We start from the raw sequence: 121,029 nt of genomic DNA, 5'->3' as shown, positions 1-121,029 counted from the left end.
CAGGGGACGGGGTGACGGCAGGGCAAATTGGGTAGACGTCACTCAGGGTTTTAGTGTTTTTTTTTTAAGACACCGTTGGAGGGATGGAGAAAGAAACAGCTGCGGTCGGTGGTATCCATCACGCGTGGCCACGACGTCACCCCCCACCGCTAAGAGCCACTTTCTCTGGGGCCAACCGCAGCCAAAGGAGACCATCTCCTAATACACTGACACTCCGACTACCTTACGACAGGGGTTAGGTTTGGAAAGAGGGGGTCGGCGATAGTAGTGGGGTTATTTTGCTAGGGTGGCCGGGACTCGGGGTGCCCAAACTCGTCCCCACGGAGGAACCTGGAGAGCCCGAGGGGCCCAAGCCGCAGCCAGCCCACTCACCAGCATGACCTGGGTGCTGAGTAGCGGGTGCGATACTTGAGGGCCTCCTAAGCAGAGGAGCCCAGCAAGTGCAGAATGAAATGTCGTTTTTCTTTGGCAACTCAAGTTCTTAAGTGCAAAAGGTATCTCACAGCTGAACCCGGTTTAAGGTAGAGCTTTATTAATATCTTGCTTCCCCAGCTGTGAGCTAGCCCAGCACAGGAGGGTGACTGACACCCGCCAGGTTTTCCTGGGAGGGTTCCTGGAAAGTGGGGCTTTGGCTGCTACTGGGGAAGGCTAGCCGGGACCTGGGCTCCACTAATAGGATAAACAGGGCGTATCTACTCCTGAAGCATCAATTCAGAGATCCTGGGAGTTAGACCAAGAGGTTATTATTCCAAAGGCACAATCTCCAGTGCTGTGGGTGGGAATTAAACAGCACTGCTCTGACCTCCCAGACTCTCAGCTCCACTCTCTCCAGGGAGGAGTGCAGGCTCTCCTCTGCAGATGTAACCCCACCCCCACATGCACCCTCCAGGGAATCTAGCAAATGACTCAGTCCCTGTAATTTGCTTGAGCCCACCTACTACTTTGGCTAGTGTAAATGATCAGGTTCCACAGTGGACGTGCTATATCCCAGCTGCCCTTGACCTTTCAGCTTGTGTTCACCTCACTGGATGCACTAACTAAAACAGCTCTGTCATTTCCAACCCTGGTTTTGTCGCAGCAGAGTCTGCTGGGAAGTTCTGTCAAATTAGTAGCAGCTCACTCAGCTTCAAAGCAGGTGAGTAGGTTGTCAACCACACAGAGGAACACTAGTAGGACAGGAAGGCACAAGGCACCAAACAACTTGAGATGCCAGGCTGATGCCCAGCTCCGTCTGCTGCCTCCAAAACCCATCCTCTCTTTACATGTGACACCCAAGACAGTGAGTGTCGTCATAGTGTCAGTTTGCAGCTTACTGAATGAGAGAGTTCTGTGGGGCGTGAGAGGGTGGACTTCTCGGCAGGAACATGGCAGCCCAACACAGGTGACCTCCCGGGGGCGGGGTGTGTCGGGGGTGAGGCAGCAGGTGAATACTTAACTTTTCATCGACTAGCCTTTAAATCAAAATCTAAGTGGCCTCGCTGAGTGGTCATTACAAGTGTTGCATTGTGACAGTTGGCCGCAACCTCCAAATGCAGTATATTTAATACAAGAGACAGAATACCAAACTATATTTACTGTGTACAGTAGTAAAGGACAACAAAGAATGTACAAATTGTGAACAAACAGCAGAGCCAGCAGACACCACATCCACACCCCAACAGCAAAACACAAAGGAAAGGCAAGATTCCAGGCAAGCAAGAGATGGTCGAGGTCGCACTGTCCAGGTGCCAGAACGAGGCACAGCAGGGCCACCGGGCAGCAGGGGCTCCACATGGAAGGGCAGGAGGAGAACGGAACGTTTCATAGGTACGGGTTCCAAAATGTCTTACCGAAATGAAATCACAGCTAATGTTGGAAAGCGGCAGAACACAGTCTGTGAGGCCGAAAAGTTGTCTTTGCCTGGGGCCCGCCTGTAACTGCACTCTGAAGTAGCTCTTTTACACAAAAATGTCACTGCAAAGTCAGCAATACTTAATCGTACTTTTTGTATAGAGACACCATAATTACTCATCAGAAGCAAATACTGGAAGAACTTGGAGGCCACAGTACTACTACCAAATGAGAAACGTGGGAACTACTTTCCTCTGTATTAACAAAAGGGGACACCTGAAACTGATACAAAATCATATTGAATGTAAACGGTAAGTGAAAAATTTTTTTAAAAAAAGGGAAAAGCCTATTTCCGCTGCACCCCGCTTTGCCCGTGTACCACTGGGGGCCCCTGGCCCACCTCTGCCCAAGCAGACACCAGAGGAACAGAGCATCCAGGGCCATGCCATGAAGGGACTTCGTTATTTTTCTTTTCACCTTTTAAAAAACATTCCAGTATTCTCCCTTCAACTTTACTATATTCCCACAAAATTTAAACTTGCAATAGTATTTTAAAAACCTACAAGAAACAGTAAGTGGAAGTCTGTCGCCCATCCCCACAATGCCCCCAAAATGTGTCCCACAGAAGCACCCCCACCTTGGTGACTCCAGCTCTCTACATGATAAAATAAGCAGGAGGCCTTACTCGATACCTAGGATACGATCCCTATCTAGACTAAGAGGACATTCACACCACAAGCTTCAGGGAAGTGTCATAGGAGGAGGGGAAAGACAAAAATGAAAGCAAAAACAAACCCCAGAAACTTTGCAACTCATCTTCCTAAACAAACATGACACTGTGGCTGGCCCGGGTTCAGGCGAGGATTTGTCCCTGCAGACAGTTTTGAGTTGCACCCGCAGTATGTCAGAGAGGAAAGGAATTTTGGTGGATGTCCTTGGTTCCTGCAGACTCCTTTGTGATTGGCATGGTCACGTGTTCACTATTTGACAGCAAATGCAAGGACAGTGACAAAGTGGGGCCGGTCCCTCTAGAGACCACATCCCGAGAGGCAGCCAGTCACCCGCGAGCCTCCCGTCTGCTGCTGGAACACGTCGATGGTGTCTTCGTCCTCCATCTCCAGCTGGCAGGATCGACGTGGCGGCAGTGAGAGAGGGGAGAGCTGTTAGTTTTCTCACCATCACGAGAACGGAAACTGTTCAACTGACCACAGACATGCACCACCCTGTCTCCCTTGCACTGGTGTGCACCACCCTGTCACACCTTCGCTCTGTGGCCCTCCCTCCTGGGTCGTATGCGGGGAGAAGAGGCTTTGTTTAGGATTTCCAATAAACTGCGTATTCACCAACATTCCCCTAACAAAACGAAGTTAAAACTAACTTTAAATCCAGGCTGGCGTAGCTCAGTGGATTGAGCGCGGGCTGCGAACCAAAGTGTCGCAGGTTCGATTCCCAGTCAGGGCACATGCCTGGGTTGCAGGCCACAGCCCTCAGCAACTGCACATTGATGTTTCTCTCTCTCTCTCTCCCTCCCTTCCCTCTCTAAAAATAAATAAATAAAATCTTTAAAAAAAGTAAGATAATCCAATTGTTTTGAAAAAAAATGAACAAATATCTACAATTATTACTTAAACGTTCCAGTTAGCAACATCCAGTGAGCAGCACCAAGGCCTGGATGGTGCCTGTGGATTCCAAAGCAAACCCAGTCAACAGAGAAGGTCCTCTCAGCGAGGGGCCTGCGGCTGGCAGCACCGTGGCTGCCTGCCCTCACCTTCAAGACCAGGGCAAGGATGGGCAAATGCTCCCTGCCTGCTCCCCTTACTGACACTGTGGGCATGGACACCTGCCCTGACCTTTGTCCATTCTCAGAGCAAAAGAAAGTTTCTGCAAATCATAGGCTAAATAGGGTTGGAGGGCTCTGTCCTGCTGCAGACACTACCTGGGCAGGAGCCAAGTGACAGCTGGGTGGAGGGCTTTCCAGCCCCCAGCCCAGGGCAGGCCTCCCAGAAATCTTCACAGAGCCAACCACCATCTCTGTGGCAGAAGAGTTCCTCAACTGGGCAGACACGTGCAGCCCTTCTACATGAGTCTCACTCTGCTTCTCCCTCCCTAAAGGACAAGGCTAATGAGATTCCAACAGAGTAGGTGTTGGGAACCGCCCTGTCTGGTTTCAGAAGCTGTAACCACCCCCAGGGCTAAGGCTAAATGAGAGACTTTGGGACCATAAGCCACTAAGGAGACAAAGCTTATCCCCTGGCAGGGGCACTGCCTCTGCCCCCTCCCCCTTTTACTTCACCCTGCTTGGCCCCGTTAGCCAGTGACAGGTAAGATTCCTCAAGAGAGGGATGACCTAAGACAGGCACGGTCACGGAGGGGCCCTCAGGGAAGGACTTGGGGGGCTATAGAAAAAGGGAGTGATGGACCCTCACCCCTCGGCTTTGACATAGCCTGAGTCCTCATTCTGTCTACAAGAAGTCTCCTAATTTCTTGGCTGCCTTACTTCCCCTGCCTACCTTAAGCCTGAAACAATGACAGAGGGCAGTGCAGCCATGTGCTGGAAAGGGCAGGTTCCCCAGGGCAATCAGGCGTAAGAAAAAATACATAAAATCCTATGAAACCTGCTTTGCTAAGAATGTCCTCAGTTTTCTGATTAGGGTCCAAGCATGAAATGAGCTTGTTTCCCAAAGTTTTACAGCCCCTTAGCTAACTGACCCTGACTCAGAATAAGCCCTTGTAGTTCTTTGTATGTCATCTATTGTTTGAGCCTTACTGCCTGACAATGACTGATGAGCTTTACCTGTATTCCTGTGCAAACTGAACCTGGCAAAAGCCCATTGAGGAACAGGCTCCTGGCCCTTCTCCTTTGCGAGATCGGCCACCTTTCCTCCCCAAGCAGATCATGTCGTAGTAGACTTAGTCTCACCTGTGGCAGGTGGGGGGACGGCAGGCGCCTCTGCGGGCAGAGCCCCCCAACAAGTAAGGGCCTGGATCACAAGGTCATCCAGGTGATGAATGACAAGACCCACAGATCGACCCTCAGCCTCCTCCATCCAAAGCTCTTCCACTGTGGGGCCACGCGCGGCAACACGCTGAGCCAGCGCTGAGAGCGTTGTGGGGTGGGGGGGGGGAGGTGCTTAACAAAAACTAACTCCTGACTGATAAAAACTCCCTCCTTTCCATTCATACCCTTTATGCACAAATGTTTACGGGGCATAAGAAGCAAACCACTAAGTTAGCTACAAACTGACTAGTGTCCAGACCACCGGTGGGTGTGAGTACTCAGCCCTTCTCCCCTGGACCTCCTCTGCTGAGCCCCCGGCCCACCTGCTGCCCCTCCCGGCCTGGAGGAGGACGGCCGACAAAGCAGCATCATTCCCATCTGAAACACTGAGCTGCCCAATTAGAAAAGTAGGTAACCTAATGAGTAAGAACAGTAAGAAAACATGTGCATCCCATATAAGCACCCGTCAGTAACCCCCCACAAGCACGTCTGGAACAGCAGTTAGTCTAAGTGCAGGTGGGAAGCAGCCCGGGGCACCCAAATGCTTTCTTACCTGGGCCGGGGTGTCTGCTTCATTAATTGGCTGACCGTCAAACCTGAATCTGATCTGTCTCATCGATAAGCCCTGAAAAGAAAAGGCAAACGTCATTAAATATTTCCAGGTAATGAATTAACTAAAACACATAGAATGTTTTGCATCAAACTACCAGGATTCTGAACACGCAGACTGATGATCCAGTGGGCTGCAAACCCACCAGGGGGCGTGCAGTCCATTTCCCGTGCACCAGCACCTTCAGAGAGCGCTGCTCCAGCGACCTGGAGCCCCAGGAACTTGCCCTCACTCATCCCCCCCACTTCCTTTAGAGGCCAAACGGGATTTCTACTGCCGACACCACCACCTCCCCCCTTTAAAACGCTCTCGGAGAAAAACTGGGTCTGGACTTCCGGCCAAGATGGAGGCGTAGGCAGACACACTGTGCCTCCTCGCACCACCAAAAGTAGGACAACAACAAATTTAAAAACACAAAACAATTCGAACTGACAGAAAATCGAACTGTATGGAAGTCGGACAACCAGGAGTTAAAGAAGAACCATTCATCCAGACCGGTAGGAGGGGCGGAGTAGGGTGGACAGGTGGAAAGTGCTCGTGGCAAAGCAGCAGCTGGGGATGTGACGGTCCCATGTTCGCGCGCAGATAAACCAGGAGGAACAACTGGGGAGCGAGACAGACTCCCCAACCCAGGGCCCCAGCGGGAAATAAAGCCTGAAGCCTCTGACTGAATAAACCTGTGGGGGTTGAGGTGGCAACGGGAGAGACTCCCAGCCTCACAGGAGAGTTCGTTGGAAAGACCCACAGGGTCCTAGAACGTACACAAACCCACCCACCTGGGAATCAGCACCAGAAGGGGCCCAGTTTGCTTCTGGATAGCGGGAAGTGACAAATCTGTCAGAGAGCGGAGCAAGCACCATTGTTCCCTCTCGACTCCTTCCCCACAGACAGCGTCACAACACAGTGACATGGGATGCCCCGCCCTGGTGAACACCTAAGGCTCCACCCCTCACTACATAACTGGTGTGCTGAGACAAAGAAATATGGCCCAGTTGAAAACACAGATCAAAGTTCCAGAAAAAATACAACTAAGTGACAAGAGATAGCCAACCTATCAGATGCACAGTTCAAAACACTGGTAATCAGGATGCTCAAAGAATTGGTTGAATATGGTCACAAATTAGAGGAAAAATGAAGGCTATGCTAAGTGAAATACAGGAAAATGTACAGGGAACCAACAGTAATGGGAAGGAAATTGGGACTCAAATCAATGGTTTGGACCAGAAGGAAGAAATAAATAGTCAACCAGAACAGAATGAAGAAACAAGAATTCAAAAACATGCAGAGACGCTTAGGAACCTCCAGGACATCTTTAAACATTCCAACATCTGAATCATCGGGGTACCAGAAGGAGAAAAGGAAGACCAAGAAATTGAAAACTTATTTGAACAAATAATGAAGGAGAACTCCCCCAAATCTGGCAAAGGAAACAGACTTCCAGGAAGTCCAAGAAGCTCAGAGAGTCCCAAAGAAGTTGGACCCAAGGAAGTACACACCAAGGCACATCATAATTACATTACCCCAGACTAAAGAGAAGGAGAGAATCTTAGAAGCAGCAAGAGAAAAGGAGACAGTTACCTACAAAGGAGTGCCCATAAGACTGTCAGCTGATTTCTCAAAAGAAACCCTGTAGGCAAGACGGGGCTGGAAAGAAGTATTCCAAGTCATGAAAGGCAAGGACCTACATCCAAGATGACTCTATGCAGCAAAGCTTTCATTTAGAATGGAAGGGCAGATAAAGTGCTTCTCAGATAAGGTCAAGTTAAAGAAGTTCATCATCACCAAGCTCTTATTATATGAAATGTTAAAAGAGATTTATCTAAGAAAAAGAAGATAAAATACATGAACAGTAAAATGACAGCAAACTCACAGTTATTAACAACCACACCTAAAACAAAAAACAAAAGCGAACTAAGCAAACAACTAGAACAGGAACAGAATCACAGAAATGGAGATCACATGGAGGGTTATCAGTGGGGTGAGTAGGGAGGGAGCAGGGAGGGGAAAAAGGTACAGAGAATGAGTAGCATAAATGGTAGGCAGAAAATAGGAGGAGGGTAAGAATAGTATGGGAAATGTAGAAGCCAAAGAACTTACATGTACGACCCGTGGACATGAACTAAAGGGGGAATGTGGGTGAGAGGGGGTGTGCAGGGTGGAGGGCAATATGGGGGGGATGGGACAACTGTAACAGCATAGTCAATAAAATATATTTAAAAAAACATTCTTGGAAACAGGTCAGGTGACAGGAGCACACGACAGGAAGACTGCATAGAACTGGGACGCAGTCCTGATGGCTGTGGCCCTGAGGAAGACAGAAGGGAGGACATTTTCCCCCTGAAAAGGAGCACCTGCTGCCTTTCTGCCTCCTGAGGGAGTGGTGACATGGTCAGGGTGCAAGGACAGCGCCTTTTTATTTTCTCAATTTCATTTATGTTTAGAGAAAGGGGAGGGAAAGGGCGTGAGAAAAACATCAACGTGAGAAACAGCAACCAGTTGCCTCTCACGCGCACCCCAACCAGCGGCCATACCGGCAGCCCAGGCGTGTGCCCTAAAGGGGAACTGGGCGAGGGACCGTTCGCTTTGCGGGACGATGCCCAACAGAGTCACACCAGTCAGGGCAAAGACACTGCCTTTTTAAAAAGTTTTTATTTATTTATTTTTAGAGAAAGGGAAGGAGAAAGAGAGAGAAACATCAATGTGTGGTTGCCTCTCACACACCCGCAACAGGGGACCTGACTGCAACCCAGGCACATGCCCTGACTGGGAACTGGCAACATGCCTGGTTTGCAGGCTGGCCCTCCATCCACTGAGCCACACCAGCCGGGGTGACGCTGCCTTTTTAAAAGCAGCTCTGATTTTGCTTAAACAGGAGAAACAGGATTAAAACGCACCTCTCTGCTGCTCCTGAAACTCTACTGAAAAAACATAAAGAAATTTTTAAAAAGGCATAAACAGCAGGACAAAGAGCAGGAGGGCCATGAGCCCGCAGAAAAGGGGTGTCACCAATGGTCTGAGAGCTCCAAAGCCCTGGGTGCTGGACCCCAAGGTCCAGATGGGGTGGGGGCAACAAGACACAGTCTTGAGAGGCTAGGTGCAGGCACAGACCGTGCGGGAGGCAGAGATGCCGAAGGCAGCTGGTTTTGGATAATGCCTGAAAGTTCCTATCAGCCCCCCAAGTTAGGGCCACCAAGCCCAAGAGGCCAGGCGCTATGCTTTCCACAGGCAGAGGGAGCCCTGGGCTTGAGCGAAGCGGTAAGGAGAGCAGGCACACCCCAGGCCACCTCTGAGCCCCCTCCATGATTCCACTGCACTCCCAGAGCACAGACAGGGGCGGGGTGGGGCTCGACTTGTGGGAAACTTAGTGACTCATCTGGAAGCCCCTCACAAAACCACCACCCCAGCAGGTCGCCGTCCCCACCACGTGTGAGCTCTGTCCACACACCTGTGTGTGCAGTTTCCCATCAGCTTTCTAGTGCTTCAGTCTTAAATACGAGTAGTTAACCAAGGTTAGAGGGTCTTTAAGGAAAGACTCCAATATGTGAGAGACCAAACCTCAGATGGAGAAACATGGGGGATGAGGGAGGGGGTGGGATCCAAGGACACGTCACACACAGGCATGCACAAATGCATATGCATGTACATGCACGTATGAACACTCGCATGCATGCATGCACATACATGAATACAGGCATGAGCATATACGGAATTCTTAGGGAGTTAGTAAACAATAGTAAGTTGCCACTAGGGAAGAAGGAGCCTCAAACAACAAGAACTTTGGGAAACTGGAAATCATGACAAAGTTGTCCACATAAAGTTGAGAAAAGCTCCCAGAAAGGAAACCAACAGCGATGACAAAACCCCCTGATGCAAAACAGTGGAAGTGGTCATAATCAGCATTCCCGGACAGCACCGGCACTACGGACAGGAGTTCCAAAGAGAGAGCAGAGACGGAGAGGGCACACACCGTAAAGGACTAATAGAAGGTATACTTCCTGAACTAAAAATAAGTTTCTAGACTGAAAGAGCCCGAGAAATGAGTGGTAAAATCGCACACCTCAAAGCACGTGATGATGTAACTCCAAAACGTGGGAATGAGGTCCCTGAAAGGCTCAGAAAAACCAAGATATGTACAAAGGAAAGACAATCAGAATGTCACTGAACTTTTCACACCAACGTTAGAAGCCAGAAGAAAATCATGCAGTAACTCCAAAAAAAAAGGAAAATGAATTTCAACCTGGAAATCTGCATGCAGTCAAATATTCAAGCGCACGGGTTTGTAAAGAGCAAGTCATTTTCAGACTGCGGTGCCTCTGATGCTGCATCTTACGTGCCCTTTCTGAACAAGAGACTGGAAGACATGCTCCATCAGAAAGGGCAGAAGATTAACCCAGAAAATTCAAAGGAGAGAGTGAAAGAAGTTTCCAGAATGACTCTCAGATGACAGACAGACACGAAGCTGGCCTCACAAAAAAAACCTTTCCGGGGGGGCAGGACAGGAGGGGCCCAGGAGGCACAGTAGGAAAAGCAAGGACACAAAGTGGTGGCTGGCGGTGACCACCAGTGCCTGCCTACGTGGGGACTGGGCAGCACAGGGGAGAATGTGGGGACTGCATTAACAATGGGCACACGGCTACCACCAGACCAGGCAAAAGGACTTGGGCGAGACAGGTGTGTAAGCAGGGTCCACGGTGTAGCTATCCCAGGGTCCCAGAGTCCAGCAGACGCCAGAGCAAACGACTGCAGGGGAGAGGGAAGGGCGCGAGGTGGAGGTGTCACAGCCGCATCCCCACCTTCCGCAGGTGAAGATAATCTCCAAAATCAAAGCACAAGCACATTTACAGAACGAGTGCAAGAAAAGCGGAAGGAGTGATGACAGTGCCTCTGCGGAGAAGGGTCTGAGAAGCAGGAGGGCAAAGAGGGAGGCGTGGCTTCCTATGGTGTCTTTTACAGCAACAGAAGCCACGGCAAGAAGGACCAAAGCCAGGAACCGAAATGGGCTAAACACTTGTATTTCCAAAGAAGCCAGAGGAAGGACCCCTCCCGTTAAAAGGGACGGGATCCCCGGGGAAGAGGCCAGGGTACCCACTGCACCCATGGCAGTACGCACGCACAGCCACTGAGTGAGAGCACTTGAGTGGGCGGGGTAAGCCCCAGGACCAAAGGTCAGTCCAGCAGAGCAGGATGAGAGCGAAACCGACGCAGAGACGAAGCACAGATGCGTTTCAGCTGTAAGCTCATGACACCAACAAAAATAACCATAACTAAAAATGCTCAGTTTGGCTCTGGTTGGGTAGCTCGGTTGGTTAGAGCGTCATCCCGATACGCCAAGGTTGCGGGTTAGATCCCAAGTCAGGGCACATATAAGAATCAACCAATGGCCCTGGCTGGCGTAGCTCAGTGGATTGAGCGCAGGCTGCAAACCAAGCCATCGCAGGTTCGATTCCCAGTCAGGGTAATGTCTGGGTTGCAGGCCACCGGCCCAGCAACCGAACATTAATGTCTGTCTGTCTGTCTGTCTGTCTCTCTCTCCCTCCCCCCCTCCCTTCCCTCTCTAAAAATAAATCAATAAAATCTTAAACAAAAAAAAAGAATCAACCAATGAATGCGTAAATAAATGGAACAGGAGATCAATGTTTCCCTCTTTCCTTTTCTTTCTCTCTCCCCCCACCGCTTCCCCACCTACCCCACCCCTCAACCAATCAATAGAAAAAAAAATGTTTAAGTGCTCAACTTAACTGGTCACTGTGGTAAGACGAAACTGAGTCGGGTTTTTATTTTGAAAACTGGTAAATAAAGGGAATCAAACATTTTGTGGAATCTAAACTGATGAGGAGGGGAGTGAAAGGGAAAAAATGGGACATCTGTAGTAGCATAAACAATAAAAACTAAATAAAATAAAAATAAACTGTGATGAGGGCTGTTTCTCCAAAGCACGTTCCAGCTACCGTGAGAAGGAGAACGGCACCACTCCTGCCACACCATTCCGCAGCCTCCCAGGAAGGCGGCTACACCCGCACTGATCCCAAAAGCAGAGGCGCCATCACCCTCAACCCCCGGGGGGGGTGGGGGGGTGGGGGGGGAAGAAGTGGCCTTCGGTGCTGCCTGCTGAGACAAGAGCTGATGGGCACGACCTGGAGGTTAAGAGGGCTGAAGAGAGATGTCAACCACAAAACGTGCATGCTTTGCACACAGACACGCATGCAAACACATCACACAGGCACACATCAATGCATACATGCATGTGGGCACACACACTTCCAGGACAGTGGAGCCCTGAACAGCCCGCACACGCGGTGACAGCTGCCCCACCCAGCCCGCTGGCGCACCTGCCGCTCACAGTAGGCCTTCATTAGCTTGCTCAGCGGGGTGTGTCTCTTGATCTTGAACTGGACCACAGAGCCATCCTGCCCGGCCACTTTCAGGTTGATGTGGTCATTCTCTGTCTTCACTCCCTCCTGCAAAAGATACAACACTGGGCCTCAACACCGTGTCCCAAAATAACCACTGTTTTAAATAATCACCTTTTAGGTGATTGCTGCAGTATTTTTTAAGTCATTAAAAGCAACCCATTTCTTCAAGTTCTCCAGCAATCCAGAGTCACTCATGTGAGGGTTTTATTTTTACACAGAATTTATTTTTACCTTCTACTTGTGAAGCATCCGTGTGTAAGGAAATTCAATGCAAATATGCAGAGCTCACAGATTGGCCCTTCAAAGAAAAAAATCTGTGCAATCTAGAAAAAACTGAGACAAAGCCCATGTCTGCCGCAGGTCACTGTGTGAAGCCGAGGGGGATGAGCCCTCGTGTGCTCGTCTTTCTGGGGCCGCCGTGTGTGCGGCAGCCTCCACCTGCTAGCGGCTGACACCCTCGTGGGGAGCCAGCCCTCCCTCCACTTGATCTTGGACTTGCCCACAGCCCCCGAGCAATCGCACATACAGTGGATGCCCAGGTCTGTGTCCTGGAACCGCAGCTCAGTCTGAGAGGCATTTCCTGAGGACCAGAGCACCGCACCTGCAGGACGTGCACAGTGAGGGTCCCGCAGGCCCAGGGCCACCTCGTTTATCTGGCACTGTTTGGGAATAGAGGTGTTATCTCTGAACAAAAGGATGAAACTGCCCCGAGTCAATCTGTAGAGAAAAAGATTTGATGGAACTCCAAGTGACTGTGCTTTCTCCGGCTGACACACATGCTCCTTTCCCCTTGTGTCCCTTGTTGGCACATCCCCAGAAGAGCTGACCTCCACAGTGGGGCTGTGGGCCAGGGCTACTGGCCAGCTTTGTGGAGTCACATCCGCTCTCAATCCCTCCCTGCTGGGAGGGCTGGGGCCCCACTGCCCTCTCTCCTAATAGAGGGGGTGCTGGGGGGCAAGCGGCAGCATCCCGCACTCTGGCTTGAGGCTGAGTGGTGGTGCAGCTCCGTCTGGGGAGCTTGGAGTGCCCCTAGGAGGCAAGTCCCCAGCAAGGAGCCTGGAGGAGGTCACCCTGGGGCGGTGCCTACCCCACTGCATCCTTGGGTGGCAGCTGGGCCAGGCACCACACCACCCCCTCCACAGCGTGGACTCCAGTGTGGGCAAACCCAGCAACACAAGCGGGGAGTGCTCGGGGACCCAAGGCCAGGATGGGCTGGGGGTCCCCTCTAGGAGCACCCCTCATCCCCCAGAGATTAAACATGCATTTGCTTTTTTTTTTTTTTTTCAAATAAAGCTTTTGTTTTGGAACAATTTTACATTTACAGAAAAGTTGCAAAACAGAGACAGAGAGCTCCTGTACATCTCTCCCCCGTCTCCCAAATATCAGCATCTGGCACCCACGGCTGCACCTGCTGCACCTGAGAAACCAGCGCTGGCTGGCGCATCACTAGCAACGACACTCCAAGTTTCGCTGCTGTTTCACCAGTTCTTTCGTCAGTGTCCTTTTTCTGTTCCAGGACCCAATCCAGGGTACCACACTGCACTTAGAAGTATTTCCCCAAATTTTTATTGTTAAAAAACACATGGCGTGAAACTTACCATTTGAACCATTTTCAGTGGTATTAAACACATTCATAACGTTGTGGGAGTATCACTACCGTCTATCTCCAGAACACTTTTCATCTCATAGAACTGAAACTCCGTCGCCATTAAACACTTACTCCCCTCCCCCAGCCCCTGGCACCCACCATCTACTTTCTTCCTCTGACTCTGACGACTCCAGGTCCCTCGTATAAGTGGAATCACACAGTCATCGCCTATTTGTGACTGGCTTATTTAACTTGACATATGTCTTCAAGGCTCATCCATACCAAGGTCTGTGTCAGAATCTCTCTCCCTTTTAAGGCTGAATAATATTCCCTTGTATGGATGGACCACATTTTGTATGTCTACTCATCCACTGATACACACTTGCGTTGCTTCCACATTTTAGCTACCATGAAATGATGCCGCAGTGAGTGTGAGTGCGCCTCCTGAGAACCTGCTTTCAACTATTTTGCGTACATACCCAGAAGTGGCATTGCTGGGTCATATGGGGTAGTTCTATATTAATTTTCTGAGGAAGCTCCATACTGTTTTCCCAGCTGCTGCCCCATTTTACATTCCAGCCAACAGTGCACGAGGGTTCCAGCTGCTCCATGTCCTCACCGGCACTTGTTTTCTGTTTTCTTTATAGTAACCGTCCCATTGCGTGTGAGGTCTTGATTTGCATTTCCCCGATGATCGACGATTTTAAGCATCTTTTCATGTCCTTACTGAACATTTGTGGGTTTTTAAAAAATTTTTTATGTGCTGATTTTAGAGAAAGGGAGCCAGAGAGAAAGAGGCAGAAACATCGCTTTGTTGTTCCCCTTATTTATGTATTCATTGGTTGATTCTTGTATGTGCCCTGAGCAGGAACTGAACCCGCTACCTTGGCATATCAGGATGATGATTTAACCACCTGGGCAACAAGGCCAGGGCTCTTAAGACTGTTTGCATATCTTCTTTTGAGAAATGTCTACTCAAGTCCTTCGCCCATTTTTGAATGGGATTATTTTCCAGCTGTTGAGTCTTATAAATTCTCTATATATTCCAAATATTAATCCTTTATTACTATATAGAGATGATTTGCACGTATCCTCTCCCCTCCTGTAGGCTGCCTTTTTACTGTTGACCGTATCCTTTGATGCACAAATTTTTTTAATTTTCATGAAGCCCAGTTTGTTTGTTTTTACTCTTGTTGCCTGTGCCTACGGCCTCATATCCAAGAAGTCATTGCCACGTTCAGTGCTGAGAAGTGTTTGTCCTGTTTTCTCCTAAGAGTTTTATTGTTTTAGGTCTTCCATTTAGGTCCTTAATCCATTGAGTTAATTTTTGTATGTGGTGTTAAGAGTCCAACTTAATTCTTTTGCATGTGGACAGAGGAAACATTTGTTTCTATAATGAAAAATTATGGATGTGTTCAAACAAACAGAAAAGCAGGGCAGCAGCTGCAGACTCGGCAAAGAGAGGCAGCAGGACTGGGCAGAGGGCCTCACCGGGGACAGTGAGGGCACCCGTTCCCTTGGGGGGCTAGTGCACCCAGGGAAGGCCCCAGGCACCTCTCTCCTCCAAAGGAGGGACACCAAGAATAATGGCCTGTCCCAGACCCCTGGTGAGCTCCTAACAAACGAGGAGTAAAAGAAAGAAAAACAGCCCTGGCTGGCATGGCTCAGTGGATTGAGTGCCGGCCTGTGAACCAGGGTTCTCTGGTTCAATTCCTGGTCAGGGCACGTGCCTGGGTTGCGGGCCAGGTTTCCCCACTTTCCACCATTAGGGGTGTGAGAGAGGCAACCAATCGATGTTTCTCTCCCTCTCGGTCCCTTCCACTCTCTCTAAAATAAATAAATACAACCTTTAAAGAAAAGAAAAAACCAACAAACCCTACAAACAACGAACACAATGCAAAATTCACTGCAGTGAGTTCCCTGCCTCAGCTATGCAGGGGAGTGAGAAGCTGCTTTCCCCGCTGACCCATAAGGTTTTCTTTCCGCCAGCCCGATGGCCTGGGAGTGCGCCTCCTCGCCTCCGGGCCCTACCCAGAGCAGAGAGGGCTCCTCAGCCGGCACCAAAAGCGCTGCAAACCACTTAGTCATTTTGTACACAATCCAAACACGTTTATTCAACGGAAAGGGCCATGGAAGCTGACCGCGTGGGAGAGTTAAGTTAAAACCCACTGAAGAAATGAGTATTGTGTGTATTTCATTGTAAACTTCAATAAGGGGAAGCCACCCGAAAAACAAAGGAAGGCATTTATATTTGGCCAAAGGACCGGGCTGGGAGGGGTGGTATAAAAGGCGAAGGCAGCTCCAACCGAACACGGAGAGAGGAAGTTTGCCTGGAATGAATGCGATCTTCACTCAAAGCAGGGCAGAGAGGGGGGCTGGCTTCCACGCCCACGGCGTTGAGGGCTGCAGCCTCCAGCCCCAGGCCGGTATCAGAGGAAGCCCGTGTGCAGAGCATTCAACTCCACAGCAGCGCTTCCTCCTGGTCAGAAAAACAAACTCTGACAGTGCAGACCAAAAACTCTGGAAACCTGTCTTTAGTAGGAGTCGTTACACAACTACTGTGGACCTTTCCAAAGATTGACAGCCAAATACCCTGGAAAAGTGACTTTCAACCGCTGTGCCGCAAGAATTTTTGAAATACGCAATACTCAACTATTTAGTCGGGGGCACTGCTCTCTTGTCCCTTAGACTGTCCAATAAAGAAATGACACAGCCAACACAATAGCCGTCAGGTGTAAATGAATCAACGTTATACCTATTTTTGTCAGACCAGCAAAAAATATATTTTGGGGTGTGCCACAGAATTTTAGTAGTTAGTTCACGTGTGCCATCAGATGAAAAAGGCTGAAAATGGCTGCCTCAGGCCCTGGCGGGGTAGCTCAGTTAGTTAGAACATCCTCCCCACAGCCAAGGTTGCGGGTTCCATCCCCAGTCAGGGCACATACAAGACTCAACCAATAAAGGTATAAGTAAGTGGAAAAACAAATCGACGTGTTTTTTTTTCTCTCTCTCCCCCCTCCTCTCTGTCTCCCTCTAAAATCAATAAATTTAAAAGAAAAGGGAAAGGGAAAGGAAAGGCAAGAAAAAAGGAAAGGAAAATCACTGCCCTGGAGGAGCACACAGCAGAGGGCGCCATGGGGACCAGTGGGGACAGCCTGGGGAGGAGGGGCGCACACGCGGGACTGCGGTAGGGAGGGTGGGTGCACACCCGCAGGGCCTGGCGGTGCAACGGTGAGCGCACGCCGGAGGGTGCGGCGGGAGGAGCTGTAAGGTAAAGGTCGGCAGCGCGCCCAGGCAGGTTAGTAGGTAGCACACAGCGCCAGACCGCTGAGAGAGGGGGCTAGTGGGTGAAGGGCCACCGTGACACAGAAGGTCCTGGAGAGGGACAGTCCAGGAGAAGGGTTGTGGCGGGGAGAGCGTTTCTCCGTGAAAGGGGGTGGCAGGGCCCCAGATTCCCGCAACTGGGGATCAAGATGGAAGGGGAGCTGGTTTTGCAGAGCGGGAGGGAGCGAAGTCCGTAGAAGGGACCCAGGAGGGAGAGGCAGGAGACTCCCCGAAAGGGGGAGTCTGGATGCGGCAGGGGGTCCAGGACATGGTATAGCCCGACAGGTAAGGGGCGGCAGTAACTGAGTACTGGAGCCAAGAGGGTTGTGACGAGGGGTCTCCCCGCGGTACCTCCGAGCTCCGTGTGGGCCCCGCCCTAGAGGAGGACCTGAATCTAGTGAAAGTGGGAGCAAGACCCTAAGGGCCCCGCCATGCGGCGAGGCGCGAGCAGTTGGGGCGGAGCCTGGGCAGGGGGTGTGAGGACCTGCCTGGGACGTAGGGGCGGAGCCTGAGCGGAGGGCAGCCTGGGCTGTGGGGGTGGAGGGCGGGGCGGAGCCTGGGCCGAAGGCGGGGCGGAGCCTGGGTGGAGGGCGGGGCAGGCGGGCTGGGGGAGGGGAGCAGAGCAGCGCGACTGCGGGGGGGAGGGGCGGGAAGCCCCGGCTCTAGCAGGCCCAGACTACGCTGCTGTACCCTGGCCGGGGAGGCTGTGCTGAGCCCGGGAGGGCGCCCAATGTGCAGCAGGAGCGGGCAGAACGGCGCAGGAGGGGGTCGAGCGAAGGATGGCCCGCGCCCACCAGCACTTACCTTGGGCTTCTCCTCAGACATGATTGCGAGCGGTGGCGGGGTGGCGGAGCGGTGGCGAGGAATTAAGCAGCGCGGGAGCGGGCAAGTCACGCTCTCGGCCCGCCGCTCTCCCGCCGCAACTGCTCGCGGGGCCGCGCTTTGCCCCCCAAATCCCCGCGCACCGGTTGGCCGGGGCGAGGTCACGTGGGGGCGCGCGTGCACGACGCGCGCGCCCGGGATCGTCGAGCGCGCTCCCGGTTGGGCTGAGGTTCTCGACGATTAGGAATGCGTCACGGGGCGGAGCCCCGCGCCATCTCAGCACCCCAACACCCGGGGGCGCTCGGGGCACCGAGGGGTGGGGGTGGGGTGCGCTGGGACTTCAGGGCCGCTCAGGGCACCCAAGGCGGAATCGCTCTGGACTCCGAGCGGGGGAGGGGGGGCCAGGGGCGGGGCATAGGAATGGGAGTGGCACACAAAGAGCTACGCCGAGAGGCTGGGTCGGGTGCGGCCTCAGGGACCACAACTGATGCAATACCTTGGGGTCTGTCTGCCTCAGTGCCCTGATCCACAGACCTAGCCCTTGCCTGCATGAACTCAGCCAGCGAAGCTCAAGGGGCCGCCACTCACTTCCCGCATGAAGAGTGCATTTCTCCAAGGAAAAGAAAATAAGGCCGGTCTGGTGAACCACCTCCAGTGGCCACAGAGGACCTGGGAATGCCAGAGCGCCTACTGGAAAAGGAGCCTTCACCCAGGGGCCAAATGTCAGGTCATGAAGAACTCCGGAACTAGAAGGCAGGCCAAAGCTGACCCTCGCATCAGCTCCATCCACCAAGGACACATGGCATTTACTCATTTTGAAGCCCACAAAATCTCAGGTCAGGCCTCCACCCAGAGCTGCAGGTGGATGCGCATGAACAAGGATCAGGGATATAGCATGTCTTTTTCCTGTCCACGTCTCACTCTGAGCTTAGCCGGGCTTTCCTCTGAGGCTTCCTACTCTTTTGTCTGGCCCCACTTGAGGCTTCTGAACCTGGCAAGTGGAAGCCTAGCACCTGGGGGAGATGGGAGTGGGAGACCTTGTTGTGACTGGTCTGCTGACATTTCTGGAGTGCACACGCTGCGCCAGATGCTAGTACTCTGAACCTAATTCTCACAGCAACCCATTTTGCAGGTGAGGAAATTGAGATGCTCAGAAATTAAATTCCATACCCCGAGGTCCCAGAGTTTGTACGTGGTATGACTGGGATTTGAAAGCAGGCAGTTGGTCAATGAGATCAACTGATGGGCCCTATTGCCTCTCAGGGCAAACCCAGGGTAGGACCCTAGCAAGGTGGGCTACAGGAATGCTCCTGTGGACACCAAAAATGTGCCAGAGAATGGGGGCCACAGTCGGTATGTCCTTTCACTACTTTCAGGTGCACATTCTTAGGAAGCCCTGGCTCTTCCTGTTCTCCCCGTCTGTAATCCTAATGCCCTCAGATGAAATGGACCAGTGACGGCCAACATTTATCTATCACTCAAAAGTGTGCCAAGCATAGTACCACTCAAGCATCACGAAACAGAAGCAGGGACCCTCATGATCCCTGTTTTGCCAATTAGGAAACTGAGGTTTAGGGGGAGGGTGGACTGCATAGGGTCACACAGCTACAGAATAGCAGGGTCTGGATTTGAACCTAAGTGACAGATGAACCATGTCCATCCTAAACCCCAGTCAACTGGGCTCCACTCATCTCCTGTTCACATCACAAGCCACGGACCCAAGTTTTTACAGACTCTAATTTCACAAACCATCCCTGACTCTTGAAAATTCACTTTCTTGACCAGAGGTACATTTAGGAGAGGGGAAGGGGGCTCCCCAAAATAGGGCTGTAATTTCACATGTTGATGAAGTCTCTTCATGCAGGGACTAATGGGAGCCAACCTGCTGCACCAGCCAGGTCCAGGGGTTTGGTCCTTTTCATCCTGGAATCTGGACAGTGACCCTCCTCTGCCAGAGGATCCCAAGGTAGAATGGCCAGCTCAAGCTGTGCTTCCAAAAGAGGGGAGCCTTCGAGAACCAGCCCCTTCCAAGACAGAGATGGACAATGGGAATCAAACCCCAGACTGTTGGCTGGGGGTAGCAGTGTTCAGATCCATCGACATCTCTAAGACAGTCTCAATTATAAAAGATAATGTATGTGCCATGTACACATTAAACTGTGATGGGTTATGGATGGAAGGTACATCCTGGCTTCAGACTTAAAGTGTGAAAAATATGTAACTTAGAATTGATGAAACACAGTATCTAAATGTGTTTCTTACAATAAGAAATTAAACTATGGTCTACTCATATAATGAAAGGTTATGTCACTATTAAATGTCTAAAAAAAAAATGGCCCTGGTCCGATGGCTCAGTTGGTTGGAGCATTGTCTCGGACACCAAAAGGTTGTGGTTTGATAACCGGTCAGGGCTCATACCTAGGCTGCAGGTTAAATCCCCAGTCGGGAACAAATGGGAAATCACCGGGTATCTCTCACATCGATGTTTCTCTCTCTCCCTCTCTCTCTCTCTCTCTCTCTCTCTCTTTCCCTTCTTTCTAAATCCATAAACACATCCTTGAGTGAGGATTTAAAAAAAAAGAATAGTTGATAAGAAAAGACACTCATATGATGTTAGTAAGTTTCTTAAAGCAAATTACAAAACCATTGTGGTTTTGAACAACCAGATGATCTGTATGAAATATTTTGAAGATCTGAAGGCATTAGATAGCTACCAAAACACAGAAAACTTCTCTGAGGAGCAAAGATCCCAGAAAGGAGGGAAGTCATTTTTCCCTTAGATACATTTGGTGAATAGTATGATGTGTTAGTCAGCTGAGGCTGCCATGAGAAAATACCACAGACTGGGAGGCTTAAACAACACTTCTTCTCACAATGCTGGAGGGTGGAAGTCTGAGATCAGGGTACCAGCAGGGTTGGTTTCAAGTGAGGCCCCTCTCCCTGGCTTGGAGATGGCCACCACATCCCTGTGTCCTTCCCTCTGTGTGCATGGGCAGAGGGAGAGAGAGGAAGAGGAAGAGAGGGGGAGAGACACATGTAATACGATCCATAAATATATGCCATGGACAAGAAGTTAAGACACTAAACATTGCTTGAGTCTCCCAGAATGGGCACGGCCAACAATAGGATAAACTTGTGGGGTGGAGGCTCTGATCAATAACCTGGACCTTGACCTAAAGCACTGAGGCCCAGAGCAAAGGAGTCAGGCTGAGGTGTCAAGGGATCAGTCCTCACGAAGACTGAAACCCAGCATCCACACAGCTTGCTCCCAAGTTGGGCTAAGCTGATTGGCTCTCCCTCCTATTACCAGCCTGAAGCAAAAGGGCGCTTTTGCTTTTGGAAGAAAAGAGCATCATCCAGGGTCTCAAATTAACAAAAATATTGTCATAACCCATATCTGGAATTGAATAAAAGTTTACAAAGAAAACTGAAGACAAACGATCCAAAACCAAGGGAAATATGAACATGATGATGAACAAACAGATGAAGGCCAAGATAGAATTAAGTTATATATATATATATTTTTTTTTTAAAGATTTTATTTATTTATTTTTAGAGAGGGAAGGGAGGGAGAAAGAGAGAGAATCAATATGCAGTTGCTGGGGGCAGTGGCCTGCTACCCAGATATGTGCCCTGACTGGGAATCGAACCTGCGATGCTTTGGTTCGCAGCCCCAGCTCAATCCACTGAGCTACGCCAGCCAGGGCACATTATATATTATAATGTAATCATCACGATACCTGTTCCCACTCACCGGACTGTTAGCCAAACAAACAAGCGACCCTCCCAACCGGGACGCCTACCCCCATGTTTTCCCCGTGTGGGTTGTTTTTACTGGAATAACACAAATGAAGGAAGGGGACTAGAATAACAACAAACTGACCAAAGCCGCCTGAACCGAGACAGTGCTGAGTCTGAACTCCAGGAGACCCTGAAGCTCATTATTCCCTGCCTGCTAACGGACACACCCACTGGCGCCCAGACAGATCCGACTTGGAACATGAGAGAAGAAAAGGGATGGCGCCCTGGTTCTGGGAAGGGACCCACCCGTTCCCGGAAAACGAATGCATATGCCTCCCCCTCATTACATTACCCCACTGATCTCCCCCAGACTTCTCTAGAACGAGAAATTGATCTGTGAGTTTAACACCTGCTTCTCCATTCTCTGGCCATTGAATTAAAGCTTGTGCTGCTAAAATTTAAAAAAAAGAAAAAGAAAACAAAAAGAAAAGAAAGAACAGAAGCCCTGGCTGGTGTAGCTCAGTGGATTGAGTGCGGGCTGCGAACCAAAGCATCGCAGGTTCGATTCCCAGTCAGGGCATATGCCTGGGTTGCAGGCCATGGTCCCCAGCAACTGCACATTGATGTTTCTCTCTCTCTTTCTCCTCCCTTCCCTCTCTAAAAATAAATAAATAAAAAAAACAGGAGGGAATGAAGGGAGAAGGAAGCATGGAAATACAACAAAGAGCACACATTTATAGAGAAGTCTAAATAAATACCGACTTTGTACAATAACATCTTCTGAATCGAATCCATCCACTCATCCATCCACCCACCTGTTTACCCATACATCCATCTCCCCATTCACCCATCCCTCTGCTCAAGCCATCCATCCATCCAACTACTCATCCCACTACCCACCCACCCATTCACCCATCCACCCATTCATCCAACCACTTATCCACCCATCCATCTACCCGCCTATCCACCCACCATACATCCATTTAGCCAACCTTTCATTATCCACCCATCCATCCACCCATCTATTCATCCATTTCACAAGTGCTTGCTGAGCTCACAGCAGGGGCTGGTGCTGTCCTGGGACTCAGCTCTTTCTTGAGCAGCCATGCTGCTCATGACCCTCCCTTCCTGTCTGCCCACCCTGTGGACCTGAAGCCCCAGCATCAGATGGGGAGAGAGCCTTACAGGGACTGCATGGGACTCACAACCCCATGACTGTGGAACCCAATTCCCTGGAATTGATCCATAGAAGATGGACGGACAGGTGCATGAATGGAAAGAGGGATGGACAGATGGGTGGGAGGTAGTTGGTGGATGGATAGATGAATGGATGGTTGGACTGACAGCCTACTGGTTCTGCTTCTGTGGTTAAACCCTGCTACATCTGCTGGCCAGAACAGAACATCTGAGTTAGGGAACAGATCATAGCAAAGGGGGGCCCTTCAGGTAGGTGGTGAGGGTAAGTTCAGACACCTGCAATAGAGGGAGCAGAGTCAGGAGCTGCCTGGAAGCCTGGGAAGGTGCTCCAGGCGAGGGCCGGCTGGTTCCAGGCACGAAGGAGCTGGTGTGCTGACGGAGGAGAGGGAGATGCAGATGGAGCAGAGCAAGGGGCGTTCTGGGCCATCATAGCGCTCGGGCCGTTTTCTAAGTGCAGTGGGCACTGTGGCAGAGGAGGGGCGTTGAGTGGGTCATATTTGCAGTTTAAAGGGGTCCCTCGGGTCAGGGAGAAGGGGCTCCAGGGAGAACAGTGGGGCCAGCCATGTTCCAGAGGAGCAGAGGGATGGCACGGTGGACCTGGGTAGAGCAGCGTGGAGACGCTGCCGTGCTCTGCAGGCTGTAGAGCTCGGGCAACAGGGTCTGGCTTGGGCTGGTCGTGGTGAGAGTCCTGTGAGACACTCTGGGGTCAGGGAGGGGTCTGGGGAGGAGGAGCGTGGAGTCAGGGAGCAGAGGAGGGTCAGGGCAGGGCTGCCTGCAGCCCCCCACTGCCCTGGGCCTGCCGGCTCTGATCCCCGAACACACCACTATATGCCCTCAAAGCACAGCACCGAGCTCTCTGTGCCCTCCGAGAAACAGCCTCTCCTGATTTTGGTGTCCGGATCCCCGGGATTCAGTTGCCTGTCTCGGCCCTGTGGTAGGCTTCTCGAGGGCTGGCCCTACCTCTCCCTGCCCTTCCCTCCTCCCTGGGTCAGTGTCCACTTGGGGAGGGGCAGGCCATGGCAACATACTTGGGAAACAGGTCTAGGGCTCCCGAGCGAGCCATCCAACTTCATGCTCCCATCCTGCAGTTTCAGTTCCGAAGAACTCAGCACAGTAAGGCTTTCGAGCAAGCTCAGGACAGGGTTGCCTCCGGCTCGGGGCTGGGCCCACCACTCTGGTCCTGGGTGTGAATCACCCAACCTCCTCCTGAGTGCCAGCTGGTGCCTCTGTGGCTAGCAGGTTAACTATGCTTCATGCCTGGTTCACTTAATTTTTTTTTTTTTTACGCTCACCCAAGGACACTTTGTTTTTGTTTTTGTTTTTGTTTTGTTTTCATTGCTTTTAGAGAAAGGAAGGGAGAGAGAGAAACATCAGTGCAAGAGAGAAGCACTGACTGGTCGCCTCTCACAGGTACCCAGACTGGGCTCATACACACCCAGACCGGGGGTCACCCGTGCCCCTGCCTGGATCAGGGATCGAACCCGAAACCCAGGCACGTGCCCCGACTGGAAATCAGACCTGTGACTTGCAGTTATCGGGTGACATTCCAACCAACTGAGCCACACTGGCCAGGGCCCTGGTTAGCTACTTTTATGGCTGGTTAAATTCTCTTTATACCAAGTTAATCATTTATTATGCCTACTTAACAATTCTTAATACTGGGTTAACTACTGTTTACATTGACCAGATTAACTCCTTTTTAGGTTCCCATCAGAGAGACCAGTCTGGTTTCTCTGTGTCAGCCCCCCTGCACCCGAGCTGACACGGGTGGCCCCCTCCCTACTGTCACCCTCTGAACATGGGTCCCTGAGACTGTGTGAGTAACTGGAGGTGGCCACCCGTGATTTTGTAAAACTGTTGAATAAACAAAAAGGGCAATGCTGTCCATTAGGGCAAAGTTGAAAATCATGAGGCACGAAGAAAATGCCCCACTTCACCCTCAGTGTGAGATACTCATCGACTTCACTGGGCCAAACGTGATCGTACGTGCAGTAGTCAAGAGGAACACACAGAACACGCAACACTTGAGAATAAGTCCCAAGAGGGGCAGTGCCGGAGGCATCAGTGACGACTGAGCATTAGTGTCAGGAAAGGGCAGCCGGCTGGAGGGGAGCCGCAGAGAGGGACGGGACTCACCCCGCCCCAGCTGGCCAGCAGGGAGCAGAGGGCAGGGGCAGGGCCCACCACCGACCCTTATCAAGAGCCAGCAGGTGGACAGCGTCCTCTTGAAAATGTCAGTAAAAGTGCTGGCCAGGCCAGCACCCCAGCCTCCCTCCGAGTCACTGCAAAAGCCCCCCGGCCACTCCCACTGTCAAAGAAACTTCATCGTGTGGACTCAGTACCGCTACCCCTAGCCTTAGAGAATGGGAACTTGGGGAATCACGCAAGGATGTCATGTTGAGTGTATTTTGTGACTCACCTGTAGATAGGCGCTGTTCTTAGCACGCAGGCTTTAGAACAATGGGACTTCTTCTCCACTACTACAGATGAATGTTTTTTTAGCTCTGGAGAGAAAGCCCATTAAACCAAGTCAAGTTCCCGTTGAACTGGCGAGGCCAGTCTCTCCGCGCAGGGAGGGGCCCACGCTGGGCCTCTGTAGCCAGTTTTCCCGAGGAAGTGGAGGTGCTGGTAGAAGGGAATCATCTCACGTGGACGCGGTTCCCCGACAGCCTGCGTGGGCTCCCAGTGCGGCCCCGGTGAGGCAGGCAGCTGCCCGGCCAGGAGTGCGCTCCTGCCAAGGGAACTGCGTGGAGGTGACAGTGTCACGTCCCCACTGGGGCTGCCCTGCTGTCCTCCTCACCTCAGCTGGAGGCACAGGACTTGGAGAACCCAGGGGACACCCAGCCACGAGACCACGGTGGGGAAAGCTGCCTCCCACCGGGAAACCTCTCTGGGCTGAGTCACCAGAATGCCGCGGTCTGTCCGATTCAGCAGCCGAGGGTAACAAGTCCAGGTGGCGGAACTGCCTGCTAACCCCTCCCAGCAACTTACCTGGTGCCTCCTGCCCTAGCAGGCTTGGCCGGACACCTGGACCAGGGGACAGAGTAAGGTCTCCATTCCCTGAAGAGGTGACTGCTGCAGGTCCCCTCGGCTCCTTGAAGTGGACCAGTAGCAGGGAAAGCCCGGGAGTGGCAACCCTGACCTCGAGGAGGTACACAGGTTTATGCTAAGTACCAGGCCACAGCAAGTCTGTCGGGAGCTCTGGGGACCCACGGGCCATCTGTCGTGCCTCCTGGTAGAGCAGAGGACGGCAACTGAACCAGCCGCCGCCTGACCAGCGCGTTGTCCCCAGGGCCTGGGACCTGTATATGCAACAGCACTGCAGGGAGCGGCCGGGCCAGCAGAGGCGCTGTGGAGAGGGGTCTAGAATGAGGGACGGGAAAGAGATTGGGGACCCGCAGTGGCGGGTCCAGGGCTTGTCCTGCCTCCCTCCTGGTCTCATTCCTTAGAAACTGTGACAGTCACCAACTTGCCCCAGCGCTGACAAGACGGGGTAGAGTTACCCACAGTCTGGTCCCCCTGGACGGCTGCAACTGCTCCTCCCGCCTGTCACTCGTGGCCAGGCCTGCTCCTCCCGGCCACTGTGGCCCTAGTGCTCTTGACAGTGATGCCCTAGGCCAGCATCCACATGGACCAAACACACACACACACACACACACACACACACACACACACGTGTGCAGGGCCCGCGCTTCCGTCTGCTCAGGGAACTGACTTCCAGGTGGGGTTCTGGTTTGGGCCGCTGACCACCATCCATCCTGCAAAGTGTCACAGACCCCTTCAAGTGAGGGGTAGTGTGGCACATTCTACCATTTTATATAAGCACCGTGGACACCTCGATCCAGAATTCTACTTCTATGATCTGATCCCGCTCACAGTTCACGCACATTTCATGCCAAAGCAGCACGAACGGCCTTGGACTGGGAACTAGGGCGCCCCCCAAAGGGGATGGAGCAGAAGCAGGAGCTGCGAGGCCCTTTGGGCGGTGGCAGCCACGTGCGCAGATGCATGGCAGGACAGAGCCCTGGGGTGCAGACCAGCTCTGGAAGGACTCCGAGAACCAGTTGGTGGTGACTTGGCCACTACCTCCCCATCTGACTTTTCCTGTTTTTTACCCAGCAGTGACTTTTCCTGAAGAGCAGACACTGGAACGAAGCACTTCACTCACTGTCCCTACCTTTCCAAGCAGAGGCCTCACCATCCGACTTCTTCAACGGAGTCCAAGGCTAATGTTAGCTTCCCACGTGGACTGAGACTCCAAGGACTCGCCGGGCCCAAGGCCACCCTGGGACCACACCTGGGGGCAGAGACTCAACTTCCAGCCTCCCACATTCTAGACGTAGGCCTGTGAGCTCCCGCCACTCCGGGGTGGAGAAGCCGGAGTTGACTTGTCCGTGCACTTTCACCTGGAAGTGGGTGGAGTGCAGCCGGGCCCAGTGGGACTGACTCACACTTCCCATGGGGACTGAGAGGTATCTCCAGCCACTAACTCAGCATGCAGAAGTCCCAGAGTCCTGACGATGACATGATGGTAAAAACAGCTCAGCAGAGACTCAGAAGTGGGATGGGCTGCTCCCCACAAACCAGGCCCGCAGAAGAGGGATGGAGGGTGGGTGCCTGTGGACGCAAAGCGCAAAGGCAGGCAGGACTGCTTTCTCCTGGGGCCCCCTGGGCGTGCCTGCAGTTCCACGGAAGGGAGGCCTGGCTGGGCAGCACTGCGCAGACTGGGCTGAGGGCAAGGACACGAGGACAGCTCCTGGACACGAGACGGCCGCTCCCTGCCAGCCCTGAGTGTGAAAGCTGAGGGTGCTGCACACCGCACGAGGGGTCCAGAAGTCTGTCTTCATCCAGAAAGGCTAACTGCCCCACGTCTCCGAGTACAGGCAGCCCCCAACTTATGATGGCTCTCTGACTTTTAATTTTCCACTTTACAATGATGCAAAAGCAATACAAATTCGGCAGAAACTATAGTTTAAATCGGGAATTCTGGCCTTTCCTGGGCTAGTACCTGCGGTGTGACCCTCTCAGGGTGCTGGGCAGCAGGTGAGCTGCCGCTTCCCATCAGCTGTGTGACCACGGGGTGGGCAGGCAACACCATACACACAGCGCCTGTCTTCACTGTCAGACCGTTTAGCCCAACCGCAAGCTCGTCGGAGTGTGCTGAGCACGGTGACGGTGGCCTGGCTGAGTCTAATGCTCTGTAGGATAGGTGTATGACATGCATTTTCGACTTATACTTTCAACCGAGACTGAGTTTACCGGGATGTATCCCCACTGTTGGTTGAGGGGCACCCACAAGCATACTGACGTAACACCGCTGAGAAATGAAGCACAAGGAACACAGAGTATATTCAGTAAAAGCATGTATTCAATCATTTACCAGAAAGTGGTTACAAATTAAGGCACTCCAAACTTTATGGTTTCTTGAGGTTATCATTTCTAGCTGCTTTCAGTACTATTTCAGAGAAAAGCATGTGTACTGGGATGGCCTTTCAGACACCCTGGTGAGGGCTCCATGTCTCGTGAAAGATTAGTCACTGTATTTAACGATCCCTACCTCTGCTTTCAGCACAGCAACCTACACTGAGTGGTTTTACGTACATACTAGCTACTGCATGAAGTACAAAGTTCGTTAACGTGGGTTACAAAGTTTCTTCTATGAATCTTAAGTCAAAGTTTTAAGGCCGCTTTAAAACGCTAAGGAATGTTTAGTAATACTTGAAGTTGCAGTGAAATGCCCAAGAAGTCAGAGAGAGAAAGACTACAGACTCTGCCCAAAGTTAGTCTCTCGGTTTGTGGAAACGCTATTCCTGGCACGGCTCTCGCTGTAGAGACCCGGCGTGCCGCTCTGGTCGTCCTGATCTGCGCGTGGACGTTGTCTGCCGGCACGAGAGCAGCAGGAGTGTGAACAGCGAGCGCATGGCTTCCTTTCTGTGCCTGCTGGCCTACTTTCCCGGAGCCGAATGCTTTTCCAGTTCAAAGAGACGCGGCAGCGGGAGTGTGTTCGGGTTTAAGAAAGGGTGCTCCCCTCCCGTCACTTCATCGTCTGCTGCTGTCCCTGCCACGCGCTCAGTCTATTACTGAGGCTGCGTCTCTTGATCTGGAAGAAATGGAACCAGCATACAGGGTGCCAGAGGGCACCTAGAGGCCGCCAATGACTTTATGAGGAGCCACTTATAAAGGCAAGTCTCATGACACATCCGAGCCAAAGGAGAGTGGCTCAGAGCCGGAGCCATCCTATAAGCAGGACAGCCACCAGTGTGTCTGTGTAGTGTGTGGAGATTCCCTCGGCTGGCCCTGGACACCCCACTTCCCAGTGCAGAGCCCCACAGAGGGGTGGCCCAGGGCGTGTGCCTTCCTCCTGCGGGCTGGCACACAGTCCGACAGCAGGAAGAGTCTCAGAGACCCTGTGAGGGCTCCTCACAGGACACGCGACTCACCCGGGACCTGCAACTGCCGTCAGGGGCTAAGGAGAACGAGCAGGGCAGCTCATGCACTGGCACGCAACTCCCGAGCGGCATGCTGGTGCGCGGCAGCGCCCGCCCACCGCCTTAGGAAGGTTGTGTCAAAACTCCCCTTACAATTCAGGCTTTCATTGGACAGGAATTTTCACGTGCTAGTGAAGGTACGAATTTAAAAATCATACAAGAAGCGGTCTGAACATGGACCGTGAAATCTCTTGGATGGGGAAATAAAATCCAGAAATGATTTTTGAAAAGATTTCAGGTGAGTTTCATCCTCGATGCTTTTCATCGCAACTGCAGCAGGAGGCAGGGTCACTGCTGCAGCGCAGGGCCCGATGCAGAAAGCACCGGCTCTGACGTGCAGGAGCTGGCGCACCCACCCCTGTGGCTTTGGGGGAAAAGACCAGGGACTGGACAACCCCCCCAGGTCACAGGTAAGGACGACGCCCCCGGTTGCTGTGTGAGGCTTGTTAGTGGGCGGGCGGGTGGGAAGAAGGCCCGCCACGGCCGTGGCAGGAGGGCCGCGGCAGGAGGGCCGCGGCAGGAGGGGCGTTAGCGGTGCGGGCTGTCCGCCTGCAGGGGGCTTGCAGGCCCAGAAGTGGGAGGTGCACGACTCCCCCTCAGATGAACAGCAGGAACAAAAGCAACCTCCTTCCCTTCCCAGGCTTAGTATCCCGAGTGACTAAATACAGAAACAGAAGAGGGCACAGAAGCTCACAGGACAAGGACAGGACCACTCTCGGGGCGGCTGCACCGTGCTCACGTCATCGAGGTCAGGGGGCAGCCAGGTCGGTCGGCAGACTGCTGTCCCCAGGAGTGGCTCCAGGACTGCTTGACGTGGCAGGAAGCGTGCTCTAGTTGTTTTCAAATCTGGCATAGGGGTTTTCGTTTTTAAACAGACCTGGAAACAAAATGGCCTTGGTTACACCCAGCCCACAGGAAACGAAATTCAAGAAGCAATACAATTACGTCTTACATGAAGAGTTCCTAAGGCCAGGAGGAAAATGGGGGGGGGCCTACGCAGACTCAAATGCCACACCAAACCTTTCCCACATGTTACAGCACAGTGACTTTAAAACAAATAAAATGTACCCCAAACAGTAATTGTAAGAAAACCGGATCCCAAGAAATAAAGATTTATTTGCTGATTCTCTCAAAGTTAAGAAATTTAAAGCCACTATTTCTTCCAATCATGGCTTACTAATCTTATACAGGAAAAAAAATCCCCTTACTTTGTCCTTATAAATGTTGATTACCTTTTAATATTAAGGCTACAAAAAAATAAGGCCACCATTCATTTAGCTGTCAAGCATTATGACATAACTGTAGCAAAATGCATATTTAACCATAAAAATAAGTCTAGAGTGCTAAATACCCAGACTGGGAGTTTTTTCTTTGCATGTGGAACCGCCCCCCACTCCCGCCCCGCCATTAGCAGCCTGCACTACACACCAAAATCACCAGGAGCCACGGCCACATGCTTGCTCGCTGCAGGGTCTTTCAGGGAGGGGCATGGATAAGAACGGGGGCAGGGGGGGAGGGGGGGCTGGGGGCAGGTGGCAGCAGAAGAGGCAGGGGCTGCAACAAGGGTGCGGGTGTCGGAGGAGGACAGGAGCCTCGGGCCTCCCGTCGGCCGCGTGCAGATTCGGTCAAGAACTACCACGTACTAAATAAATGCCAAGTGCACGCGGTCTAGCTGAGGACGTGCTGCAGCAAGGAAACGGCTGCAGCCAGGTTCTAGTTCAGAGGGTAAACAGAGGAAAACTGCTCTGTGACCTGGAAACCAAAGGCTTTCCGAAACCAAACCCGGGTTCTGCCGGCCCTGGTGCTCTGCCTGCTGACTGAACTGAGCGCACTCACGTGCCGCCTCCCCTCACCACTGGGAGCCCCTGGGCCTCATCCCAAGTAGGAGGCTTTCCAAAGTCCGGGACATCCGAAGGACTTCGTACAAACTGGCACACGCGTTAACTTCACCAGCACAATTAAAGGCCACATGCCCCACGGAAACGGCAGAAGCGAAGCGATTCAGTGCACTGTTACAGGAAGCGGCACCTCCAGCGACAGCCCGGAGCCCTGGCCCCAGGCCCACCAGGCTCGCCACACCGAGAGCAGGGGCGCCACGGAGCTCAAGGTTTCGCACGCTCCTGCGCCTGGCCACGGAAAGTGCTTTGCTGTGTGTGCGTGTTCACGCTCACCTTGTCTTTTATTTATGTTCATGTTTATCAGATGCCTGAAAGCTCCTTTCAAGGTTTCTCGCTTTTGTGGAAAACCACTGCCCCAGCCACGGAGTGTACACCACCACTCCGTGGGCACAGGGGAGCGCCCGCGCTAAGGAACCAGGGGAACGGGCAACACACGGCGGCCACGGGACAAAGGAAGCGCGCCCACACGGGAGCCCGTCACCACCTGCGCTGGGATGGACAAGGCCCAACTTGGGGTCCATGCCGTGGGCAGGAAGAGCACGGCGGCTGGGGGGCGAAGAGACAGTGGAGACCCTGACCTCACGAGACTCTGCAGGCCTGTGGAGCAGTACCCAGGGGGCCGAGAGGTGGGAAAACACAGGAAAAGGGTCTACCAGCCGTCGGATGGCTTGTCTCCATCAGAGGAGACCCAGCAGCAAGAGGCGGGGCAGCAGCCTCGTGCCCAGAACCAACCCCTGGAGGCCACCAGGGCCAACCACAGCCCGACACCGAGCCAGGGCGCACAGCACCCACTGTGTCCTTCAGGAGAGGCCGCACAGTGAGGAGGAGGTCCGGCCGGTGGGCCGCCTGCACCAGCGTGCGCAGCCCGGAGTACCAGCAGCCCCATCAGAGAACTGACCCTTCAGGATTTTACTGCTTTCGTGCGCAGGACCCTGAAATGCCACCGAATCAGGGTTTTCTTATACACACTAAGGACTTTAATCAGAGAAGACCTTTTTTTGTTAATCACCACCCAAGAACATTTTTCATTACTTTTAGGGAGAGGAAGGGAGAACGGATGGGAGAGAGAGAAACATCGACTGGTTGCCTCCTGTATGCACCCGGACCAAAGATCATAAGCTCTTGGACCGAGGACTGAACCCACAACCTAGGGATGTGCCCTGACCGGGAATCGAACCCACAATGTTTCGGGTACAGGACAACACTCCAGCCAGCTGAGCCCACTGGTCAGGGCAGTCAGAGAAGATTTTGACACGTTCCTGATGGGATTTAGGATTCAGCACAGCTGCGCGGTCCACTCCACGGGATCCCCAGTCACGAGGTCAAGGGAGGTGCAGTGGCTGAGGGCTCGAGCCCCACGGCTGTCATCGGGGAGGGCCTTGCCTCAGGACGGGCCAGGCAAGTCCACGCCCATCATTTCCAGCAATGCTGCTCAGTCGTGAGCGGGGCATTGACGCTCTGTTGTCCACAGAGGGCAGCCGCCCGAACACGTCAGGAGCAGACCTAATGTTCTCAAACACTAAAAGGAAAAGTCCCAGACCCTGCCTGCCCCCCACATGTGTCCAAACAAAACCAAACCACAACAAAGCACCCGGGAAAGACGAAAAGGATTGCACGGCCTCAGTTTTGGAGGACGCCTTAAAGAAGGAACGCAGCTCAAACTGTGGGCATTGGGGTGAACCCGGGGTGCGGGGAATACAGGGAGGAGACCAGACTCGCCCCCTACAGATCTGCAGGCTCGCCCCACAGCGGGGCAAACAAGATACACGACAGGAAAGAGGCGACAGCGGACCTCCGAGATGGCCCACACCCCACCAGCCCACGAGCGCTGGTGGAGAAGTTTGGTTGGGAAGGAGGTATTCCGAGGCTTCACCTTTCAAGACACCGAGTGCAATTAGTTCACAACAGCACCACTTGGAATAACCTTCTCCCCGCAGAGACATCTCTTTCTTTCTTTTTTTTTTTTCATTTTTATTTCTTGATTTGAGATACAGGAAGAAAGAGGGAGAGAGGGAAACATCGATCTGTTTACTGGGGATTGAAACCACAGCCTTGGTGTACCAGGACGACACTCTGACCAGCCGAACTGGCTGGCCAGGGGAGATGTCTCTCTGTTCCCGTGAAGAACCCACGGCCCGAGTCCTACGGTTACGCCTCATGGGACAGCAACAATGACCAAGATGTCTTAGCAGCAATTTCTCACCAACTGAAATAGAGATTCAGTCGATTCTTACCGTATTTCTTCCTGATTTCATCATGCCGCGACTTCATCTCTGCTCTCCTAAAAAACAAGAAAAAAAAAACCCTTGTTCAGCACTGAAATACGCTGTAATTTTAAAAGAAGCAACTTTCATTTCCCGCAGCGGACAAGCTGTGCTTTGTTCTTGTTTCCCAGAATGAGCAGCGTGGGGGCTGAGCTGGGCCATCAGGTGACACTCCCGCTGGGACAGGCCAGGTGACGGGGGCACAGCCTTCTGCGGCTGCTCCAGTAACGTGCCATTCAGTTCTTCCTTTCAACAAATGCAGTCCCAGTGTCCGATACTGGCTTTTTAAAATTCTTTTCTTGTGTAAAGAAAATGCAGTGACCGGTTAAAACCTCATGCGAGTTTCTGAAGATGGCTCTGAACATGCCAACGCCAGTTTTTATCTGGGACACGTGACTTCCGGGTGATGACCTGGAAACCTGTCCAGCCTTAAGCCGCACCAGCTGCCATCCCGACAAGTCAGTGCTTCCCCGAGCCACAACCGTGTCCCTTATTAGGTAGAGACAGTGACCAAGGGCCGTCCTATGATGGCATCACACACCCACCAAAATGCTCCGTAACCAGGGCAGTGCCGTTCACCAGCACAAGACCCGATTCGGCCCCAGGCAGACAAGAGACCCAGCCAAACGCTTCCCTGCCTCTCTGAGCCTGGGTCTGCTCGTAAGTGAAGGCTGGACAAACTACCTTCACAGGCCCCTGCCCTGCAGCGCTGAGAACCCACCGCCAAGATGTGAGCAGGACGGTTTGGCCGCCCAGCCGCCCGGATGTCACAGACTGGCGGGAACAGACAAGGAAGTGGCAGGCCTGCGACCAGACGGGCCGTGGCCCCCGGCTTGGTCCCCACATAAATAGCTTCCCACCCTTTATCATGCAACCTGGAAAAACCCACAGACACTCACACACTCCCAGTTTAAAAAATGGAGAAGACTCGTGACTTGTCGACGTCACTCTCCGGTCTGAGTCCCCTCGGAGGAGGGAGCCCCTCCCCAGTGGGAACGCGTCTGCGGCCTCACCTTTCCTCCTGCCGTATCCTCCTCTCCTCCTGCTCCCTCATGGCCTTCTCCTCGCTTTTGTCTGGCTTCCGGCTCTTCTTCTTCCCGCAGCAGCAGTAGCAGCAGCACACGGCGACCGCCAGGAGGATGAGGCCCCCGATCACCGACATGGCGATAATCAACGCCTCGAAATTCACTGCAAGTACACAGGGGCTGCTGAGTCAGGGCAGGACACCCCGAGGGACCACACGCTCTCCCAGGCGGGCGGGGAGCTGCGTCAGGGTGAGGACGCACCCGTGGAGCAGGCCTTTCATAGCGCACGGCCGTGCTGTCCAACATTCCTCGATGAACCAGGGACCTGGACTTCAGGGTAGCTTTTCCCACCCCCGGACACTGAAAAGAGGTTTCAAGCCCGAGGACAGTTCACAAAACCAGAAAGAAAATACTCGGCTGTGTATTTGGACTCTCCTAAAACATTTTAAGTCTTAATGTTGTGAAATTCACAGGCACAAAATTTAAGCCTGATGCAGCCTATTTGATTATTTAAGTCAAGGTCAAGAGCATTTACTTACTTCTCACAGACACTACCTTCTGACCACAGCAGGCGGGGGGACAGGTGATCTCCCCCAGGGGGTGGGAAGCGGCTGCCTGAATGGCGTCAAATGAGTTTGTAACTTTCTGTCCAGACAAAACTTCTGAGACAAAGACAAACTTATGACAAGCTTTACCATCTTTTACTTTCTCTTCAGGATTTATAAGTAAAACTAGTCACTATTTTTCTATTCCATCTGAACTCTAGTATCAGTACTTCTTCCGTGAATGTGTTTTTGAACCCTCTGGTTACAACAGCCACCGAAGAGGCTTGAACGGCCGCGTGGCCCACGGCGGGTTCCACGCTGTGCGCGCCCCAGAGCGGCGCTACTGGTTTCCTGAAAACGAGGTGGAAGCGCCCACCACGCGGGGCTGATGACCTCTGACCTCACTGGTGTCCTGGCTGTGACTGGGTCAGGCTGGGAAGCGAGTGTCCGCCTCGGGGACAGAGAGGCGAGCGCTCTGTGCCCCTCGAGCACCCTGCCGCGCGCCCGTGTGGGCCTGCGACACCTTCAGACTGGCTGCCCGCCAGCACACGGCCTGCTCCGTCATTGTACAATCAGGAATAGGTGTGACATCTGACCGACTCCTTCTGAGCTCTAAGCACGCGTTTTTGCCTTTTCTGACCTGCGCTAGAGTGCTGGAGCCGCAAGAAACAGTAGTAACAGGTGTTATTAGAAAGGAGACCTTCGCAAGCAGATGGTGTCGTTTTTGACTCAGGAACCCTGTAATAACCAACCTTAAAAGCCAACGAGAGCAGTAAGACAGCTGGCTCTAAGGTATACCCACCCCCAGGAGAGCTCTCCTGACTCGCAGCTAAACCCAGTTGTAAATTAAAAACAGATCCTCCACCACTGACAGGAAGCAGAACCCTGGGCCCCTCTCCCTGTCAACCGTGTGTGGCAGATCTATGACACTCCACTGAAGGCAGAAGGGATGACCCGGGGGAGGGACCCTTGCTTCTGAACAAAGGTTCGAATCGACAAAGACCTCATTTTTCTCCAAGCAAACACAGATTTCTAAGGTCATTACAATTAAAGTCCCAAAAGACTTCTGCCTCAACCGGACGAGGGGACTCCGAACCGTGAGACCACGGAGCCCCCATGGTGTGAGGCCCAATGTTGGCGTTAAGCGCGCTCTGACAGCTGGCGAAACCAGGGGGCCTCCAGTGGCCCAGACACGAGTCCCCCTGCCGGCCCACTCCCGCAGGTTAGGCCCCTGGCCAGACAACCATCCTTACTGTGGGAACCAGGTGGAGTTCTGCTCATACCTGAGTGGCAGGTGCCATTTCCCTGTCCGCCCTCGCAATTGCTCAACATCTCATCTTCAGTCGGACCACACACCACACCCTCTTGTTACTGCAGAGCCTCCTCCCGCAGCCTCTAGCTCATTCCCAGGTCCCCTCCCTCCCCCAGGGCTGTGACTACGGGAGGTGAGTAAACGGCTGTGGATCGCATCCGTCCAGTGCCAGGTGTCGTGTCTGACCATCCCCACAGGCCCTGGGGAGGGGCTTCCATTTCCAAGAGAACTATCAGAACTGCACACCACCTGGAAAGGAGCTCAGCACCCTTCAGAGAAACGCACACGGAAACCACAGAGGCACCGCTCACACCCACCAGACGCACTACGAGGAAGATGACCGAGTGCCCAAGTGCTGGCAGGGACGTGGAACAACCGGAAGTCCCACACTGTTCAGAGGAGCATGAGCTGGTACGCCGCTCTGCAAAGATGCTTGCAGACCTACTACGGCCAAACACAGTGCATGCGGTGAGGCAGCAATTCCACGCCTACGCAAATGCCCCGTGCACAGAGCGCTGCAGACGTAGCCCACACGTCCCTCGGCAGCAGAATGGAGGAACACCTGTGAACGCTGCCCGCTCACAGACAAACGGGCACACACAGCGCACGAGGAAGGCCTCCGACACGCACACTGCCGCGTGAGGGCAGAGAAGGCAGGACAGGCTTTCCTTTACGTGAAGGGCAGGGCCAGGCGGCACTGACCTATGCCGATGGCAAGTCAGCCCCGTCGTCACCCACGGGGTCCAGACAGTACCGCTGAGAGTGCCAGAAGTGGTCCGTGTGTTCTCCTGAGGGGAGATCACCTGTGTCCTTAGGTAAAGGTTCACCGAATAGATGTACATATGTTTATGATGCCAACTGTGGTCCGCAGAGGGAGAGAGGGAGCCTTGACATGTTTGCACCCCGTCAGAAGTTAACCGTCAGCTTAAACAGCTCATGTTCAACACGCCCAGGGTCCCCTGGTCCAGGGGCGGGCTTTGTGAAACAATGGGCGAGAACAGGGTCCACGCAGGAGAGACAGCCAACAACACGGGAGCAGAGGGCAGTGAGGCCCAGTGAGGTCTTTCTGGTACGAGGGCAGCAGAGAGAACGCCAGCTGGGTGGATGTGACGGGTGTGCACAGGGCACAGGCACATATGTGTGCATGCCCACACAGCAGGAACCTTGCAACCACTCACAGGTACGTGCACACACACACACACACACACACACACACACTCCTGGATTCCCCAGGGCCTGGACACCACAAGTATTTATTTCCGACGGAGGCTGATGGATTCTAAGACGGGAATCAGTTCGAAAACAGACAGATGAACAAGGGATAAGCTGCAGACACACAAAGTGAAGCACCGAAGTGCCCTAAGGCAACCACGGTCCTTTAGGCAGGTTTCCAAGCGGCCCTGTACGACCCCAAATCTGAAGCCATGGAAGAAAGGATTAACAAACCCAACTAACTACACTAAAAATGAGTTCCATATAGCAACATACACCACAAACGAGCGTAAAAGGCAAACTAGGAAACAACTGCAATCTCACAAGGGCCGACTTCCGATGCAAGAACACCGGTACCAACCATACGCAGAACAGGGATGTGCAAGAAAAGGTAAAGGCGTGCCGTGCCGGTGCTGAGCAGGGTGTCCCTTGCTTGGGAAGTCGGAGCCCCTGCAGGAACCGCAGATGTCACGGTGGCGCACAGACACCACCTACATCAGCCACCCAAAACACAGCTCTCAATTCACCACCCCCAAGGGCGCGGAGACCCATCTGGGAGCCAAGGCTGCAGCCTGAAGGTGGGCCTCCAGATCCCCACGGACCCTCGGCTGCTCTGTGAGACACCACCAGCTCTCGCTGGCTCCCCGCCCCCCGCTGGGAGCACCCGAGAACCGCTGCGGTTTGTTTTCTGGCAGCCTATGTTATGAGCACAATCAGAATCTTCAAACCTGCGCTGATTTTGCAAGAAGCCGATGAAGTGACCACTTACCCCAGCACACGCCCCAGCGTGCAGAGCTCAGCTTACAAAGAGAAGCAGGCGGCAGGATTTTTGTCACCGGGTAGTCCAGGCACGTGTTGTCGGTGTTGCACCAAAGACACTGAGAGAGAAACACCAGATGTTAGAAATTCAACGCGAACACCAAAGAACCAGACCGCCCAGGACTCGATCCCCTAAACCATCAACCACCCCCGTCTGCTCACCCCTGGGGGATGATAATGGCCTCAGCCCCCACCCCAACACAGCGGCTCAACTGCTCACCAAGAACCATGTTACCAAAACCTCTCCCATTAGGCACTCTGAATGGCCACACGGCCTCTGTGTCAGTCCTGAAAGATGCCAGGCGGCTCTCTGCCCGGGGCCTTTGCAGGGCCTGCTCCCGCCTGGAACATCCCTCCCAAGAGACACGTCGCTCCCTCGCCTCCTCCTGAGGCCTACCCTGAGCAACCTGCTCAAAACGTCCGCCGCCTCTCCCCTCACCGCTTTCCCTGCTGTGGCATCGCCTCCTGATACACTGGGCTGCCGGTCTCTCGGCCCATGTGCAGGAGCCCATTAAGTATTTGTTAGGGATCCTCTGTGACCACGGCCACCTCTGTGCTAAGACCCCACCTCGGACCCCTACAAGTGCAGCAAGTGAGAACCACCTCCGGCCCTCTCAAGGAGGGTGCACTGAGGCTCAGAGGCCCCTGCCAGAACCTCAGAGCTGGAACCCCACAACAGCTCCCGAGCCCCCAACAGTGTCAGCGGAGAGGCCGTCTGGGGCGGGGACAGCACCTTCACCCCAGAGTGTTGGGGCGCCCGTGGCCGCCAGCAACAAGGGAAGCGTGACTTGGCTTATTTTAGATTTTAAAGGTAATAGTTTTATGGAGTTTTTTTTTCCTTTGAGTTTTTAATAGGCTAGAAAGTCATGGTACTTTTATTTTTTTTGTCTCGGGTTAGGGGGAATAGCTATTAGAAAAATATTAAAGCAAGGGCTTCCCCAGGCCTCTTTACATAACACCCACTTTAGTGGGTTGTGTTTAAAATGGTTAAGCATACTCAATACACAGCAGGAAAACCCTTTTTATTTTGGATAAAGGGTTTGAGGATATCTTGTGTTTTAGTGTTTTGTTCTGGCTTAACGATTTTTGGCAAATCTTCCATTTTCAAAGGGTTTAAGTCATAAATGTCTAATTTTCCATTTTTACATGATGGTTTTACAGAGAGCCGTAAGGAGCTGCGGTGGTCGTTTCGGTTGGATTAATGACAGAGTGCGCCGTGGCGAACAATGCAAGTGACCCCAACAGCACAGAATGCCCTCAGCCTCCCTTCCAACCAACCTGCGCAGGCCCCTGCCAGGCCTCCCAGGCACTGCACATCCTTTCAGAAGCTCCTGCGCACTCCTAGCCTCGCGGGCCGCCCCCTGCTTTCACCCACACGCCCGTGCGCACGCTGCAGCGTGGATCTGCCCGGGTTCAGAGTGGGGGTAGGACTTCGGATGAAGGGCCCATCCCACTGTGACCCGAACCCACCCCTCACCTGCACCTCCCCAGCCTCCTTCCAGAGAGGCGAGGGTTACACAGGACACCCCTACAGAGGTACTCTGGGAAATGAAAAGCCAGTAGACCCTGAGCCATTTTTATGGCTGAAATGACTTCCAGTAGAAAAACTGCAGGTGCTGAAAAAAAGGCACCACCAAGAAAATGCCACCCTGAGGACAAGAGCCGCCCCAGCCAGTTCAGTGTTGTCAATGCTAAGACCTGAAGCCGCCGTACAAGCTCCTGTCCAGTTTATCTTTTTATTTACTTTTCTATTACAGTTGACATACATGACGTTAGTTTCAGGTACACACTGCAGTGATTGGGCGTTCCAGAACTGAGTGACCATCCAATCAATCTCGAACCCATCTGACGTCATCAATAGTTATCAGAATATTGACTATCTCCCTGTACTATATTGCACACACCCGTAACTGTCCTGTAACAACCAATCTGTAGTTTTCAATCCTCACCTTTTCCACCCACCCCTCCGACACCCTCCCATCTGGCAACCATCAAAATGTTGTCGGTATGAATCTGTTTTTGTCCTGCTTGTTCAATCTTGGTTTCCAGATTCAATTTTTGATAGCAATTGTATTTATTGCCATTTTGTTGTTCATATGATTTTTTTCCCTTTTTTTAAAGAAGCCCCTTTAACATTTCATATAATACTGGTTTGGTGGTGATGAACTCCTTCAGCTTTTTCTTGTCTGGGAAGCTCTTTATCTGTCCTTTGATTCCCGATGACAGCTTTGCTGGGTAGAGGAATCTCGGATGTAGGTTCCTGCTTTTCATCACTTTGAATTATTTCTTGTCATTTCTTTCTGGCCTGCAACATTTCTGTTGAGAAAACAGCTGACAGTCTTACGGGAACTCCCCCGTAGATTTCTAACTGCTTTTCTGTTCCTGCTTTTGAGATTCTCTTCTGCCTTTAACCTGTGGCATTTGAATTGTGATGTGTCCTGGTGTGGCTTCTTCGGATGTTTGGGACTCTGTGCTTCCTGGACTTGTGTGTCTATTTCCTCCTCCAAGTTAAGGAAGTTTTCTGTCATTATTTTCTCAAATAGGTCTTCAATTTCTTGCTCTCTCTCTTCTCCTTCCGGCACCCCCAGGATACAAATGTCAGTTTGCTTGAAGTTGTCCCAGAAGCTCCTTATAATATTCTCATTTTTTGGGATTCTTTTCTTTTTGCTGTTCTAACCGGGCGCTTTCTACTTCCTTATCTTCCAAACTGCGGACTTGGTCCTCTGTTCCACCTAGAACTGTCGATTCCCTCTAATGGAGCCTTCACTTCAGTTATTGTCTCCTTCATTTCAGATTGGTTCTTCCGTATGTTTTCTACTTCATGTCTGTTTCCTGTATCTTTGTTGAATTTCTAAGTTCTACTCTTCCTCTAAGGTCACTGAGCATCCCTGTACCCAGTGTTTTGAACTCTGCATCTGATAAATGGCTTGTCTCCATTCTGTTCCGTTCTTTTTCTGAAATTTTGTTCTGTTTTTTTTTTTTTTTCATTTGGGACACATTTCTTTGTCTGGAAACCGCTTGGGTGGACCTGAAAGTGGGGTGAAGCGGGGCCTCAGGGAACCACCAAAGCAGGGCAGAGTGTGAGCCAGGCTGACGGTCTCAAATGTGGCACCAACCTGCCGGTTCCGTGGTGGGGGACGGCTTGTGAAAGGACCGCCGACGATGAACTCTGCCAGTGCTTCTGTCCGGGAGAACGTGGCACCACTCAAGTTCCTGTCCTGACATCAGACTTCCCATATGCTCTGGCGCATTTTGAGCTGCTGCCCCTGGAATGGAGCTCAGAGGGAGTAAGTCCGTGCACAGGCCCTTTAAGAGGAACTGCCTGGGAATCCAGAAGCCCTCTGTCTCACTGGGCCTCAATCCCCACCCATTTTCACAGCCAGAAATGATGGGGACTCCTCTTCTTAGCACTGGAACCCTGGGTTGGGGGGCCTGGAACCCCTCACCCCTCAGGGAGGATCTCCACAGCTGAGACGCTCTCCTGGTTTGTATCCACCACACGTGGGTGATGGGCCAGCCCAGTCCACTTCTCTATTTGTCCTTCCCGTCTCGATGTGGCTCTTTCTTCTATTCCCCAGTCGTAGGACTTCCATTCGGCTAGATTTCAAGTGGTTCTGAATGACAGCTGTTCTGCATTTTGGTTACAGTGTTGACGTGGCTGTGAGGGGAGGCGAGCACCACGCTCAGCCGCACCGCCACCCCGACTGCAGGTCGTCCTTTCCGGTTTAACTGGCCGGGGCGAGCAAGCCCTATCACCCACAGGACGGGTTTGGAACCCACAACACTGCCTCATGGGCGCGATGCTTTGTAAAAGCCTGGCCCACGTCCTGGAGCAGTAATCATGTGACACATCTTTCCTGGCCCGCCCAGTGTCTTTAAACCCCAGTGCCAGGGAAAGAGAAACACAGGCTGTGTATTTCCAACACACGTGAAGACCTGACCAGAGGGGAGAGGCAGCCTGTTTCAGAGCCCCAGGCCAAGGCCCCACAAAGGGTGTTTTCTCTCCCAGCCATCCCCACCCTGGGTCGGCTTCCCTTGAGTCCTCGGTGCTGACCACACAGTGCTGCGGTGAAATGAGGCCACACACTCGCAGCCAAGGGGCCTCTGGATCGGGAGCTGCCCGGAGAGGCAATGCTTGGGAGCAGCAACAGGACCCTAACAAAGTAGTGCTGTTCCCACAAGCCCTGAGACGAGCCAGATATGATGGGAAACTTCCCCAGCGTCACATGTCACTCTCTACTTCTCCCGGGTGACAGGCTGAGCACATCCACGTGCAGGATCCCAGGACAGAGGCCCCCCTGGAGCTGACCCCCATGAGCCTCGGGCCTCTGACCCTCTTATTCACAGTCACACAGGGACCTGAAAGAGCTAGGAACATCAAAACGTCCCGGCTGTGAGGCTTACCTTGTTACTAGTGAGCTAGGGACAGTCAGGGCCCATCTGTAAGACGGAGTCATAATCCCTGTCCCCAACGGGCCTCTGAGGGCTAATGACACCAACACAGGGCCTTAGTCAGAGGTTAACAGTCACTGATTACGGGTAGCTATGACCCCTCGGCCCAGCACTCGTCCCACCTGCTCCTCTGTCCCCACAACCCCCATTCTGAACAGCACCATTCACCAATGCCCGTCTGCCACCTCAGGGAGGCCTGAGGCTTCCCCACCAGCCCACACACGCTCCCAGCCACAGGCCTGGCGCACATCTTTTAAAACCCCCACACCTGTTTCAGGAGTTACATATGCACATTAACATGCACGTTAATAGGACAGCTTGAGGTGCCCGAGAAAGGCTAAAATGACATTTAATATCCATCACAAAAATACCCCACGTCTCCCTTAACACACACCAAGGACCCTCCCGTAGAGAAACGGACCCTGCTTCCAACCACATGCTACTTACAGAGACATTTTTCAGGCACTCCTGGCAGGTCCTGTTTGTGTTCTGGGAACAAGCTGTGGGGAAAAGAAGAACCGAATCACCGAGGATCATGCGAATCAGCCAGGAGGGCACCGGTGCACGAGTGAGTGACGCACGGGTCCTCTCCAGGTACCGGGCCTTACTGGGCCCCGGTGCAGGCACAAAAACCAGCACCCATGTCGCGCCCATGGAGATCTTCTGGGGGAAGGTGACTCAGCATACCCTCAGGAGGTGAGCCACAGCATCAGGCACCACGGACCACTAGCTGGCTGAGGCCACCAGCTCAGCAGCAGACACTCTTTAGAAGCAAAGGCCACATCAGTGCCAGGCCCACGTGACTACGGCCAGAGCTTCGGCCCTCTGGCCCGTTGCCCCAGCTCGCAGCATGCACGGGAGAAGCTGACCGCAGTCCTACAGGGTGCCCGGGACTCTCCCAGCACTGCTGCTCCAGGGAGGGCTCAAACCCCACACCAAGAATCTGTGTGCCAGTGGAACATTTCCAGTATGTAATCAGGGAGCTGCTCTTTACCCCACCCCATCCCTTAAAACAAACACATGCTTTGAAAGGAGCTCTGCACAAACTCATTAATCACCAGGAACTGCAACTTAAAATCATGATAATACACCACTTCACATCCATCAGTATGGCTAAAATTAAAAAGACTGCCAATACTAAATGTTGGTAAGGCTGCAGAGCAAATGGGGATTCTCATATGAGTTTTGGTGAGAGTGCAAAGGGGCCCCACCACTTGAAAACATTGATCTGGCACGTCCCCATAAAACAAAAACATTTGCCTACCCTATGACTCCACAATTCCACTCTCAGGTATTTCACTCAGGAAAAATGAGAACGTACGTCCACAGGACATACGTACAGGAGTGTTCATAGCAACTTTATTTACAAAAGACAAAAGCTGAAAACAGCCCAGGCGCCCAGGTGTAAAAGGATGGACAGACAAACCGGTAGTCATACAATGGAACACTACTCAGCCATTAAAAAGCAGGACACCGTATACACAAAACAGGGGTGGGTCTGTGAACAATACTCTAAATGAGGCCACTTGAAGATGGAGCCGGAGCTGCCACGCTAGGAGCACTGTTTGGCACGTATTCCTTCCCAGATCTCAGGAATGTTGAAATGGGAAGATAACCTGTGCACTGGGCCTGAGCAACCTTGTGTCTCAAAAAACTGTCTGCAAAGCAAGCAGGTATTATGACGTCTGGACTGGAAATTAAAAACATTACTGAGAATTAATGTCACTATGCTGTGTTGTCTGCACCAACATCAGTGCCTTCCTCCTATCGATGTGATTGTTCCCCATCCCTTTCTCATACGTACCCACTGCTTCCGTCTCCCAATGGGAACGCAACTCGGGCTTCTGCCTGGGTAAGTGCATCCAGGAAAGCTATTCTTACTGAGCTCAGACAGATGCTCATTGCCTCTCACTTTGAAAGGCCTTTTGTTTTTAGGTTAGATCTGTTAACTCATCCAATGGCATCCTTACCATTTCTGCACTTCACCTATGCACAATTTATCTCAAGAAAAGACAAATTTTACTCTGACGGGCATGGCTCAATTGGTTGGGTGCTGCCCCACAAAGGCAAAGGTTGCAGGTTCGATTCCTGGTCAGGACACATGCCTGAGTCACCGGTTTGGTTCCTGGTTGGGGTGTGTGCATGATGCAATCAACTGGCATTTCTCTCCCTCTCTTTCTCCTTCCCCTCTCTCTAAAAATAAATAAGTAAAATCTTAAAAAAAGAAAGACAAATGCTGAACTCTAGTTAATGGTGCACAAGGAAGCACGGGGGGAAGCATACAATGTCCGTACCTGACTTCGAAATGCTCCCACGGAAGAACACAGGGAAGAAGCCTGGACAGAGGCAACGCAGCAAAATGTGAAGGATGAGAGCACGTATGAGTGTTCACTATCCTACCCTTTCAACTGTGCTGTCCAATCTTCGTAATAATAGGGGAAAGAGCTTTAGCTTCCAGTTACAATTTCTAGTCACTGTGGTTGCTAAGTGGGACTCACTCTGAAATATTTGGTTCTTCCACACTGTGTTTCTCTAAATAAAATCCTGTTTTATTTTCAATGAAAACCCATTCTTTTGTGTGCTATTCTGCAGCAATTATTATTAAATAGTAGTCTTTTCAGCACCTCTAGTGGTGTGCTATTGAGTTTGTCTTGAAGCTTATTTTTAAACTACTTTAAGTCAAACTGGGACGATTTAAACATCCCAGTGAACGACAGCAGTGGCCTCTGACCTCTTGAATTGGCTATGGTTTCCCACCGACATAAAGTAGATAAACACAGAGCAGGTAACCAGCAGAGGTGGACGCATCTCCACTTTGTGACCATCACAGTAAACAGGGACTCCAAGACCACTGTGTCCATTGGTGGCACCTCCCCAGTTTCATCGTCACTTAACCTTGAGAAAATAGCGCATGGAACGGGATCAAAGTATCACCAGTACAATGTGTGACCATGCGATAAGAGCACAAAGTAACAGCAGGTGCCCCCGGAGGGTGAGGGAGGACAGTCAGAGCGGCTGAATCCTGCTGAAACGCATCGGGGTCGAATCAAAGGAAACCCAGATGAGCCCGAACCGAGGGTCTTTCCACAAAGCAGCTCTCCGAAAACACAGGACTGAGAAGCGAGTCCAGGGGGAGATATTAAGAAACAAATCTAAAGGTACCATGGGAGCCTGGGTGGGGCCGGAGGGCCGGACGAGGAACCTAAGACATTACTGGGCTAACTGGCAAGCTGTGTACAAGGATGCATGTGTTAAATCAAGCATTCAAGTGTCATATCACTGGTAATTGTCCAGATTTTGGTCCTTATACCTGTGGCGTAAAAGAATGTCCTTGTTTTCAGGAGACACATCCTGAAGAGTTTAGTGGTGAAAGGTCACATCACAACTTACTCTCACATGGTCTGTGAAAGGCAGAGCAAGCAGACAGGGAGAAGGGGTGGCAGAGCAGACGTGGCACATGCTGTGGGAACAGAGAGAGATTCAGAAGCTCACTGTTCTAGGTATTTCCTCGACAACTACTTCCGCAGCTTTGAACGTTTTCTAAATAACGAGTCGGGCCGGGGAGGCTCGGTGGGAACCTGTACACTGCCAAACACGGCCACTCTCCAGTCCTTTTTGAGAACTTCCAGCATAAAGGACGCAAAAGGGAGCGGGGCTGATGTGGCACGGGAGTTTTCATCTTTAAAGCCTTGGTGATAACTGGTCTCGCGTGAACGAAAAGAACTCCGCTCCAAAGCACATACCAGAAATTTCGTCCAGCCCCAGAGCCCCTGATCACCGGCCAGTATGAGTCAACCAAGAAGCACGGGAGGGGAAGGCCAAGGGAACTGCCCAGCCCTCTCCCTGAGCCCCCAGTACAGCCGGGGACAGGGCAGGTTTGCAACGCAGGCAGAAACATCATGTTAGACGAACTGGGAAAGGTCGTCATTCTGCTCGCTCTTGAAAACACCCCAATCTCAGCCCTGGCTGGCGTAGCTCAGTGGATTGAGCGCGGGCTGCGAACCAAAGTGTTGCAGGTTCGATTCCCAGCCAGGGTACATTCCTGGGTTGCAGGCCATAACCCCCAGCAACCGCACATTGATGTTTCTCTCTCTCCCTCTCCCCCACTTCTCTCTCTAAAAATAAATAAATAAAATCTTAAAAAAAAAGAAAAAGAAAACACCCCAATCTTCTCGCCTTCTGCAAGAGTCACTCACTGTACCTCGTCTCATTGCACCACAGCCATCTCTTCTCACCACAGGACACAGAAAACCGTGTGCTCAGAGCCAGAGAAAGTTAAAAAAAAAAAAAAAGCTGTTTCTTGAATCTACTGCTGAAGGTGAGTGTCCTGACTTCTGAAATCTGATGATTGAAAATCTTCAACTTAAGATTCTGTTCATCAACGATTAGAGAACTTGATGTCTCAGTCACTTTGGAAATGAAAAGACAAAAAACCCAAAAAGGTTTCTCCTGTAGGATACGCTAACCCATGACCCACTTCGAGTTCTTTCCTAAAGTTCCGGGTGAGTCAGCTGATGAAGTACAAAAGGACATACACCGGCTTGTGTAAATAGGTATGTTATTTTTTAAATGAGAAAGCAAATGAAGTATATTCTTTACAGTCCCTATGTCCCACAGCAGGACAGAGGGCTGCAGCTGCTGCGCCCCCACGCAGTGAAAGAAGCCCCTCATTCAAGCATTTCGCCCATGCTGCATGTGACAGAGCCTACAATGTCCACTTCACGTGAGAAGTGAAGGTGGAAAATTCACTGAGACAAAAAAGCCCCGGTTGCCCTGGCCAGGTAGCTCAGTCGGTTGAGTGTTGTCCCATGCACCACAAGGCTGCAGGTTCGATTCCCACTCAGGACACATTCTTAAATTGCAGGTTCGATCCCCAGTCGAGGTGCATGCAGGAGGTAACCAATCAATGTTTCTCTCTCTTTCTCTCTCTCTCTCTCCCCCTCCCTCCCTCTCTCTGTAAAATCAGTAAATATGTCCTCGAGGGAGGATTAAAAAAAAAAAAAGGGAGCCCTACCCATCTTCCTAGCCCATAAAAAGGAGTCAAGACTGCAGTAGTACCACAGACATGTGCACACGTACAGGAACCCCTCCATCCCCTGCTGAGAAGGCCCCAGTTCTTGGTGGGAAATGGGAAGGAAGTTGCAGACCCCCGCAAATCCAGCTCCCACTATCAGGAGCAGGTGGGTGGCCCCATGAAGCTCCTTTGGACCCTCCATGGAGGACACCAGCCTGAGGTCATTCCTCCCCCAGATGGACAGATGAAACTCTGGGATGCAGTCTGACCCCGTGCACAATGCAAGTGAGGTCCTAGAACACAGGAAGATTTCTTCGATTATAATGAAATTGTTCTCAAGATCTTCGATGCCTGGTGAGCTCCTCACACCTCCCTTCCAGCAACGCACAGAGAGAGAGAGTAGAAATTGTTGGTTTGGGATGGGTGTGATATCTGCTTAAAATTCACATACCTGGGAGGGTTAATTTTATCTATCACCTTGACTGGGCTGAAGGACACTCAGAGGCTGGTGACACCTCACCTCTGGGTGTCCTCGGTGAGGGTGTTTCAGAAGAGGTTAGCGTCTGAATCAGCGCACCGGGGAAGGCAGGTGCCCGCCCCACACACAGTCTGTCGACGGGCCCAGAACTAACAAGCAGACGAGCGGGAGTTTGCTCTCTTCTTGCTCAAGCTGGGACTTCTCCCTTCCCCTGCCCTGAGACATCAGTGCTCCTGGTTCCTGGGCCTTCAGGCTGGGCTGCAACTCACGCCGCCAGCCGCCCCCCCCCCCCCCCCCGGTTCTCGGGCCCCCTAATTTGGACCAGAGCCACGCTGCCAGGTTCAAAGCTTGAAGCTTGTAGATCATAGGACTTCTCAGCCTCCTTTGTCACGTGAGCCAATCCCTCATAATAATTCCCTTCTGCTTCTCCGGGGAACACTGACTAACATCCTTACAAGGAAGACACAATGTTTTAAATACTGTCTTTACATTCCTACAGTATGACAAGCGGTGAACATCTCACACTAATTAAATACTCCGTGGGAAGGGGGGGACCTCAGTGCCCTAACACTGCCCCCCCCTCCACTTAAGGCGAGTGCAGACCCCAGGGGCACCTGGGCGGTGAACACCTGAGCAACAGGACACCTTTCCTCCCGTTTCAAGATGTCGCTGGGGAGAAAAACAACAGCTTGCTCCCCAGAGACCCAAGACTTGGGGCATACCTCGGAGACAAAAAGTGGGGTTACCAGGAGCTAAGGCAAAAGAGAGCAGCCTCCCACTGGGCTGACAGTAAGTGCATGTCATGTGGCCAGAGAAGGAGTTACTTTTTATTCAAAATACTATAATGACAGTTCAAGTTTCACTCCCCAGCACTTCAGGGCATTTCCTGACACATGACCTCGGCCATTGAGACATTCTGGTACCATCAGATTCTTCTGGCAGACATCCATTCTGTTTGCTGAAAAGTCCCACTCCCCACGTCATCGGCTGAGAACGTAACTTAGACCAAAAGTTCCCTCTGCAGTGCCCTGGATGCTTCGTTAACAAATGTCACGAATACACACAGAGCATTACATGAGGAAGTCAATCAGAAGAAACTCAACCGGTCCTGCCCTGGAACAAACATGCGACACAGCCACAAAGAGAAAACGTGTTTTCTGTGCCAACTGGACTTTGACGAAGCCTGGGCTAACGTGAGTTGAGAAAAATTCCGGCCCCTCAAGCTGGGCCCAGGTCAATTCTCCTTGTAAAGAAAGGTCTTGAAACAGAGACAAAGAGGCCTGCCCCAAAACGAACAATCAGAGGAGCGTGGATTTGCTCTCTTCTGGCTCAAGCTGGGGCTTTTATGTCCCACAACTAGTGGTCACGTGCGCACCCCACACACAGCAGAGCAGCCAGCTTGAAACATTTCTGAAATAGATAAGATGCTAATCTCAGCTCAAACTCTTCCTCATTTGGTCGCAGGCCCTGGGGCTATCGCCCCCATCACCCAGCCCCCATGAAGCTACCCTCCAGCAATACAGTACTCATTTCTACAACTCTTTGGCCCTTGAGTCATGCAATTTCCTCCACTATCGCTCCCCTCACTTACCCTCCCTCCTACCCAGCACTCTAACAACTTGTTTCTTGGTCAGTTTCCCCAGAAACTCAGCTTCTTAAGGATAGAGGGAAATTCTGGGTCACCACCGCGGTCCCAACCCGGAGCTCACAGGTGGTTAACAACAAGTGGGATACACCAATGCAGAAGGCCCACGAGCGTAGTAGGCCTGTTCCGGAGTGTACAAGGGAATCAGCTTGCTTCAAAGTGGCAGACGCTATGGCACTGGGAACTCCTGCCTCAACCTAAGGCCCGGAATAACTCCGAGTAACCCTGCTCGGTGGAGTAGTGCCCGGACACCAGCCACGACCAGCTGTGGAACTCCAGCAGATTCTTGAGTTTTAACAATGCAATCCCGACTCCGAATCTAAACCCAAGAGCTGTTTCTGAGGGGATCAAGGGTCGTGGTGCAGCTCAGTGAGTTGACAGGGCTGAGACAGGACGACCCCACAGGCTTAGCGGAAACCCGCGAGCCTCGGACCTGGACCACCTAGCACAGCCGCGCTGGGCGGTGGCAGCAGCAGCAGCAGCAGCAGCAGCAGCAGCAGCTGAACCAAGACAAAGGGACGGCCTGCCACCTCCAGATGCTCCAGCAGCGGTTAGACCCGCGGGCCCGGACACTCGAGTGGCCCCAGTCTTCCACCTCCACAGACCGCGGCCCAGGGCTGGGAGTGGGGCGGCGACCCCGCACCCCCTAGGTCTCCCCGCCGGACCCCCAAAACCCGCACCCCCTCCCACCTCAGGACTGGAGCCCCCTCCACCGTCCTCACCCACTCCGGGAGAATTCTGCCCCGCGGCCGCCGGGAGGAGCAGCAGGAGCAGCGTGGCGCCGCCGAAAGGCAACCCCCAGCGCATCTTCGGTCCGCAAATCCAGCCGGACCCCAACGTGCCTGTGGCTTAGCTGATCGCTCCGTCAGCCAGGAACCTTGTGTTGGAAAAAGACTCGCGCCGGAAGTGGGTGTGGGGGGGGCGGCACCGGGCCGTGTGCGCAGCCGCGGGAGCCAGCTTGCCCCGCCCCTTACCCTCGGGCCCTCCCTTGTGAATGGAGCTCCCCGCCTCCGCGCGCTACGCGGGCGGGGCTCTGTGCGCCTGAGCAGCTGAATGGCCGCTGCGCAGGGGGCCCAGCTGTGGGCCAGTGCGCCTGCGCGGCTAAACTGTGAGGGCAGTGCCAGGGTCACTGCCTGTTAATGGACTCTAAAATGGGGAAGAAGACCTGGAAGGTGGCCCTAGGGACTAACTGTGCCTCAGCGCTCCTACGTTGGTCCTGCGGGCCACGCACAGCAGATAGTCGCCCGACCCCGCCTGGAAGACATATCCCCCCGTCTGTCCTGGGGACCCTTGTTCCCTGACGCACTCGCTGGCCATTCATCGCCAACCCCCAAGTTCTCCAGAGCCTGCTTCAGGCATCCTGATCTCTGGCTGTTTATCCACACACCACCATCCCTTCCCCAAACACCACCCCAAGAGGGAAAAAGGGACTCTACATTAAGTCAGTGACGGAAAGTAACCTTACAGGATGAACTGATCCCAAATCTCTAACTCATGATCAGGGTGGGTAGTCACTCCCCAGGCATATAACTTCTTTAGTAAAAGGTTATCTGTGCCTTAAGCAAGCCTCGTTCATTGTCCTTGTGCATCTGGGTTAACTGTTGAAACGCCAGAGTAATTCTCTTTTCAGACCCCTCAGATGCTAAGCTCCCCCAAGGGAGCCCATGGTCTTGGTAACGATCCTGTAAATCCAATCACAGAGGTTTCCCCACCTGGCTTTCTCCCACCTTCAAGTAAACTTCTTTACATTTCCCCGTTAATTCCAAATGTATAAAAAGAATTGCAAAACCCTCCTTCACCAGAGCATTTGAGATACTGCTTCCTGGTCAGTTGTCAGTTTGGCTCAAATAAAATGAAAATTCGCTTGGGCAAACGGCACTGGATCAGCCACGACTTCCAGGTTCCTTGCATGAGATGGCTAGGGAAAAACCACTCACTTTAAATTCACTTGCCTCCCATACCCCCAGTCCTCTCCCTCGTCCCCTGCCCTGGGGGAGCAGGCGTAACCTTGGAGAGGAGGTAAGGCATGCTCATTTCTGGGCTTGCTCCGCCCTGTTCAGACTCTGCATGGCACCCCTTTGGTGGGGCTGCCCCATGTCTTCTGAAAACTGCTTAAGCTGCTTATGTGTAAGGCAAGGACGGGGACCAAAGAGGCCTTGTACGCATGGCCAACAGAGGAAGGAGACAAGAAAGTCGAGCCCCGGGAGGGCCTGGGATTGAAGTTGGCATGGACCCCTTAAGTGTGTTGAGAGCAGGATGGGGGAGGGAGAACAGAGCCTGCAGAATAAGCTCCCAAAGAGAGGCTGTAGGAAGGTTTATTCATGTTTCCTATACACATGACTGGGGAACAGTATAATCAACAGATGTGATTTTATATCTTGATAAGTGCAAATATAAATACGCTTTTACCACCTTTCATCAGACTGCCACCCTCAGTTTTATACAGGAAAACATGTATCTAAGCGTGTAAGACCCCAGCGATCCCTTTCGCAAGTCTGTATTAAAAGGGAATACACATCAGAAGGGGCAACTGTGTCTCCTGAGGAGTCCACACAATCATCTTGCCCTGTCGCTTTGAGCCAGAAAATAACGGTGAGTTTCGGTTAATAGAAGGAGTTATCAGGCATTGTAAGCCATGTCCACACGGAGCAGGGTTGCAGTCGGCTTGATGCAGGAGATGTGGTTTGTGGGTGGTTCCAAGCGGTCGGCTCTGACGACCTTGTCTTCACCAAGTGCCCCTAACTCTCGGCAAACTTGGGGTTCATGACTGTGGTGGTGGCACTCTTGAAAAGTGGGTTATCCTGGTAAGAAAAGCAAATTGGACTTGTGAGTGCAGGGGAGGCAGCAGTAGGGCGATCTTCCCGCTGGTTCTAGTCCCATTGGCAGGGCTTGCACCCAGGAGCTCAGAGGTTGGTGGTGGGGGAGGGGAGGCGGTAGCCCTGTGTGTGGGTTACACAGGGCTCGATGGAGAGATCCCCCATGCGGGACTAGGGCCCCCAGGGACGACCACTCACGTTGTTCCACTGAGACTTGAGCTTCTCCTTCTCAAAGCGCTTGTACTCCCTGAGGTCACTAAGGTGGGTCAGAGCTTTCCAGATGACCAGCAGGAGGACACCGATCAGCACGACTCCTGCCACAGTGCCCCCCACGATGGCAGCGATGTTGGGGCCTTTTGGACACTCTAAGGTGGGGAGGAAGCACATACGCACCCAGCGTCAGGCTCTCCCCAGCTGCCAGGCCCCCAGGGTGCCCCTGTCCCAGGTCACTGCTCAGTCCTCAGGTGGACAGATCTTTCCCACTGTCCGGCTTACAGCCATCAGTAGTTGAGCAAACAACCTGACCCAGCCCCCAGTCTGGGTCAGGGCAGGGCCGGGTCAAGGCCAGGCCATGCAGTTCCAAATGAAACTGTGTGGACTCTTGTTTACAAAGAAAGAAGGGCCCCGATTACCAGCTAGCCAGGGCAGAGCATGGATGGGACACTGCTGCGATCAGTGAGCCTCCCCGTGCAACGTGGAGCCTTCTAGGCCACATGGAGGGCTCCCACTGTGGGGAAGGGAGCTGAGAGCGGGTCTCAGTACTGCAGGGGCCCTGGTGGACTGCTGACCCATGTGCAGCCACCTGAGTAGCCGGGCATCCCAGCCCTGTGTCCCCTCAGCCTCTCTGGGAAGGAACAAGGTGGAGGTGCTGGGAGTTTGTGGGCTCTCAATGCTGCTTGTCTAAAGCCCTTAAGCCATCCACGGGGGGCTGTTTACCACAAGTCCCACGTACCCTTTGTCCCAAGTCCCAAGTCCAGTGTCCCACGTACCCTTTGTCATTGTCACCCAATGTAACTCCTCGATATTGACCTAACCCCCCCACCACCCTGTCATGGCCTGTGGATCCTGCACTTGTCCCTCATTTCTCCTGAGTAGGACCCTGTGTTCCAACAGTGGGCAGCTCCCTCCTCTGTCCTCAATAGACCCAGCAACCCAGCCCAGCCCACCCTGTCCATCTCCCAGCCTCAGCGCCTAGACCTCGGCAGCCCCTCCGGGTCTGCATCCAGCTGGGCCCCTGGAGTCCTGTGTTTAGCAGGCACCCCCCAGATCAATGTCCATGCCCCGCCACAGGTCTGTGTCCAGTTTTTGAGAACACAGTTCAGATTGTCCCTCGCTACCCTGAAATTCTGCTAAGGACTCCTTGTCATGTTTGGAAAGAGACCCAAATGCCTCCTAGGACTCACAGGGCCCTCGAACGACAGGCACCAAGTGCTCCAGACCGTGCACCTTCTGTCCCCCATGTATGGATGCTCTCATCACTGGCCTGACATGCAATGCATCCTCCTCTGAGAGACCTTCTCACCTGTGACCTCGGGAAGCGTGCCTGGCCATGCTCTTTGCGACTGTGCCCCTGGCTGCAGCCCTCCGCCCCCCAGTCTTGGCATTAGTGTTCTGACGTGTTGGCGAGGGACTCCCACCCCCTTGGCACATGAATCCTGAGATGACAGGGTTGGCGTCCTTGTGTCCTGCACTGTTACTAGGCCTGGTACAGACCTGGAGCTGGGCAAACGGGCAGTGAGCAGCACCTGGGAAATGCGATGCCTGGTCTCTGGGGGGCTGAGCTCTGAGCATGCAAATTGTCCACTGGCCACATAGCTGACCCTGGACCAGCTCTGGGACACAGGGATCCAGGCCTTGGTCAGCATCGCTTGGGGTATCACCGGCTCGGGCCATGTAGTCCCTCCAGCAGAGTCCCATGCCCTCGAGCTAGGGCACAAGCTGTCCCCTGTCCCTCACACTCCAGAAGGTACGGTCGGAGACTGGAGTCTAGGGCAGGAGGCCCACGGTCCTGGATGCTGGCATGGCCCTGCCAGGCTGGCCTTTCCATGAGGAGAGGGCCCCGTGTGGCAGCTTCAGCATCACCAGAGGCCCCACGACTCAAGGTCTGGCGCCCATGCGCCGTCTGGCAAGGACTCACCTCGAATCTCTTCCACGTAGATATCATGTGTGTCCTTCCCATCCAACTGCCACAGGGTGTAGGTCATCCAGCAGTCTTCCGAGTCGCGCTCCTTGCACTTCCGTGTCAGCTTGGGGTTCCTCAATGGACTCCGCTCATGGGGTGTGCTCAGCAGTTTCAGTCCCTGGCACGCCACACTGCAGTTCTTCATGAAGGGGCCCTTTTCGAATTTCAGGCACTCAGCACAGGACCTGCAGAGGGGCCACTGCATGAGCATGTGTGTGAAGGGAGTAAAATTGTGTGAAAGCGTGTGCGAGTGCCAGCAACATTAGGAGAGAGTGCTGGTGTTTGGGCACCAGGGTGGCCCTGGTGGGGCTGGTCCTGGCTGCCCCTGGCTGCCCAGGGGCTGACCCTGGTGCCCCTGTGACCTTTGTGGCTGGGGCGGGAGGTGGTGCTCCTGGGGAGTGAGGTGGGCAGAGGTCTTGGGACCTGGAAGCCTGACAGATGGGGCCCCAGATGGCCGCGGCTCTTGGAGCTGAAGGACAGCAGTGGGTGTGCGGACGTCTGGAGGAGGGCAGCCCCCATCTCCTCCTGGGGTCCCAGCCAGGCAGCAGATTTCTGCTGGGGGGCTCACAAGTGTGCCGGTTTCAAGCAAGGGGAGCACTCACTTCTTGTTGCTGCAGAATGGGGGGCACACTGTGCAGTCCTCACAGAAGGGCTGCTGGTAGCCAGAGTCGCACTGGCACGTGTTGCACAGGCACTGGCCACGGCCACTGCAAACGTTCCCCCGCAGGTTCAGGCAGCCTTCTGTGGAGTGTTGGCACTGGCAGGCTGAGCCCCCGTAGCCCGGTTTGCAGAGGCACTTGCCACAGCGGCATTCACCACGGTCTGGGAAACAGTAAGGACCCCGCACAGTCACCCCTGCCCAGCCCCAGCCCCCACCCCCGACTCGGCCTTCCACTCACCAGGGCCCGGCCCCAGGACCCACTCCTGGCCTTACGTCTGCCTGTCCGCCGCACCGCCCACTCTGCCCCTGGCTCCCAAGCACTCACCAGTGCCTCCGCAGACTCTGCCATTGTAGCGCTCGCAGTTGACGTTGTCGCACTCGCAGAACTGCCCGAAGATCTCCTTGTTGGGCACGTCACTCCTGTGGCACACGCACTGGCCGCAGATGCAATCCCCCAGCCCCGAGCAAACGATGGAGCTGTTGTCTTTCCGGCAGCTGCCTTCCAGCTCCTGGCTGCTCCGGCCCTGAGTCTGGCACTCACAGTTCTTCCCAATGTAGCCGGCATCGCACCTGGACCGGAGGGACACCGCTCAGGGGTCTTCCCCAGGACCCTCTGCCCTGTGTGTGGCTCCTGCCCTCGGGGCGGGGGTGGCTCACCTACAGATGCCACATTCCACAGAGCCCTTGTTACCACAGTGGCTTCGGTCACGGCTCGTGTCCCTGCACTGGCACTCGCACTGGGGAAGTAGCCTCACGGTCAGTGTGTCCGTGAAGCCCAGCGCCCGGATGACAAATGACTGCTCTTGAATGCACTCTGTGGCTGTGACCTTCACCTGGAAGGTGACCTGTGTAGGGAAAAGCAAAGCTCAGGAGAGGCCAAGGCACTGGGGTTGGGACCCTGCTTCCAGGCGTGGAGGGCATAGGCCTCTCAGGGGTTCCGGGAGGGAATGGATGAAGGTGGGGGCAGGGGAAGAACAATGAACACTAAAGGATTTCTCTGGAACTTGGGGCTTAAGATAAGAAAAAGATTAGATGCCAGAACAGGGCAAGCATGATCTTGTGGTCCTCCCCGCACCGGCCATCTCTGGCCTGCACTTAGGCTGGGGAGATGGCTTTCAGAATGCTTTGTACCGTACAAGCATTCAAAAGGATTTTTTTTTAATGGGGCACATATTATTTTCATTGAGTTGTAAGAGTTTTTTAAAAGATTTTATTTATTTATTTTTAGAGAGGGAAGGGAGGGAGGGAGAGAGAGAGAGAAACATCAATGTGCAGTTGCTGGGGGTTATGGCCTGCAACCCAGGCATGTACCCTGGCTGGGAATCGAACCTGCGACACTTTGGTTCGCAGCCCGTGCTCAATCCACTGAGCTACACCAGCCAGGGTCAAAAGGATTTTAAAGTGACTTTGGAAAGGACATATACTTGGTCTCTAAGTTCAGCATGCTGACATGCCGAAGTCCCACAGGAGGTCCTAAAGTCGGAATGGGGAACTGTGTTCTCACCCGGGATAAAGGGTCAAAATCATTTCTGAGAGGGCAGGCTGAGACAGAGCAGAGGCCCTGCCAGCCACATGCCCGCTTGAAGTGGACACCACCCTGAGCTTCAGGAAACACCAGCTTGTCATGAGTAAGGCACTCCCAAATCAGTTTCAATAAATTTCCAAATGGTACATTAACATAGAGCAGAAGTGGCAGGAAACATATGTGTATATGAAGCAATCAGCCAACCACAAGATTAAATAAATTCTCCTGTGAATCACCCAATGCAACAAGGAAATGTTTCAGTAAAAATTCTCGTGTAACATTTAGTAAGTAATATGTTTGAAGACATTCTAATGTCATATTTAATAACGCAATATAAACAAGCATTTTGCTGAATATTAGTTCACAGCCAGTGAAAGGAAAAATGTAATTGTTATGGTCATGATGAATTTAAAATATTAAGGAAGTACGTCAGTGTTCATTTCCAATCATCTGCTTGGCCTCTACTCGAATGTGTTTTCAAAAAAACAGAACAAAAACATAAATCAAGAAAACCAACCCAGATGTGTAGCGGGTGGAAAGAACACCCTTAACCGAGATGCGCTGTTCCAGTGTCTGCTCCCAGGGGGCGCTGCTGACATTGTGGTCATTAGGGCTACGCCAGGGATTTCTTTGGTGAGGATGAGGGTGCCCTGTGCCAAGGACGGTGCTAAGCGCACCACCCGCTCCTCCTTAACAGGGAAGATAAACTTACGTGGATCCCGTTTTGCCTGAGAGGTTTCCAAAGGAAGGGAGCTGGACCTCTGGTGGACGGACCTTGGCTCCTGCCCATGACTTACTTCTGAGCTTTCTGTTTCGCCTGGGTGCACTCCCTTCTAGCTGCCCCTGGGAGAGCACCTTCTAGAATGTTGGGAAGGAACCTCACCGGGACATTGATCTGGACACCGTCGCAGTCCCCCCGGGGCTGGTTCCTCCGTGGTTCTCCGTTACCGCAGAATGAGTCATAGGTGACTTTCACGGTGTTCGGGACGGCGTTGTGATCCAGAAAGACTCTGGAGGAGAGTTTCTGTGGGCAAAGAGTGGCTGCTGATTCAGGAGGGTCGTTCTGCTGTTCCCAGGCCGTTCCAAGTCATGGCTTTCGCACGCTTCCCCATGCCCCTCTCCCTTCGCCCACAGGCTCAGAGAGAGCTGCGAACCTGCTCAGTAAGGCGCCCTGCACAGCGGGTGTCGGGTTACCAACACCAGGGCTCCGCCCCGGAGACAGGCCAGTGAAGGAACCTCCGTGGAGACAGGTCTCAGCCCCCCTGAGAATGGGGGTTTGACCCTCCTGCTCACCTCTGAATCCCCAGTGCCTGGCACAGGTAGGAGCTGGAAAACTGAAGTACGTGACAAACAGACAGAGAGTGAGACAGACAGACAGACAGATAGAGAGACAAATAAGGAGGAAGAGACAGAGAGAGAGAGAGAGAAGAGAGATCGGCAGAGAGGTGGGGAATCAGCCCACAAGGGTGCACCACCCCAGAAGACATGGGAACACACGTAGGCAGCAGCTGGGGTTCAGGAGGACCCGCTTTGGGAGTACAGGGCTCCGAGAAATACAAGAAGCCATCAGAACCTCCTCGGTGGGGCTTCAACTAAATTCAATGGCTTTGGCATTTTTTAGGGTGCTCCCAGAGAGCCTGGCTCAGGGAGGCCATCAGAACCTTTGGCCGAGGAGAAGGCCTGGGCACGTATTTCGGAGAAGGCGCTGGCGAGGGTCGCACATGACACGTGCCATGCCAGCGACCAGAGAAGGCGCAGCGGCCCTGTCGGAAGTCCAGAGTCACTTTGTCCTCAAGGTCTGCGGGTGGCCCATACAAGGCATGGGCTCTCCCCTCCAGATTGCCCCTTTGTTGATCTACAGGGGGGTGGCATCTGTCCAGAGTGTCTGGCCCCCAGCGGAACACCCAGGGACTCACATTGTAGGCATTCTTAATGAGCTGGACCACGTTGCTCGAGTCATCCGACAGCTCCCCGACCGCAGACTTGGGGATAATCTTCGTGAGTTCCTGTCGGGCAAGAAGACCAGGTGGGTCACGGGTGCAACCCCGGGGGCTATGGAAATCTCTCAGCCGCCGCCGGTTTGTAACACCCCAGAGGGTTCCTTCCCACCTGTACAGTGACTCAGACAACACCCCACCCAACGTCTCCCAGTACTTAGTTAAGACAGTGCATAGTCAGTGGTGTGCTGGTGAAAACTGTTAGCATCGGGCTCTCGGGGGAAAACACCCTGAGCTGCAGCATCTGCCAATTTCCTTGGTGTAAATACTCCACCTGGGCGGACTTCACACTGCTGGTATCGCTGAACAAAGAGCTGAAGAGAGGTGTGCCTTGAAGAGATGGTTAGGTAGTGTTCCCACCGTGCGGGTGTAACCGCTGCAAACCGCGAGGGCATGGGTGATCGAGAACATCCCAAGGCCTCAGGAAGGGGTGGTTTGGAGCATTTCAATAAGTTGATATAACTGGATTTTAATATTGACCGTGTTAGAAGCAATGAGATAGTCCACTCTGGCAGGCCAGGGTCAGCTGGTTCAGCTGTGCCCGTGGGGTAGCAGGCCCAAGCACTGGTAATACAGACAGGCCTGGGGCCAGCCACCAGGGCAGCTTGGACCACTTCTCCCCCCACACGCACCTTAGCCTGGTTCAAGGGTCACACCATCATTCATTGAGGATTGCTCTAACACTCTGTCCTATGGAACTGATGGTTGGGCCAATTTCCTGCATCAAAGCCCTTCTGTGACTGCCCAGAATCAGGTCCTGTCACCTCCATGGAGCTCACAAGGATGGTTACAGCCTGGCCACCAAGCCCCTCTGGCCTCCATCACCCCACCCCCATCCACTCCAGCAGTGGGACTTCGCTGTGGCTTGGGAAAGCCGCACGCTTCCACGTCCTGTCCTCTCTACCCTGTGGAGCCATGTTGCAGGAACGCCAGGAGGGTCCCGTGTCTACCACTGCCCTTACAAATCACTGGTTGTCTGGACACCCCTTTCTCAGGAGCATTGCAAAGGGAAGTCAGGGAACAGTCTCGGAAAGGCCTGTGAGTGACCTGCCCAGGGCCTCGTGTATGCTCCTGGGAGGGGAGAGTTTGGGGTTCAAGTTCCCATCTAGCTTGCACCCTGTCATCACCCTGTATTCTGGAACACAACTACTGCTGCTAACAATAAACTGCCGGGACCTGCTACAATTCTGTGCGAAGGGGACTGTCACGTCTCATAATACAGTCACCTAGGCAGCTGCGAGGTCCTGACCTGCTGGTGCCCATGCAGCTAATGCAGGCGGCCTTTGAACCTGCTGCAACCAGCCAACAGCCCTGGAGGGGGCCAGGGCACTGTCCCTGTGGCTTGGCCAGCTCCCACTGCCTGCCCCCTCCCACTTCTCTGTGTGCCCTGCAAAGTCCTGGCCTTTCTCCAGAGTCCGGGGAAAGTGACAGCAGGAACTGCTGGTCTCACCATTGGCCACAATCAAGCGCCCCACCCCTCCTGAGCAGAGGTCACAGCAGGCTCACCAATGGCAGGAGATTGTTGCACAGGGTGTAGGGACGGTGAGGGGCCAGGAGAACCTCATGCCCATCAGGGCAAGAGGAGCTCCCTCGCTAAATGCTGGCCAGACACCAAACACACACAATGGTGACCAGAAAGAGAGGACAGAGGGAGCGAAGCTGCGGCAGGAACAGGAGGCAATCCCCCATGAGAGTTCCAGGCTACTAAAGAATGTGGTGAAGAGAGTAATTCAGAAAAGTCAGGAAGGACCAGGGTTCCCCAGCCGGAGAAAGGGAAGTTATCTCGGGGTGTTGAAGTGTCAGCTTCGAGAAGGGGCAGCCGCTGGCCAGGGCCCAGGGTCTGCGGGTGACATGGGTGTGCTTCCCTGGGGCGTCCACCAAGCCACATGTTTACGTTCGTGACCTTTCCTGAAATATCGTCTCAGACTTCGTGAAAATGCTTATACTCCATGTATGTGGATGAAAAGCTAGAGAGTCTCCGTCAAATAAAAAAAACTGGATCCGCTGCTCCAAAACACTCGCTACGTTGTAGCCAAAATGAGCCAATGCCAAGACATCTGCTGCAAATACGCTACATTTCAAGGGAAGCAACCCTCTTTCACCCACACAGAGATGTCACGTGGCAGGAAGAGGCTTCGGATTTCCCAACAGCAGCGTTCGCACCCCTGAGCCCTGGCCCTGCGTGCCGCCTGCCCCACACACCCAGCACGCAGAAGCAGAACTCAGCCTGTGATGACATTGAAATGTCTGTGTCCCACCCTGTTGCCCAAGACCTTAAGTCTACTTACTTCATAGGTCTGCACCATTTTCTTGGTCACAGCAAAGATGGGCTGGATGTTGCTTTCAGCCAGTTTGTGTGCCAACTGGCCCACCGATGGGTAGTCCTGGAGAGGAGATGCCCAGTCGGACAGTGCGGAGGCCAGCACAAGCTATCCAGGCTGACCGTCCACACTGCCCAGCACAAAGCAGGGGCCGGAGGCTGAGCCCTTCCAGCGCTGTCCCAAGGGCCCTTCCCAATGATGTGGACAAACAAGCAACATAACAGGATTGCGAGGGAAACCAGTTAAGAATGATGACCCTGAGAAAAAAGGTAACTAGCAAGAAGGTATAACTGGGCTCAAATTTAAAAACTGAACCTGGAAGCCATTTCTGGATAGGGACCTCTCATGCAAGACATGCTTCAGGGAGAAGCCTGCAAGGAGCAGCCTACCTCTCGCCCGGAACTGCCTGCCTGCACTGTGCTCCTGCCCTCGGAGGCAGTCCGCATAAAGGAGTTCCTGGAACCTTATTCCAACCAATAAGACTGAGGTTTTCCAGGTCCAATTGGTGCTGCACAGTTACAGCGCCATCGGCATCTTCACTGGCCAATCAGAGCAGCTCCATTCTGACCAATTAGGACAGTGCTTTTCTGGACCAATCACAGTGTGAGGATTTGGAATCCTCACTTGCATGAGAATGGATGACCAAGGAAAGGGGCTTTCTCTCTAGGGCAGCTCCCCTCTAGCTTGGTGCGGGGGAGGACATTTTCTCTTCCCACCAAAGACTGGGTTTCCCTGTCTACAGGTGTCAACACCAGAGGAAGCCACCTCAGCAGACTGAACCCCTGCAGACTGGAGCAGGGCAGAGCTGTCTAGCCAGAGGCCCAAGCTGCAACACCATGGCTGAGGGGCCTCACCCTATGGAACCTCACAGCTTTATCATAATTGAGCTGTTTGCCCCAAATAAAGATTCTTCACCACGTCCCAACTTGGTGACCCCTATTGGCATTGAAATGGCAATGAAATGGCACCAACAACCATCAGTTGATGAGAAAATGTGAAAGTTGTCACATGCTTTTTAGTCAGTGCACTGCAGAAGGAACCTCTCCCAACGTGCGAAGCAGAAACGAGAGGGAGCAGAGCGGGGTGTCCGTGCTTGCGCAGTGCCGGGGAACTCCTCCGACTTCCCTTGGGCGGGAGCTCCCACACCACCCCCAGCATGGGGCGCCTTGTTTTCATGATTGAGGGACAGTCTCAATTTCAAGCAGAGGCTCACTGGAACCTCAGATGGCACATTTCTCCTGTCCAAGTGATGGTCCCCTGGCATTTATCCACAGACACTCGCCCCTGGAGCCTGTAGGTTCCGGGCAAAGATCCCCTGAGCTATATCATCTCTGAGGTGCTGTGTAGTGCCTGGAGCTGATGATTTCAGGGTGCAGAGGACCATTTCACAGCAGGCCAGGCAAAAGCTGGCGGTTCAGGATGGCGGCTGCACACCCAAAGTGGAGAATGGCTGACCTCTTCGTGACAGTACAGCTCCTTACCCCGGACAAAGGGCCTCTTCCCATCCCTCTGAACCCCCAGAAGTGCTCTCTCAGCCAGCCTGGAGTGACTCTGGCCTCCGGTCCCCCTGAACAGAACTACAGACACCCCCAAACTTTCCCCTTTGGCCCAGGTTTCCTCCCCAGTCCCTTGTGCTGTGTCCCCTCCCAACAAGGGCCCTGGATGGGGAGCACTCACAAACTCATTGCTTTTTTTGTACATGTTGTCCTCCAGGTGGCAGCGGCCATCATTGGGGGTCAGGATGGCCCCCAGCTTCCCATCACCTGCAATGTGGAAGCCGTCGTCGGTGGCAAACACCAGCAGCCGAGTGACGTTGCGCCAGCCAATCTCATCCTGAGAGGGAGAAGACGGGGTCACCTGCCTCAGTTCCTTTCGTGGGGCTCTCACAGAGGAGAGGTGACAAGGGGCTACGCCTGTCCCCCCACTCCAGGGTTTTCAGGCAGGAGGCCCCAGAGACAGGATGCAGGCTGGGACCAGCTTCCCAACTCTGGTTCCCAAGGGTGGTCCAGATTCCAGCACCTGGGGCTGGAGGCACTTCTCTAGGACGACGCGTTCCCAAATGCCCAGCGCGTGTGTGGGACCCAGAGGGCAACTGACATGCATGTTTCTATGAAAAAACATACAACCTCTAAGGGACTAAATCCCCAGGGACTATTCCCAAAGAAGAAAAGAAAATACTTGGAGGACAGTTTGTCACAACGTAAAAACACTGCAGACACAAAGAGGAAAGAACCTCAGGGGCCCCGAAGTGGGGGGTGACAGAGGCAGGCGCGTTAGCAACTCGCCTGTCGTCACCGGGACATCACACGGAAATGAAGTGTGTGTCGGTGACGCAAGGACAGCAGTGCGGAGGGACCCGCAGAGAAGCTGGAGGAGGAAAAGCCAGTTTGCAGGTCAGGACTGCGAGGTTAAAACCACGAGGTGATGGTGTTGTACCATTGCCATCATGAACCCAGTGGCTGGATTGACCAGACAGGACCCTGTGAGTGCCTGGGGGCAGTCAGGGGTGGGGGATGGTCACTGGGTGAGGGGCAGGCCAGATGTGGCCACCTAAGCCACATGACATGGGAGAGCCTCTGAGGACACCCCTTGTTTCCCAAGGGGCAAGGAGGTCGGCGGCAATTCCGCTCTAGCAACCGCTGGGATCCGGCCACTCGGTGGTCTTGCTTTACAAGATCGTTTGCTCACATTCAGGCTTCAGAAGATGTGCCCCCCATCACAAACTAACAACAGTGACGTCTCTGGGTGACTGCAGGGCCTTCTGAGAGTGTTCAAGGTGAAGGTGGAACCTGTGGCTGGGGGACCCAGGGACAGAGCAGGGACCGGGCCTTACCGGGCACGCCGCGACCTGCATCATGGCGTCCAGCCCCCCCTCGGGGGCGTCCAGGTTTCCTGAAATCAGCTGCTTCCCCACCTCGGTCTGGAACTGGTTGGAGTTGTCGGTGAGCTTCAGCACGTGCCTGAAGGCGAACGGGGGCTGGCACGCCTTCTCCTTGTTGGGGCACGGGTTCTTCAGCTTCTCGGGGTGCGTGTTGACAAAGGGGAGCACGGTCTTGTCCACAAAGGACCCGAAGCCTGAGGGGCAGAGGTGGGGGCAGGGGTGGGTGAGTGGGGGGGAGCAGGGGTGGCGCCAGGTGCTGGGAGGGCCGGGCTACAAGCCTGGGGAGCACGAAGGTGGGGCCTCAGTTTCCCTACTTGGCACAGGGCAGGGGAGGAAGGGAGAGGGCCCGTGGGGCGTGTGAGCATGCAGGTAACGTGACCAAGTGTGTATCCATGTTTAATTAGGTGTGTGTGAGTGTGTGTGTGTCCCCACACACAGACACAACAGCTCAGAGGGAGCAGAGATGAGTGTGACGTTCCATTCCCCCCACACACGTGTGCGTCTGAGACGTGCACTTTGTGAATGAGTCCGTGCTCGCCAGGCGTTGAGGCCCCTCTGCCGGGAGGTCAGGGCAGTGCTCATGTGCTGTGATTATTTCATTCAAGTTGTGATTGCTCTGCAGTCTGTATACCTTTGTGGTCTTTAATTTTCTAAAAACTGGCGCTGTAGGACTGTTGTCTTTCAAACACATTGAAGAGCAAACGACAGGAGAAGGGAGGAGAGGGGAGGGGAGGGAGGGGGTGGATGGTGTCAGGAGAGCCAGCTCCCAGGTGTGGCCTCGGTGAGGATGCAAACAGGGGCACTGTGCGAAGCCTCCTCCCACCCCCATCCCGCACCCCGCGCCCTGTCCCTCGGGACGTGGGTGGGGTGGGGTGGGGGCTCAGCTGCGGCCCTCACCAATGCGGCCAGACTCGGTGATCTCATTGAGGGCCCGGAGCAGGTCGCCCCCCAGCTTCTTGACGTTGATGAGGTCGTCTAGCATGGAGTAGGACAAGTCCATCAGGTAGTACAGGTCGATGGGGTAGCCCTTGGCACGCCGGAAGGTCACGTTGAACACGGCCTCCTGACCTGCCGCAGACACGGGACAGCGTGAGGGGTGAGCCGGCTTGGGCAGAGCCAGTGTGAGCAGCTGCGCGGGTGGCTGGCTGTGGGGCCTGTCAGCCTTGGCGCCGCCTTCTCAGAGGGGAACAGAATAGTGTTTTCCAGATGTTTGCCCCTCCTTTTTACACGGAACACAGGACACAGGGCTGAAAGACACCCGGCCCGCAGCTGCAGACCCCAAGCCCACCTGGTCTCAGATGGAGCGTCACTCGCTGGGGGAACAGCTGCTTCTGGCCCCCCTGCTGGTTCTCCTTGGTCTCCGAGAAGCTTTTGGGGTCCATGATGTCATCCGGGTCACAGCCCCTGGCCGTCAGCTGTGCCCTCGTGTCGCAGCGGACGGAGTCGGGCTCCCCTCGCCCGGTGAAGTTCTGGTGGGGAGTGGGAAGAGGGAGGGAAATGTGGAGGGCCCACAAGCTGGGAGTGGTGGGGGCTGACCTTCAGGGTCTGAGGAGGCAGACCCTCCCCATTTGCTCTGGCATTCAAGACAAGCATCCCTGGAATACGAGGGTGAGGTGGGGGGCTGGACAGTCCCCAGGGACGCCTGCCTCAGATAGTTCCTCCCTCCGTGAGGCCCCCAGACACGGCGGCTGCTGGGGCGGGCAGCTGTCCCCCTGCCTCCAGCAGCAGACACACAGGAGAACTGGCGTCCAGTCCGGGCTGGGCATTGGGTGAACCTTCCGAGGCCCAGAGCTGAGTCTGGCTGGGGGTTCTGCCTTCTTTCAGCAGAGCTTTTGTTGGTGGGGTATGGCTCTCTCCCAAGGAAATGTGGGTGTCCCCTCTGAGCCTGCATGGCAGTCCCAAGGCACCTCAGAGCACCCACAGAACCCTGGACCCCAGGGCAGCGCTCTGGGCCAAGCCCCTCGCAATCCAGAAAGGGGGCATAGGGGAGCAGTGGACTGGGTCCAGGGTACTTTTCTTGTGACCCTTTGCCCCCACAAATGCCTCGTGGATTCTGACACCAGCAGGAAAGAAGAGGTCACACTGGTTGGGTCCTGACACTGGGCCACAGCCAGCTGCACCCAAGGGAGGGTGTGCTAACACGGGAGTTGCTAATAACCATGTTCACATCCCTGCTTTCTTTCACAGTGGAGAGTGACCAGACAGGCAGGAGGCTGGCTAGGTGCAGGGGCTTGGTGACCAGGGTGGGGACAGGAGAGGGGGCAGAGGAGGGGCTACGCTTTCTGAGCTGCCCCTGTACTGTCTTCACTTTGGGAGCCCCAGGAATACTTTAAGTACCTGAGAAACAAAATGAACTCAACAGGCACGGAGAAGAAACAACCCCAAGACGGAACTATGGGGCCTGCCGGTATTTCAGATCAATGTGGCAAACGCACGACAGGGGAGGGAGGACCCCAACTGGAGAGGGATGCTTCCACCTGCTCGGCGACACCCCCATCGGAGGAGGAGCACCGACCACACCGATGTCTCCCGTAGGTTGCCTGGGGCAGGGGCATGGGCTGGCGACTCAGAGACAGCTTTCTGTGTGTGGAAGGATCGAGACAGTGAGGAACTGTTCACAGGCGTCTGGAGTCAGGCCTTTCGGGGGAGGGAACCAGGAAGCCTCAGAGGAGGGCTTGATTCCATGACTGGGAGATCTCGTTACCCCCGAGGGTACGAGAGCGCCCGAAAACGAGGCTGGGGCCACCAAGGTCACGGAGCCAGCCTGGAGGGGCGTCCCATGGCCAACTTGGGAACAATGTGAGCGAGAACGTGTCAAAACGACGATGACAGTTTATAAGCTACCAAACACAGTAAAAATCAGCGGGTCCCTACCTATGAGAGAGAGGTGGAGGGTGGGGATTCTCCTGACGTCAGAGCCATGAGGAGTCGACCAGCCGTCTCACTGACAACCGATCGGGCACAAATCAGGGATGGAGGCCGAGGTTCGTGGTGGAAGCTTGACGGGGCAGAGTGTCTGCGGGCCTCAGGCACCTCCCCACAGATCACTTCTCCGTGCAAGGGGAAATAGGGACGTTGCGGTGCACAAGCCCGATAAGAGCGGCTCTAGCCGGTGTCACCAATAGTGGGACAGTGACAGCAGGAGCCGCCTGTAGGGGCTCCCACCAAATGTCCACCCGGACAGAATGAGAGGGAACGGCAGACAAACGCACAGTGGGGGCAGCGCGCAGCCCTGCTGTCCTGAAGCTTCGGGCACGTCAAGGGTGAGAAGAACGTCCCACGTTCAAGGAGACGAAGGAGACGTGACATTTGAATGCACCGTGTGTTCCTGCATTATAATATTGGCCAGGGGGGAAAAGCCTGGCCGTCCTGGGCTTTTGCGTTTCTTCCCAGGGACCTCACCCTTAAAACGACAAGAGGGAATTAGGGTCCCAGGAGGGAACTTCTCCGCTTCTCATCGTATTCTGAAAGCTGGACTGCCTCTCCCCTCCCTGTGTGCCCAGGGCTGTAGGGGACACAGGCATGCAACTGGCCCCTACTACAAGCGTCTCCCCCTGCCTCCTGCCTCCAGGGCCCAGGGTGGAGGGCCTGGAGCAACCTAGCACAGGGAGCCCAACCTAGCACAGCCTCACTGTCTGGTTGGCCTCCAGGACAGCGTCGGGTCCGCCTGTCTGTCTGTGAGTTAGACTACCCTTTACCCTGTTCTGCTCCTGTCCCACTAGGAAAGGGGCTGGTGATGGTCCTGGGTGCCCACAGTTCCAGAGGCGGGGTGGGGTGGGGGGCGGTCCAGCCCGGGAGGTGTGCAAGTGGGAAGGACCAGCCAGGAAGGAAGCTCTTACCAGCTTCTGGCACCAGGCACAGCCAGGCCCTGACTCGATGCAGTCCCGGCAGGTGCTGACCTTGAATTTGGTGCACTCCTGGGAGAGAACTGGGGGCAAGATGAGACAGGCTCTGTGAGTGGGACTGCTGACCCCATGTGGAATCTGGCAGGCACAAGGGGCTGCGAACAGGGGTGGGTGGACAAATGACCAAGCCCACACACAGGAGATGGAAGGAAAAGGAGGGTCAGCAGGAGGACCAGGAGGGATGGGATCAGCCAGGGGGCCTGTGTCTGCCAGGATACAGAGAGTGGCCTCCAGAGGGTGTGAGGGTGTGAGGGTAGGAGGGTGGGAGGGTGGGCCTCACCCTTCCCCACCTTTCCCCACCCTTCCCCACCCTTCCCCATGAGGAATGTCCGGCAGAACTCACCGGACCCAAGGGAAAGCAGGCCGGAGAGGGTGAGCAGCAGGGACCACTGACGCAGCATTTCCTGTGGAGGGACGGGGCCTTGGTGACAGTCCTCAGACCCCAGAGTCTGGGGCTTCCTGCCCATGGAGCCCCTCCTCGCCGGCCTGGAGATACGGAGCCAGGAGGCTCTGACCCTGCTGCTGAGGGTGTTTAGTATCTGGGTGAGGCCAGCACGGTCTGTCTCCCTGGCCACCCTGCAAGGTGGTGGCCACACCCCTGGGCCCGCCGGGCCTCCAAGGAGGAGCAGAGAGGGGGCCTCATGCCAGCAGCACACAAGGGCACACACGTACGTACATACCCACAGCACACACAGCACATAAGTACATGCATGAACACACAACACACACGAGCATACACTACACAGAGAGACACCTGTGAACCACATGTCTCACACATGATCACATGTGCACACATACCACACACGTCATAAACAAATGCATGCCGACCACACACAGACACGCGGCAGAATCAGGACCAGAAGGAGAAGCCACCCCCGAGCGCCGAGGGCGCCCCGCACTGAGGAGCGAGGGAGTGTTAGGCAGAGCCACCACCTGCCTGTTCGGGGCACCAGCCGTAGCTGACCGTCGCTTTGTTTTCCTGATGCACACCTGCTGTCCTCACGAACCCAGTGCCAGGGCGGGGGGCGTGGACAGGGAGTCCAGCGAAGTGGCTCAGTCAGTGGTCACTGACCGCCGATGCTCCCAGAGGCACGATCGTGAGTGCAGGGTCCCAGGCCTGATGTTCGAACTCTGTTCTGGTTCTCGGGGGCGGAGGCAGGACCTTCCAAGCCACAGCCCACTGGGCAGGGACCAGAAAGGGGCCGCCACAGGGGCCGCAGACCCGGGCTGGGCACCGAGCAACGAGGGCCCCTCAGAACAGCAGGGGAGGGGAAGCAGGGCTTCCTGGGGTGGGTGGGTCCCCCGGTCTGAAAACACTGTCACTGACTCTGACATTTTATCTGACACCGAGGAAGCGGAGAAGGTGTTGAGCAGCAAGAAGCCAGGAGTTCACAGGCAGGAAGGAGCCGTGTTTTATCAGAAGCAAAAATCAGCACAACTCACCCTGAAAGTAACTCAGATGCCAGCTGCTCTGCTGGGTTGGGCCTCTGAGGCTCCGCGGGCACCCTGCCCCCAACACACTGCCTAATGGTGGTGGGCCATCAGAGTGGCCTCGGGTCCCCAAGTCAGGGTGGGTCCACCCGGCTGGCAGAGGCCCCAACTCAGAGCCCAGAGCCCAGAGCCCGCCTGCCTATTCTGGGGACCGCGTAGTCCCTGCTGCAGCCTGCAGGCCTCTGGGTGCACGTGGTCCCTGCCATGGGTCTCTGCGTACACACCGTGGGTGATTCGGCTCTCCCTTTTTTTTCTCCCACCCAACCCCAAGTCCCCGTCTTTCTGGAGGTGACCCTGCTCCCTGCTTCTCACCAAGATTATACTCAGGGCCTGGAAGTGTCAAAACAGAACCCTCAATTCTTCCCAACTGTGTCGAAAGCAGAACCCCGGCGGCCTCTGGCTTCCTGGGTCACAAGCACAGCCAGCAGGGGAGGCAGTTTCGGTTCGCTCCAGGCCACCCGTTGTGGTCCCTCAATTGTGGAATATGGGCTTCGGCCAAGACCAGCCTCAGCTTTCCACCTGGGTCCCCCAGACTCTGGCAGCTGGACTGGTGCCCTGAGTGTGCCCACTGAATCCTCAGCTGACCTGCACTGCCCCAGGACACAAGGTCCAGTCCACCCCAGGATAGCACCCCCACTTCTGAGGCTAAGGTGGCTCCGAGTAGAGGATGAGGGAACCCCTCCCCAAATGTCCCAACTATGCGTGTGGTCTGGCAGAGCGAGTGGATCCCCTGGTTCGGGGGCAGGACCTACAAACACAGCTCTGCCCCCTCCTGTGGCCACAGACCTGTCCCCCACCCCCCAACCGTCACCACAACCAGCTTGTAAACTCCTCGGGGCCGAGCGGCAGCAGGACAGGGACCTGGACACAGTCACCCTTGCTGCACTTCCCCCCATGGAGAGTGGACCGCGTCTTTGTTCGGGCAAGACCCGCAGGCCGCAAGGCCTTATCTGAACCACAGGAAGCCGGGGAGGGGTGGGTAGCGGGGTGCGCTCTCCCCAAGTGCTACTTCTCACTTGCAGTAGCAGTGGGAATGGCCACTGCGGAAGGCCCCACCCCGCCACTGTGTGCCCCACAGGCGAGTGGGGACAGGACACCCAGATACGTGCAGCTCTGGGTGGGCAGAGGGAAGGAGGCGGAGCATGGAGCGTGGGAGTGAGTGCTTCTCCTGGCTGTGGGCAAGCAGGGCTAGGTGGGGCAGGACTCTCTTCGCTGGGCCCCAGGGCACAGGGCCCCAGTGGCTGAGCATGGCAGCCAGGGCTGAACCTCAGAGGCCCAGGCCTTGCCCCAATCCAGCCTGTCCACGCTCACAGACCAAGCTCTCCTCTAGGCATTGTCCTGGAGGCCGATCCCTGGACCGGCGCTGTGCAGGGCCTGCGCCTGGGTGGCGGGCCTGCCTCAGTGGCTCACTCTGCCTCAGTTTCCTCTGTTCAACTGGAGGGGTTTGCAGGCCTGTCCCCGGCCCTGGGGAGGACAGGCTTGGCTTGCAATCATGTGTGAAGCGACCTCCACACCCGAGGGCCCCGGGATCAGCGATGACAGCTGGCCGGGGAGCGAGCAGGCCAGTGGGAGCCCCAGGGCTGAGCAAGGAGAGGGGGAGGGTGCAGGTTCCAGCCAGGCCTGCAGAGCACGTGCCAGAGGGGGTGCTCCGACAGACAGCCCCCTGCCTCCCTTCTGCTGGAGGGCTGAGTGCCTTTTCCCCAGCTAGGCTGCCATCTCCCCAGAGCTAGGAAGCGCCCATCACCAAGACTCAAGATACAAAACCCTGAGCTAAGCTCTTTGAGAAACCCCAGACCCCACCAGCCTGTGAGGACCTGGGCCCTGCCCACTAGGGGACAGATGGCACAATCCAGCGGAACTGTGGGCAGTGGTACCCCCCAAGTTCCCTGTGCCAGCGGGCTTCCCAAAAGACCAGGCTCAGCACCCTCCACTCTGCACCCAGTGAAGGCAGCTACCGAGGGGCCCACTTCACCACAAACAAAGTGCTAAGCAGTTGGGTTCTGAGATGCGGAAGGAGCATTAGAAGAAAAAAGAAAATATTCTAAACTACACACACATGAAAAAATACCCATATTTGGCGAGACAGAGGAGAAAAGGGAACATTCGAAGAGAAACACCACTTTGAGCAAGAAGCAGTGGGAGGCGAAGCCGGTGAGTCAGGGAGAGCCGGCGTTGGCGTGGGCTCGCCGCCGGAGAGGAACGTTTTGCCCAAGTCCAAGCCCTCGGCCGAGGCCACTCGAGCTGCCGTGGCCGCGCTGACCACCAGCACTTGAAATGGGAGCTTGGCCTTGCCCTTTGGGGTCAGAGTCTAAAGCCACCTCAGTGCTGACTTATAAGAGGTCCCCAACCAAGCGACGGGGGCCACGAGCATAGACGACATTCTGAGGAGGGGAGGGGAGGAGAGGGAGGAGAAGGTAGGGGGGTCCCTGCTCACTTGGGAGTGGGTGAGTCAGGGCTGTTTTGTGGAGAAAAAAGCAATCGTCTGCCATGGATGAGAAAGAGGCCTCAGCCTGTCAAAATCGCAGTGTCAGGATGTGATCTGTCGTACCGGCTTTACGTAAATGCAAACAAGAAGTGAGCACAGCTCAGCTCCGGTAGGGGCAGGGGCCCCGCCCCCTTGTCTGGGAGGTTTAGACCAATCCACTGGACTAAAAGGGCATGAGGATTGAGGAGGACAGAGCCTACAGTTCTCCAGAATGCCAGCCCCAAAGACAGTCCAAGTGCCCATGGCCGTGGTCACAGCTATTAATTTCACTGTGGGTGACGTGCGAGAGCTGAAGTTTGAAGATACACAGTTTATGACTCAATGGAATAAAACAAGACTTCTCCGCGCCCCGCCCAGCACATTAACTAGAAATTTCAAAACGTTATTATTTCTTTTTAAAAAAATTGTTGTCTTTTTCCACTACCATTTGCCCCCCTTATACCCATCCCCCCTCCCAACTATCTCTTAAGTCTGTGATTTCCAACCTTTTCCTCTTGTGGCACACACAAACTAATTCCTAAAATCAGAGCACCAAAAAATGTCTACTTGTTCCCAAGATCTGACCAAAGCAATAGGTATAGTTTTGATTCATTTACACCAGACGGCTACTGTCGTGTTGGCTGTTGCATTTTTCAATTTGACAGTCTAAGGGAAAAGAGGTCGGTGCCCCTGACTAAATAGTCAGGTGTTGCCTGTCTTAAAAATTCTCGCGGCATGCTGGTTGAAAAGAGCTGTCTTCAGTCGGAGAGGAAATGAATGCCGCACACAGTGCTTACAAACAGTGGAAGAGGAGGCGAGGCCAGCACCCTCTGTGCAGGGAGACGGCGCGCTTGGCCCCTCGGGGACCTGAAGCTGATGCCCTAGATGCTCTAATGGTGGATGTAAAGGAAAGCCACTTCCCGTCCGGGGCTGGAGGATCCAGAAGTGAAAGAGCAACGAAAAGGGGGTGGAAGTTGGTGAATCAGAAAGCAAACACGAAAGCAAAAATGGATAATTACATCGAAACCCATTTCCTGGGGAAAAGCCATAAAACGGGTCCCCTGGAAGGGAAAAATGTAGGATAATCACGGAGGCCTTTGAAAGGCAGAGTGGGACCAGGCAGGGCGGGTGGTGTTAGTTCCTGGGCTGTAACTGCACTGAGAAGCCAGGGGTTAGAGCCCCGGGGGCCCTGGCTCTTGGGGTTCGAGGCCCCCCCCCACAGCCCGGCCAGTCGGTCTTTGGCCACTGGCGCACACCCGGCGCCCAGCTGTCAGGGACCCCCCTCCCAGGGTCCCTCACACCGCAGGCATGTTCATTCAGCTTCAGGGAATAAATTGCCAGAAGAGACAGATGAATGTCTATGTGACATTGAAAACCTAAAGGGAAAAGAGGGCAAGAAGAGAGGTGACTCCGAAACAACAAATGGGGACATAAAATGAGTGACGGGTGAAAAGATGTAATTACTATCTAATGTGAAAGGGGAGTGGTGATCTTCCTCTTCAAGGAGATCTCAGAAATTAATGGCAAAACAGCAAATAGGCCCCGGCAAAGGCCGTGGGCTGACGGACATCCCACGAAGGAGGAGATGCCACTGGTCAGGGAGCTTGAGAAAGCGGGAGCTTGGGGGCAGGCAGAGCTATCGAAGCAAAGAGATTTCCGGCCCAGCTGTGGGGGGGCCACATCTTTTTTTTTTTAAGATTTCTAACACCCACCCAGCGGAACCTGCACAGCAACGAGAATGTGTGAATGGCTTCATCTTCGTGGTAAAAAGTGACTGTGTGGGAAACTAGTACGTTTACCAGAACGGCCCGGGGTTTCTCTCCTGGACAGGAGAGAAACACTTACAAGGGGGGAGGGGGGCGCCCTTGTAAGTATTTGCAATTTTCTTTATTATCCTGTTTGCATTTTCCAAACTTCCTACAATAAGCATACATAGTAGTTTTTAAAATATTCATTCACCTAAGAAAATCCCCGCTCGCTGGTGGCGGAGCAGTGGTCCTGAAGCTTCTGTCCCTGCTGCCGGCATTTCTGAGGATGGTTGGTGGCCCCGTGGTGGTGGGAAGGACGGACCGCTGACGTCAGGGCCCTCCCGCATTCACGCACTGAACACATGCTTGCTGCTCTCTCCCCTCGGGGTGCTGCCTCCCCGCTTCTGGGGTTCTGACCCCTGCCAAGACCTTGCAGAGCCCGAACACCCCCTGAACACTCTCGCTGAATTGCCATCACACCCCAAAGCCACTGCACTGCAAAAGCCGAAGCCTGGCCACATCCACGCAACCTAAAATGAAGTGGAGGGAAGCGCTGCTCCCGTAGACTGGCTCTGCAAGCGCCCCCCTCCCCAGACCCTAAAGCACTGGGAGCGAGCGAACCCACGCCCCATGCCCAGGGTGCTCCCAGGTAGCCCGATGCTCACCAAGGCACTGGGGTGGCCTGCTGTCCCCAGGGCTCCCCAGGCGAGGAGAGCCCTGGCTCAGTGAGGTCTCGCTGTCAATGAGGCCAGCCTCAGGCCCTGCCTCAGCTCCCCGGCCCCCAGCAAACCCCTCAGACTACTTCTAGCGGCAACCCAGGGTGCAATACTTGGGTGACCCTCTCCCAGAAGCATCCAGTGCAGCAGAATGACACCCCGTGGGCATGGAGGTCTCTTCATCTCAGACTGGCTGGATCTGAGCCCCCAAGAGGCCTGAACCCCACCCCACCCCCACATCTCCTGCCAAAGGGAAAGAGGCCGTGACTGACCCTGTGACACCTCCTGGGTGGAGGGCAGTGGCTGCGGGAGGCCTGGCAGGGAGGCAAGGGATCAGGGCAGACACAGCCAGTCTTCTGAGGGAGCTTCTGCCCGTGGGAGGTGGCCCGTGCCGAGACGGCCAAGCAGGACAGTGGGGCCCTTAGGAACAAGACCGGGCAGTGTTCCTAGCACCCACCCTGTTGGCTCCAGCCTGCACTCACGGTTTCAGCTCACTCCCATCCACCAGGGAGCGAACTGCACCTGCCCGCTATTCCGTGCCACAGTCCCAGCAGGGCCGGTGCCTTCCCCAGGCATGACCGCATCAGCCTGGCCCCGGGGCCAGCACTCTCAAACCTGCCTGCAGGCTCTCAGCGCCTGCGGACAAGCCGTTGTATCCAGCGGAGCCTCCCTTACTAAACAGAACCAAGGATGCTGTGACAGCGACTTTCATGTACCCATTTGGCTGGGCCACAGTACCCAGGTATTTGCCAAACTCCGGTCTACATGTTTCGGAGAAGGTACGTTTTCACATGAGACGCACATTAAATCGGGGGCTTGGAGGAAAGCAGATTGCCCCCCACAGTGTAGGTGGGCCTCACACAATCCGTCGAGGGTCTTAAGAAAACTGAGGTCCCTGGAGGAAGAGCGAGTATTGCCACCAGATGGCTTTCCAGCTCGAGTTGCAACATCAAGTCTTTCCTGGGTTTCTGGCTTGCCCTGCAGTCTTGACTTACAGTAGGTCCCACAGTGGCACGAGCCAAATCCTTGAACTAAATCTCTCTTCGTGTACACACACACACGCACACACACACCCCCATCCTATTGGTGCTGCTTCTCTGGAGGACCCTGACTGCTTCAGGTGCCGAGACCGGCACCCAGGCTCATGGAAACTTGCTAGAGGTGTTTTTAACAAGCTTGTTGCTGATGAAGGTCAGCCGCACCGCGGTTTCCTGCTCTGAAGGTTCTGGAGGCCACAAAGGCACTTCCGAGCCCGCTCCTCTTCCCCCCAAATCAGAGCCAGGGGCTGTGACACCACAGGTGCCCCGGAGCCGAAACGACTCCACACGACGCCCTTCTCCGACCTGCGCTGTGTGGATTCTGCGCTGGGTGGGGGCCCATGTGAGGGGCTCACGCAGAAACTAGGGTCGGCCTGCTCTTGAACTCTCCCGGGCCTTGCTTCCTGGCTGCTGGAAGGGGGAGTGACAGGAACACGCTCCAATGCAGAGGAAGGAGCCCTGGGCCGAAGCAGAAAGGCCTGCCCGGGTCGCAGACTGGGCAGCTCCAGGACGTGGCTGCACCTGCCAAGCCTCACCTCGCCCGCTCCACGTGACTACGGCGCCCTCTCGCCAATGGTGGAAGCTACTGGAAACCACCAGCCCTGTCGAGAACTCCCACTCTGCCCGCAGCCCGCCCTGCTGGAGGCCCTTTCCTGCCTGTCTGAGCACAGGGCAGCACCCCTCTCCCCATCTGGCCCGGCTGCCAGGGCTGAACGCAGAGTTCTGCCAAGCCGGCTTCGTGGGAAGCCCATGTGTGGAGAGGAGGCCCAGCTCCTGCGGTCAGAGCCGGTGCCAGGTGGCTCAGGATCACAGGGCCCACTGACACTCGGGAGCCCCGCCCCTGCCCAGCTGCCGGCTTCCCTTTGGTAGAGTATTTAGGCAGATGCCCTCGATCAGGGTACCAGTCCCACGGGGATCGGCAGGGTCGGAGGTTAGATGATGACACAGTTGACAGCCTCATTTTGGGTCCAGTTTGTGCAAAGGGAAACAGGCAGTGAGCACGCCCGCCAGGTCTGTCTGGTGGGTGTCACCAGAACTTCACCGAAAGGGGCTCAGCGCTGGGCAGAGGGGCCTGGCATGGCCAGGTCCCCAGCTCCCTGGGGGAACACAAGCACTACCAACCCCTTGCAGGCAGTGTCCCCATCTGCAAAAATGGAGCCAGTCGCCCATGACATCGCCTCGGGCAGGACTGTGGGATGCTCACTCAGTGACAAGCGAGCAGAACGATGAGCCCCGCTGATGCGTTCCACTGAGCTGGCGGGACCTTGGGTCACATGGCATCACCACAGGCTAGGCGCTGCCCCGTCCTGGGGACGGGGCCCATCTGCAGCCCTGTTCTCTGGGGAGCTTGGCCGGGGCCTCTCTGGACACAGACATCCCTTGTCCACTTGTCCCCTACACCTCCACACCTGGGGAGTGAGGCGTGGATTCTGCTTTGGTTATAGAGTCTGTTGGGATTTAAACTACAGGCTGCCCAGCCCGGCCCTCCCATTTCACAGATGGGAAGCCAAGCATCCTGCTTACATCACGCTCTTCTGGGTGGGACGAGGTGTGGACGGCCCCTCCCCTGCCCCGGACAGCCCCTCCCCTGCCCCAGACAGCAGCGCCTCCTCTGCAGAACTTCAGCCAGGCCCTGGGCTGCCTCCTCTCCCCATACAAAATCACGTGCAAGCTGGCAACTGTAGGGCAGGTAAACCCACCCAGATCTCGGCGGGAAGACCCGAGGCTGGTGGGTGGGTGTCTGGCTGCCCAGCCTGCCCCCTCCCCCGTTGGGCAAAGCCCTTGGGCAGCCCTGAGTGCCCTCAGCCCACGTTTGTCCACAGGCGCCTCTGCCAGTTGCTGATCAACTCGCTCAGCGGCTAGAAAAAGAAACACTGGCACACCTCAGACCCTGAGCTCACTCTCAGGAAACCATGCCCTTGGTCACTCCTCTGAGGTCACCTGGAGGTTAGGCATCCACAGAGTAAGGCCTTCCTGTGACCCTGCGCAGGATGCAGTACAGAGGGATGTGGGCTCAGCCAGCGCCGTGCCAGGACTAGGCGGGAAAGAGACGCCCTCAGGGCAGTGCTACGGGGATGCCCACCCGGGATTCCGAAGGGGACGAGTGCAGGCGCCGGTGGGGTGGGGGCCCTGCACCGGAGTGGCTGCGGCACGAAGGACCTCCTGAAGCTTCGCAACAGCTCTTCTCTGCCAGCGCCCCAGCATCTGGCCTCCTCGCTGTTTGCAAGGCCCCGGTGCCCTCAGCCGGCGGAGAACTCATCTCCCCTTCCTGTCACAGTGGCCCCTCCTCCTCTCTCCTCCCCCTCCTGGTCCCAGGTGCCCCTAAGGAGGAGCGCTCAGGTGCAGGGAGATTGGCCGGGGACAGCAGCAGGGTCCCCAGCACACACACACAGACACTCCCGCCGTCGGCAGAAGAGAACAGGGGCTGGATGCCTGTGGAGGGGGAGGTGGGACTGAGGAGGGGCTCACGGTGGACCCCAGACTCTAGTCCCCCCCACTCCCAGGAGACCTCGGGACAGCCCCCCAGGAGGCCGGTTTAGGTCACACAACGAATGCCTGTCTCCCGAACACTCACTGTCACCCAGCACTCTCACATCCTCAGGCCCGACTGTGTAAAGTGCTGAGAATCTGAAAGAAGTGACAGACACACCAGCAAGAAAATATGCCATGAACACACATGCCTCACAGATATTTACACACACGCACACTCATACAACACACGCACACATCCCCATGTATTCCCCATACACCCACATTTAGACACACACACCCACTAACACATCCACACATGCCACACACTAATACACATCTTCACACGTACCTACACTCACTCACACACACCACAAACTCACACCCCCCTCACATACGCCCACCGAACATGCACACTCAGACAGATACCCACACTCTGCTGGAGACAGACCAGCGCAGGCAGCTCTGGGGGCAGGAGGGGAGGGGGGACTGACTCAGGCAAGGGGAAGGAAGGCACAGCTGGCGTGGCCCCACTGCCCTCCTACACAGCCCGGCCTACACCTTCTACCATCCTCCTCTGGCTCTGCCAGCCTCGCAGCCCTCATCTCGGGGGCTCAGCAAGTGTCTGTGGCTGTTGGGACCCAGAAGCCGAGGACTGGGATCCGTGCCGTCCCTCCCACCACCCCGGGGCCCGGAGTGCTCAGTGACAGACACTCCCATCAGTCCCACACAGCTCTGCCTGCGGTGGGTGCAGCGCTCCTCCTCATGGGGTCTCAGTAAAAGGGAGCCTAGAGTGGATGATCCCAGGGTGGGTGACAGGGACCAAGGCCATCAGGGCCCCCTGCAGGGCCGGGCCAACTGGGGCTGCTTCCCTGGGGAAAGGCTACAGCCACCCTCCAGGGAAGAGCCACAGGGCCAAACTGCTCTGCACTGAAAGAGCGGCCCAGACACAGGTGCCTTGATGTCACTCACCCCGCTTGATGTCCTGCCGGCCGTGGCAGGGCGTCGGCTACGCTGGCAGGAGCTTCTGCCCACTCTTCCCCAGGCTGGCTCTGTGGCACGTCTGGGAGGACGCTGGCCAGCCCAGACTTTGATGGTGAAGGCGCAAGTCTTCCTCTTCTAAGGCCAGGAAAGTGAGGAAGTAGTTACATGTGGGTGATTGCACCACGTGTGGCCCAGCCTCTCTGCTATATATGGGCTCCTGAGGGGGCGTCAGAGGAGCACACTGACAAGGCAGATGGTGGAAAGTGCCATGCATTGTGCAAGCCACAGCGAGAGGCAGGGCGACGGGAAGGAGGCAGAACCGCCCGGAAGAAGGGCCCAGGGTGGACCCGAGGGCCTGCCTCCAGTGCTGAGGAGGTGCCCGTGCCCTGCAGGGAACAGGGAGCCACAGAGGGACTGCCCAGGAGAGGGGACCGGCCTGCAGACTGAGCACCCAGAGAGAACGGCGGACCTGTCAGAGAAGGAGCAAACGGGGCCGTGGGGGACGAACATTTGTTTATGGAAATAAAAATATTTACTTGCACCAGAGCTGGAGAGCGAATCAGAGAGCGGGGTGGGTGAGTAGCTCAAGGGCACAGGAGATGGGAAGAGAAAGACACGGCCCTCTGTCCCGTGGATGCTGGACTGTGACCACCGGAGTCGAGGAGAAAGAAGGATGAACGGGGAGGGAGGAGGAGACGCTCAGACAACAGAAGAAAAGAGCCAGGTCGCGGGAGGGGCCCAGACTCAGAGTCTGTCCGGGGAGGGCAGAGAACGTCCTGCGACTCGGTTTACCCTGAGTCTGTCACAGAACGTAGACGAGAGCAAGGAAATTACACACGATAACGTGGGGGTGGGGGAGGGGGAAGAGCGAGAGAGAGACGCGGCGAAGGTCCTGTGGACTGCCAGATTTAGGAGACATTGGCCAATCACCTGCATGGGGTATATGTCACTGTCAGTATTTTTAGGGGTAACAAAGGTTTCGTGATTATACGAAAGCATCCCCATCCTTTAGATTTATAAGTTGAAATATCCCAGATGACGTGATATGATGTTTTGAATTCGCTTCCAAGTAGCTGGGAGGGGAGGGATGGGGGAGAGTGAGGAGGGGCGTAAACACGACAGGATAGGCCGCACGTTGGTCATTATTAAAGCAGATTTGGAGACATGTGAGTTGATCGAACTATTCTATCTCCTTTCACAAACGTGTATAAAGTTGTTTAACGGGCACAGAGTTTCAGGGTTGCAAGATGGGAAAGTTCCAGAGTTCGGCTGCACAACAGCGTGCATATACTCAACAATACCGAGTTGTGCCCTGAAAAACGGTACAGACCATTAAATGGTTAAATTTATTTTATGTGTATTTTATCAAATGAAATAGAAAAAGGAAGTGTAAAAAGTGCTACCAGGCGAACTGTTAAAACAGGCAAGGCTTGCATTTCGAAGCAGGAGTGGGTGAGACTGGGGACAGAATATTCTGGAATAACCTTTTTTCCCCAAGTCAGCCAAGACCTTCCCTTGGCTGTCACTTTTACTCAGGCCTTCCGAACATGGGCTGCATGTCACCAGGCATCAGGGAGGACGCCCTGACCTTGGCCGGTGCTGAGCTGGGTGGACGTCCAGAGGCCACACAGCCCGAGCCGTCCAGAACGTCGGCGCCTAGTCAGGAGACAGGCGTGTCCCAGCCAGCCCTGGTAAAAGGCAGAATGGAAGGGGTCCCCTGCAGTGTAACCCAGGTGTGGGGGTGCAGGGGGCAGCAGCCAGGTGAGTGTAGAACGGAGGAGGAGCTCAGAGAGAGGGGGGCTGTTTTCATCTCCTTGCCGAGCACCTAGTCCTACCTCCCACCCAGCCATGTGCCAGCAACACACAGCCCGAGAGCTCGAGAACTCGGAAAGGGGGCTCTTTTGTGGTGGTTTAGAGATTAGAAGCATTTTCATAATGGAGAATGTGAGGCAAGGGGACCTGGCCCCACTTTACAGAGGTTCCCTGGCAGACCGAGGTGGGGGGCGGTGGTGGAGGGGGCCATGCCACCAGTCAGTGCTGGGATGAAGGTTGGAGCATCAGGCACCTTAGCCCTCAATGCTGTGTTGGTGGGTGGGGCTGAGTGAGTCGGGGGCACCAGGGTCGGCCCATCAGAGGAGGGGCCTAGGGTCCAGCCCCACCCCCTGTATCACCCATCACCCCAAAGGCAGAAAGCCACCTCACCTGGGTTGCCTTGAGGGCGTTCAGGGCGGACAGCAGGCTGCTGGCAGCCCTTTCTCAGCTCTCGGCTCTTCCTTCTCATGCCTGTGTCCTCTGTGCCAGCTTCCCTCCCAGCCACCCAGCCCTAGTCTTTGTCTGATACTCCCCCATCTTTGTTTTTATTTTCTTTTTAGTTTCTTCCTACCATGAACTTCCTCCTGCAGTGCTGACTCAGCGGTTGCGCCCTTTGCCCCCCTGAGACAGAGAGTGTGTGGCAGAAGCAGCTGCTGGGGCGGGGGGGGGCTGGCACATACCCTGGGGATGGAGGTGCAGAGCAGGAGACAGTGTGGCCTCAGGGAAGTCCTCCAAGTAGCTCTTTCTCACTCCATGCCCTGCAGATGCACAGCTCTGCAGGTCCACAGCAACAGGCAGGGCGTGACCCAGCCAGGGCCCTGGAGATCCCTCAGTGCAGTCCAGGTCACGTCCACACAGGGGCAGCCAGGTGACTTAGAAAGGCGGGAAGGCATGCCAGAGTCTGGGAGTTTCCAGCTCTCCTGCTCACTGATTGGACGCCCCAGTCACACCTCCCACCCAGTCATCACCCCTACCAAGCCCACTTCCCCTCATCCTTCCTCTTTTTGGCTTCCTCCTTCCTCCCTCCGTAGGAAGTAGCTGAAGAGGTGGTTGGTACTCTGGCTTCCCTGACTCGCCCAAAGGATGGTGTCAGGGCACCCAGGAGGGTAGAAGGTGGGGCAATGGCCTTTGGACTGAGCGGGGGTCCCCAACCTTCGTAAGAATGCAGAGATGAACTGACAGGCTTGGCCGTGCGGAAAATCACACTGCAAAGTGCATTACAGATCTGTTGGGAGGCAGACATGGAGCTTTAAATTTAAAGGAGAGCAGTGAGCAAAAAAGTGAAGCAATGATCATCTTGGGGCGGGGGGGAACCAGAAAGCTGCAGGAGAAAGGGAATGTAATTACAGTGTGCCCACTTTGCTCAGTGATGCACGGCATTTGCATGGTTAGGATAAGGGAAGCGCTGAGCACTCACGGAAAAGCAGGCCATCCCACGTCTCTCCGGAGAGGAACGGGCTGCGTGGGAGTTGGGGCCCTCACTCTCATCTGCCGGAACAGGAAGGGCATAATGCCCTCCCACCCTGGAATCAGATTCCTCCCTTCAGCAGAAGGCTGTGCTGACCTGTGGGGCTCCGCCGGCATGTCGGAGGGGCCATCGCACTCTAACTCAGGCTCGGGTCGCCCCTCTGCTTCCCGGGACTCATCAGACTGCCATTTCCCACTCAATCTGTGGTTCCCACCAACGGTTAACAGAGCCATGTAGGACAGCTTTGGGGACGAGGGCCCACAGAAAGTCCGGGTCGCCTCGGTCAAACAGGTGTGCCTCTTCTGACTAAGGGACTCAGTTTCACAGGTGCTTTCCAAGCTCCAGGGTGCCCCAGGGTGGGGCCGGGTGGGGCGACGTGGAGGCTGAGGCTGGAGAGAGAGCTCACTCTTGAGGACCCAGGGCTGGGCCTACCAGGAGTGGTGGCACCCTGGGGACACTGGGTCCCTTTCCTTCCCTGGGCCTCAGTTTCCCTCGCTCCTCACCCCGCTCCCCCACACCTTCCATGTTGTAAGGACGGATGAGAACACGCGGGAGAGTCCCACGAAGGGCCCGGCACGCAGCAGGCACCGGGGAATGTGAAGACGTAAACAATGAGAAGAGCGAGATGCGGTCCCAGAGATCGTGGGGCTTCGGATAAAGTCACAGCAGACGTGTTTTGTTCTGTTCTGTTTTGTTTTGTTATTGAGGGGAAGGTCTCCATTTGGACTTACAGAGAAGTCTCTTTTCATTGGATTTCGTGCTTCTACTTTTTAACTTTTGAACCTGGGGGAGCAATTTAATTTTTCTGCATTGGGGTCTTCACATGTCATGGACAGGAGTTAAATTCTTTCCCCCCTTCCCTCCTGGAGACACGGGGCTGATGAGACCCTGGCCTTCTCTGAGCATCGAGAGCACGAAGTAGGGGGCTATGGAGCAAGGCCTGGCGTCCCAGGCCTTCCTGGGTCGGGGGTGGGGGGCACACCTGTCTCTGCCTTCCCCAGGAGAAGGTGGGCTTGGGGCAGGTTGATGTTTCGGAGGACTGTCTGAGGAATTCTTTTTTTTTTTTAAGATTTTATTTATTTATTTTTAGAGAGGGAAGGGAGGGAGAAAGAGAGAGAGAGAGAGAAACATCAATGTGCGGTTGCTGGGGGCCATGGCCTGCAACCCAGGCATGTGCCCTGACTGGGAATTGAACCTGCGACACTTTGGTTCGCAGCCCGAGCTCAATCCACTGAGAAATTCTTTCTTGCACCACTCTGCCTCAGTCCCTGGAAAGGTCTACAGAGAAAGCCCACTTTCAACCTCCCTCCCACTGGGGACCCCTCGCTCGAACCAAATCTAAGTACCTGACTCATTCCTGGGCACACCGGTGTCGTCCCACCCAACAGCGGGCTCTACCACCCCCCCTGCCGTGCCCCCTACTTCCCCTCCTGCAGGGTCCAGCCCAGATGTTGTCTCCCCAGGACCTCATGTATCCCTGCCTAATTTCTAACTTGTGAGGAGTTGTCCCTTCTTCTGGCCCTGGGTGACACTTTACACACACATGGGGCACATCCGTTGGACCAAGGTGAAGGGCATGGCGACTCCCAGCCCCACTGGAATCCAGTCCCCTCGCTGGCCAATGGGAAGGATGCCCACTGTGCTGTGATGCCCACTGTGTGTGAGGCTGTAAGCAGATAACGCACAGAACGTCACCCGGCACAGAGACAGCGCTCCACAAACGTTAGCTGTGGTGACCCCGCTAGGGCCGGGCGGGGAAACTTTTTCTGGAAAGGGCAGACAGTACAGGTTTTTTTAGTTTTTCTAGCCATATGGCTCCCCCCACAATTACTCAGCTCTGCTGCCGCGGTGCCAGGGCAGCCAGCCCCAGGTCCCCTGCGAACGAATGAGGGTAGCTGAGGGCCAGCCTGTGGGCGGTAGGTCACTGAACCCTGCCCTAGACCAGGGATTCTCTGGGGGAGTGAGGACAGTGTGAGGGGACAGGGAGCTGCACACGGGACATGGGAAATCCTGGGCCTGGACTCTTGTCAGAAATGCAGATCTGACCCACTGGTCCACGCCCGAACCACTGGGTCCAGACCTCAGGTCAGCCCTGGTGTCTGTTTAACGCACTCTGGGTGGTCTGATCATCAGCCCAGGGACAAAGTCAGGACCAGACCATGAATCTCAGTCCCCACTGGGCCTGCATCTAGAAGGCGCTTGGGACTGGGGAAGAATAAGAAGAGGACATCAGAGGTGGGGGACAGAGCAGAGACATCCAGACGCTGAAGGGGCCCCAAGGGTCTCTCCCCTCTCTTCTAAACCATCTCTCCTGGCCTCTTCTGCCCGTTTCAGGATGCCTCCTCCTCCCCAGAGGGGACGGAAACACCTCATCTGGGGCCCCTGTTCTCTCAGATCCTCAGGGGCGGGTGCTCCAGTTCCTGCAGACACCAGGGCTGGGACGGGCCTCTTTCCCCTCCTGCAGGTGCAGGGCTCCACCTCTGACTGCCTCCCTCCTCCCCCGCCCCCTCCCCTTAGGCTCTGGGTCCCAGTCCGGAAACAGCCTCTTGGCCCAGAAGGACCTTTCCAGAAAGATCCTGCCCTCCTTTCCCTGGAGAGCCCCTGCTGGTTAGGGGCTGTCTTCTACCTTCCCTCTCCCTCATATTTTTCTCTCTTAAGGAAAAGTAGCACGTCTCTCATTGTAGGGCCCATGGGTCTCTCTTGCTTCTGGCACAGGAAGGAGCTGGGCATGTCAGCACTGGTGGCCCGTGTGGCTGGGCTCTGGGAAGTCTGAACTGAAGTTCTGGGCCCCCAGCGAGTGCCCACTGGGCAGGTGGCAGCATGGCTACAGGCCAGCTACGGAAAGGTACCTTTTTCTCTCTGCAAACTGCGGGTGCGGGTCTGCGTCTGCTTCTCAGGACACTGAGACGAAGTACGTGGGGCTCTCAGCGGAGCAGGGATGCACGGCAGTGGGGTGGGGGTCAGGGCCAAGTGCCCGGGGCCGGCCCAGCAAGGCCGGCAAGTCACGCAGGGCAAAGGGGGAGGAGAGAGGGGATCTTATCCTGATGTTGGCTAAACAGGGGTGAGGCAGAGGCTGATCTGGGGAAGGAGCATTTGTCCACCTGGGTGTGACTCCATCCATGCAGGAAGTGACCGGCTGAAGGTCACCCACGAGTGGGAGGCCAGGCTGGGCAGATGGAGCTGAGGCTGTGGGCTGCGTGATGGGTGGTTATCAGGAAGACCTAATCTTTTTCACACTTGAGCTGCAATGAAAATTCCAAGTTAAACAGGCTGCCTGACCCAGGGAGAGAAAACGCATGCTGGGAAGGGCTGGCCCTAGACACTGCCCAGCCTGGCCCCTATGTCCTGCCATCTCTGAGCAAGGGGATCAAAGGGGGTTTAGCGTTTAAAATGGTTTTCCGTATTTTCCAAATTGTCTGTGATAGCCAGCGATTAGTTTTATAGTCAGAAAAGGACGTTATGATCAATCAAGTTAATCAGACACAGAACAAAACCAAAGTGATCTACACCCCACATGCCTGCCCTGTAAGGAGCTGGTGGAGGGCTGGAAGGAGAGGAAAGAAGCCCAGCTGAAGGATGGGGGGGTCGGGCACAGGGGCACCTGGAGGGCGACAAGGCCAGGCCCCCATCAGGGACAGGCCCCAAGGGCCCTGGGGCGGCAGAGGTCACTGTCGAAATCATGGCTTGGGCAACTTCCCCCTGGGCCTCTTCCTCCAGCCCCACCTACTTCCCCCGAGTGGCCCCAGGGATCCCATGGCCAATCTGGCCCCGGGTCTGACCCCAGGAATTTCCAAATGCCGGAATTCCACAGATTCAAATAGGTTGCATGTGACTTCCTGACCTGTTCCTGGGTGTGGACATGGGGGCCTGGCCACCCCCCATTGCCGAGCGCAGAGACGCACAGGTTGGGCGCCCACCTCGGTACCCCAGGTGCCAATAGGGTGGCGATGCCCTGAAATGCGCCCAGTTGGGCAGATGCTCAGATGACCACCTGTTCAGTATAGATCCAAACCGATCATTGTAAACCCCGGATGTCCCTGAACCGAAGTCAAAGGCTGCAGGTCCAGGGGGTTGGAGGTGACCGGCAGCCCAGCGCACCAGGTCCCCGAGGCCAGGGGGTGCCTTCTTGGAGCAGTGGGACTGAGAGGTACACACTTCTGGGTGCCTGCACTTCCACAAGGTGCAGGCGACCCACCCCCACCCTGCCGTGGGCGGCTGCTCACCTGTTGCCCCCTTCTGTCTGGGAGACTGCTGGGGGGCAGTCCAGGGCACCCCTCTCAGAACCAGGCCTAGCGCAGGATAGTGGGACTTGGCCACCTGCCTCTGTCTCCCAACCCGCAGCAGAGGACAGAGCCCACTGAGTGCTGAGACTCAGGCAGGTCTGAGCGGGCTGCCCCCCCGAACAAGGTGTCTCCTTCCCATGGCCGATTCCCAGGGGGAGCAAGGGAGGTTCCCTAAGAAGGCGGGAGGTGGGAGGTGGGAGGGGAGGAAGCTGCCTCCTTTCCCCATTGCACCACGGCTGGAGTGGGCAGGAAGGCCAACCCAAGAGGCTGGTGACTAACCCCTGCAAGCAGCCCAGAAAAGAAGGCCTGACATGAGCACATGGGCACCTGGGGTCACAGCACTGGATCAGGGCCAGGCGAGCCTAGGAGGCAGTGCACCTGGGAGCTCCAGGTCCCAGGATCATCATTGATCCTGTCGGGAGAAGCAGCTCTTCTGTTCGGGGGTTGCCATGCACCCTAATGCGCATCCTGGGAGTTTGGGAACCCAACAGCAGAACCTGTGCTTCACCAGGAAGTCCTGGCCGGAGTGGGGGGGGGGGGGCGGACCAGGTGGACAGCAGTGTGGCCCGGGGAGTTTGCTTGTCCCGGAAGCTGTACTCCCACAACAGTACAGGACCCCAGACCCCTGTGTGTGAAGACCTCCCTACAGCTCCTGTGTGGTCCGTGTGCGGTGGGGGCTCGACGGGCCTGGGGTCCGAGAGAAGCAGCCGGTCACTGAGATCCTCTGGCACCCCCGAGTCCGTTCCCTTTGTGTCCTCAGCTCCCTAGAGTAGCGAAGAACTCATCCTTCTTGGTCCATGAGCGCCCCCAGGCGACAAAAGATTGAGTCAGAGGAAAAAACAAACAATGACCTTCAAAGCCCCAGCCAGGCATTGGGAACAGGGGACCACCACGGTCCTGAGGACCCTCGCGGAGGCAGACAGCTCAGGGGACAGAGGGACAACATGGCTGAGGGCTGGGAAGGGTGGAGCAGCTGAGGGAGCTGGGAGGAGGGTGTGCTGTGGATAGGTCAAGGCCAGGATTTCCTTCCCAGGGATATCTGGCCTGAGGGGCCCTCTGGGTAGATAGGGGTGCTGTAAGCAGAGGGGGTGTCCATTCTGGCCCAGAGTGGAGTGAATAGGCAGGGAGACCCAGAGAAGGAGGCCCGGGCAGGAGCTCAGTGGGGTGGGATTTGGGGGAGTGGAAGGGGCTGCCGGAGTGGGTGTGACGGGGAGCTAGTGAAGATGACACCTCCCTCTGTTTTGGTGCTTGGATAATGGAGCCACTTCTCCCGAAGGAGAACATGTTGCTGGGGCAGACGGGAGCGAGAATCCCCCTCTGAGACTCCCAGGACACTTTCAGATGCAGAAGCAGAAAGACCTGGGCTGCAGACGGAAGTCTCAGAGTGCTAGGGTGTGGCATGGGGAGCCCGGACAGGTAGGAGGTCACGAGGGGGAATGAGAGGTCAGACAGAGGGAGAAGGAATGCCAGGACTTTTGTAAGGTTGTGACAGGTGCATTTTGGAGCAGTTCACCTTCGTTTCCTCTTACTGAGACAGTGTGGATGGCACAGGGAGGCAAAAGGGACGCCTGAAGCCGAGGCTGTTTCACAGGCCCCTGGAGCTGCTCAGGTGCTGACCTCACTGGCTGGGTCCGAGAGGGGACCCGCCCCGAGCCAAGTGGGGTCTCCCTGCCTCAAATAACTCAGGAAACCAGGATGGCTGGATGCAGAGGATTCAGTGTGTTAGAGATCAGATCAGTGACGCTGGGCTTCTGGGATGTTCCCTAGCGTTCCTGTGTGGGCTGCCAGGAAGACACTCCCTGATGCGCATGGGGTTTTGTCTCTGTGCCTGTGTGCTGTGCCCATAGCTCACCCCGAATGGCTTATATCAGCAGAAATTACCTCTGCATTCTTGTTATATCATGGCACAGCTGGGGACCTGCGCTGTGCCTTTGGAGAACTGATTGGAACCAGGCTTCTTACACTTCTGATGATACCCCCTTAAAGAGGTCATAGGTCCCATGGGATTGGTGGGGACCTGACTTGGGGTGAGCACGGCTTTCTCCACATTCCAGAAAGCCCGCCTGCTGGCCCAACACCCTCACTTCCCAGACGTTCCAAAGAAGGGCGAGCTCTCCTTTCAACCACTCGGTCTGGGAGGCGCTGAGCAGGTGCCAACACTGGGGCGCCCTGACAGGGGCTGGCTTCTGGAGCTCTTCTGGGGACATTCTCTCTGGCCTTAGCTTGGATCCATGCTGGTGTACGCAGGAGCCTTCATCATCTATAATTGTCCTGTCCATGTTGGATACTCCGGAACTGGACAGGCCAGCTCCTGTAGACCCTGAATAGACCTGCTAACAGCCAAAATAGAATGTTGACTTTCCCGCAGCAGGGAGACCACACACCAGGGCAAACACCTTTCCACCCTTCGTGAGAAGGGGTGCCCAGCTCTGTGTGGGGCTATTCCGCTCCAAAGCCCGCCCATTTTTTTGTGGTTGGGTTTCTGCTGGGCTCCTAGATGGGGCTGGAGGAGGCTGCTGTGTGTTCTGTCCTAGCCGAGCCTGGACTCCTGAGTGGCCCGAACAGAACAATAGGGCTCTTTGAAAGTCACATCCATTCAACCGTTCAAGCTTGCTTTCTTGTTTTTCTGAATGGTCCTGGAGCTTCCAAGCACGTCTCCCATTTAAACTGATGACACCATTGCTTTTTGGAGGAAGGGAGAAAAAGAAACATCCATGTGAGAGAGTAGCACCCATTGGTTGCCTCCCACACAGGCACCCAGACCAGGTATCTTTGTGTCCAGACCAGGGGTGGCATGCGCCTGCGCCTGGACAGGGAACATACCCACAACTTAGGTATGTACCCTGGTTGGGAATGGAACCTGCAACCTTTTGGTTATAGGACATGACTCCAACCAATTGAGCCACACCTGCCAGGGCTAAAAGGACTGTCTTTTGAGGAGTAAATGAAATGCTGTAATACAAGATGGATACAAAGTAAAGGTTCAATCACAGTTAATAAAACAAATGGACTAGCTCAGGCAGGGGTTGTTGGGGCTTCTCTTAGATTCAGCCATATTCAGTCTCAGATCTCCTGGGTCACCTCTTCTGATAATATGCAGGCCCCGGCCCCAGCCTTTTAATTTTATTTCTCCCCCTGAGACTGTATCAAAGGCACAAGGGTCATGTGACAAACACACTAGTGTGTTTACAACAAGCTTGTTCCATCTAGCGCCACATTATCATACCCAAATCGCAAGGGCAGCTTGGATTCCAGAAATTAGACCGTATCAGCCTGGGAGGCGGGGCGTTTAGGGGGCGTGGCGGATAAACGGCCACGCCCCTCCCGAGCGACAACACGGTCGCTGCTGGGAGGGTCTCGGAACCCGGGCGTCTGGGCTCCGGTTTCCTCCGGGCGGAGAGAGCGCAGGACCGGTTTCCAGCAGGCTCCACCTCGTGCACCCCGCTGCTTCCGGCCCGCTGTGGTTCGCACTCTGAGACATGGGGAAAGTGAGGGGGCTGCGAGCCCGAGTGCACCAGGCTGCCGTGAGACTCACGGGGCAATCCGCACCCGGCCTCGCTCCTCCGGCCGTGGAGGCGGCCCCACCGCAGGCCCCGGCCGGCGGAGTGGGGAAGAAGGTAAAGTAGGGGCCGCGGGCGGCCGTCACGGCTGGGGTGTGTGTGGAATGGGGATGGCTGGGATGGGGGCAGGGTCGGCGGGGGTGGGTGGGGGCGCCGCACTGTGTAGCCTGGGGGGTCGTGCGCTGGCTGTGGCCCTGTGGTTCCCCACCTGCGTGCCTTCTGGATCCGCGACGTTTGGTGGCCTCCAGGTTCATTTCACGTTGAGACAGCGGATGAGAGGTTGACTTTTCCCCGCGCCTTGAGCTGCAAAAAATGTAACTTGGGGCATTTGGAACAAGCCAGAGACAAAAAAGCCACAGGCAAGTCCAACAATGTAAAGGAGTTATTTTAAGGAAAAAAAAAGAAGGAAGTTGGAGAGGTTGTTTTGAACAAAATGCCATTGAAGAAAAGGACGAATTTAGGGTGGTGATGGTTTCTCATTGGCCGAGACCCTGGGGAGTCCGTTTCTTGCAGGGGATGCCTTCTACAGCTTTTCCTGTTGGGCTTGTGGTCGGTGATGCCTCCCCGTGGAGGATTCCTCTGCTGGGGTGTGTGAGTGACTGTGTTCTGTGATCAGGTGTGTGCTGGGTGGAGCTCCCCTGCTGGCCTGGTCACTCCGTCCCAGGCAGGTTCCCCTGCATCTTCATGTCTTAAGGCTTTTCCGTGAACTTATTTCCACTGATTTTTCTGTCATGCTCTCTTCTTTTTCTCTCTGTCCTTCAGATGGCATCATCTCCATCGATCTGTCTTCAAATTTGCTGATTGTTTCTGCTGGTGGTTCAGCTCTAGTATGGAACCTCTCGAGTGAAATTTGATCACCGTGTGTTCTGATTCCAGATTTTATTTTATGTTTTAATAGTGTCTCTCTCTTCCTGATAGGCTCTGTTTGGTGAGATGGCATCATACGCCCCTGCAGTTCTGTAGACAGTGTCCCTTCTAGAGCTGTGGCCTCATTTGCAACAGCTGTTTTGAAGTCTTAGTGAGTCCAACGTGCGGGCCCCTTAATGCAGCTGCAGCTACCTCAGTCACGCTTTTCCTGTTTCTCTGCGCGGGTCATACTTGGTTGCTGTGGAAAACTGGACATGTGGGAAGTGCACTGTGGCACCCCCAGGGGACCGACGCTGTTTGCCTGGTCTTTTTACTTGGGTATTGGCCTGGCTCTGAACTGTGTGCAGCCTCCAGCGTGCAGCCTTTGGTCTTCTTGCTCGTATTTTTGTTGTTGTGGTTGTTTTAATCTTTGCACCAGGCTTCCTGGATCAGTATAAGCCACTATTGGTCAGAGTGGGGGTAAGCCCCTCCCTCGTCCAGTTAGGTTTCTGTCCTTCACCACTGGATGCGTGTGAGGCCCACATGCTGCTTTCACTGTTGCGAGTTTGTCTTTGACCCACCTTCAGCCAGGGACTGGAAGTTCTGACTTTCCCCTGATCGCCCCTGAGCCAGCGTGGCATAAGCCTCTCAGCCTGCAGAGTGTCAGGGGTGCTCTCCTGCAGGTGCTACTGGGCTAGTGCCCGGGATCGTCCAGCCAGCACGGGCTCAGAGCTTGTGCCTGGGCCCTGTGCCTGGGGTCCTTCGCCCTGCATGGTGTTTGCTCGGACATGCTTTCCAGGGTGCCCATCCAGCAATGGGTGCAGCCTGGATCCCAGGGTGCAGCCCAGACCGCAGGGTGGACTGTGGTCCCGGGAGGGCTCTTGGCTGTTTTTGTGGTGTTCTCTCTGTTACACTCTGTGTGCGTGGCCAGGTGGCTGGTTGCTGCCAGCACTGCGGTGCTGTGAGCTGCACAGTCTGCACGGATCCCCAGTGTCCCACGCCACCCTTAGCACAGGCTTTTCCTCATTCTGTCCTGATAGAGCCAGTTCTCTCCTCGGAGGGTAGGGGCGGCTTCAGCTTCTCCCTGGTGACACCCCTCTCTGCAGGTGGAGCTGGGAGGTGGCCCTTAATCTCCTTGGCTTGTGGGTAGCTTCACTCTACGAACTGGGCAAGGACAGTCAGAACCCAGGACCCCAGACCTTCCCTGCTTAGGGTGGAGTGTCTGCCCGACAAGTGAGGGGGGAGGGGGAGGAAAACTCTGACTCTCTGGCCTTACCTTCTTGGAATAGAGTCTGCGCAACTTGGTGGGGTGAGGGACTTGCCGGCTGCTGCCTCCACGCCCGGGAAGCCATAGCCACGGACTGGGAACTGGGGGAAGGGGTAAAGCTCCTACGGTAGCTTCCGATATGCCATAGATTCTTTCTGTTGTTAATAAGACTTGTAATTCTCACGAGTTAAATGGTAGTTGGGGAGATGGTCTGCCACACCCCCAGCCCCAGCTTTTATTTCCCGGGCTGGCCAGGTCAGGTGGGATTCCCTCAGCAGGTAAAATCGCGCCGGACCCGAGACTGCAGTTCAAATGACAAGGAAGCAAGCCGCCGTGAGTGAGAGTCAGCAGGCAGAGTAGGCCCGGCAGTGGACGGCCCTGACGTCAGAAACACAGTCACAAGACAGGGATTGCGAAGTAGCTCTGCCCACGGTGTGAAAGACATGAGGCACCAAACAGGAGAGAGGGAAAAAGAAAACCTTGCCAAGACGAGGCGGACTTGGAGACAAAAGGCAATAAGAAGACTTTGTATTAAAAAAAGTGTGGCCATGGAATTTTAATGTGGAATAATTGGGCAGAATTCTGATTTCTAGTCACATGATGACACTGTAAACTGTGCAAAAGCATCGGCACCTTTTATATTAAGCTCCCGAAGGTGAAGCAGTGAGATAACAGGCACACTGTGGAAAACGCTGAAGTGACAGAGAGGAGTCGAGTGTCAGTGTGTACAGACTTCCGTGTGTGACCGGGGGCTCCGCTTTGCGGGGCGGTGCCAGCTGAAGTGGCCTTCCCCTCTGCCCGGCGTCCCCCAGGCTCCTCAGTGCTCCGCATGTGGGTTCTCTGAGGTCTCTTGTTCACCACACCAGACACGTCCCCAAGAGTTAGGGCTTCTGTCAGGCACTCTGGGTGGGTGCATTTAGCCCGGCACCATCTTGGTGCTCAGGCCAGTTTCTGTGCCACCCGCATCCTGTCCATTGGTGTGTGACTCCCCGGGGCTGGGTGCTGAAGTCCCTGCCGAGGCACCTGTCCGGGAGCTTGGCCCTGGAGTGAGCTGGATGTGTGTGGGAGGCGGGTCCTGGATGAGCACGTGTGATGCGCAGTGACGTGGAGGGTTGTGAACCCTGATGCAAGGAAGAAGGCGGGTTGGAAGCAGACCTGGGAGAGGCAGTGCCGAGGGGGAGGAAGGGACGTAAAGCGGGAGAGTGCCGGAGGAGTGAGAAGATGCAGGGTTTGGGGGGAGATCCCGAGTCTGGTCTGAGATGGTTCTTAAGCCAGGAGCCCAGCCCCCTGGTGATTGAGGTGGGCAGAAAGGGGTCACTGTAGGGCTCTGGGGTCTGAGCGCTGAGGGTCTTGGGCTCCCCTGCTGGGCCTGGGGAGTGAGGACAGGTTCCCAGGTCCTTCTCCTTGGGTAGCCGGGCCAGTCCCTACGCAGCTTGAGGCCCTCGCCTTGGGGTCTCCCTACGTTTTGATGGGCCTTGAATTTCACCACGAAGCCATGTATCGAGTCTTACATGGTCTTCTTTCTTTCATTTGTAGGAGTGGGCTTTTGTGAACACCGACATCTTTGCCAGGACCCAGATAGACCCCGGCACCTTGGTGCAGAAGCTGGACCTGGACGCGAGGAGCGTCGCTTCCATCAGGAGAGGTGAGAGGGTTTGGCTGTTTACAGTGCCGGCTGGCTTTGAGTTGTTCATGCACAAGGGTCAGGGCACGTTTCAATTGTCTATGCATTTTTTTAAAAAGATTTTATTTATTTTTAGAGAGGGAAGGGAGGGGGAAAGAGAGAGAGAGAAACATCAATGTGTGGTTGCTGGGGGCTGTGGCCTGCAACCCAGGCATGTGCCCTGACTGGGAATCAAACCTGCGATGCTTTGGTTTGCAGCCAGCACTCAATCCACTGAGCTACGCCAGCCAGGGCTTGCCTGTGCATTTTAAAAAGGTTTATATTAATGGGGAAATTTAAGATTTATTAAAAACTAGAAAAGAATGGTGTAAAGGAATCCCATGTGCCCATCAGCCACCATCAGCACACCCCTACCGCGTTATTTTGAAGCTGTCAGTTTGCTTCATGGTTCGTTAGTGTCTGTTTCTGAGGGCTCTTAAAAAAAGCTGTCTACAATGCTGTTATTACAGCTGAGCAAGTTAGCACTCATTTCTTCTTATCAAATAAACACGCAGTGCCCACATCTTCATGATGCCTCGTAAAGCTTCTTTGTACAACTCAGGGCGCACACGAGGGCCCACACTGCACAGCCACCCCTCCCGACCTTTTTCTGTTTGTTTCTTGATCCAGCCGAGCTCTCGGCCAGAGCTTTCACCTGAGCATCCCCGGAGGTGGAGAGCGGCTCTACTCCCCTTCGCTGCCCCGGGGTGGCGTGAGCTCTCTCAGACTGGGAGGGTGCACCACCCAGTCTGGAGAGAAACCCTGAGGCTGCCGCTGAGGTGTGAGCTGCACGTGTACGGTTGAGCATTTAAAACACTGGAGGTGTCTAACCTCGTGCAGAGCCCTCAGGCCCTGGGGGCAGGGCTGCTTCGCCTCGTCTCTCTGTAACCCCATTGTACTTGACCGTCTTTCTGTAACCCCACTGTACCTGACCGGCACACCCGTTCCTCTGATTCCTGCCCACTGCACGCCTCATCTCTGAACTCATACGTGGCTGTCCTGTGTGTCTCACTGCTTTATCAGTCTCTGTGTTCTCACAGTTGGTTCTCTGGTGAAATATGTATAGACTGTTCTTGCTGGGTGACTAAGCAGCACCCAGATTTTTGTATCATTTTCCAGGTTCCCATCATTGAAACCAGGTTCCCAGGTTTCATTGGCTTGACTTGTGAGGTCTGTCCAGAAAAAGGTCCAGGCATTGTTAATGTAATGAGAATGGTTTGCTCAGCGTCGATGTAACCTGGCAGCCAAGGAGAATAGACTGGAATACACACGTGTGAGCAATCACTTGACTGTACTAGTCAGTGGGGGTGTTAGACCCACTGAATGAGCATGTGTACTATGTGGCTGTCACATTCAAAATGACTGAGCGAGTAGAGCAGCGAATCTGCATCACAGTTTGTGTTAAGCTTGAACATTCCTCCACGGAAACTATTCAGGTGATTCAGAAGGCCGCAGCTATGGCAACTGGTGGTGATTGGCAGCTTTATCACGACAATGTGCCCGCTCAAGCATCATGTCTTGTGCAGAGTTGTTGGTGAAACATCAAGTCACCCAGGTGACTCAGCACCCTACAGCCCAAATCTGGCGGCGCCCTGTGACTTCTGGCTTTTCCACAAACTAAAATCACCTTTGAAAGGGAAGAGATTTCAGACCGTCGATGAGATTCAGGAAAATATGACAGGGCAGCTGATGGTGATTAGGAAAACTGTGTGAGGACCCAAGGAGCCTACATTGAAGGGGACTGAGGTGTCATTGTCCTGTGTACAATGTTTCTTGTATCTTCTACAATAAATATTTCTGTTTTTCATATTACATGGCTAGACACCCTCTGGACTGACCTCATGTATCAGGCATCTTTTGTGGGGTAATGTTTACTTACATCATTGCTCTGGATTTTCGTTATGTCACTGGGGAGGTGTATCTGACTGTCCTTGCCGTTCTTTGTGCATTGAAACTGCAGAGAGCAGACATTTCCCCCCTACTCTCCTAGGGAGCCTGCAAATTAGGTTCATAAAAGACAGACCAACGAGAGAAAAGCAGTTTGCTAATGTGTGCAGTGCATGTCACGTGGACGAAACAGTGATGATGAGCAGCTCAAAGGGCAATGAGAACCTGGCTTCTGTAACATTGTAGCAAAGAGCAGCACACTTACAGTCTTGCAGGGCCCAGACTGTGGGAAGGTAAATATGTGGGAATGAATGGAGGAAGGTGCTTGGAGAGGGAACTGCTGGCAGTCCTCATTTTGCAGAAGTTTCTTTAGTGAGCGCCGTGGTCAAACCGTTGTCTGTGTTCACTGATTCTCTTACAGCTTGTCTGGGTATTTGGGGCAGTTCTGATCGCCTTTCTAAACCTTGAATGAGCGCTTTATGTATGATTGTGGTTAGATATTTGGCATTTCATACAAAAACTAGGATCTTTTCAAATTGCTGAGACAGGTATTCCACCTGAGAGCTACAAATGCTGTCTTCTGACAGTTTCCAGTGGCGGCTGTTCCCGCCTCTCCTGCCTGTCACCCTGGGCCCTCCCTCCTTCCTGCCTCCCCTGGCGGGTGTGGGGCCGAGGCTGCCTTCTGCCTGTGGGATGGGCCCTGCCTTGTTGGGCCGGGTTGGCGTTTGCCTTGCCTGTTGGCAGTGCATGCACCCAGAAGGAGAAGCCACCTGTGCACAGCCAGTGTCCCCGAGCAGTGTGCAGGGAGTGGGGGCGACAGAGCATTAGTTTACAGTCACAAACCTGAGTTGGAGTCCTGGTGTTGTGCATTGTTGGCTGTTGGATTTGGGGGCATCTGTGTAGCTTCCCAGGACCGTTACTTCCTCGTGCGTCAGGTGAGTGTGGCATCTGCCAGCAGGTGTGCTGCGTGGGCCTCCCTGAGGGTCCTTCTGGGCTTCTTCGGTTGTGCTGCCCAGCGGTACTCCCGTGTCAGTGAGGGGCTGGCCTACTTTGTCCCCTTTCACAGACAAGGATGCAGTGCTGGGAGAGGCCAAGCCCCATTGTGGGCGCTGGCCCCTCAGAGCTGTGAGGCCCCAGCTGGGAATGGGAAGGCCCTTGGGACCTCCCTCTGGCACTGCTGGGTGGCTCTCTGCAGGGCATCGGCATAGCTGCACCTGCACGGAGAGAGGAGCCAAAGCTCTGCACTCCCCTTGAGGTCGCCCCAGGTCAGCACTAGCACCGTGGGGGCCTCGTCCCAGACCTGGTGAACCTTGTTTTCACACACCCTTCAGGGGTCTCTGATGCTGCCAAGTGTGGAACCCTGGCCCGGGCCCAGTGGGTCCTGCTTGGCAGCTACAGGAACACAGTGGCCGTCTCATCTCTCGTCTCCGTGCAGATCCTGGGGCCCAGACAGGCCCTGTGGTTCTGCGCTGTGCTCACTCAAGTACTTCCTGGTCTCCCGATCAGGTCCCACAGCTGCTGGGGCTCCCGATGGAGCCCCCCAGGTGTCCCCAAGGTGTCCAGATGCTCCGGGTTCCTGGTGCAGGTGTCTGTGCCTCGGCCTCTGCCCTACCTGAGCCTCCCTCTTCAGCAGCTGTTCAGTCTGGCCTCCTTATTGGCCACTGCCTGGATCTGGAACAGTGAGCTTAATTGTCCCCAGGCCTGAGCTGGGCCTGGTGGCTTGGGACAGGGGCAGGTCATGTGGAAAGCGGCATCTGATGACTCATGCGCTAGCTGCTCAGTGATCTCCTGGGCAAGGCGAGGGCGCCCGTCTGCCTGGATTAGCGCAGACAGGTCCTTCCTTCGGGCCTTCGCCCTGGCCTGAGTCACAAATAGAACTGCTCCCCATGCCTCTGCTGCTGTGTCTGTGCCTTGCAGCCCGTGCGCACTGGGAGAGGCTGAGCCCACTCACAGGGGAGCCTGGCCTGGTTGTGAGGCCCTCGCAGCTCATCCACCACCAACCTAACTCCCCCTTGCGGATGACTCCCAGCCACCACCAGCCAAGCTTGGCTTTGCCCTGCGGGTCAGGGCCCCTGGGCTCGTGGACCTGTCTGTGAAGCAGCTTCCGGGGTCCTCTGTGTCCTTTCTTGGCGTGGGGGCTTGACGTGTGTGGCAGTGCGTCCCTCCCCCACACAGGTCGCTTCTCTGCCATTCTACTTCTAGTCCTATATTCCTTGAATGCTGGGCAGTGGCAGAGAACAAGCCCGCTCAGTTCTCAGACAGGTACCTGGGGTGCGGCACCAGTACTCCATCCCGGGGCCTGGGGGGCGCTGCCAGCCCCAGACTCATGCGGGAGGGGCGGGCAGGGTAGGATGGGCCTGCAGGAGGACAGGCCTGCGTAGGGGCACAGGAGCGGAAGGACGGGAGGGGGGAGCCTCAGCATTGCCAGCACGCTGGACGGCTTGGAGCACCAGGGGGCTGTGCTGGAAGCGTGTCTGCTGGGCTCTCTGGCGGGAGAGGTTGGGGAGTGGCCGCGGCGAGTGGACAAGGAGGCCACAGTGGAGGGACTTTGCTGCAGGGACACTGGGGACGTGTGCACCTGCCTTCTCTGTCTCTAGGCCTGTGCTGCTGAGACGCCCGCATCCCACAAGCAGAGAGACCGAAGTAGCGTGCCTGCGCTTTCCCTGTTTCCTTCCCCTGTGCCTCTGACCCACTGCAGGGGTTTCCTTGGAAGTGGGAGGCAGGCGCAGGCTCAGGCGCAGGGCTGCTCAGCAGAGGGCGGCAAAGCTGCGTCTCCTCCAGCCCAGCTCAGGTTGCAGAGGCCCGTCCTGCCTCTGGAGGGGCGCTGGGAAGGCCGGGCTCCAGCACACCGGGAACCCGAGGGCTTCCCAGGGGTTGTTCAAAGGTTTTCCCACAAACCCCCTCGAAGGCCCTTCCCACCTTTCCTCCAGCCTTGCAGTCAGGGTTGCACAGACTCCACCCGACAGCCTCCCTTCCTCGCCTCCACCCCCCTCTGCAGCTGTGAAAGGGGAACTAACCAGAGTAGGGGAGGTGGAGAGGGAATCACTGCGTTGGAGGAGCCAGTTCTGGACAGACCACCTGGCGTTGCTTGTGGCTGCGTGGGCCCCTTGCGCTGTGCGTGAATTCCCCTCCCCCCACTTCGGAACAAGCTGCAGCCGCTCGTGTCCCAGTGAGTTCCTCCCAGCTCTGGGCAGTGGTGTGCGGGAGGACCCACCCTCGGCCTGTGGGCACCTGCAGGGGCGTGTGTGCACGCACTGTGCTGAGAGGTGCAGTGTGGGCGGGTCCGAGGTGCCGAGTCCGTAGTGGCCTAAGCTCGCCCTGGGTCCACCCCTCCCGTTAATAATCTCAAGGAGGTGACAGAGACAGGCGGGGTGGTGGGGGTGGCGGTTTGGAGGGGGGTGTTGGGAGACAGGCTGGGGTGGGGGCAGGCAGTGGCAGGACAGCCTGCCCAGGGGGGAGGAGGCTGGGTCCTGCACCCCCAAGAGGGCTCCTGCCCCCTTGTTCACCCAAGGGTGCTGCTTATTCCTTCCCGTCGGTTGGTTGGGGGCTTGGGGTCCACCTCCGAAGGAAGACAGCTTTTAGGCCACAGAACTGAAACCACAGGTTGCCCCACAGCCTTCCAAATACTTGCAGCGATCTCGGGACCGTGGTGTGGCTCTCTGCGAGGAGTCAGCCCCAGGGTTTGGAGTATGTCGTTCTGACATACTCAGCGGTTTGGGGCGCCTGCGGGTTCATTATGAGACCGGTGCTGCAACAAAGGGGGGTGCGTTAGCAATAATACTGGGCGGGTGGGTGTTGAAAACCATGTCGATGGGGCTGTTGGGTTCGTCATCTTACCAGTTCCCTTCCAGGACATTGTCTGATGAGGGTAGTTCATCCCCAGTTTTTTTTTTATAGCTTTGGGTTTTTTTAATGGCCACCTAATTACAAAGGCGCAGTATAAATGATGAGGAAAACCTGGACATGGAGAAAAACGAACGGAGCGCGGTCCCTGCGCCTGCACCCTCGGTGGGCGACCCCTCATTTCCAGCCATGCCCAGAGTGGGCGGCCCGGCCTTCCTGTGTTCTGGCTGCTTGTCCGGCTGCCTGGTGCCGGGCCGTCCTCGTGCCCCGGGGTGTCCCTCCACCCTGGGGTGTCCCTGTGATGCTCCCCCACCAACAGCTCCTGCGCTGATGCCCACACCACTGCTTCCTCAGTAGTAGGATAGGACGTGGGGCATGTCAGCGTGAAAACTGAGGGCCGGGCCCTGGTGCGGCCTTCGTACGTACCTCGGGCGTCTCTGTCCCCGCCCCTCTCTGCAAACGGGCGTGCCCTGGCCCTCACTTCCCCACACCTGGGCTCTGTGATGGTCGGCACACGGTGGCCTTGCTCCTCACATCTGTGAACATGAGTGAATACGTTTGCAGATAAAACTATAGTGGTGGAGGCCCTGGCCGGTGTGGCTCAGTGGACTGAGTGCTGGCCTGGGAACCAAAGGGTCGCTGGTTTGATTCCCAGTCAGGGCACATGCCTGGGATCCGGGCCAGGTCCCTGGTAGGCGGCACATGAGAGGCAACCACACATTACTGTTCCTTTCCCTCTCTTTCTCCCTCCCTTCCCCTCTCCCTAAAAGTAAATAAATCAAATCTTAAAAAAAAAAACTATAGCGGTGGAATTGCTAAGGCAAGTGTGTACACACTCAGAATGCCAGGAGACGGTGCCAGTTTGCCTTGTGAAGGCACTGCCCACAGAGCTCCCACCCAGCGTGCATGAGTCTGTCACTGGGCCGTGCCAGCGGGGCGCAGGTGCAGGTCTCTGCTGCATGAAGAGAGAGTGGACAGTGGGGTCTGGTCTGCAGAGTGCGCTGTTTGAATGAGCGTTCACCGGCCGAGTTTCTGTCTGAGTGGCCCATCTGTGTCCCTTTCCCAGTTTTCCCCTGGGCTTGTTCTTATTGGTTGGGAAGAGCTCTTTACATAGAAAGGACCCATTTTGTCATCTGCAGATGTTCGCCTGCTCCCCCCCACTCCATAGTGCCTTTTGAATTTGTTCACAATTTTTTTTCCTGCCCGGGCTTTAAATTTGCATGCAGTCAAATCTGTGTTTTCCTTGTGTTTTTCAACTCTTCTGTGTTTTCTATAGAGCTTCCATGGCTTTATGTTTTGTTTACGTATTAATCTGTTGGGACCTTCCAGAGGGCGTGAATGGTTTCTACTTTATTGTCCCCCAAGTCTGTGTCTTAGGTTCTGTTTCTCCTTGTGGCGAGGGAAGCGTTGGTAGCACAGATGCCTTTGTGTTTCACGAGTCGGGTCACGTCAGCTGTAGCCTGCAGTGCTTCCTCCCTGCCCGTGCGTGCCCCAGCACCTCCGCACGGCGTCGTGGACATCATTTCCGGAAAGGCCAGTTACATACCGATTTTCCTTCCAGTTCCATTGCAACGTGCTCATGTGATACCCGTGCCCTTCTGAGACGCAGCACCTGGGGAACCGGCTCCTGTCCTCTGACCGTCCCACGCTGGTGGCAGCCGTGGTGGCTTGATGAGGCCTGGGAGAGCAGGATGGGCCGCCCGGGCACGGGTGGCGCTGGGGCGGGCAGATAGGCGTGTCCTTGCTGGAACTTTGCCGTCTGTTCCATGAGGCTCCTGTATGAGAACAGAGCAGAGGGCTGCCGGCCTCGCCAACTCCGCTGTGGTGGCGCTCCCATTTTCCAGGTGGGCGCACTGAGGCGCAGCTCGGCCGGACAGCTGCCCGAGGCATGTCTCTACCGTCAGACTCCCCAGCTCGTGGTTCTGCCGTGCACAGGAGTGTTTTACCTTGCGCTTTCTCGTGAGTGCAGCCCGCGCCTGAGTCTGCACCAGACCTCCTGTCTGAGCGCTAGGTGCCGTTTTGGTCCGTACCTGCCTGAGGTTACCGCCGGCGCCTGAGGGCCGTGCTGGCACCTCGGTGTGGGCACCGGGCGGGGCTCGGGCGCTGGGGAGAAGCCTGGTCTGCCGAGCAGGGCCCCGGGGTGGCCGGCCCTCCCTTCCTGCCTGCGGTCACTCGGCTGGTTGATTTTGTTTTCCTTTTGTTTTTCTCCAAGTAATGTTTTTTTATTGTATTTGTTTTCCATTACCATTTAGTCCCCTTATACTCCCTCCCCTCTGCAGTCACCACACTGTTGTCCATGTCCACGAGTCCTTTTTCCTCAATCCCTCCACCTCCTTTAGCTGTCACCCTGTTCTCTATGAGCCTGTCCTCATTTTCCTTGTCGGTTCAGTTTGTTCATTAGATGCCACATACGAGTGAAATCATATGGCATTTGTCTTTCTCTGACTGGCTTATTTCACTTAGCATCGTGTTCTCCAGGTCCATCCACACTGATGCAAAGGGTAACACTTTCTTCTTTTTTGAAAGAAGAGTAGCATTCCATTGTGTAGATGCCCCAGAGTTGTTTTGTCCACTCATCTACTGATGGACGTGGGCTGCTTCCATATCGTGGTGATTGTAAATAACGCTGCAGTGAACATAGGGGTGCTTATGTTCTTTAAAATCCGTGTTTTGCATTCCTTCGGATATATTCCCAGAAGTGGGATCTCCGGGTCAAAAGGCAGATAGATCCATTTCTAATTGTCTGAGGTATCTCCACACTGCTTTCCACGGTGCCTGCACCAGCCTGCATTCCCACCAGCAGTGCACGAGGGTTTTCTTCGCTTCAGATCCTCGCCAGTGCTTGTCGTTGGTGGTTGTTAACGTTGTTTTATCTTAGGCTCTAGAGGATTTTGCTGTTTGCCTTCCCGGTACCTGCCCGGGTTCAGGCGAGCACTCGGGCTGGCGTGGCCTGCCCCGGCGTGTGCGTCACTCCCACTCTGTCACTCCCCAGAGATGCTGCCGGACGCCTCGTCCCCTCCCCCGTGGCCGGCGGGGCTGCAGTGTTGGCTTTCAGCATGTCCGGAAGTACAGCGTGGGCCGGCACGCAGGGCCTCCCTCTCGGCGAAGGGCTGTGATTTCCATGACGTCGTGTGCTCCAGGGCTTGTCCGAGTTTCCGGCACGAGCGGGATCGCCGCCTGGCTCTTGACGGGACTTGTTTCTGTGTTGTGTTTCCTAGATGCCGTGGACCTGTTGTAACAGCCCAGGAAGCCTGCGGGGGGGGGGGGCGGGGCGGGGGGGGGGCAGCCGATGAGTCCGGGCGTGCATCTTGCATAGAGAGTGTCCTGGGCTCTCTGCACCTCGTCTCTGAGGAGCCCGGGGAGGCCAAGGAAGCGTGGCCAGCCTGGAGCTCGCTCCGTTTTAGAGCAAGCGGAAGCAGAGGCGCTGATCTAGGCCCTCACATGTGCGCGCCCACACGCCACACCCTGACGTGGGCAGACGGTCATCGGACCGTGTCGTCTTTGTGCCTTGGAGCGGCGCGCCCGCCAGCCTGGTGGTGTCCGCTTCCCCAGCACGTTCCCCTGCTGCCCTTGGCTTGGGCTCTGTCTGAGTGTCCAGCTGGTCCAAGCAGAGTCCAGTGTCAGCTGACGCACCAGCTGGCACTGCCCACATCTTCTCGGAGCCACATGATGCCTTCAGACACACAGTGGCCATCTTTGTCCAGCGGGGACTCAGGCGTGGCTGGCATGGTGCAACAGCTCACGCCCAGTGCAGTGGGCGCCACGCTGCGCCTCGGCGGCCCTCCCACCCGAGTGTGCCTGTCTGGGCCAAGGGGTCCTGTGTCTCGCTTCCCACCCCTCCCCCTGCTGCGAAGGAGGCGGCAGCCCAGGGGTCAGCGAGGCAGGCCCGAGACCCTCCGTGTTTTGCAGTCGGGGCCGTGGGCGTCATCTGGGTGCTCTGAGGGGCGGTGCCTATGTCCACACCTTGGTTCCTGGTTTGCTTGGGGGAATAAAGCCCCGGACCCCAAGTCCCCGGTGCCCCTCCAGTGGCCCGGTCCTGGGGCTGCTGGCGAAGCCTCAGTGGGGCCCAGCCCGGGGACACTGCGGCGGAGGCCTGATGGCTGTGGTCCCACACATCACGCTCCCTTCCAGGCCTGGTCCACAGCAGATCCCCATGGGCCGGCGCCCCCGAGCCTTGGTTTTTGTGCCTTTAAAATGGGACTCATCATGAGGTCACTGACATAAATGTGCCCAATGCGCCTGTCTCCAGGTGTCTTCAGGTAGCTAGCAAGTGCCACAGGCCAGCGAGTGTGACGGGGCCTTGGCACCTGGTGGCGAGCATTGTTGTACTTCCTCCCGGGCAGTGAGCAGACGAGGGAGGGGCAGGGAGGGGAGGCGCAGGCCTGACCGAGTGTGGGGCGCACCGTGCTGGTACTCAAGCGGAGACGAGTGTCTCGGTCACCTCGGGCGGCCGTACCAGAGCCACAGTCCGAGGGGCTCAAACAGCAGACATTGATTTCTCCCAGTCCTGGAGGACAGAAGTCTGAGGTCAAGGTCTCGGAGGGCTGGTTCCTCCTGAGGCCTCTCACCTGGGCGTGTAGACGGCCGTCTCCTCCCTGCGTCCTTGCATCGCCATCCCTCTGTGCGTGTCTGTGTCCTGATCTCCTCGTCGCTATGGGGACACCAGTCTTACTGGACTGGAACCCACCCACGTGGCCTCATTTCAGCCTAATTACCTCGTTAAAGACCTTCTCCCCCAGTACTGCCAGTTCTAAGGTGCTGGGAATAGGGCTTCAACGTGTGAATTCGGGACAGAGTTCAGCCCTGACAAGAAAGGCGTGAGACAGGCCATGGCGGCGAGGGCAGGGTGGTGAAGAGGGGAGGCGCAGACCTTGGGGTTGAAGTCCCCACAGAGAGCGAGCAGACAGCGCTTGGGGGATGGCGCAGCCGCTGAGGGGGTGGGGCGGGCAGCGGGAAGGTCCGTGGGTGGCCCGTGACTGGATGACAGAGCTTTCCCGGGGAACAGAGCAGAAGGCCTGCGTTGTAGTCCACACCCCGACACCTGCAGCTGGGGCTGGGGACACAGCCCCCTGTGGGCAGGCGAGGGCGGACAGAGGGCTCTGGGAGAAGGCACGTCTGAAGGGAGTGGGTTACCCTCGCTGGTTCAGGGACACGATACAGGACCACCTGTCACTTGGACTGTACTCACCTGAGTCCTCTGGGCTTTCAACAGCACCTGTGCAGACACATCCGGGAAGTCGGGCACTGTGAGCCCTGGTCCCGGGCTCAGCAGAAGAGGACCCCGGGTGCTGCGAGATGCCCGCCCAGTTCTTGCTTGCTCATGGGTCCTCTTCGAGCTGTGTGGCCCTCCCTGGGCAGCATGCTTATGCTGCAGCTCTCCTAAAGGTCGTCTCCAGGTCGGCGTGGGGAGGGGGTAGGTGGAGGCCTGCATGGGCTTCCTGGGGCAGCCTGGGGTGAGCTCCAGGCCCTTGCTTCAAAGGGACACCTGTGTGTAGGGCACCCCCTGACTTTGCGCTGATGTGCAGCGTGGTGTCCACAGCACCGCAGGAGCCGCCTCTCCGCCTTTCCCCGCGGGCTGGGAGAGGCTGGGGCCAGCCTCACCCCCTGGTGCAACCCGGCTGCTGCGGGCTGCTGCGGGCTGCTGCGGGGCAGTGGTGCTGCCTGGGGCCATCACGGCCCACCCAGTTCTGCTCCCAGGCTTTTCGGGTGGGGGGCTTCAGGCTCTGTCCCACGGGAACGGGGTGCCCCGCTCACTGCACATGTGCTCTGTCCTCAGGTGCCGAGGCGAAGGTGATTTTGCCCAAGAAGGAGAAGCTGAAGCTGAGGCGTGAGCGGTGGCTGCAGAGTAAGTGCATCTCTCATGTCCTGGGTGGCAACGTGGCTCACTTATGGCACAGGCTGCCCCGTCCTCTGTCCTACTCACGGCCCCTTGTCGAGGATCAGGGCGGGCCACGCTCCAGGGGTGGGCCGGGGCCTTGGCAGCATTCCTGAGATGGCCCGTGATGCGACAAGCAGATGACCCCCAGGAGGTGGCCCTGTGTGAGCTTCTGCAGAGCCTTGACTTCTCCTTAAGAAAATGGCCTCAAGAAGGTGCTGCACTCAGCTTCTTGTGTGTAAACACCATGTTTTGGTCCTGTGATGAATTTGTAATTACAAAAGTGCCACACGCTGGTCGTGAGTCCTTGAGGGGACAGAACTGTCTAAAGGGGCAGGTGGAATCATGTCCCTCCAGCATGAGCCCTTTCAGACCTCCAGGCACATACACCCGCACGGGGCGTCTGGGTAACTGCGGTTCTCTGTGTGGTCCCAGGGCCTCTGGGTCCGGGTCTTTGGGGGTCAGTGGGGCCCTTCTCTTGTGAAGATTGTGCTGTAATTCTTTTCTTACCATTGTATTTTTAGTGTGGTTCCGCTAACTTATAAAATTAAGTCAGAATACAGTTGGCTTTCTGCTCGCAGATTCAGCCAACCTCGACTGAAAACACAGTCACAAGCCACATTCCGAGGAAGGTGGGAGAACATCACCGGGGCAGTTACACGCACCCACACTCCCGGGCTTTATGCTGCAGCCTCCTGCACCTGCACCACAAGCCTGTGTAGTGACCGGCTGGGTGAGGTCGAGCACCGGAGGAACGCACTGTCGGGGGACGAGGTGAACTCGGGGTGCGTGAGGCCGCCACCGAGGAAGGCGGCCACCGTTTCACAGCGGACTTCTCCAAGTAGGATGCGTGCACTCTCGGACAGCGTAGTGAATGCACAGACCCATAACCCATGGACCGTGCACAATTGTGTGTGCTGTGACTTTTCACATTTCTTTGTCACGTGTCTGTTCATCTGTCTGTCCCTGTCTGCCTGTCCATCTACCAGCCCGGGTTTTATCTGTCTACACTTTCCAAAGTAAGTACAGACATCAGGACCCTTTCTCTCAAACAGTTTGCTAGATTCGGTATTTGTTTATGGTCCTTTTTATTTTTATTTTTAGATAAAATTTAATGCAGTGACATGCACATCTTAAGTGTGTCATTGAAGGATTACAACAGTTGCACACGCATAACCCTTTCGCTGCAGAACCGCCTCACCCCCAGGAGGCCCAGACTGCTGAGGGGCGGCACCCGCTCTGTCTGGGTCACACTCTAGGTTCACTGCTCTGGATGTCACGTGACAGGAGCCATGCAGCCTGTGCCCTTTCTGTGTTTTCAAAACTCATCCACGTTGTGTGTGGCTGCGGTCCACTACGCTCTGTTGCTGAGAAGCGTTTCTTTATATGGACATAATATTTGGTGCCCACTTTCCTACTGATGGACACCTGGTCTTTTTTTCTCTTAGCTGCTATGACTAAGGCTGCTATGAACATTCTTGACAAGCCTTTTTGTGGACTTATGTTTTCATTTCTCTTGGGTAAATACTTGAGAATGGAACACCGGGTCACAGGGTAGTTGTATGTTTAGTTTTACAAGCAACTACCAGATGTTTCTCTAAAGTGGTTGTGCATTTACACTCCCACCAGCGAGGCTGGGAGCTCTGGCTGCTGCACGGCTTTCCAGGGTGTGGCAGTGGCCACCTGCTGAGCACAGAGCGGCAGCTCATTGTGGGGTCAGCGTTCATGGCCACGAACCAGCATCTTCCTGTCTCAACTGCCTGTCTGTGCTCCCTCTTCACTCAAGTGTTCCCTGAGGCTCTTTGCCTTTTTACTCTTGAGCTCTAAGAATTCTTACATCCTGCACACCCGTCCTTGGTCAGGTGTGTGTTACACAGATAATTTTCTCTCAGGCTGTGACTTCCTGTTCTCTAAAAAACCTGTATTGTTTTGGCTTTTATATTTAGGTTCCAGATCCATCTTGAATTAATGTTTGTCTGTGGTGTGGGTTTTTCTTCTCAGTTGTTCAGCACTGTTTGTGATGAAGGCTTCTGTGTCCTCATCCAGTTGCTTTGGTGTCTCTGTGACAAATCAAATGGCCCCCTGCAGTTTCTTGTACCTGAGCAAATACCAACAAAAATCCTATTGGGGTTGCAATTGAGATTGCTTTAAGTCTATTGATCAACTTTGGGAGAATTTCCATTTTAACAATATGGACTCTTCAAGTCCATGGACATGGTATATCTCCCCAGTTACTTAGATTTTCTTTATGAGGAGGCACCCAGAAAAACCTGGGATTATCTTCTGGAGGGTGGGCCCCCTGTAGGACAGGTCTCCCCTGCTAGGCAAGTGTTCTGGGAACCCACCTGCATCAGTGCACCAGCTGGTGTTGCTGTGAGAGGCTGTGTTCAGCGTCAGTGAGTTTTTTTTCTGAAGACTCTTTCAGTGCGTTTGCCCGGGTGATGACGGGTGATTTACGAACGCACCTGCCCACTCTGCGCTGAGTGTTCACAGTGTTTGACCCAAAACGGCGTGACCCCCATGTCCCACCCTCCCTATTCGTCTGATTTCACCCCAAGTGACTTTTTTTGCTTTTAAAGATTTTATTTATTTTTGGGGGGGGTCAAAAAATTTATTCTTTATTTTATTTTTTTAATTTAAATTATTTTATTGTTGTTCAGTTACAGTTGACATATTTTCTCCCCACCCCTCCCCCCTCCCCCCTCCAAACCCGCCTCCCTCCCTTACTTTTTCACCTTCCCTATTGGTTTTTGTCCATGTGTCTTTTATAGTAGTTCCTGAAAACCCTTCTCCCCACTGTCCCCTCCCCCCTCCCCTCTGGCTATTGTTAGATTGTTCTTAATTTCAGTGACTCTGGTTATATTTTCTTTGCTTTTTTCTTTTGTTGATTATATTCCAGTTAAAGGTGAGATCATATGGTATTTGTCCCTCACTGTCTGGCCTATTTCACTTAGCATAATGCTGTCCAGTCCCATCCATGCTGCCACAAAGGGTATAAGCTCCTTCTTTCTCTAAAGATTTTATTTATTTTTAGAGAGAGGGGAAGGGAAGGAGAAAGAGGGAGAGAAACATCCATGACGTACAAGAGATGCATCAACTGGTTGCCTCTCACACACCCCCAACTGGGGACCTGGCCCACAACCCAGGCATGTGCTCTGCCCAGGAGTCAAACCAGCGATCTTCCGGTTCACGAACCGACACCAAACCACTGAGCAACATGAGCCCAGGGCCTGAGTGACTTTTTTTTGTTTCCCCAGATGAAAGAAGTCCTCAAAGGGAAACATTTTGCCAGTGTGGAAGAGGTGAAACAAAAGATGGCAGAAGCACTAAAAGGCATCAGAATTGACGATTTCAAAAACTGTTTTGAGCAGTAGGAAAAAATGTCTTGTTAGGTGTATTGCATCAAATGGAGAGTACTTTGAAGGTGACTGAAGTTTAAACATAGAATAAATACACAATTTCTAGTAAATAAATTCCAGGGTTTTGGGGCCCCTCATAGTTTATGTCACCAGTGTTGTATAGGTAGAGGTCTCACATGGTTTCTTTTTGATCATCTTATTGCTGTTCTATAGTATTTGAAGCTGTAATAAATGGAATCCTCAGAAGCTACGTTTTCCAGTTTTCTGCTAGTACATAAAAGCGTTCTTTTAAATACTAATCTCATATCTTTTGACCTTTTAAAATTGCATTAGTTCCAGTAGTTATTTTGTAATTTCCTTGGAATTTTCTACATTAATACTCATGCCACTTAAAATAGAGTTTTGTATCTTCTCCCAGACTTTGCTTTGGAGTCTTCTTCTCATCTCACTGACTCAGACTTGGGGTGCAGTGATGAAAGCTGTGAGAACTGTCCCCGGTCTTGGCAGCCGGGGCTCGGGGCCCTGCTGGCGTGCTGCCAGCGAGCCTTGTCCCGAGGGGGACCCCGGGCCATGTGGCGCGGAGAGCAGCTCGGCGTCACGCATTCTGTTCCGTGGCCTGTTGCCGTGGAACCTCCTTCAGGCTTTCGCAGGCGATGAGCAGACATGGGCTGGGTGGTAAGGAGGCACGACAAAGACAATCTCTTGTTGCTCCTCTTCTGAATCCCGCTGTGGGACACGGGTGGGCTTTCAGGGAGCTGGCGGCAGCCTCCTGGGCGCCGTGTGGAAACGCAGGTCTCGGCCCATCGGAATTTCCCATGCTCAGCCTAGCCAGGGTGCTTGGTTTTAGAGTCCTGATTTGTCTGCGTTACGTTTTTCAATATTTTTTTTTATTTTTCAACTACAGTTGTACAATATTATGTTGGTGTCAGGTGTACGACCCAGCGATTACACATTTACATAGTTTACAAAGTCATCACCCTGACAAATCCGCCGTTCACCTGACACGATGCACAGTTAGTACAGTCCTGTGGACTGTGATCCCCACGCTGTGCTTTCCCTCCCTGTGACTGCGCTGTAACAGCCACTTTGTGCTTTTTAATCCCTCCGCCTTTTTCACCCGACTCCCACCCGTATCTGGCAACCCTCGAAATGTTCTCTGTATCTGCGAGTCTGTTCCTGTTCTGCTTATTTATTCATTTGTTCTTTAGATTCCACACATAAGTGAAATCATATGACATTTGTCTTTCTCTTAATTTCATTCAGCACAGCACCCTCTCGGTCCGCCCGTGTCGGTGCAGGGGGCAAGATTTTGTTCTTTTTTATGGCGGTGTCACATTCCATCGTGTCCATGTACCGCTTCTTCGTTCGTTCATCCGCGGTGGCGCTCGGGTTGCTTCCGTGTCTTGGCCGCTGTAAGTAATGCCGCGTGAGCATGTGGGTGTGGGTGTCTTCGACTCAGTGGTTTGGGTTTCCTCAGGTGAGTGTTCAGATGTGGGATTGCTGGGTCCTTCTTTGTCGCTTGGGTCTCTTCTTTGCTTTAAAGCCTATTTTGTCTGGCGTAAGTATTGCTACCTGAACTTTTTTGTTTGTTTGTTTCCATTTTCATGAAATATTTTTCCCGTCCTTTTGCTTTTAGTCATTATGTGTCTTTCATTTGGAAGCGAGTGTCTTGTGGACGGTATATGTAAGGGCTTGTTTTGTTATCCACTCAGCCACCATTTACCTTTTGATTAGAGCATTTAATGCATTTGCATTCAAAATAATTGTTGATAGATAATGTATGTGTAGCTATTTTATTGTTCATGTTTTTCATCTGTTCTTCTTAAAGAAGACCCTTTAACATTTTTGATAATACTTGTTCGGGGTCATGAACTCCTTTTGCTCCTTCTTTGTCTGGGAAGCTCTTTATCTGTCCTCAATTCTAAATGGTAGCTTTCCTTGCAGAGGAATCTTGGTTGTAGGTCCTTGCTTTTCATCACTTTGAACATTTCCTGTCAATCCCTCCTGGCTTGCAAAGTTTCTGTTGACAAATCAGCTCCCTTATAGGTACCTAACTGCTTTCCTCTTACTGCTTTTAAGATTCTTTTTGTCTTTAACCTTTGCCATTTTAATTATGATGTGTTGTGGCAGAAAGGGTCCCTTTGGGTTCCTCTGGTTTGGGACTCTGCATTTCCTGGACTTATGAGTCTATTCCTGTTTCCAGGCTAGGAAAATTGTGTTTATCGTGTTTTAAAAAATTGTTTTGTTTTTTTTAATTCCTTGGCCACCCCATGATACAAATGTTAGTGTGCTTGAAGTTTTCTCAGAGACTCCTTAAACTGTCTTCATTTTTTTATTCTCTCTTTTTTTCTTCTGTTTTCATTGGGTGTTTTCTGCTTCCTTCTCTTCCAGATTTGATCCTCTTCTTCATCTACCCTACCGATTCCCTTTAACGTAGACTTCATTTCGGTTGTCGTGTTCTCCATCGCCAGCTGGTCCTTTTGTGTGTTTTCTGTCTCAGTTTCGTATTTCCGGTGTCTCCGCTGAATTTCTCACCAAGTCCTTGTGCTCGTCCCCTGACCGCACTGAGCAGCCAGTGTTTTGAACTCAGCATCTAGTAAATTGCTTGTCTCCACTTCATTCAGTTCTTTCCTGGAGTTTCACTCTGTTCTTTCATTTGGGACAGGTGTGTTTGTCCGCTCATTTTGGCAGCCTCCCTGTGCTTGTTTCTGTGTATTATCATGTAGGGCTGCTGCGTCTCATGGGCCTGGTAGAGTTGCCTTATGTAATAGGTTTCCTGTAGGACCCAGTGGCACAGCCTCCCCTGTCACCCAAGCTGGGTGTGTCAGGTGCACCCCGATGCGGGCTGTGTGCATGTTCCCAGTGTCGTCGAGCCGACGGCACACCAGTGGGAGGGATTTACCTCCAGGCCGATTGGTCCCAAGGACTGGCTGTGACCACACTGGAGTCTGCCGTGCAGGGCCCACCCCACGGGTCTGGACACACTTCAGTGGGGCGCTGGTGCCCAGTGAGTTTGCCCGCTGAGTGGGCCACTGGTGGAGGTGGTTGGTGGAGGTGGTTGGTGGGTGCTTTGGTGTGGTCTGAAACTGCCGGCTGCGCTGGCTCTGGGGCCTCTTGGTCTGGAGCAGACTGAGATCAGCTGCTGCCCGTGCCCTGCCCAGGGCCACCCAGCGTGAGCTACAAAGCGATCTGCGGACGGCTGCTACTTGTGCTGGGCTTGAGGTTCGCAGGAGAGGCCACACCACAAGCCAATAACAGCTGCGGCTGGTGCTGGCCTGGGGCCACTCAGGGAAGGTGCAGGGCACGTCGAGGCCAGGTGCTGCCTGTTTGGGGTTTGCGAGCCTTGGGGAGATTTCGGCAAGGTCTGAAGCATGAGCCAAGGCAGACCGTTGGTATGTATTGTAAAAACCATTGGAAACTGTTGGGCTTGGGCGGCCCTGCAAGTTGGGTGGGGCAGGGTCTCAGGGGCTCACCAAGACGGGGTGAACAGTGTTACCCAGGTTGATGAAAACTCAGCTACGGCTCCCGCCTGCTGGCTCCGCCGGGGGAGGGCTCAGCAAAGGAACAGTGGCCTCTGCCAGCACTTGTGTCCAGCCCTTGATGGGCAGTTCAGCCTCCCCACTGTATGTCCCCAGCATCTTTTAAGTGCTGCCCCAGCGATGGAGCTCAGAGGGAGTGAGTCCGAGGAAGTCAGCATGTGGGCCCTTTAAGAGGGACGCCTGGGACTCCAGAAGCCCTCGGTCTCACTCAGCCACAGTGTCCGCTGGCTTTCAGACAGGAGTTGTGGGGACTTCTCTTTCCGGCACTGGAACCCTGGGCAGGGGGCCTGGTGTGGGGCTGGGACCCCTCGCTCCCGAGGGGGGCCTCCACATAGCCCTGCCGATCTGTAACTGTTGCACACGGGTGTCGGGCCAGCCTGTTCAGCACCGCCACCTCTCCTGCCAGTCTTGACGCGGCTGCTTCTTTCTGTCCCCAGTTACAGGTTCTGCGAGGTTTTGGGTGGTTCTGAAGGGTGGTGGTTCCATAGTTCAGTTGTAATTCCGACGTGGTCGTGGGAGGAGGCGGGTACCGTGCTTACCCAAATTGCCATCTTGACGGAAAGCTTTATTTTGCTTCCTTGGTTACACCTGCAGCCGGTTTTACGTTAAACCCCTGAGGGTGAAGCCCGTCAGCCTGTGGGGCCCTTCCTGCAGCAGCGGGCCCTGGAGGGGAGTGTGGGGGCCGGGCTCCGCCGCCCCTTCCCCCAGCCAGGCCCTGGGGGTGCTCTCCAACCGCCATTGCTTCAGAACCTGCTGCTTTAGACCACAGAGTTGATAGAAGGGGCTTTTTCTCGTCCCCCTTTGCTCTCCAGTAGGCTGCCCATGAATCCCTGCTTCCAGGGGCAGACGTCAGCCTGTGGGTCAGTCTAGCCCAGCACCCTCAGAAGGGTTTCCTGGAGAGAAGTTAATGAGGGGGCTGTGCACAGCTTAGGTACAGAGGTGTGGTGGGGGGCAGTGAGGGTGATGAGGCCCTGGGGTCCTGGGAAACCAGGACCAACCTGGCCTGCTGGGCAAAGGGAGGAGCCCTGTCCCTAGAAGGAGAGCAGGGGGGAGGGGCGGCAGGGCAGTACTTCCTCAAGCTCGCCCTCCCTCCTCCCTCCACCACTGTCTCTGCCAGAAGGGGTGGTGGGTCCTGTGGGGCACAGGGCAGAGGAAGAGGAGCCTGTTGGCACAGAGCCGACACCCCTTAAATTCAGGGTTCTCCCCGTCTTTGGCTCCCTCTCCCCTTGCAAGCTGGGGTAGAAGGAAATCCACCTCTGAGGACAGAGTAATGTTTTGTTGCAAATGAGTAGTAAGTTATGAAACTCTTCGAGGAAAAGCGATAAAGCCACCAGACTGGCGTCTGCTTTTCTGCCCAGGAGCAAGCACTGGTTGGCTGTGCGAGAGTAAACTGCCAGGCCCTCCTCTTCACTTGTGCACTCACACTGGGGCGTGGGGCTTAGACGTGCACGGTGTGCGGCAGCGTGTGGGTTTTCGCCCGTGGGTCCAGCTCTCGCACCTTGCCACACGCAGCTCCTGCCCAGGGCCCGTGCCCCTGCCAGTGTTCCCACTGGAATGCCCACCCCCCTCCTCCCATTCACATGCTCCCCAGCACCCAGAACCTCCAGGCGGGGCCTGCCTGACAGCCCGGCTCTCAGGGCTCGTGGGGCGCCCTGCGGGTCCAGGAGGCTGGGCGACGGCACGTGCTGCTCCGCCTGACTATCCTTGCGCAGTCGTTCGCCGGCATTCGTGCTCCCTGTCCCCGCTGTCCCCAGACCCCTCACACTTGGTATTTTTAGCCTGTAAAATCTGCCGCCCTGGCAGGTGACAAATGGCATTCACCATTGTCATTTTCCTTGATTTCAGGCGGGGTTGAACAGCTCTTCCTGGGTTTTTGGCCTTTAATTTCTCTTTGATTTGCCGTGATGAATTCTTGTGTAATTAATTTCAGGAGCAGCAGGAAGGAGGGGGCGGGGGGCTGGCCAGTGGCCCGTGCGGAGCACTGCCTCAAGTCCCGGCCTGCCGGGGAAGCCCGCTCGCACGTGGGTCTGTCAGAAGTTCCGCCCTTGCCTAATTTGCTTTAATATCCATCCAGAAGGCCAGCTCTTCGGTTGCTTGTTGTTTTCCAGAACTGTTTCTGCTATTCTTACGCATTTATGGCTTTTTAAAACATACAATTTTGAACGAGCATCTCAGGTTCATTGAAGACTCCTGTTGGGTGTGACTGAGGTGCGTCAGACGTGTGGGTTGGTGGGGAGGCCAGGCCGGCTCCTGCGTTTGTCACTGCAGCCGGTGCCTCTCCAGGCTGAGGTCAACTCGTCCACCGTCCCTCCCTTGGCCCTGTGCCGCCGGCGGGGACAGGCACGGGGTCGCAGTCGTCCTTTTCTTCTGCTTCGTAACTGAGCGTGGCCCGGTTTCACCACAGGTGTGACGCTTGCTGCAGGCCTGGGTGGTAGATCCTCTGTGTCAGGTCAAGGCAGTTCCTTCCGTGCGTGGTTTCATTGTCGTTTTTACCACGAGTGGGCAGCGAGTTCTGTTGGATTCTTTTGGTACTTCGGGTGACTAGGGGCCTTCCCCTCCGAGGCAGCCACGGCAGTGGACTGTCTGGCGGATGTCCCCACGTGAGCTGGCCTTGCGTGCTCCGGACACTCCGTAGTTGCACACCACGTGCTAATTTAGAGTGCTTTGGCTTTGCTTGGTTTAGTGTTTGTGTCCATCTTCCTGGGAGCCGTGGGGTCTGCTTTGCTGCTCTGGGTCCTGGCCCTGGTGCAGCATTGTCACCGAGTCTGCCAGTCCAGCTGGTAAAGGGGCGGTGGCTTCGGAGCACTGCTCCGCCTGGCTCCTTCCCCAGCCTGAGGCCCCCACCCCGGCCACCCCAGCACCCCCCCGCCTGCCCCGGGCCCTCCCTGGGTGCTTAAGCTCTTTAGGAAGAGGCGTCTGCTGTGATAAGGTGCTGAGCAAACGGTTTACCCTCATCCTGGAAGGATGGGAAGATGTGAGTGGTCAGTTTATGAAGTCTGATAACCCCGGGGCTCTGAGGGATAGTATGGGGTTCGCTGCACAGGGACCCGGGAGGTTGGGCGGTCCGCCCCCTGAACTCAGTTATCTGGGGCCCAGAGAACCACCCACTCTGCACAGGGCGGGCCTTCCAGAGCTGGCTCTGGGCAGCCGGGGGTGTCAGGGCGGGCCGCGCTGGAAGAGCTGGCCTTCGGGAAGCCTGCCAGGCGCTTCTCCCTGGCGGAAGATGAATGGTGTTCGTTTCTGGAAATTTGCCCCTTGAAATGCCTGTTAGGGTCTTCACTCACCACGTGTCTTTCACAAACGTGCCGGGGCCCGGTGCCACGCACGCTTTCTCTGCATTAATCAGAGGGCTGTCCTGCATCCATCCTCAGGCTCGGGGCTCCCCGTCCAGGTCCCTGTTTTCTCCCTGCCTGCTCTGCCCCTGGCGGCCATCACTGTTGTGCCCATCTCTGCCTCCTGCATCCGCCCTGCAGGGCTGATGGTGGCCCTGGGCTCTGAAGGGCCTGGCCGGCCTCGGAGTCCCGAGAATGCACAGAGGGAGCGGCCTGCTACTGGTCCACCGGGCCACTGGCTGCCTGTCCTCCGGGGGCATCCTGTGCTCTGCGAGGAGCTGGCTGTGGATTGTCCTGGTCCTTGGTCAAGAAGGGGTTTTTTGTTCCCTGTTTAGATGTGATTCAGAGCCCACACCTTGTTACTTACAGCCAGGGGAGGCGGCTTTGAAGCCAGGTCTCACCCCAAGCCCGTCACTGCCCGTGTTTCCGAGCGGTCTTAGTGGCAGACCCTTTTTCCTGTACGAGAGGACTCTGGTCAGTTAGCCCCGGTTCAGTGAGCGTAGCGGCCTCTGGCCGTGCCCTAGATCTGGCTAGGCTGCCTGCGGGGCCCCTGGTGGTGTTCGAGCCCCTGGCCTGGCCGCTGGCTGTTGGCCGCTGGCCCTGGGGAAGGGGGACCTGTGTCCAAGATTCGCACACCCACCAGCAAGCCAGCATTTTCCACAAGCCACACTACGGAAATCACATGTTTGATTATGTGTTTTATTAGCAGTTTCGAAATACATGTTTAAGTGGAAATTGAATTGCAAGGCTGTGCCCTGGTGAGGCCCTGCCCCAACCTCTTCTCCAGGGCCCAGGCCGCTGCCCTGCCACCCGCCGCAGCCTCACCCTCGGGCTCTTCTGCACCCTGCTCTGCTCTGCTACCCCTCCCTCTGGCGCAGGGCCCCTTCCCGGGGCTGGGCGGAGTCTTCTGAGGCCTCCCCCGGGCACTGGTCCCCTCCCCGTTTCAGTGTCAGGAGCCCCACTTCTAACCCTGAACTGCTGCCCGCTCCCACGGGGTTCTCCCTTCGTGTGCATCCCCAGGAGGCACTTGGGGAGCCGAGGAACATGTACTGCACCCACCCACCTCTCTGGGACTGTGTGGCTCCCCCGACCCACTGAGGGCCCCGGCCTGAACTTTTCTCTGAGGGGAAAAGTCCGCAGTGCCTGCACTCCTGTCGCTGCCAATGCTGGAACTGAGAAGGGCACCGCTGTGACGGGGCGAGAAGAGCTCGGAGCTGGCCTGCCCCTCCCTGCGCCCCCGGTGCCCAGGGCGGCTTGCAGGTGCCAGGAGCATGGACATGAGTGGCCTGCCTATGGCAGGAAGGGGGAGGAAAGGGAGCAGGCCCAGGCTTGGGCTCCGATGGCTGGGCTCCTCAGCCCTCAGCTCCTCCTCTGACCCCATTCCCCTTCTGACCCCTCTGACTCCTCCTCTGACCCTGTTCCCCTTCTGACCCCTCTGATTCCTCCTCTGACCCTGTTCCCCTTCTGACCCCTCTGACTCCTCCTCTGACCCTGTTCCCCTTCTGACCCCTCTGACCCTCCTCTGACCCTGTTCCCCCTCTGACCCCTCTGACTCCTCCTCTGACCCTGTTCCCCCTCTGACCCCTCCTCTGACCCTGTTCCCCTTCTGACCCCTCTGACTCCTCCTCTGACCCTGTTCCCTTTCTGACCCCTCTGACTCCTCCTCTGACCCCTGTTCCCCTTCTGACCCCTCTGACCCTCCTCTGACCCCTGTTCCCCTTCCGCAGAGATCGAAGCCATAAAGCTGGCGGAGCAGAAGCTCAAGGCGGAGCGGAAGAGGCGGGCCACGGTGGTGGTGGGGGACCTGCAGCCCCTTCGGGACGCCCTCCCTGAGCTGCTGGATCTGGAAGCCGGTGCTAGGCGACCACAGACCCAAGGGTGAGTGTCCACCTTCAGCTGCCTGGAGAGCTCGGGGCCACGATGGCCCAGCCAGGGGCTCCCCACTGGACACGCTTCCAGGTGGGCTGAAGCCCACACCTGTCGGGATAGCGGGGGCTGCACGGGGCGGGTGTGTGGAAGCCACGCCGGGTGCTGCGGGGCTGAGAGGGTTACCCCGCCCAGCTTTGACCACAGTGTCCGTAACTCACGGGGAGCCTGCTGGGGTGGACGTCGGGCCTGTCTGGGCAGGCCCCGACAGCCTCAGGGCCACTGCCCACCAGGCCCCGGGTCCTGAGGCTGGGTGAGGGTCCTGCCCCCTCTTGCCTCCCACCCTTCAAGGAGGGCTTAAACTACTCTAGACCCTGTGGGCACTGAAGAGCCTCCTGGGTTTGTCTGTTCCGCCTCGGGACTGGCGGGGGCTGTGGGAGGCCTCCGCCCACTGCCATGCTACCTTCTAGTCAGTGGGGGAGGGTTTCCAAGGCGGGAGGCCTCTGGCTGGCAGGGCTGTGCTAGACCGTTTTTCCCTGGGCCTCCTAGCGCATGGCCACCTCCTGGGGGCTCCGGCTGGAGGAGGGGAGTCCTGAGCCCCAGCTCTGCAGGCGCAGGCACCGGGAGAGCCACGCTGTGCCCGGGGCGGACTCGGGGACAGGGACGGGGACAGGGTCGGTGGCAGGAGGAGTGGAGCAGCGTCCTGGAGCAGAGTCGGTGCCGAGTCAGGCTGAGCCGGGGTGACAGGAGTGGGGGTGCAGGAGCTGTCCTGGGTGGACCAGAGGGTTTCTCCTTCCTGTTTCAAAAAGAAGTATCAAAGCTTCAGCCTCCTGGCCTGGAGAGCGAGTTCAGGAGTCGGCCAAGCCTGGGCAGTTTTTCCCCCCTCCCGCCCCCTCGCACTCCCAGAGGCTCACCTTGGGAGGGGGGTGCTGGTCCCGGTGCCCTCCTGAAGCCGTCCTGTGGGCTGCAGCTGCAGAGGGGTGCCCTTGGCGGACCAGGCGAACGTGTGTGGCCCTGACGTGCCCTCTCTGTCCACAGCCGAGCCAGCAGCAAGCCCCGGCCTGCCGAGCTGAGCCGGATGAGCGCGGCGCAGAGGCTCCAGCTCCTGTGAGTGCACCCCCACACCAGAACGAGGCCCCGGTGCTCCCATCTTCCCTCCCCACCCCGCCCCCAGGGCTGTCAGGTATCTGGCCAGGTCCCCCAACCTCAGTCCACTCGGGTGCTGTGGGCAGCTCGGCCAGGGCCAGCTCCGGGGCACAGCCAGGTTGGCACGGAGCAGCCTCTTTGGCGTGGAACCAGGAAGCCCCTTCTGCTGGGGCAATGCGGGGAGCAGCTGCTGCCGCCTCCTGGGGCTTGCCCTTGGGCCCAGGTCCTTGTGGGGTTGGGGGGAGATGCCATCCTAGGTGCTGACACCTGCCTAGGGCAGTCACTTGCCCAGTGGAGTTCAAGTTCTCCTGCCGGGAAAGCTGGGGCCTGGCCTGGTGTGGCCTTGCCCATGGTTATACATGCAGGGACAGAGCACAGGCTGGTCCTCCACCTACTCCTCCTGACGTCAGGCTGTCTCCATTGGGAGGGCAGCAGGTGCCACCTCTGTCACTATGGTGAGCAGAGCTGGCCTTGGGCCTGTGAGGGGCGCAGAACTCCGGGCCCTTCGTGCCTGCAGGGCCGACTCTGCTCTGGCAGCGCCGGAGGGCGGCACCTCTTATGTAAGGCTGTCTGCCGGGAGCGTGCAGACTGCTGCCTCCCTGCGCATGGCAGCCTCTTGCTTTTAATAGCGGCTCCTTGTCATGGTCGGGGGTGGGGGCCCAGACCCCCTCTTCCCTGGGGATGGGGCAGGGAGCCAGCAACCCCATGGGTGGGCGGGCAGGCACGGTGGCCCCAGGGTCACTGTAATGATGAGGAGGCCCAGGGCAGCCTCTTCCCTCCAACCCGAGGCCCTGCTCAGCCCTGGGCCCCCCTGGCCTGGCCCAGAAGGCTGCCTCTGCCCCTGCTTGAGGAGCTCGGTCTGCCTTCCCCGCTCCCTGCCCCTTGTCCCGGCCTCTCCTGTCCATTCAGCCTGCACTGTGATGCCTGGGTGTGGGGTGGCCCAGTCGAGGCAGGTCCTGTGTGCAAAATGCTCTCCCCACTGCTTCAGGGGCATGAATCTGCTGACCTCTGACCTCAATTCTTTCAGGGAGGAAGAAAGGACCCGCTTCCGGGACCTGCTGGCCAATCCCGCCTACAGAGCCAGCCCCCTGCTGGCCATCGGGCAGCAGCTGGCCCGGCAGATGCAGCTGGATGGCGGCGCCCTGCTCTGACCTGGCCCGGGGCATACCGTGAGCTCCGGGGACGAACAGGTGCCAGAGAGGGCCTACTCCTCATCGTTGCCACCTTGAACCTGGAGGGCGGCCTCCTAGACTGTCACTTGTTAGCACTGGTGGGGCAGACCACGCCCTCACCCGCCCCTCCCAGCGGGTCAATAAATGCTGTGTGCGCCCAGACAGTGGGGCGGGGCTTCCTCCTGTGCCCTGGCTGTGCTGTGAGTGACACAGGTCTGTTCTTACGGACCCCAGGTTTGAAGGTCGGCCTGCAGAAACACTGACTTACACCCTTGGTCTGAGGATGGGAGCGGGAGTGCGTGCCTTTTCCGGGTGTTCGGGAACGGGCGTGGGGTTTGTGCCAGGCGGGGACCCGCTGCCCACGGCCTGTGGGGGCGTTGGAGGATGTGTGGCTAGAGCGGAGGAAGGGCCCCAGGGGTCCACTGCGTGAGGGACCCGGTCACTGGTTGCTGGCATTCCCTCAGAGCCCTGGCTTGGGTGTGGGTCCCACCCTCAGGCAGCGGGATGACTGTACTGGTGGCTGTGTCGGGTTGCACTTGGCCCCTGCCCGGCACCCACTGGGCCCCGGCGCTTGCCCTGAGCTGGCAGCCTGGGCTGAGGTGTGGGGGTGCGGCCCCTCCGTGATTCCACGATGACCGGGGTTTTCCAGGGCGCTGCTTCCAGGACGTCAGGAGAGCCGGCCGCCGGGCGGAGATAGCGGGGCGCCAGCCTTCCGGGCCTCTCTCTGCTGCCGCATTCCTGGGGCAGCTGGGCCCCTGCTCCTGGACCTGAGACAGTGGAGGGGGAACCTTCTTGATTTCAAGTCAAACAGACTCAACTAAACTGCTTTCCTTCTGAGGATGTTCAAATCACACTGGTTAACATGAGAATTACATGCATATTCCTGGTGTTGGTCGTGTTTCTTACATTTTCCTTAAGATTGGAGAAATCTTAGTTGTAAGATTCTTGGTGCAGAAATGGTGATTACTTGTATTTCTGAGCCCAAACGTTGTTTTCTGGGGCCACAAAGGCACTTGGGCCATAGAGTCTCTGGGGACCTCCTGACAGGCCTGGAGCCTTATCCCTCCTTGTCACTCTGGCCCCCACACCCAAGGGGAGGCTCTGGGGGCCAGGAAAGCCGGGGCCCTGGCTGGGACCTTCTCTCCAGAGGGGCAGCTGAGGCCTGGAGAGAGAGAGCCCCCACATGACAGGCCGAGTGGGGGCCCGGCCCTGGGAGCTGCTGGTGCTTGTCCTGATGAT

At 55.3% G+C, this 121,029-nt stretch overlaps 4 protein-coding genes across 7 annotated transcripts; 1 reads left to right on the top strand and 3 right to left on the bottom strand.

Moving 5' to 3' along the window:
* Positions 1-1,539: 1,539 nt before the first annotated feature.
* SUMO3 (small ubiquitin like modifier 3) lies at positions 1,540-17,739 on the bottom strand. The gene is made up of 4 exons (XM_045852748.1): positions 17,568-17,739; positions 11,768-11,896; positions 5,382-5,453; positions 1,540-2,951 (listed from the first exon to the last, which is right to left on the bottom strand). The coding sequence occupies exons 1-4, from the start codon at positions 17,586-17,588 to the stop codon at positions 2,859-2,861; spliced, it is 315 nt and encodes a 104-aa protein (XP_045708704.1). The 5' UTR covers positions 17,589-17,739; the 3' UTR covers positions 1,540-2,858.
* Positions 17,740-27,869: 10,130 nt separating this feature from the next.
* On the bottom strand, positions 27,870-50,573 carry LOC123828077 (PTTG1 interacting protein). The gene is made up of 6 exons (XM_045852653.1): positions 50,398-50,573; positions 42,986-43,038; positions 38,037-38,145; positions 34,187-34,361; positions 33,144-33,190; positions 27,870-29,888 (listed from the first exon to the last, which is right to left on the bottom strand). Exons 1-6 carry the CDS (start codon positions 50,480-50,482, stop codon positions 29,842-29,844), a joined length of 516 nt encoding a protein of 171 aa, XP_045708609.1. The 5' UTR covers positions 50,483-50,573; the 3' UTR covers positions 27,870-29,841.
* A 1,401-nt stretch (positions 50,574-51,974) lies between these two features.
* On the bottom strand, positions 51,975-81,540 carry ITGB2 (integrin subunit beta 2). 3 transcript variants are annotated; one of them, XM_045852634.1, is made up of 17 exons: positions 81,365-81,540; positions 78,861-79,007; positions 68,307-68,367; positions 67,898-67,986; positions 65,347-65,527; positions 64,956-65,126; positions 64,011-64,252; positions 62,855-63,010; positions 61,145-61,240; positions 58,776-58,865; positions 57,743-57,883; positions 55,992-56,179; positions 55,660-55,904; positions 55,276-55,495; positions 54,629-54,858; positions 52,690-52,856; positions 51,975-52,476 (listed from the first exon to the last, which is right to left on the bottom strand). In XM_045852634.1, exons 3-17 carry the CDS (start codon positions 68,362-68,364, stop codon positions 52,414-52,416), a joined length of 2,337 nt encoding a protein of 778 aa, XP_045708590.1. In that variant the 5' UTR covers positions 68,365-68,367; positions 78,861-79,007; positions 81,365-81,540; the 3' UTR covers positions 51,975-52,413. The 3 variants fall into 3 exon arrangements, with proteins under 3 accessions (XP_045708590.1, XP_045708591.1, XP_045708592.1); XM_045852635.1 differs by lacking the exon at positions 81,365-81,540 and adding an exon at positions 81,075-81,199; XM_045852636.1 differs by lacking the exons at positions 78,861-79,007; positions 81,365-81,540 and adding an exon at positions 68,901-69,168.
* An 8,286-nt stretch (positions 81,541-89,826) lies between these two features.
* Positions 89,827-120,679, top strand: SLX9 (SLX9 ribosome biogenesis factor). Of its 2 annotated transcripts, XM_045852526.1 has the most exons (7): positions 89,827-90,052; positions 93,645-93,753; positions 105,278-105,346; positions 117,334-117,484; positions 118,511-118,579; positions 119,646-119,808; positions 120,440-120,679. In XM_045852526.1, the coding sequence occupies exons 1-6, from the start codon at positions 89,915-89,917 to the stop codon at positions 119,767-119,769; spliced, it is 660 nt and encodes a 219-aa protein (XP_045708482.1). In that variant the 5' UTR covers positions 89,827-89,914; the 3' UTR covers positions 119,770-119,808; positions 120,440-120,679. The 2 variants fall into 2 exon arrangements, with proteins under 2 accessions (XP_045708482.1, XP_045708481.1); XM_045852525.1 differs by having other exon boundaries at positions 119,646-120,679.
* The last annotated feature ends 350 nt before the right edge of the window (positions 120,680-121,029 follow it).

This window comes from Phyllostomus hastatus, unplaced genomic scaffold (genome assembly GCF_019186645.2).
Source record: "Phyllostomus hastatus isolate PE091 unplaced genomic scaffold, TTU_PhHast_1.1 phas_contig_948, whole genome shotgun sequence".
Taxonomy (NCBI): domain Eukaryota; kingdom Metazoa; phylum Chordata; class Mammalia; order Chiroptera; family Phyllostomidae; genus Phyllostomus; species Phyllostomus hastatus.
Note: the sequence above shows the minus strand (reverse complement) of the source record. Positions and strands in the feature narration are given on the sequence as shown.

What these genes read in the sequence shown, in the direction of transcription:
- LOC123828077 (XM_045852653.1), bottom strand. Translation starts at nt 50,482, where the DNA reads ATGCGCTGGGGGTTGCCTTTCGGCGGCGCCACGCTGCTCCTGCTGCTC. An exon ending in AGGATACGGCAGGAGGAAAG is followed by an intron (nt 33,191 to 34,186) that starts GTGAGGCCGCAG and finishes CTTGTTTTTTAG; the next exon opens with GAGAGCAGAGATGAAGTCGC. An exon ending in TGAAATCAGGAAGAAATACG is followed by an intron (nt 29,889 to 33,143) that starts GTAAGAATCGAC and finishes TTTTGTTTCCAG; the next exon opens with GTCTGTTTAAAAACGAAAAC.
- ITGB2 (XM_045852634.1), bottom strand. Translation starts at nt 68,364, where the DNA reads ATGCTGCGTCAGTGGTCCCTGCTGCTCACCCTCTCCGGCCTGCTTTCC. An exon ending in GTGGAATGTGGCATCTGTAG is followed by an intron (nt 55,905 to 55,991) that starts GTGAGCCACCCC and finishes CCTCCGGTCCAG; the next exon opens with GTGCGATGCCGGCTACATTG. An exon ending in TCAAGTCTCAGTGGAACAAC is followed by an intron (nt 52,477 to 52,689) that starts GTGAGTGGTCGT and finishes TTTTCTTACCAG; the next exon opens with GATAACCCACTTTTCAAGAG.
- SLX9 (XM_045852526.1), top strand. Translation starts at nt 89,915, where the DNA reads ATGGGGAAAGTGAGGGGGCTGCGAGCCCGAGTGCACCAGGCTGCCGTG. An exon ending in CGTCGCTTCCATCAGGAGAG is followed by an intron (nt 93,754 to 105,277) that starts GTGAGAGGGTTT and finishes CTCTGTCCTCAG; the next exon opens with GTGCCGAGGCGAAGGTGATT. An exon ending in AGGCGACCACAGACCCAAGG is followed by an intron (nt 117,485 to 118,510) that starts GTGAGTGTCCAC and finishes CTCTGTCCACAG; the next exon opens with CCGAGCCAGCAGCAAGCCCC.
- SUMO3 (XM_045852748.1), bottom strand. Translation starts at nt 17,588, where the DNA reads ATGTCTGAGGAGAAGCCCAAG. An exon ending in TGTCTGAGGAGAAGCCCAAG is followed by an intron (nt 11,897 to 17,567) that starts GTAAGTGCTGGT and finishes TATCTTTTGCAG; the next exon opens with GAGGGAGTGAAGACAGAGAA. An exon ending in AAGCAGACACCCCGGCCCAG is followed by an intron (nt 2,952 to 5,381) that starts GTAAGAAAGCAT and finishes CGATCCTGCCAG; the next exon opens with CTGGAGATGGAGGACGAAGA.